The 120,442-nt window shown below is 41.2% G+C and overlaps 1 protein-coding gene across 1 annotated transcript; it reads left to right on the top strand.

Moving 5' to 3' along the window:
- Positions 1-48,714: 48,714 nt before the first annotated feature.
- LOC115370181 (cGMP-inhibited 3',5'-cyclic phosphodiesterase A-like) lies at positions 48,715-120,000 on the top strand. The gene is made up of 15 exons (XM_030067083.1): positions 48,715-49,837; positions 98,350-98,595; positions 102,233-102,378; positions 102,599-102,714; positions 102,846-103,089; positions 103,666-103,742; positions 104,743-104,939; positions 105,516-105,653; positions 106,458-106,569; positions 107,559-107,666; positions 110,777-110,976; positions 112,158-112,361; positions 112,533-112,694; positions 117,366-117,633; positions 117,925-120,000. Exons 1-15 carry the CDS (start codon positions 48,932-48,934, stop codon positions 118,239-118,241), a joined length of 3,441 nt encoding a protein of 1,146 aa, XP_029922943.1. The 5' UTR covers positions 48,715-48,931; the 3' UTR covers positions 118,242-120,000.
- The last annotated feature ends 442 nt before the right edge of the window (positions 120,001-120,442 follow it).

The following is a 120,442-nucleotide window of genomic DNA, read 5'->3' as shown; positions in this document are numbered from 1 at the left end:
ACTTGTTGGATGTGCAAGCACAGTTCGTCATCCCGTGTTCGCCATGGACCTGGCACTGGAAAATGCTGGGAGGCGGCGGCCCAAAGGGCTGTCCTTTCAGCCGTGTCAACGCGCCGGCCCTGCAGCCTCGGCGTCCTCCGGAATGTCCTGGCAGTGATGAAAGTCCGGTGAAATTGGCATCCTGCAGCGCAATCCCAAGCTCAAAAGGCCCTGATAACTGTTGTTTCCTTTGCTTGTTTACGTTTCCTCCTGGACTTGTCACTGGGAAGAACTATCCACAGAGACCCCGGTGTTCTAACGGCATCCTCCGGAATGTCCTGGTAGCGATGAAAGTCCGGCGAAATTGGTACCTCGCAGCACAATCCCAAGCTCAAAAGGTGCTGACGACTGTACGCGTACATTGCCCAACATAAGGTGGTGTTTTAAGCTAAAAACACAACCGTTCACACATACAAAAACATATAATACGGCACCGAGAGTGGAGAGCTGTAGCCGCTGCGTCTATGCGTGCTGCCATGGCAACCATTTTTGATTATCAATTCTATTCATAAAACTCAGTCCAACCCGATCTTTTTTCTTCTTGGCGTTCTCATAAAATCAAACATGTTTCATATTATCGTAAGCCTTCAGTCTCAGCTCAGTGACGTGAACATTGTCAACAACCAGTAGGAGTGCTCTCGGCAGCACCAAACAGGAAGCAGGTGAACAAGTTTCGTGTGTTTGTGTGTAACGTCGCTGAGGGCTCCTACCATCCTCCGGCTGTCATGTTGTGCTGCTGCATCTGAAATAATAAGGACTGTTTTTAGACTTCATGCGTTCACACACCAGTAGTCAAAGAAACCTGGACAGGCACACACACATGGTCTGTGACTAAAAATTCAGTGAGTGTTGTCTTTAGATGTGAGAGTGTGTCAGATTTTAGTCTTTTAAAAGTCTTTTCAAAGTCTTGTGGTGTATGGTAGGCATTAGATTACACTCTGTGAACCACAGGTTGGCAGTTGTCATTATTGTTTCTCCCGAAGGTAACAGTTGAGGAGCTTTCTGTATTTTTCCCGTTCTTTCTCTCATGACAGAAATCAGAGCTGATGTAAGTCACTGAAAATCATCTTTCATGCTCTTTCAAGATGCAAGTTGTCTCTCTTGTCTCTTGTCTCTCTCAGTTGAAATGGCATCATCAAAGTTCCTCACATGTTGCCCTCACGAGCTTTGTCTGAAACCAAACTTTGATGACCTTTGCAACATCACATAAATATTTCTCTTCTGCTATGCTGCAAATATGTCAGGAAGTGGGTCACAAGCACATGTAGTGCAGAGGATGCTATGCTGTCGGGGTTACATGCACTTGCATCAGTGGGGCTCCATGGGCCAAGCCAAAGGGCAGCCGGAGAGGTTATCCTTGAAGTGTGATTGGGCAGCAAAGGGCCCAAACCAAATTCTCATGACTGTCACTGAAGATTCAAACATTGTCTTATATATTTTAAACAACTTATTTTGTGACATATTTTTTATATTGACATGTAATGTAATTTGTCATATAACCAGGTCACACTTCTTAAAAGACATGTCCCAAGGGGAAAATGGTTCCTAGGAATGGTTTGAAGAATGATTTTTTTCTTCTCTCACTGTTAGGCTTACTTGTTTAGATGCAAAAATACACAGCACAGCTTAAATATGTTTATTTTTTATATTTTGCACGAAATCTTTACGTGTAAAACCACAAAAAAATCGTGAAGCTGTTTTATGTAATTGCAAGGTTGTCTCCGCAAACAAACAAACAACCAAAATCACTAAAAATGATCATTAAAAGAGCTATTTTCAGCGTCACATACTTTATGGCAGGCAAGCCTTTTCATTGTGTGCTCAGCCAGCCCTGCAAGATAGGCAGCAGCTCATTGGATGGAGGTTGATTCGGTCGTACCTGGCTACCTGCACAAACACGACTCCCAGATAAGGGCAACTGGTTGGCAGAAACTGAAGGTGAATAAAGGGGGATGGAGAGAGAATATTTAGTTGACCAGAAGTGACAACAACTTGACAGGGAAGTCTGTGGCTTTTCCTTAATGGAATGGTGGTCCAATAATCAAAAGGTGAAGCTGTGATCAAAGCGGGTCAGAAAGGGTATTTGTTCTCTAATTTGTGCCTAAATATAATGAAAACACTTCAAAATGATAAAAGAATCAATACATTTCAGCTTCACACTAACCGGGTTTCCATCCACCTATTTTTATTCGCATTTTCAGAAATTGCGAAAAAAAAAAAAAAAAAAAAAAACTTGGATGGAAATGCCAGAAAATGCCGAAAATTCACAAAAAAGTTTTTACGCTTGGAGGGGGTGGATTTCTCAGCGTATCGATAAAAGGAAATGCGACTTTTTTCTGTGGAAACAGGTTTTGCAAATAAACGATGACTGGACCGGATACCACGTCACACTTCTACGCTACAGTCTTATTATTAGTTATTATTATTATTATTATTATTAGTCTCTTATTCCTTATTTAGGATGGTTCGGTACGAAGTTAGCGCTGCCAAAATAGTAACCAGACTTCTCCCAAGAGCCAACAAGATCAGCAGGAATCTGTCCATGATCAACTGTTGAGTGTCAGCTGAGTGTTTGTTGTTGTTCAGTGGACTGACGCTATCTTATGGCGTCATCTCACAGCGCACTTTTCTCCCAATAATCACAAAACAAAACTAATGGAAACAGGCATAAATCTGCATTTTCTTTTTTTTCTTTTGACAAAATTCGCTCAGAAATTTCGATATATTTGGATGGAAACCTGACTACTGTTTTGACCTTGTGATAGAGACGTGCAGCCAAATACACACACACACACACCCCAAATTCACAGACAAGACTCAGTTTGACTAAGTGGAGGCTGCAGTGGATGTTTGAATAGTCACAACCACAACGCATTTGTTTCAGTCTGTTTACCCTCTCTCGTCAAACCACACAATGATGACAGTTTCCGAGTTTGTGTTGGTACTCTTGAAATAGCATCAGTGACATCATCTGTGAATGGCAGGAAGGAAGTGCTAACATGAACGCTCATCTAGAATGGCCTTCTGGAGTTTCAATGACAAGAATAGTTATAGAAATCCATTCCAGTAACAATGTTTTTTTTTTTGTTTTGTTTTGTTTTTTTGAGACGACAATAAAAGCTCAGTGACATTTTGCAGCCTATGGGAGAGAAAACAAAAACTTGAACTCTGTTTAGAGCAGATATCAAGAGAATAAGGTAAATCGTTTCTCCATGTTTAGAAGTTTTACATCTAAAATGCTTTTGTGTTCCATTTTACGGCTCGGCAGTCTCAGTTCATCTCCAGTGCCAGGCCTCACCAGAGCAGTGCTCCGTCCACGGGGAACAAGAAAAATGAACAGTCTCTTTTTACTCTGAAGGTGTCATGCCCTTTCAGAGTGTGAGAGCGTCACTGATATCACTGGTGAATTAACAGCCAGATAAAAGGTCACTGACTTTCTTCCTTTCATTACTTCAAATTGAACTCAGTATTTTTAAAAGATAGGGAGTTATAAAAATGCACGCCTCACTCCTTTGGTCATGACCACAGTACAGTAATTTTCGTTTTGCAATTTATTTATTTATTTGTTTATTAACAAAAAAAAAAAAAAAAAGTAAGCTCTTCATTAATATCACAGGAGAGCAGGCAAGCGGACCCAAATGCAGACGAGAGAGGCAGAGCTCAGATTTTTCGCGGAGAAGAGCAGGCGATAATAGAGTTAATCACATTGTTACAGGAACAGCAAACCCAAAGACAAAAAACAAACTGGCAAAGAAGCAGCTGAAAGCCGAACTTCAACACAAACTCAACAAATTAGGGAATCAGAAACAGGTGGGTGGACAAGGCAGCAGGCAGGGATCTGATTGGCTGGGCCAGGGGTAGACAGGTAACACAAGGGGCGGGGCTAACGAGACAATGCAGGGCAGGTGAGCAAAACTATGGGATGACAGCAAGGACAAAAAAAGCACAGACATACTACAATAGATAAAACAAAACAAAGGAAAAAACAGGATTGTGAAAACTGCTCACCAGAAACTTCACAAACTGATCATGTTTATGCTTCCCAGAGAATGAACACTATTAATTTTTGGTGATCTCATGACCCTTCCTGTCAACTAAATATTTTGCTACATATTCCTGCCAACAAATCAACCATGCCACCTGTCATTGGGGTCTATTTGCTCATCCCACTTAAGGGTTCACATGCCCCCAAAGGACTTAAAATCAAGAGTCTCATGATACACACACAAATTCAAACTCCACTCCAAGACCCATCGGGGTTGGAGCTGCCCTTTATTGGCAACCTGCCTCAGTAAACATAATTTCCTGGGACCCATACTATGTTAACAGGCATGCACACACACACACACACACACACACACACACACACACACACACACACACACACAAACATACACACAAACACACGCGGATACACACATCCTGTGTTTGGATATTGCATTTATTTCCTTTAGCACCCAGCTGAACTTTAGTCTGTTGCAGGCTTTACATAAACACACACAGATCATACAAATCAGACCAGGAATTATGTACTTGTTGTGATAATGAGACAGTTTATTTTACTCAAGGCGGAGAGATGGGATTTCTGAGAAGTGGAGATATCAGGACCATACACAGCGCTGTGGCTCTCATGTAAACAGAGCCGCTATGGACACTGAAACACAAGGACACTGAAAAGATAATCTTGCCATGAGTGGATACAAGCACAAAACCTCCCTTGAACCGTACGATATCTAATTAGCTGCACTTGGACTTTCTAGTGTTCAAACTTCCTGCCCTTTTAGTGTACTTCTTATCTGATTGCCCAGAGACAATAAAACACAAAGCCCGTAGGAAAACACCGGCCAGTGAATTCCTTGAAGGGCACATGCTCTTCCTGGCGGTTACCCAATCTCGATATCTGTCTGTCTCTCTGGCACTGTCGCCAACTTGGTGACTTTGTTGCTGCTTTAGCAACTTTTCAGACTCCCTGGCGACTTTATTTCTCAAACCCGCTGGTGGCCAGTATTGCGGCTACTCCCAGCCATGGGGAGCAGCCATGCACTCGTCTTAACATACCCATTTCTTTAATCATGCACTTAAGAAATGTAATCCAATAATCAAAAGTGAACACTGCTTTCCTCTTTCTTCCACTAGGTCACCCATTATGACCCATTAGCTCCCCTCCCTTTGTGACTGTAGCTGTACTTCATGTTGCCTTCGTGTGACGTGGAAATTTTCACTGGAATGCCGAGACACTTCAAAGCAGCTCGTGAGAAGTGTTCATGCATTCAAGACATTAAATGCTTTTCTGTAGACTGTGGTTGTTTGTGATGCGCAGAGCTCATGATAACGATAAGCTTTTTCACACTTTTTTTTTTAAACTTTCACACTTACACAAGCTGGGCCCACAAAAAAGTTATCCAACCAATGTTTTTTGGTAAAATCATCTAGCACGATCTGCTTCATTTCATAACATGTCACTTTGACATTGAGGTTTTGTGGTTGTGTGTGTGAGTGTGTGAAGTTAATTCATATTTATATAGTTAAAGCAATTTATCCAACAAAAGTCTGTTATACAGCTGTAAAATATACAGCTGGTTAAATATTTAAAAGGTTAAGATGCATTATACAATGAATTCAGTTATTTCAATAACTTTCACTGTTTATTTAAAAGTTAAAAGTTACAGGTTGGTGAAAACTTAAAAAGTTTGGTGACTTAAATTTTAAAGTTTTAATTAGGTAACAAAAAATTCTAGTTACCAAAACCTAACCCCGCTTCTACCCAAAGTTGTTTTATTTTCTTAAACTTAACCAGTAGCTAAGGTTTTCATGTGATGAGTGGGTGACAATCGAGTGTACAATTCAAGCTAATGCCACAGTAATGAAAGGAAAGAGACATGGCTGAGTTTAGGACAGCACAGAATCCAAAACTTGCATCCAGGTGCTCTTTGAGATAGAAGACAGTAATACTAAGCATCAACCTCTGCATATAAGTGCATGTGTTGAAGCACTGATTCTTTAGGCATTTTATCAGCTTTTTTTCCCCGGGATTTGAAATTAAAAAGATAAGTTATGTTTTCAAAGTGTTGTGTTTCAGTGCAGCTCAGGATGATGTGACAGAATCATGACCAGAACACTTTACTGGCCAAGTAGATTCACACATACAAAGAATTTAAGCTAGTGGTGTTGCTTTCTGGACATAGAGAATGAAAGATAATGTGTAAAAAGAAGTTACAATTAAAAACAAGAGGTAGACAACTGTTAAAAACAAGGGAATAAAATACAATGTTAAAAATAAATTTAAAAAATATATAGCTTCTCCTCCTGATCCCTCCCTATTCTGTTTGTGTCATGTTTTTGAGCAGATCTGGAAAAGATCCAGGAGTTAGGAAACGACAGCACTGTTGTGGTCTCTATTTTGATCAGGCAATTGAATACCATTATATACGCTGACACATTCACAGCAGGTGCATCAGAACAAAATGAATACCTTTATCATCTGCGCCAGTGCACTCCCTCCCTGCCTCCCATCCCCCGTCTCCCCACCATGTCATCTGTCGACCAGTAAATGCCAAACACCATGCAGTGCAGCTGGCATGAGCATGACATGGCCTCACAAACACATGTTGCCCAGGAAGCCTGTTATTTTTTTATTTTTTTTTTCTCCACAGTCAACGCCCTAAGCCACAGTGTGTGTGCATGAATGAGGAGCGTGGGTCAAGGACATCAAATGTGTCTGGACTGATATGTTAGTTGCAGTGGAAAGTGTGCGACGAGGAGTCATGCCTCTGCCAGCGACAATGCCACAGATCTGGGCAGTGCAGATGCTGTCGGTGATTTCATGGAGACAAAGAAAACAGTGGGTGTGGAGGAGAGTGGATTGAAACATGAGGAAGCGATATGACATTGGAAATACCCTTACACACTATAGCAGGGAGAGGGACTGGGGAGTAACCGCCGCCACACATGGGATATGCAGTATTATCAGAATAACGTCTCTGTCAAAAGAGAAAGGCAGGGAGTAACAAACAAACCTTATTTGGGCTGCAGGACCTAAAGTTCAAGTCACTGAAATGACTCCAAATACTTCCCATGTGATTAACCTTGTTTGCTTCCAGGAAAGCCGGTTAAGGCTACGTGGCAACAGTTATGAATAATGACAGTGTGCAGGCGTACTAACAACTGTCACACTTGCGCTCAGTGTTTTATTAAAGCGCTCTGGCCCCTAAACAAGATGGCAACAGTAATCACGTGGTGGAAAGTCAGGATATCTGATGTAAAAAAAAACAAAAAAAAAACGGATGAATTTACCAAAAACAGTTAATCGCCCAGGACAACACACACTCCTGTTTTTGTTGACTGAGTGCCGGCCATATTTTAGAGGAACTCAAGCAATCTTGACAGTGTTTGACGCACTATCAAAATAAACCAGAGGTTCAGATAAGACATTAAAAATAAACAACATAGTCAGTGTTATTGCGATGTCAGTAATTGTTGTCATTTTCTTATCATTCATCTTATCATTCATCTTATCATTTTGGGAATGGTAAACTCATTGCCACTCACTTCCTGAGGTAACCTTTTACCTCCTAAGTTTATTAAGAAAATACACTACAATATACTACAATTTTACTTGGCTGGTTCTGCTATTACCAATAGCTCTTTCAACATCAAAAAACAGCACCCAGTCACCCTCTTTCTCTCAGTGTTGATATATTCTATAAAACAAATTCTCATCTTCATTACAATCCATCCATAGATAGATAGATAGATAGATAGATAGATAGATAGATAGATAGATAGATAGATAGATAGATAGATAGAGTTGGAGTTTTTTTTTAATGCATTGACCTGAGTGTGAGGAAGTTTTTGACAAGTTTCCATTCAGTTTCATTTTATAAATATCTTTGTATTCCGCTCACTTCCTCACAAAGTGATCACAAATGCCTTTTACATCTCACTAATGGACTTTTTAATATCATAACAAGAATGAGTGCTGGCTGGCAAGATCAACTTTCCCAAAATAGTAAATTAATTCAGCCCTCTGGCCGCAGTGGGAGCATGGAACAATTATTTGTGAGGGCTGCAGTGTGTGCAGTGTGAGAGGGAGCAAGAGGAAAAAGAGGAAGACTGACAGTGAAAGAGGCAGATGCCACATTACATCCTAATCAGCGGACATGGATCCAGGTAACCCCACCGTCTCCATACTCAGGAGCAGCCGGCAGGGCTCACATACATATGACTGCCACAGTGACACCAGCAAAAACCTCCTCATATTCATGGACTAATGTTCTACATCCAGATACAGTGATGACACAGGTGTTCATAAATATGCTACGGTATACTGAAACCCAGCAGATACACATACTTATGTTTGCACAGTCATACGCTGTAATTACTCCGTTTTTTCGCTTTTTTTTCTTCACTGGGTTTAAACGATGAGCTTTGAGTTTTTTTTGTTAACTTAATATCAAGTATTCTTTCCAGAGTAAAATGTCAGATAAAGGTGCAAGTTCAACGGATTCTCTGCATTGCATGCTTTAGAAATTGTGGTTAAATTAGAATGACCACAAGCAGAGGTGGACAAATCCACTGGCAGCTTTAGTAAAGGAGGATCAGTGGCATTACAAGCCAAGATGAGTGTCATGAGTTGATCTTACTGCGAGGCATTACGGCGTTGTCACCTTGCATTGTGCTAAATGATCAAAATAATCAGAGAGATGAGTCACATGATGGAGACGCAGTGCACTGTGTGGAAGTGTTGTTACATATATCACAACGTTGGCTGGTAAACAATGTTAAATTGGAACACTATACATCCTCTGACAAAAGCCTTTGTCACAGATGTTTGGTCATCCTTTAATGCATATATGCCCCCAAAATTTGCAAATAATAAAATGTTGGTTCTACGGTGTCAGAGCACCACTGTCACTGATGTTTCCAGTTCTGCTCCATTGCATCTCATCTATGTTGCCCCCAGCTTGCAAAACTGTGCTTTTTCCTCAGCCGCCTACTGGGTGTGAGGTCAAAAGTGTCTTGCAACATGATCAGCTCATGAAACTCATCTGGCTTGCAAGTTTTAGGGTCATTAGAGTAGTGTGAGATGAGCGAGATGGTTTGAAATCTTGTCTGACTTGCTGCAGACACACGACTGAGGCTGATGCACAAGAGTTCTGCCTTCGCTCTCCACGAACTCAGCGCTCATCGGTACAATCTCCTGACCTTTGATAACTTTGTCTTTCTTCAAAATACTACATTCATGTACAAAATTACCCAGCAATCTGACACTCCCTGTGTACCACTGTGATCACACAACACCAGAAAAGCCTCCATCAGGCGCAGTTGTGTTGTGCAATACAGATCCACTGAATATGGCAGCTCAGTCTTCTCTATGGGCCTGTTTACACTTGGTTTTATCATGTTTTGGGTGATCATCATTCAGTGTAGAAACTAAACGATGCAAACCTGAAATCCAAAACCACACGAACACACACACACACACACACACACACACACACACGGTGCCTGCTAACTCCTATAACTAAAAGTGTGGTTCAAATGAAATCAATGATAACTAAAAATAATTACGTAGTGTGGGCTACATCTTTGAGAGTGAAGTTTTATTATTATTATTATTATTATTATTATTATTATTATTTATTAATGTATTTTGAAATTCCTTTTACAATAATGATGTAATACTCAATGCATCGAAATGTCTTTTGTATTTTGGATGTGGTCGTTTGCCATAGCGATCTCCTGTCCAGTGACTGACCAGCCACAATGAAATGATGAGATTTCAGTTTTTTACTCTATCCCAAGATGTTGCTTCATGAACTGTCCAGCAGCAATCAAGTGATTTTGCTGTATGTTTCAAATAGGTTAGAGGATTATTTTCAGCTCGCCCCTGGAAATATTTGAGAGTAGCTGAATGCAGTTAAAGGAACTGAAAATCATCCAGAATGAGCCTGGTGCTTTGCCAAAACACTTCAGAAGCTCACACTCCTTTACCAGAGGACAGAGGTAAGTGTTTCTGATAGCTGACAAAAAAACGCTTTCAGACATAACATGTTCACAGGTACACACACACACACACACACACACACACACACACACTCACACACATATTGCTATTGACAAGAGCTATTGCAGTCAGGCAAATGACTACACTTCTTCCTTGGTACATGTAACTGCTCTCTGACACACACACACACACACACACACACACACACCTGTATTCATGCACATGCACACAAAAAAAAACCCATTACATCTCAACAAGCTATCCAGACCAAAGTGGGCAGGTTATTGCAGTTTTAACTGAACCACAGAATGCCTCTCTAATCATTTCAGACATGACTGTTTTTCAAATGGGACGTACTGCACACACTGCTGAAGACAGTAGTACTTCAGCTTAAAACAGCAGTGACAGGGCATGCTCTAAATCACAATCTCTTGTGTATTTATCAGGTTCTGTAACGGCAGAGAAAATGGCCTAGATCGTGCTCCAGAGTCTCCCGCTGGGTGTTGAGAAAGCCTGCCTCTGTAGCGTGATCATTAACATTATTCAGCTCTCTCTTCAAACTGCGGACAAATAACACAACTTTTGCACTTTGAAATTACATGCAGTGCACTCGCAAAAGTCCAGTTTTACTTGCAGGTGATCCACCAATGCAAGGTGTATTCCCCCTTCTACTCAGACTGGTGTTTGTGTTTAACGTCAGCTTGCTAGCTAATGCTTTTTCGTATTCTTAACCCTAACTTCTTCCTAGCTGTAACCCTAACATTTCTCCTAAATTTTTCCTAAACCAAATAGTTTTGGTTGCTAATGTTAACTATTGGACTAATGAGCTTACATTCACATGTGAAACGTTATGTAATGTCTGTGCATGTGTGAATGTTGCATATCTGCTCTCCGCTGAAGTTGATGAGAAGGACTGGCGAATCAGCTGTATAGAAAATTGTAATTGTGTATGCACTGCACGCAAAGTGTAAAAGTTGTGTTTTTCAAATGCAAATTGATGGGGGCAGGTTGCATTATGACATTATTATTGCTGTGCTCTTTTACACAGTCAGCAAGGCAGACACAGACCCAATCAAGCAAGAAATGCATGATGGGTATGATGCATGATGAGACGGGATTCTCTGCAAAGATTAGACTTCATTTGGCCCTGCAGAGAGTGACTGTAAACCTTGGATACATCAATTTTATTCATATTCATACAGTAAAACACAGCAAAAGACACAAGGGTTTCTTCAGTCCTGTCATTTCTTACTCAAAAGCAAACATTTCTGTCAGGTTTGATGTTAAGTCGAGCTGAAAGCCCATGGTTAGTGAGTGGTACAGAGGTCAAAGTAATGAACTGGAAAGGGACTATAGTACACTAAAGTGTAAGAGCCCTATTAGCCATGGGCAATGGCCCAGACATCCTCTCTTCAGCAGTCTCAGAACAACATGATAAGGGCTGCCTAATTTGAAAGATGGATAGGTATAGTATGGACCATAGATTGTAAAAAATCTAATGGACTTTTTATTTTACTGCTATCCATTGTAAAAGCTTTCCATGGGCTGTGCTCTGTGGTGCAATATGATAAAAACATACTCCTTATATATAATTCTGGTTTCTGAATTTTGAACACACACCGTAGCTCACGTCAAGCTGAATAGAAAACAAAGAGTTATACATATTTGTTGGAAATGACAGCTCGAGTCCATGAGCTTGCGTCTAACTAACTTCAGATTAACTGTCACACTGAAAATTTTGATATGATATTTTCATAGTACCCATGTTTTCACTGTCTTTTTAAGTTTGTGCATTCATATCTAGTAAGGTTTTCAAAGTAGGAAGCAGAATAGAACAGACTAGTTCTTTGGTGTTATATGTCATAACAAGATAGTTTAAAGCTGATAGGTTATTGTTTGGTTCCCTGGAACAATCCAGCAATCAGCTAAATGTGCCAGACTACAACTCAGATGAATAGTATTTCCTAAAAAAGGATCCTAGAATTTGTTGTGAAGCTAGCTCGCTTGATTAATTTCTCGGAGTAACAGATGAGTGAGGTTTGCCACATTGGATAATACAGGGCAGAGCATGATGCTGAGATAATTGTTGCAAAGAATTTGAAAGTCCCTTTTTTCTGACACCCACAACTTCCCCACTGTCTCTGGAAAAATGTGTTTACTGGTGTTCATACGGAAGGATTTATCAGTTACTGGGAAAACGCCTTTGTAAATGAATTTTTGAGATGTTGTGTTGTTATTGATATAAGAGAAAAGGTCCTCGATGTCCCGCAGCAACACTACTGGAAAACACAGACTGCCCTGGTGTATGTGGGTTCAGACATTGTGAGTTTATAAAGCAATATTCTGTTTTACTTAAATAAGCTTGATTCTCTGGAAAATGTGCTGCTTTGTGTACTATCCAGCAAGGAGGGAAAACTAATCTCTTTGCATTAGCGTGAAAAATGTTTTGCACTGGGAAATGAATGTTTCCATCGTTTCGTCAGAATAAGCATCCAGCATTAAGGCTGAAAGCTACTATTGTATGAATTTCCGTTCTCCCTTGTTCCTTGTAAAAATTAAATGTAATTTTACAACTCTTTTTGTGCCTGTTATGGGATTTTCCATGTTAAATGTAATCAGGACTACTGGAAGAGTGAAATTTATTACAGTAAATGGGGCCCGGCTTGCAGCGTGTACGTCAGCGTTGTGTTGGGGTGGGGCGGTGGTGTTACTTTTGACTCACTGTAAAACCACCATTATACGTCGAAAAAATGTTTTTTATTCATTTAAGATTCATGTTTCTCCTTTTATGCATTGTAAGAGAATCAACATCTTGACAAGTGGTTTAGTCTTACATCTAATGTATTTCTTCAAACAGTGAAAAAAAATCTGCGACTGGGATGAGATAATCCCACTTCTCTCTAATGCACGTTTTTTTTCCCTGCAAATATAAAATATGTTAACACAAAGCAGATCAGCCCACTAGTTTCAAGAAAATTTCCAGAAACAAGCTGACAAGCATCGGAAAGTGTAAATTACAGGTAGGATTATATCATCACACTGACGGAGAGGAACTGTTAATGACTTAGTTAAGGTGGAGATTTTGCAGTGTGGTGATTTTCTTATTTCTTTTATCACTAAAAGTGGATAGAAAAACTGACACATTTTAAAGAAAGAAAGAAAGCAGGAACATACAGACACCATAAGCATTGGAGGCAGCTGCGGCACACTGGCAAGGCCGCGTGGTGATGTAAGATGACAGGCTGTTTACTGAGGCGAGAGAGAGCGAATGGAAAGCAATGGGGAGCACTTTGGCCTGCTATCACGGTAGCTGCTGGAGCTTTTAAGAGCCTGAATGAGTGTCATTAGGGCTGGGGTAACTTCATTAGTGTCCCTGGGTAGCAGTGAAAGCAGGTTGGGAGCGGCAAGGGATCGGAGGGAGGAGGGACAAACCCACTCACTGCCAAACAAAACAATTAGACAGAAGGGGTCTCTGCCACCTGCCTCGGAGGTGACAAATAAAGAGGAGATGGAGAGTGGGGGGAAATCATGATGGCTATCCAACGCATGCATGGATGTGGCATGTTTGTGTTGTACATGTAGCATGAGTTTGCTTTACATGAGTGTGTTTATGTTGGAGTCTTTTAATATTCAAATGTGTGGAATTGCTCGCATGCAGCGGTGACGCACTCCACTCCCCAGTTTTTGTGTGTGTGTGTGTGTGTGTGTGTGTGTGTGTGTGTGTGTCAGAAAAGCACATCCAACCTCTGTCAGCTGAACAGTGCCCTTGCTGTTCATTACAGGTGGAAATGAGGGCAATCATTGATCACCCATTAAAGGGGGGTGGGGGGCTGGAAAACCTACTAATTAACACATGGGTTAACACAGCATCTGTGTCATTTTGCTTCATTCTACCAGTGATGGAAATGTTGTGTTTTTAACTCCTTGAACTCTATTGAACAGCCGGTTGCAGTGCTAAAGTTGAAGCTACATCACACTTACACAGAGTGAAATATTCAAACCCAAGATGCCATTGTTTTGTGGCTGCACCATTAGATCAAATAGACAATATCTAGATGTCTTGTGAATCATTTTATGCACATTTACCTGTACATCAGTAGGACATAGGTGGTGTATTTGGAAACCGTGGGACCTCCACTAGAATTTTATAAAACATGAGTTAGTATTTATAAAGGAAAAACCACCAGTGGGATTGGCGTTGACGTTGACGTTGAAGTTGAAGGCATCAATAACCAGAGCAAATGTTAAAGCATAAATGTTTAAAAATCCAAGGTTAAAGGCACTGTAGGGACCCAAACAAGGGTTTAAATACTTTACAGTTACAGTTACAGCATGTGGGATTAATCCTATACCAAAATCCCCCAAAACCCTAAATCACATGTATTTTTCAAAAAAATAGGACCATGACAGGAGCATTAATTTGCAAATACATTATTATAAATGACAGGCATCAGACCTTGTGTCGGCATTATAAAATCTTGAAAAAAAAAAAAAATCTAAAAATCAATCTAAAAATCTTTGCTCTATAGGCAGTCCTCAGTAGTATGTTTATAGTCTCTGGAATAAGCAGACTGAATGTATGGATGGATCGAGTCCTTGTGAAGCACGATGTGTACGTGTGAGGCTTGCGCGCTTGTTAGCATGAACTTTTTTTTTCAGGGTCCAGATATTTGACTTCAGAAGACTTGAATCGTGCCACACTAGCTGCATGGAATAATTCAGCTTTTAATTCAGCTTTTAATTTAATTCAGCTCATTTGTGCCATTTTGGGAACTCTAAAAAAGCATCACCCATTCACTTCAGTTGTTTTTGAGACGGCTGGCACTGCTGTGTCACAGCAGGGTTAAGTAGACAATGCCAAAATTTTTGTTTTTGCGTAAGCTGTTCCTTTAAAGAACACAGTGTCTGTGTGTAATTAATCATTACACAATGGTTAAATGAATAAAAATAACCCCAAAAACATATTAATCACACCAAATTCTCTCAGTACTGGGGACATTTCCCATCAGCATTAAATGGCTTACTGGAGGAGTGAGAATTACGTTTTGTGGTCACTCAGAGTGACTCTGTGCTCGGGGGCTGTTTAATATGCCAGACGTGTGCTGTTGCTTTCAGACCGGTCATAGTCTGTAATCAGGACATTTTCCAGCAGCACCCGGTCTTCACAAACAGCCCAGTGAAGTCTTTGCTCTCCAGGACCCTGATTGTATTATCTGTAATCTGACCACTACAAGATCAATACAGTCTCATAAAAATGTTTGACGTGAGCACTTTGGCTAGGGTTAGGTTCAGGCAACTAAAGCAATCTGGCGGAGATTTTTTTTGTTTTGAGGATATTTTTGGCACTTCTGCATTTTTAGATGAGAGGGGATGACATGCACCCAAGTTCAATTCCAGAATTGAACCAACATTTACACCCATCCACCACTGGTACTGCTGCCTATTCCATTTGTGTCTCGGTATTGTAATCATTTCATGGTGAGGAACTGTATTTCTGAAGACACTGTGTTAATTCCGCGAAATGTCAAGAAAAAAAGCTCTTTGTCTTTCCAGCGCAGAGTGTGGTTGGCTTCCTTTGAGTTGAAATGATGTGTTTTTCCCTCTTCAGTGGCCCAGCACATTACAGGCCACAGGCCATTTAGTAAACACTTTGATGTCTTCCTTGAATGCATGTATTTTTAACATGGGTTGAACTGCTAACCCTGATGAGTGTTAAAACAATGCTCAGTGAGCCACACAACCACAGCAATCAAAGCCTTCATTTAATTTGCATGTACACTTTGTCCGCTTGTTCAGAGGAAGACAGGCATTTTGTATTTTGTCCTTTTAAGATTCATGTTAAAAACTCACATCTAACAATTCAAAGAGGAAATACGAGCAATCAAGCAATCAAAATGTACTTAGAAAGACTTATTGAGGTGTTGTGCTCACCAGAGGGTTGTATTTTAAAGGGTCTGTCTCTTAAACTACACACTGGAACACCAAATGGGCTCACATTTGGTGAGTAATTAAGGGTCATGACTTTTAATAAGCAGTCAAATCTGAAGGATTCAGTGTTGTAGGCATATTTCAGCTCTGACGCATTTACATATTGGTAGTATGGTGTATGCGCTGTATGCAATTGTTTCTGTCAAACATGCCCTTCAAAAGCAAAATAAATAAATAAATAAATGAATAAATTGTATCTCAGTAAATTCTTGTAGACTTACATGTAATGTATATGTAATGTAAAGTAAATTGTAAGTTCTTAGGAAGTGCTGTAGGCTTCATTTGCAAAAGATCATGTCCATGTTACAGAGTTCGATAGTTCAAAACGTGTTTTATACTATAGCCTCATCTTGTGGGTCAACATTGCCATGACAGTCAAGAGCCTCAAGTCCTGATTTCTAGATTTATACATTACACAATGAAGCAATAGATAATATGCTTGCAATATATTGTTATGTTTGTTGTTTTTTGAGAATAACATAAGACAGAAAAGTCCTCAAATCCTAACAAATTAATTATTTCTGAGTAATCTTTTGTACGTCAAATATTACTGAATGAGTAAGAAAATCTGTAATGCAAGTGTGTCAGTCTCCTGTTGTGTCCATATGTTGCATCTCCCATCAGCTGTTAATGGTCTTGTTATCACACAACAAAAAATATTGTAGAGGAATAATTAAAACATAGTCAAATTAGTATCTCACCTTGAGTTTTTTTTTGTTTTTTTTTTGACATTCTATGATAAAATAATAACAGAGATAATAGAGGCACTTCATCCTGATTAACATCCTGACTGTTTTGAAAACATATACTTCCAAACTGTTGACAAACTATATTGTGTATTATAACAACAGTAACAGTAGTTTACCTGTATGGTTGAACCATTCTGTCTCAAACAAAACTCTAAGTATTGATGTCAGTGTTGAAGACGTAATATCAGCCTGGTATACTTGGCCTATCGTCTCCTTGCATTTGGGTTCTCTTGCCTGCACACTGTGACACAAAGACCCAACAAAATGTTTATTTTCTCTGCTGGTGTGGTCAGTCAGTCTGACATAGTCAGGGTGTATTTAGGCCAGTCCCCACCACAGCAGCAGGTTGTACTGGACACAAAACAGAGAAGCATTATTAAAGACTGAAATGATTTTCAGTACAGAAAGGGAAACAGATGAATATTCTGGATGTTCTTGTGAGCTCATCTGTATGTGTGTCACACTGAGAAAAAATGTCATCATTTCAAGCTTGAATGAATCTGTGTGAAACTGAAACAAGCAACATCCAATAATAGAGCTGACAAGCATCCTAACATAATGTTTAACACAGAGAACTGATTCTTTATGTGCAGAAATAGTAGCTATTCTTGAAAACATTAACATTAATATAACACTGAGCATTGCTGTTAAGTACATTTGTTTGCCCACCTTTTCATACAGTTTTGGACTACACCACTAGAGGGAGGCATTGCCCTTCATCGGTGATGGGCAAATTGTGAGCGCGCTTACCTCTGCCAAGACTGGGAAGAGATACTAGCACAGTATGATGATGCTAAAGATTAAAGATAGGACAATGTAGGTTTAATGTTCTTCTCACAATGCAACTTTATTTGTAGCTGTCCAGATTTAGTTTGCAAACATAAGTTCATTCATTTTGCAAACATAATTTCATTTATAATTTTATTTCGGCTGTGAAAGAGGGTCATGAAGGTGATTAAAGATAGCACATCCCTAGTTTAATCTAATGCTTTTCACACCTGATTTATCACAAACTATCAAAACAGCAATATCCCATCTTAACAGTTGGAGGGAGGGGGGTTAATTGTTTGGTGCACATGCTCAGTATCATGGAAAAGGGAAAACTGATTGACGTCATTCAGGAAGCCATCAACTTTACTGCACTTAGACCACTGGAAAAAGCTGCACGTGCATTCGCTTAATTACATTTAGAACTGGCAGCTTGTGATGTGAAGAGGGTGAAACACTCCCCTGCAGTACTGTCTTCACTTGTTTTACCTAAATGAATCTCCCTCTCTCTCTCTCTCTCTCTCTCTCTCTCTCTCTCTCTCTCTCTGTGTGTGTGTGTGTGTGTGTGTGTGTCTATACAGATACTAAATCTCTAAGCCATATCCTGGATGATCAGGTGTTATATGAGCTTAATATTTATTCCCCTGAGAATGCTGTTCTCATAAACCTCTTGCAAGGAAGTGTGTCATTAGGAAGTATTTCAAACATTTGCATAAGTGCACATGCAGGCTGATGCTTTCTCATGCATGTGCTGATCTTGTGTCATGCGAGTATTTACTCATATATGCATGACTGCTAAAACAGGCCCACATGCCATGCACCTCTCATGCAAGATCCAACATGCACACACGTAAAGACACTCAAACCCCCAATACACAACCCTGTATCAGTGAAAAATCATGTGAGAATGTATTGAAGCAAAATAATGTGCCCCCTCCCACCCCCCTAACCACCCCCACCCCCCCAGCTGAACAGAAATAGACCGCAAAGTTGGACTACATGATCTAATTGCACATTAAAGGATGAATGAAACACTGCAGCATTAGAATATTGATGCCGGATAATAATAATAATAATAATAATTTAAAAAAAAAAAAAAAAAATACTGTTTGCAACACATAAAGATCCTAAAAGTTTTCTGAACTATCTGAGGGGCATTACAGTGCTGACTGAATTCCACTGGCAGATGGATATGCTGCGACTACGAGGCAACGCATTTGATTGACAGATATTTTCAGATGTCTAGTGGCATTCAAGCGTGGCTCCACTTTTATCAAGGGGGCCAGGATGACTTGAAAACACAGCCAACATCATTACCCACAACCTGCAATGCTGAAACAACATGATCGATAAGATGCCTGCGGTTAACAGGCGGTCTGTTGGTTGACGGACCCGGAAGCAGCAGCTATTCGTTGAAATTAAAATTAGACAACCAGCAAAAACTACTACACCCTTTTCAAAGGAGCTCAGTTCTTTTGTCTCACCCATTTGCAGTTTAGCTGATAAATTCTCAATTATCTATCCTGTATATACCTGCTTTTTCTTCATCTACTGACTTAAGTTAAACAGCTGAAATGGATAAAGGGAATACTGCCTTTACCTACTATTACGTTTATTCTCTTATGTTTACCATGAGTGTTCAACTTAAGAAAGCAGTGCTGTTAATGTTTTTTGTTATAATGTCCATCTAATATTGAATATTTGATTTTCAGGAAAAGAAAAACAACAACAACTACAAACAGTTGTATTGTCTACAAAATACACTAAATATTCTGAAGAGGTGAATTAAATCATTAAAAAATAATGGCATATTTTTCAAAAAGATAAATCTCTGAAACATCTGAACAGTGGACCTAAAACAGTGTTAAAGTGAGACTGTAATTTAAGGGCTGACCTTGGCCCAGCTTTTGCAATATTTAATTTGGATCAGAGGTCTACAGGTTTTATAGTCCACTTTTGGAATTCAGCAGCAAATATATCTTGCTGCTTTTTCGTCTTTTTTTTTTTTTTCTCAACAAAACAAAACAAAGCAAAAATACGAGATAGGATCATTCTGATCCAGATAACTCCCAATCCAAATAACAGAGTCCAGATTTGCAGACTTTAAATATGGCTCTATCTTGCCATGTGTTGGAGAAGTTACATTAGAACATATTTCCAGGAGAAAACTAAAAAAGGTGAAATGACTGTTTGAATGTAATTCACATAACGGCACACCTATGCAACACATCAAACAACAACTAAACAACAAATTCAAAATTACATTGCTACAATAATTCAAAATGAAACTTAAGTCTTGTTCTGACAAGCTCGGGTGAATCAGACACTCTGGAATTGCCCCTAGCTGTGAATGTGTGTGTGAATGTGTTTGTCTGTGTGTTCACCATGCGATGGACTCACGACCTGTCCAGGGTGTTTCCCTGTCTATGCATGCTGGGATAGGCTGCAGCACCATTGCATCCCTGGTTAGGATGAGTGAGTATAGAAAATGGATGGACTGCTTATCCATAACTGGCCTGTCTTCCCTTCTCACTGTTTAACATTCAAAAGGAGAGAAGCTCAAATTACACATGGACCGAGAACTGTGGCAATCAAGTACAAATCAAAGCAGAGACTGAACTGGGTGGATATAAATAGAACAAGAGATGCAATGGTGATGACAAAGACCTTTTCACCCCAAGGACACACACACACACACACACGTACATTCACATACACAGTCAGCTTCAGAGGTATGGTGTGTGCTCTTGTTATCACTCAGTACCCTTGGCGACCACTCCTTTGTCAGACACACACGCACACAAATGCACACACATGGTGTGGCTGTACTGAAAAGTGTTTCCCTGTTTCTGACAGCTACATGCATCTCTGGCTGCTTTTGTTTCAGCCAATCAGCAGACAGATAAGCAGCTTACTGGATGTTTCCTTTCACTGCAGAGAGAGAGGAAGAAAGGAGGAGCAATGCTGCAAGAAATGGTTGAAAAGGAAAGGGGGGGAAGAATAAATGATAGATCAAGAGCACCGAGTGAGGCAGGCCCCTTACTACAGTGATGTGCATGTGTTAACTGTACGTCAAACAAGTGCCCTGCGTCACACCAGATGGACCAATAGGAGGGAGAGAAATGGGGCCACCTATGACATCAGTGCTGGCATGGGATGAGAGATGCCTGCATGAGGGAGCTTTCCAAAGAGTAGACAGACGGAGCGGGCATAGCAATACCCAAGCAATCAGCAACAGGAAAACAAAGCCTGGCGTGCATGGTTTCTCCTCACACCTATGCACATTTCATTTGCATATGAGCAGTATATTGGCATTCATACATTTGCACACACAAATTTTCAACAGATAGGTCTAGCACATGTCCCATTGAAGAGTGATGCCCAAATGATCTTCGTTTTTTTTTCTTTATAATTCTATGACAGAGCAGGTGAAACAACATTTCTGCAGTGTCAATGGGGAGACAGTAGGTTTCATGCTTATTAACATGGCTGCCCTAATAATGTAAATGTAAATTCAACAAAATAGTGAATAGGGGGTAGGATTAAATAAGTTTTACTTCTTCCTACTCCTTTTCGAGCATGTTAATAATGATAGATGCATTTTATTTTATTTTTCTTTATTTTACTTTACTTTTGGACCTTTGTTTTCTTATTTACCTTTATTTAGTATTGATTATTATTATTTTGTTTGTTACTGCTGTTATGTTCGAAATAAAGATCTCAACCAATCAATCAATCAATCAATCAATCAAAAAAATAGTGAACAGGCTCTTATACATCTCAAATCTGAATTGACACAAAATTCAATCAATAAAGGTTAAGATATCTGGTTTCTCACAGATTTTTTATGCGCTTTGGGTGCCTTGGTAGTCTTGAGATCGACAGCACTTGGCTCTGAGCCATCTTTATGCCATGGTGCAGACATAGTCTCCAGTTGTTATCACGGAGCTTGTCTTGGGGCAGGGGACGGGCCAGAGGATTGCTACACTTTGTTCCCGTCTTTCACAGCGCATGGTGTGTGTTCATTCAGTGAGCCTGAAAACACAGCTAAGGGGGAAACTGTTCTGACTAATCTGAACTTGAAAATGCAATTGCATATCCCTGAATTACACCACTTGAAAAGTCACAGTTTCCTCATTGTTTTTCTAGTTCCAGTTCAAGATAAAATTGTTGAATTTTCAGTGTTAACTTAAATCATAGAAAGCCAACAGCAGGTCGGGTCTTGCATATTATACTAAGAAAAAAGTCTAGGTTCTACACAGTTTGGCTCAGTGGCCTCAAGCCACATGTGTTTCACAGATCCACCTTGGAATCATTCAGCATTGTTGTTGGATTTGTTGCGCACACCTTGCAAAACCTGAGGCCAAGACTTCTGCTTCTACTTTGAGATGGTTATGTTGCACACATGCACACAGGGATAGGTGCAAGATACAAAAACAAACATAGAGACCAGTGATGGGAATAATGGTGTAAAAATAAACGGCGTTACTAACAACGTTATTTTTTTCAGTAACGGGTAATCTAACTAATTACTATTTCCATCATTACAACACCGTTACCTTTACCGACGCGCGTTACTGGCGCGTTACTGAAGCTACTCATTGAAACTGTCATCCGACTTGGCTCTCAGACACCTGGCCACAGCAGCTGTAAAGGTGAGGGAGGAGGGGAGGGGCAAGACAACGGCATAAGTGATGATGATTGGCTAAAGCAGAGTAAGATTTCATGGTAAGCCAATCAGAGGCAGTGCTCAGTTTACACACAAACTACACACGCGGACAGCAGCCACACACACACTCAAACTATCAGAGGTAGGTTGCAGCAATGGCGAGTCCGGAGCTTTCAGAGGGAAAGTTGCTGTTTTCAAAGTGGAAGTACAGACACTACTTTAATCTCCTTGAGGTAAAAGGCAAGAACGTACATGTTAAGTGTACATTATGTCCCAAAGCAAAGTGTTTGTCCACGTCTGTCTGTCTATGCTGTTCTACTCTATGCAACTTGTTTGTGAAACCCGCTCAGAAAAAAATCCAAATTCTTAGACATATTTACACTTTAAAAAAAAAAAAAAAAAAAAAGTAACGCAATAGTTACTGTCCCTGGTAACTAGTTACTTTTATAGTGGAGTAATTCAGTTACTAACTCGGATACATTTTGGGAGAAGTAACTAGTAACTATAACTAATTACTTTTTAAAAGTAACGTGCCCAACACTGATAGAGACATACAAACACACACACACACACACACACACACACACTTTTTTTTACGATATCTGTGGCTACTGTGTGGCTTGATGATCTGGGGAGTGGCTACAGAGGGAGAGGCTAAGATTTACAACAAAATGTAACTTCATGGTGTAGGCCTGTTGCAGCAAAATTGATCCTGCATAACTCCAACCAGTGGCAGACAAAGCTAAAAGAAAAATACTGATCAAAATTGGCTCATTAAGACTTAGACATCCCATTGCTCTTCACATTATGGACGCATGTAGAACACAGTATTACGAGAGAACAAAGTGTTAAGGTCTCCCATGCTCTCTGCCCAATGACATCTCAAAACCTCCTTGCTCAGCAACTTGTGTTTCAATGCAGAGCATCTCATGGATGCTTGTTTCACACAACCCTTTTTGGGCAGTTTTTAAAAATCCCGTTCATATTTTGCATAGAGATTTTGGGCAACACATCAAAATGGCAGAGATGCTGCTGTGTTCAGGACCGCACTGCGCAGTATTGCAGGTTAATGTGTAGTTTTAACAGGTAGCTCGTTAGCAAGGTGTGAAGTGTTTATTACTTGATTACTGGGTGCTGCTACTGAGAGCCATAAACCTTATCTGGCCATGACAACATTGCCAGCAACATGAATTTCTCATACCTCTGAAAGCCTAGGAACTGCAATCCAGTAAATATTAATGTGGTTTTGGTGGAATATGGACACACACACATGCACACACACATACATGCACAGTGCCATGGCAGCTGGGACAGACTGAGATTGCCACACCAACCTATCTTGAAGCTGGACCCTGTCTCTGTGTAGTCAACTCACAGCAAAAAAGAAGCAGATTTTACGTTTGACATCATTTGTATATTTGTTTATTCCTGCTTCTTTTTTTTTTTTTGCTAAAATGTGATGAGTAAATGCTAAGAGAGCTAGAGGGTGTCATGTTGGGGTTATGCACACTTCAGGCCTCTCTCTCTCTTTCTCTCAGTCTGTTTCAAAGCGCAGATGCAGGCTTCAGAGATGAAAGATCCTGCTTGTTTGCTGTGCAAAATAATTAACATTCTGCTAACTTTAAAAAGCCCATCCTAAACCAATAAAGTGCTCTGCAGGAAGCCTGATCTCTTCCTTTTAGCATTGCCTCCAACAGATGAAGAGTCTGTAATTGTACAATGTGGAAACAGAGGTTGGTATTTCTGCATAAACATTTACCAATTCACAGAATTGGCTGTGTGCCTCAGGCATACCTCCATACCATGGGCCAGCCCAGCATGCCAGGCCCTCCTCTACATGCTGTCACTACCAGCTGCTTCGCCCTGCCTACCCTGCACCGGCCTGGTCATCACTCAACCACAATGACCCTCTGATTCCTGACACATTTATTCATTGTCTGCAGCCATTCAGTGAAACCTCATCTTTTCAACAAGTACCCTCTTCTCTACTCATTTAAACTTCTCCTAATCACATCTGACTGTACTTGGTTTTGGCATTTTTTATTGTTTTTTCTTTCCCCTTCACTGTCCAGCATTGTAGAGAGAGACAGTCAACATAGGAGACAAAATGAGAGAAGGGAAAGGTAATGAACAACAAGCCCAGGTTTTGGGTTTTGGACACTGCACCTAGGTTGTGGGCACATATGCCTCAGCTAACAAGAAAACAGGTTGTCATATGATCGTCACACCTAAATTGGCGAGGTGCTGGCTTACTGGTCAGAAATCAGAAGGAGGAGAGGGAAGTTGCACACTCATGACTCTGATGGAATATTTTTTATTAGGTTAGACATTGATGTGTTAGCTCGAATCGCCTCCTTCTTCTGGATATAGAAGGCAATATGTGCCGAAATGTTTCTATCATGATTTCTAGAATGATTTCTAACTATGAGAGTGTGACTTTCCTCTCCTCTTCATCGTGATGAGTATTGTCTGGGATCATACCATTACACTCTTTACTGTTGAGATATGGAAGAGGGCATCAATGCCAAGTCCGTCACCACAGACATGACCTACCACCAGAGCTGAGGAGGGAGCCGAGTCAGAGAACACAAGGATGCTGATGCTGCCCATGGCAACCCACATCTTTAAAGGAAAAGAAATAGGAGATACATCCATACACACAGGAGACAGACATAATCATTCTCTCCCACTCACATATCCAGATACCGACATGAATAAACAGGTTCACGCTGACTTTTAGTAATTATGCAGTCCTAATCCTGATCAAATGATACTCAAAATAACTATGTTTAAGAATTTGAAAACATCAGTAGACTTCCAAAGAAAAGGAGTAAGACAAAGTACTGCTCCATGCAGTTTTCTATTTGACTGCTGGGGTGGATAATTAGCCAGTGTCTTGTGATCAGAAGACACATGCTGATATATCTGGTGCAATGAGATCTGATAAACACTGTAGGATGGTGCAAGCCCATGTAACAATTTATATGCTAGAAAAAGCATCTTGAAGTGAGATCTGACATAAACTGCAGCCAGTGTAGGAAGGACAGGACACACAGTAAGTGCGAGATGGTCATAGCTTAGGTCAAGACTGGTTGAAGTCTTTGGATATTTGTAAAGTGTAAATCCTGTATATGCATGCGTACACTGCACAGTGTACGCATGCATATGCATACAGTACACTGGTGGCAAACCAGTGGCAAACCTTTATTGATCGCACACTGGGGACTGGACACACACACACACACACACACACACACACACACACATCCTCTGCCACACACACACACACACACACACTCCTTGAGGTAACCAGTGAGTTGTGAGCAATCTGATTCTGTCCATTTTGAAGAGAAGGACACCACCACCAAAATGTAATCACATCTAAATCCAACCTATTATGCATGGAGCAGCTACATGTTAATCCTCAGAATAGCAACAATGACCACACACACACACACACACACACACACACACACACACACACTACACTGAGCTGAGTTAGCCCCACAGCAGGGATTAACCATTGGCCTTTAGTGAATGTGTTGAATAATCAGGAGAGTAAAACACCAAAATGTGATGTTAGAGGTTTGGTGGCCACAGCCATTCAGTGTCCTTCATGAATGACATCTGGTGAGTCGACAAACAAGCCAGAAACAAATGTACTCTTTAACAATACGAGAGGGTTATGCTTTGTTTGTTGAGTATGATTTGTCATGCATATATTCACAACAAGCCCATCCACTCATATAGCCATGTGTAGAGGGAGTCTGCTCCAACCAAGGTCCCACAGGAGGGGACCGAGATCCTGCTATAGATTCTTTGTGACTCAGGAAACAGCGATGAGAGAAATTCACAAACTTAGTATAGAACTACCTCTGGGAATTGTGGGAAATGTATGATGTCATGACAGACCACAGCGGGCTAGCCGTTCTCCTCAGGAGGAGGCACACACAGAGAGAGAGAGAGAGAGAGTGAGGGATGTGGCCTATCAGATAGCCCTGCTAGCTTGAGAGGATACTGTAGTTGTTTTCCCACACTGTTCTTATGATGCAAATTTTCACTGTTTGTTTAGACAAAAGACAATTATTTGGGCTATAGACAATTTATGGGGTATTTAATTTCTTTATTACATGACAGCCAAATGTTGCCTTTCTGGGTCAGCACTCTGAATCTGAGAGTTTTATGAGACAAGTTCAAAGGCATTCATACAATATATAAATGTATGTATGTGTAAATATGCACTTTGATTCCTTTAACTTTTATAATAATTCCTTGGATTGCTTATGCTTACACATTATTTATAAAATGACTGTCTCTCCATAATGGTGCTGGTCAGGCTTACCAGTGTATATACACTGTTGATTACATCCGATGAGAAAGAAGCCTTGTCTCAGCAATAGTGAATACAAGGGGGGAAAAAAATCACTGTCATTTTACATAAACAAAATTGTTAAGTGTTGGTCCATTGCAACGTGTTCCTGTCTCTCAGCACTTGCAGTGGGAAAAGCTTGTACATAAAGTCCGGACCCTGACCTGGACCAAGTTCAATATGGAGAATTTTGATGTGATTTTAAACATGGACTTATTGGTACAATCTGATCTGATTGTTGCAACAAAACATCACTCTGTAAATGAGCCCCCCGGGATTTCATTGTACATTTATCTGCCATTTCATCTACTTTCTTTCGTTCTCACTCCCCCTCCCACTCTCCCATACTGTAAGCCCACAGCTCCTATGGGAAGGTGTTGGGACGATAAGAAACAGAGTCTGGAAAGGAGGGAGAGGCAGGAAGGGTGCGGGGGAGTGGAGCGGTGGGGGCATTACAGCTGTGTCTAGTGTTTTATTCTCTTTCCCCTTATGATTCCCAGATGTTTGTAAAACACATCCTGGTTTAGATCAACCACACGTGGACACACACGCGCACACAAACACACAACACAACATCAACATGACCAAAATGCTAACTGTTTATAGCCAAGTGTAGTATCAATATACAGTGCAAGCTTTTTTCCGTTCATCACGCACGCCCGGGCAAGTGTTCGCAATAAATCAAAATTGAAAATGCCATTGCATCGCTTTGACATTGCAATAAACTTACGCTGGTTTGTCCTCCAAGAAATACACACATATGCTCTTAAAGAGCGGGGGAAGGGATTTAAAGAAATTTTTGGCATTAACCGATTTCGCCTCATTTCGGGTTTGTTTGTTAGCAAGAACAAAATTTAAGAGTGGTGCTGACCTGGTGTAATTAGATATGCACAACAATCCCATTGCTCCACCATGTTTTTACAGAGTGAACGTCGATGAATCATTCGCCTAAAGCATGGAAACATTGTTTTAATATTCAACAACATAAAATAAATATTACAGTTCTACAACTGGTTACAAGAATTTCTCAGTTCACATTTTCAAAACGCTTCCCACGGCAAGCACCACAGCACTCGACGAGGACCAGAGTGAATGATTTTGTGTTGCTTTGACACAAAATGCAGTTTCTTGTCTTTTCTCATTCAGATTCAGCCATGTGTCAAAACTTGTTTGCACACGTTTAGCAAAACATTTATCTATAGCCAATATAGCAAATATTTACCTAGTGTTTCAAACTGATAAACTCAAGTTGAAAAACCTGACTTACAAAACTCAAGTGTACAGAAATTTGGTACATTACAGATATATTCAAAACCCTCATAGACATAATGGTTAAAGAGACAAATGGTGACAAACTGTTGACTGAAGTTATGTAAATGAGACCAAGCACATGGTCAGATGCCCTTCCTTTGCTGCCTGGACATTTCAGCAGAGGACTGCCAGGAATGGATGAGGCACTGAAAAAGATTCTTTCCACTGTGAGCTGCAAGAGAGGACAGACGGTGTGATGTTGATGACAATATGTGTCCAAATGAAGAAGACCAGCATGACCAGTACAGTAGTGTGTTTATTTTTCTATTACAGATCATATTGTGCTTTGTAGTTACTGGCTAAAAAATAAAGCACGCTGAAGCCTTTATTGCTGCATTTCTGACTTCTTGTTGCATGTGCTGCTGTTCTGCAAAGAGGTGCCATTCTGTTTTGTAATGGAAACTTAAAAAATAAGAGTACAGTTTTATATCAACCTATCTGTCTGTCAGTCTATCTATTGAGATACTGTAGACAGATATAGATGTAGAAATGTTTTTTCTTTACATAGATAGAAAAGAAAAAACAGAGTCATTACTTCAAAGATTGGTATACAGTCAATGCACCACAGCACTTGACGAGGACCAGACTGAATGATTTTGTGCTGCTTTGACACAAAATGCAGTTTCTTGTCTTTTCTCATTCAGATTCAGTGTACCCATTGTTAAGGATGATGATTACTTGATTTTGAGATTTTGTGGTAATGGCTCAGAAAGATAAATTGATCCTCCATCAATATAGAGTACCCCTCTTCTGTATGACTTGCACCACAGTAACCTTCTGAATGGTGTGTTTGTTGCTATCAGGTGTCTTGGCTAACCAGCGCTCAGAGAGAAAGAACATTTTTAGAGATCATGCAGATTTATTTTTGAAGACAGGTGACTGGCTGGTGAGATGTTTGAGAATGCCAAGACGTGCTTTCAGATCTCTGTAATACTCAAGAGCCCTAAACTCATGAGAGAAGTCAAAGCTCATTCTTCCACACCTACACACATTTCTTTTAAAATTCCGCAGACAGATAGGTGACAGGTCAGGTGTTTCACAGCCCCATGTGAGCCATGCACACCCCACAGTATAGCACCTACTGGCCCTTCAGTAGGGCTGCCTCAGTTTATATGATTCCCTAATGCTGCTGCTAAATAGATGCAAATGAAAAGGAACTGTGACGCTATTGCTGGTCTCTGCTCAACAAGCACCTTCCCCAGACCTATTTCCATACCTCAACCTAACAAAAACAGCACCACTCCATCCATGTGCAAGTCATCTCAGCCAAATGCCACCTTTTAAACATCCTGTCCCACTGGCTGAGGCGGGCACATGACTCATTAGTACTGCAAAACAATGTGGTGGGGATGCATCTGGATCAAGGTGCAGATGGAGATGGACTACATCTTTGGAAGTGCTCTATCATTATGAAAGCACAGCTAAACCTCCAGGTGATTGGGGTTATGCTCTCAAGCCATGGTTTATGACACTACTTGTAAATCCCCAGACCAGACAGTAGCTGTCCTAAAACCAGTGGCATGCATGCACTCAATCTGTGGTAAAGTGCACAGCTGAGGTGCTAAAGACTTGGAGAATATGCCCAAATGCTGCAGGTGGCAAGCTGCGAGACACATCAGAGGGCGCATGCCACACTGCAGACTGTTGTGTTCTTCATAACATGGCAATAAAACATGCAACTCTATTCCCTGTAGACCTGCCAAATGACCATTAACAAAGACCAAACCACAGAAATGTGTTCTTAGTAGGTAATGAGTTGAACATCTTTGAGGAAACATGCATCATTTTTAAGATTACTTTAAAATTAATCATTCTTGACAAGTAAAAGACCCTCATAAAAGCCACAGTTACACAGTTAGGCCGCATTCAAGTTTTATTGGATTGAGCCTTTTAGTGTTTCATTTATGTCTCACAGACACTCGCTCACATATGGCTACGAGGGTAGTGGAAATGAACTTGTGTGTGTTTAAAATGGCCTCTCAGTTTTTCAGGACCACATCAAAAACAAGAGCAATGAGGTCGGTGGTGTGGGCTGTCTGGTGGCACTGGTGGCGGTGGTAGTGGTGATGGTGATGACGATGATGTGCTTGTTTGAATTTCCCTTGTGAAAATACAATAAAGCTTTGAATGCAAATATTTAACTCATTTTAAATGACTTTTAAATGAATTTTAAATGAACATGCTGAATGCTACCTATTTGTGATCTGCATTAGGTTAAGATTTGATTAAGATACATTTTGAATCTAGAGGGAAATACAGCATTAGCTAATGCCAAGAGAAGTAACTATGGTGGCTGGTAGACCACAGCTGAAAGTAACTGGCATAAATGAGCTGTGTGTTTACACGAGTTTTCAAGCCTTTCCTCCTCACCCCTCCCCTTGGCTACTGCAAAAGCTGCATCCCATGTGTACAAAACAAAATTGTCAGCCAATGAGTTGCTTGTTCACTCACTGCAGGTTTTCCCAGATGTTCTGGGAATTCAAACCAGTATCACTGTGGTCCTAAGATCACTTTTTTAACCTTTTGTAACCCTTCCTATTTGTTGCCTACTCTATGAGTGTGTCTGTATGTATGTGTATGTGTGAATGTTTGTGTGTGTGTGTGTGCATCTATTCATGTGCAAAATCATGCATGTGTACGCATACTTGTATACATGTATTTATGTTGGCTTTCCCTTCATTTTTTTTACGGTTCATAAAACATCCCACAACTGCTGAAAATATGCCTTCCAAGAGGCTTTTTCTCCTTTCTGGATTTCCACTGCTGAGCCTATGGCTTTTCAAATAAGACCAATTACATGTGCTTCCAGGTGCGCCTGCTCTCTGTGAGCCAGTGCCAGTGGTGGAGAGGGCCGATAATGGCTCTCTTGCTGGGCTATAGGCCCATGAGGATGATGAGTTAATGGACCAGGCTTTTCCTTATGCTTCTCCTTCTCTCTTTATCTCCCTCCCTGCAGCACTTCTATTCATGTGTGTACAGCATGGATGTGTGCAGCATGTGCTTAAGTGTGTGCTGTATGTGTATGTGAGCACATGCATCCATATATGTCCAGTGCAACTCTATGTGTTTGACTTATGACTAAGGTTTTTAGAGCACGAGTATTTCCATGGTTTCACTTTCAACCTCCTAATGTCTGTATGTTTTTTTGTTTTCACATATTTACTGTTGCATTAGATATTGCATTGGTGGCCATTTTAGGACCCTTATAGTAATGTGATGCAGTGGTAGCTGGAGTGCCTGACCATCTCTTAAAGACGTATCCTCTATTTTTTCCTATAACCCTTTCCTTTACTCACCATTCATTGATCACAATTTATTTCTGGCCACTTTCTGCTCAGGAGTGGCACAGTGACTGCAACAACAGGGCAATGATGGCAGCTCAGATTTAATTGGCAAATTCCTCCAGGTCCTCTTAGGGCATCTTCAGGTGCTCCCTGGCAAACTGGGAGATGAAATCCCTCCAGCACCCCCTCAGTCTACCCCAGAGTGTGTCTCCTTTCTAGCGGGCCAAACCACCTGAACTAGGTTCTCTAATCATGGAACAGCTTTATGGAAAAAGATCCTCCAGGTAGCTCAGCTTCTCACCCCAAAAGAAAGAGGCTGGTTACCTTATGAGGCACACCTTGGACAAGCTTAACACCAAGACCTCCAGGTGTGTAAGGACCGAATGACTTGCAGTACTTCATATTCCTGCAGCAGCTATGACAACATACCTCAAGGAAGATGTCACACATCTTTTCCAAATCCACAAAATGTACTGTACAAAATACAAGTGCTGTAGCTATGATTTTCCTGGATTATACAATCTGTCTAAACAAAAGTCACTTCTCCATATTCAGTTTTCAGAGGTGCAGCTGTATTTTACAAAGGCACTGAGGCAAATGAGAGGAATATATAAAGACGGGGGAAACCCATGCCTGACCACCACCAGAACCTAATGCAGCCAGCTGGAGCTAACAATCCACTTGTATTATTATATGTGGACCCCTGGAATCAAAGTCATTACCTGAGTAATATAGCTAATGGGGGTCCCAATAAATGAACAAATAAGCAAACAAATTCATATGATTGCACAGGAGTGTGGTTGCCTGCTGTCCAAATGCTCAGTATGGGTATACAGATTAGAATTTGCAGCAGGGGCTTAACCATTACACTATCCCCTGAGGAATGCTTGCTATTTCAGTGTAAGCACACTGTCTGCCAATGGATATGGATGAGGTGATTGGAAGGGGTTTTAAGTGGGCAGTCTGACCTATTTTATCCTGGAACAAAACTCTTTGGCAGGTCATACAGGCTGTTAAGCTTTGAATTCAATATGTACCCTGGACTGAATGTTTGAGATATTTGATTGTATAATCAGCATTACAGTAAGGGAGATCTTTAAATATTCAGCTTTCCAAGAAGAATGTTTTTTTTTTTTTTTTTTTTTTTTTCCTGTTTTATGTTACCTTATTAATCATCTAACAAGAAACACCAAGATCAAATTCCTGTTAGTAATCTAGTTTATACAGCTTGGAGACTGAATAAAATCATATACACATGCCGTCCATTCCAGCATAAGAGCTAAAATCTTCCAAACCAACAAAATAATGAGACGTCACCTTTTCCAATTAAACCTTGATCCTGGCAAATTAACTTTAAACATGTAGCGAACTGAATAATACAATTATGTCATAATGGGCTTCATTTACTCGCCCCCTCTCTTTTTCCTCCAATCCAACATGTCTATGACTGTGGCTGGAGCCTTTCTTTGAAAGCAGCAGTGACTGACTGTAAAGAAAATCTAATTCATTACTTCTCATCTTACTGCAATCTGGTATGTACATAGGCAATTCCATTTGAGATACAGTAATGTTATTAGCATGCTGACTACCACATCATGTTGAGGGAGGGATCGTTTTAGGGTTCACATCAGGTTAACTGTGCACGTAAAAACCCTCACTGTCTGTACTGACACTGAACTTTGATCCCAATGCACTGTAATTGATTTGACCCATAGATAACTCCGGATAGTGAGGCGATAAATAGATTGCCCCTGGGAGCTTCTCACTAACTTCAGCCTATGTATTTACAGAACGTCTGAAACAGTCTGGCTTGCATCCTTGATTGCCCTTTTCTGTTCTGCCTGCTTTTCAGAATTTCAGTTACGAGCTCTCTGTGTCACATTTAGCAGTGGTAATCTTCCAATAGAATAAGCTAAGAGAGTTAATAACTATAGGTGGTTTATACTTTCGTTTGCTTCTCTTCCAGCATTTTGTGTCTGTATCCCCTGAGAGTCTATTTACGTGCATGTATGCATGTCCTAGCAGAGTTAGCGGTGTCACTGAAGTAAGGGTAAAGTGTGCCAACATGCTGTGAGTGCCATGGTTCAGCGTATGGTGGAGAGAGAGTGCAGGGATCAAGACAAGGAAGGTGAAACATGCAGAACAAAGTATGGGGAGAATAGCAGGAGAGCCGAAGGGAGAGGGCTTGGACCTCTGAGTTCAACCAGGGACAGGGGAGAGGGAGGATAGTATGGTAAGATGGAGGGAGGAGGGCGGGATATGGACTGGTTCTGTCACTTACAGTAAGATCAGCAGGGCTGTGATGCCTGGGCCCTCTCAGTGAGGCTGAATGTTGCACACAAATGAAGCCACCCCACACACAGTTGTACAAGGAAACCTACATGCATACACAATGCAAACGCAGACCATGAAGTCTGGGAGAAACATGCTGCCTCTCAGTAAGGCTAAATGTCACAGAAAGACAGCCGTTTAGTACCGAGGCCTTAGGCTGTTTCTGACCTTAGAGCAGGAGCTGTTTCTATTGATGCTGCTTTTCCATTTATTCCTTTCTGACTGTGTTTGCGTGTATGTGTGTGTATGTGTGAGGTACTGTGCCAGCATGTGCAACCATGCATGCACATGTACAAGAGCCTTTTCTTGTCTGCCTGAATACATCTCCATTTGTGCATCTGGAAGTATTCAGGAAATTTTGAATAACTATGATTTTATGTTTGATCATAGAAAGATTTGAGTAATAATCTACAGGCAGCATACAGAGCGAGGCTTTGACATCTTGTTAACATCTTATTGAAGGCATTCTGTGGTCAGCAATCACGTTTTTACAAGAAAAATGTGAGGAAAACAAATTATGTGGTAAACATCTCACTTTTCATAATTTCATAATTCAGTTAATCAGCCACTGATAATCGCAACATAACACAGTCCAAATATTGGGCACATGCCCAAATATTCTACAGGGTGCCAGGACAGATACGATGGTAACTCTTATGGCACACTCTGAGTATGGTGGTAATCTTGTTGACCCTGTGTGTGTGTGTGTGTGTGTGTGTGTGTGCGTGTGTGTGTGTGTGTGAGGGGGTGGTCAGGGAAATTAATCTGAGTTGGCTTGATGTTTATGAAGCTTGGCACAGTTAGATTAACTTCACTGGCCCACAGACTCTCTTTCCTTCTCCCTGTTCCGCTCATCATCATTACATACTGTAGTTTGCTGTTGAGTTAAAGGTTTGCTTACTTCCTTACTCTTAGATACAATAAGTCAAGTCACACTATCAAGCGTGATTTGATTTGCTCTTTCATTTACTGCAGCTAAGTTTATCAACTTCACTACAGTACATGAAATGGATGACTTATTGTGCAAGTGCAAGTATTGTGCAATTATGGTGGCACAAGATGAGCAAAAATCAAAGGAACAAACAAACTAACAAACCACTGGACAAATAAACAAACAAATGAATGCAATCTATCCAATAAAGTTGGTGGTGGGATTTATACAAGTGGAGCAAATAGGTGACACTCTGGGGCCTCCGAATTGAAAGGTTTGACATGACATAATGTCAGGTGGAGCTCAGTAGTGACTGATGATCTGCCATCAAACAATCTGCACTAAAACAGAGATGAAAGAAAGGTATCACACCACATGTAGGCCTAATGTCAGAAGGAAACCAAATTACATATTGAAAATGTCCACTCAGCAGCAGTTTTTAGGGTGAACATGAGTTGCTGATGAGTGGTGGCTCTCCGATTTTTTTTTTATTTTATTTTTTTTTTTATTAATATATCTGTGCCTACTGTGTGGCTTGATGATCTGGGGAGTGGCTACAGAGGGAGAGGCTAATATTAACAACAAAATGTAACTTGAGGGTGTAGGCCTGGCCTGTTGCAGCAAAATTGATCCTGCATAACTCCAACCAGTGGCAGACAAAGCTAAAAGAAAAATATTGATCAAAATTGGCCCATTAAGACTTAGACATCCCATTGCTCTTCACATTATGGACACATGTCCATAATGTGAAGATAAACACAGTATTACGAGAGAACAAAGTGTTAAGGTCTCCCATGCTCTCTGCCCAATGACATCTCAAAACCTCCTTGTTCAGCAACTTGTGTTTCAATGCAGAGCATCTCATGGATGCTTGTTTCACACAACCCTGTTTGGGCAGTTTTTTAAAATCCTGTTCATATTTTGCATAGAGATTTTGGGCGACACATCAAAATGGCAGAGATGCTGCTGTGTTCAGGACCACACTGCGCAGTATTGCAGGTTAATGTGTAGTTTTAACAGGCAGCTCGTTAGCAAGGTGTGAAGTGTTTATTACTCGATTACTGGGTGCTGCTACTGAGAGCCACAAACCTTATCTGGCCATGATCACATTGCCAGCAACATGAATTTCTCATACCTCTGAAAGCCTAGGAACTGCAATCCAGTAAATATTAATGTGGTTTTGGTGGAATATGGAGCATTTTCTTAGTTCTCTAAAATACTCTCTGGAAGGAGATTGAGCATAATTTTGAAAGTGGACAAACCTTTTTTAGTGGCTGATCAGCAGGACTGTGACTGATAGAAAATGAACTATAATGCTAAAAATCTACAATTTTCAATGCAGGATCAGAACATAATGAACTGAATAAACTGTTATGTAGAGATGTTATGTTTATTTCAATATGCCTTATCTTAGAGAGGCATTGCAATTATTATTGTGTGGGCAGAACAACAAACAAGACATTATTGTGTAGACCAAACAGGTATGAATAGGCTATTAACATAATGTTCAAAGGCAAACAACAGCTCTCGCTGGATGGGATGGTTGTCTGAAAGACAACAAGAGGCTCTTGGATTTGTTTGTGCGCGCGTGTGCGCATGCACACCACACACACACATACACACACACACACACACACACACACACACACACACACACACACACACACACACACCACTGATGAGTCTTCACATGCTTGAGCCAGGGAAAAACACTGTTTTGATGCACTTGTAATGCCCTCTTTCTCTTTCTGGAACCAAATGAAACAAATTTAAAAGTTTTTAAATGCTAGTTATGTGCATGCACACACACACACCAACACACACACCAACACACACACACACACACACACACTCATACACACACACTCATACACACACACAAATGCTGATTTACATATTAATGACAAGAGTAAGCACAGGGCATTGTTCATGTTTCATTTTGTTTTATTCATGAATTGAAGAGGCCGCTGTACGTATGGCTGCCTGCTACTCACTGAAGACGATGATGATGCTCATTCAGGTGGATTGGTGACAGAATGTGTTATTTGTCAGCAGGGCTGGCTTTTGGCATAGGCGGTATAGGCAGTTGCATAGGGCGCCATCTGCTGGAGGGGCGGCGTTAGCGGCCAGAGGGGCGCCGGCAGCGATTGCTTACCGGCGGGATACCGGCGGGTTTTTGTCGGCATCGTAATTTGGCCTGGAGCGCCAACATAGGCATAGCCGGCACTGTTTGCCAGTCACTGACTGTGGATTTTCTTTTGTTTGGAAAACACTGAGTGATGAACCATGATATGTGTGCATGCCTGCACGCATGTGGCATGTGTGCATGCACATGTGAATGCCCATGTGTCTTTGTGTTTCTGTGTTTTATGTGCATGGACATGCACACATGGCTGTGTTTAGAAGCACGAGACGTGTCCAGAACAGAGTTTAGAATAACAAGTGCGTGTTCTCGCGCTGCAGTGTTCTGGCTTATCAGGCGGTAGAATTGGAAACAGGCAATTGAATCTCTCTTCTATCACACTGGTTACTGGGAGGTGGGCTCACAAACAGCTATCTACATGTCACACACACACACACACACACACACACACACACACACACACACACATGCGCTCACATCTGTGTCTCTGAAGACATACTTTGCTGCAGCAAACCAACACATTTTATAGTCACCCAGAAACATGAATTCCTTGCAAATGTCTGACTTTTATGTTCACACATGGAGGCCATAAAACCACGAGCCAGTCGTCATGATTCCAATTACCCTGACTATTACATCTATCTATCTATATAGATAGATATCTTGGATTTGAATACTGGAATATTGTGATATAAATTAAATGTTGTCTTATCCTAATTTTAATGGCAGCATTAGAGTAAACAGTAAAACAATTTTATGAATTTATGAGATAGTTAAGCTGTTCTGTTCTTTGCTTATTCCTGCTTGGTCACTATGTTCATGTTGGTAGTGATTCTTTAATTTAAAAAAAAAAAAAAAAAATCTTATGTGTCTCATGAATGTACCAATAAAATCTGTCTATCTATATTGAGTTGTTCCTTTATGATATTGTGGTATTTGTTTTTGTCCATATCACCCAGCCCAAGGAGCACCTGGGCTAACTCTATGGCACATGGGTCTGAGTTGTACATTTGATGACAAGAAATTATTGTTTGGCATTCAAAAATATATACCATTCTTATTCCAAGCTTGCAATTGCCTCTTCAGAATGAATGAACTTCAATATTCTGATCCAATTTGGTAATAAAATATTTTCATACTGTGTTTGTAAAGGCTTCATACTGCATGTCTCTGTGGATATAAGCCCCATCTTAGAGCATCAGTAGTCTAATCTTGTAGCTAACATGGAGGGTCGCAGACCCGCATTGAGCATTCATATCAGACCTTCCCATGCATTTCATTGATATTTGCTGTAGGCAGCCATGTCACACTCCTCTCCATCTCAAGCCACCAAAACAATCAAAACCAGGTTAGGTGTTATTTGTTCAGTTTAAGTGGGATTCCTAAATCTCCGTGGGATGGGTAGCTGTTCGTTGGCTTTATGTGTATGTGTGTGTGTGTGTGTGTGTGTGTGTGCTATCCCAGTGGTAGGATCAAGTTAGATTGTCAGACACACATGCAGTGACTGAGGGTCAGTCAGAGGTGACAGATGAGGCAGGGAGAAATGGGACAGAGGGACGAGGGTGAAGTAAGGAGATGAAGGCCGGGGGTCACTGAGGTCTCTCCTGTTAACTCATCTCTCCTTTTATTTGCCTCTCTCTGTCTCTGGTCTATAAGGTGATGTCATGCAGTCCTGTGTGTGCACATAAAAGAGTGAATGAATATTTAGTGTCTTCAGCTCAGCGGATCCCATCAGTGGGTTCATCATTACAAATACTGTGTGGCTGAGCTTTGTTCAAACCTACAGAAATTTATTTTAGATTCTAGCAGAGATTCCAAGTTTTCCAAAGATAACAGGTATGTACTGCTGAATCACAGGGAAATGTATATAAAATGTTGCACAAAATGTCTAGATATTTTCAATTTGATCCAGTGGATCTTTCCTTTGAACACTGAACCTAGTATAATCATTGTATTAAAGGTGCACTTACATGTGATATTTTAAAAAAGGTTAATAAACTCAAAAAATATCGTACCAAAGTACTTAATTATTTCTCATTACTAAGAGACAATTATAGCTACTTTACAAGAGGAGACTTCATACTGTTCAGCAAGTCAATAGTCTAATGGGCAAAAACACATTTCTATACAGTGCAGCTGTACCGCTGTACTGTTAAAAAAAAAAAAAAAAAAAAAAAAAAAAAAAAAAAAGATTTGTGGGCAGCTTATTCCGCTGTACTGCAAAATAATGTCTTTTTGGTGTCTCTTGGACGGGATGTAACTTAAATTGGAATTTCCCCTTGTGGGATTAATAAAGTGTACTTACTTACTTACTTAATTATAAGCTGCACACAGATCTGAAATTGAGTGTTTCACAGAACATGTTTCAAGTGGCTTTAAAGAAGCGGTTACAAAGTACCATGTAGCGTAAAGGTGGGGAAACACTGGCTTCTGGGCCGTATGGTACCTGCAAGACCGTTTGATTCAGCCCACGAGCTACTTCATACAAAATAATCCAATCCAAAATAAAGCATACCAAGTCAAGGATGCAAAAAAATGTTTAGTTTATTTTCCCCCTGAGATTAAAGAAAATGACACAAAATAGTGTACTAACACACTCCTCTGGGTGGTGCCTTCTGACTGTATTCCTGTCAGGGTCAAGGTCAGGGAAAACATGCACGTACATGTCATCATGCACATGCGTCGTGGCGACTGTCACGAAATGAAAGGTAGATGCAGAATGTCAGGCTCTCTGAGACAAATGGACAAACAATTATGTTCTTTTGTTGAAGTAAAAGACAATTTGCTTTTTGATCAGTGTTGTTGCAGTGTTCAAATTAACAGTCAGTGTAGTATGAGTTTGCAGAAAAGTGAGTTTCTTAACCTGCAAGCTAAATTGTTCTCATGCTATTTGGCAATGTAACTTCACTTTGTTAAAAATGAACAACATGTGCAGTTCAGATGGTTGTCATTATGCGCTAGTGATGGAAAAACAGGACAGAGGGATGGGGTGAGCTAAAGAGATCAAGGCCAGAGGTGTTGTATCACTGAGGTCCGTCCTGTTAACACATCTCTCCTTTCTCCTCTGCATCTCTCTGGTCTGTAAGGTGAGGTCACACAGTGTTGCCTCTCTGCCTATCTGGGACATCAGGAATACTTGCCAAGTCTAACACTTCACATTTTTGTTTGTTTCTGTCTCATGGCCATGAATGTAAATCTCACAGGTTATTACACCCTTCCAAAAATAATAAGTGTGTGTGTCTGTGTGTTTGTGGGTGTGTGTGTACGTGTGAGCCCCTGTATGATGCCAATATGTGCACTCACTCTCACACATCTACATGTCTACTGACACTGACTGGCACAAATCCACACACTCATCATTCCACACTGCAGTGCTCTGAAATTCACAAAAACTTTCCCTTTCATCTGTCCCTTTTCCGTTCCCAGGCCTGTTACTCTTACTCTACCTGAACACACACACTCACACACACACACACACACACACACACACACACACACACACACACACAGTGCCCTATCAGAGTCCTGATAAGCACGTTTTTATCCATGGATTCCTGAAGGGTTAGCAGCCACAGCTTATCGGGGTGCTGACGCAAGGCCATCCTGCTGCCCAGGGAAGAGTGTTTTTATAGCTTGACCAACAGGGAATAACAGGTTTTGGCTGGATTTCCTGGTCCGGCCTGACGAGATCAAGGAGGAGATCAGTCTGACTGAGAGTGGGTGTTGTTCCAGTCTGAAAAGACGCCGGTGTAGGGAGATAGTCGCAGATTTATGACAAGGTTTCCACTTAATATGTAAGGGAATGTGACAAAAAAAAAGAGAAAGTGGAAAACAGAAAGATTTTTGCTTTGTTTTGTAAAAGGAAAGAGCAAATGAGTCCAAGTGGGATTTGTATTCCACTTTTTACACACACACGCACCAAAAGAGGGTGGTGTTTGAGCTCAATGTCCCACATCATTACTAGTGTTAACAGGCCACTGTTGGAGATTTATCCCTGATGGAGAGCAACAAACAGGATATGGTACATTTTCTGCTGCACTGACACAAACAAGTCATATGGTAGCGATTAAGACAACAGAGTGTTAGACTGAGCGAGGTGTGTGTGTGTGTGTGTGTGTGTGAGAAAGTGGGGTGCTGCGAATTTTCACTTTCTGGTTCAAGCAAAAAGCATTTCAAGCAAATGCAATGCATTCGGTGGTTTTGTAATGATAAAACTTATCACTGAGATGTGATAGTGTTTTCAAAGGCCCTGAATTCCTCGGCTGTGATAAACCAGCGCATAAAGCCACCCCAAATACCTCAGTGATGAAAATGAAATTCCGCATGACAGCATGAGATAAATTTGCACATAAACATGCTGATTTTTCCATGTTTGTGATGAGAACCAGCATGGTCATTTGCTCGTTTTGGATTGCATTTACGTCTTGTCCTTCTTCGGTACCACAGCAGGGCTGTATTGATCAGCTAACTCTCGAATTAGTTGTCTGTGACTAATAAAATAAAATAAAGACAGTGCCAGTTTCTTTAACTGGTGACAAAAGATGTTATTATGATTTTTTTTTTTCATTGCACATCTGTCAGTAAGTCTCCAAGCCGTACCAAACATGTCTTGTGCTGTAATAAATACACAAGCTTTTCTGGTTCACAAGGCCAAGATGCCCCCATTCAAGCTTCACAACATGACCAGGGCAGTGGAAAATTATCATTTATTTTTTGCTCTGGTTGGAGATTCTGTGAGAATTCAGTATCCCCTCTCCAAAATGTGTGGGAAGTCGTTTCCAGACAGGCACATTTTTTTCCTCTGTAATCATGTCAGCATTTTTTTTTCAATGAGAAAGTCAGAAAAAAAAGTTTTTAAACGTCTCACCACCCCAGCCTAATCTCTCTAGATGATTGACTTAACCATACGATCTGTGTATAGTGGAACTCAGAAAACAGGGAATTCTTTTTTTTTTTTTTTTTTTTAGCAGCAGAAAGAACTTAGCTACATGGACTGATCTTTGTCTATTTAGTTGTTGGTTTCTTGGTTCATTAATTCTTTTGCTCATTTGTTTATTCATCGCTGACGCACTAATCTGTTTTGTAAAACTTGCATGTCATCACTTGCCATTTTAAAAATGGTACTGCTAAATGTAGTGGTTCCGTAAAATAATTGTATTGGTTCAATTAGTAATAATTGTAGATGCTGAAAAGAGCACTGGTTCGAACACAGCCCATCATTTTGTAATATTTTTACAGCATATTCTGTGCATTTTCAGGGCACTGTTTACACTTCATCATTGTTCTGTCTTGTCTTATGACCGTCTTATGAAGGGGCTATATATATATATATATACATATATATATATATATATATATATATATATATATATATATTCTCAGTATCATTGCGATGTTTTTTTCATGAGAACCTATCTGACTCATAAAAAATTAAAGTTCAAGGTATTTGATAGAGTTGTGTAATTTTTTTGTCTCCCTACAGTGACCCTCGTACGACGTCACACTTCACTGGGTGCTGAGGCCCTCTGAAAAACACAACTGAAAAACAGCATCGCTTTTTTCCCCACAGCAGACGGTTAAAATATCAGCATTTTTAACTGCTGATTGGTCGTGCGTGTTGCCTGCTTCTTCTTCTTCAGAGCATGTTGTGAAGTTAATGGATGTCAGTTACTTGTTACCTCAGTCTCAGATTACATTTCTACACTGGAAGAGATTAAGATCTGCCGTTGTTTTATTTAGTTCTTTATGTCAAGACAGAGTATATCAGTGGTTCTCGATCTGGGGTTCAGGGATCCCCAGGGACTATTCAGTTCAAACTTTTCAGACTCTTCACTGTTAACCTGCTAATCTACAGTGCAGACCAGAGGTCTTCAACAGGGAGTCCAGATTTTTACCAGATTTTTTCCCCCACAAATTTAGAAGTCTTTAAATACACATTAACATGAATCCATCATATTATAGCGAATGGATAAATGGAGACAAAATACATTATCTTTTAGTCAGCAATGCACACATTCACACGAGGCCTACCTTTGTTTAAAAAAACAAAACAAAAAAAAAACATTTACTTATGTCACCCACAAATCCTTGTCATCCATTTTTCTCCCACACAACAGCCAACTACTGAGACCAGTATATTTTTATGCCAAGTGTATGGATGTTGTCAAGAGCAAAATTGGATCGTCTTGTAACTTGACCAAAAAACACAAGCACAAGAGAGATTCCCTCCACCTCAGAAACCACCGGTGAAGATGCGAGAGGCGACGCGGCACCTGCTGCTGATGTAGCAGCTAAAGGTAAGCGCAAACGAGAGAAGACCCGAAAATATACAGACAATTATCTGAAATTTGGATTTATTCATGGCAGTGGCACTAATAGGCCATCACTTGTTTTGGTTCCACTTTACCTTTTGCTGTCACTTTACCTTGCACGTTTAAAATAAAAACTTGAATAAATAAACCTGTATTATTTGAATAGCTTAGTACTGAATGTACAATAACAAGGTACATTTATACATGTCAGTAAGCCCGGTTTAATATAAAACACAATTTTATACATTAAATATTGAAGGGGGTCCCTGCTCCATCACTCAATCAGTTTGGGGGTCCTATCAGATGGGGATCCCTGAGACTACATTTGACTACGGGTCAACACCAAAAACGCTGAAATGCCCCTTTAGTGACTCAAATGACTGGGGTTATGAAGGGAATAACAACACACAATTCAACAAAACAATTCAAAAGTATTTCAGAACAAAAATAAAACTTTCACACACCCCACCACCACACACAATAACACACACACAAGAAAATAAATAAACGACCAACAACAAAAGAAAAATTGCACATTGTAGTTTTGAGAAAATTATTATAATTGAACAGATTGTTGTATTGGGGTTGATTATGTGTGCCATCATGTAAGATCAAACACTTTTTTTTCTTCTGTGAAAAAAACCCCAGGCTACCAGTAATTTGTTGCACATCGTTTCGAGCACTAAACAGTGTGTCCTTGGAATACAGTGTGTCTCCACGATCACTGTTGTGTGCCACTGCTCTAAAACTGTTGAGTGCCACAGGTTTATTTAGAGAGTGCCCCCTTGGAGCAGGAATGGGTCACAGCAGCACCTTCAAATAACATTTCTGGTGTTTAGCAAAACATGGAGAGGCAGAGGGAAGAAGTGAGAGAGAACAGTCATCTCACTGCTGTACAGCCCCCGGAGACATAGTCCCTCCTCTCTCTTCACATTCGCACACACACACACACACACACACACGCTCTGAGCAGCAGCATGGCCTGCTTTCTCCTTCAAGGGGCACAGGCAGTCTGTTGTCCCTGGCAGCCAAACAACTGGCCAATGACGTCTCTCTGGCCAAATGTGTCACAGCATGACGAATAGTAGTTATATGTGCTATTATCCAAAAAGGTTATGACAACAGGAACACACTCTATAATGTCTTAAAAAGCAGAAGTATAGCACACATAGGATGAGGCTGTAAATTTTACCCATGGCTGTGACTTGGTGAGAAATAGAAAGTGACAACTGACAAGTATAGGCTTGGTTTACGTTTTGACATTTAGAAAAAAAGAAGAAAAGAAAAAAGAAAGAAGGAGAAAAAACATGGCAACGTGTCAGTAACCTTGCTTTGTGAATGTATATATTGGCGTGTTTGTTGTATGTATACTGTACTGTATGTGTGTTTAGGTGCATGTGTGGGTGGGTGGGTGTGCATGAGGGAGGGAGGGAGAGAGAGAGAGAGAGAGAGAGAGAGAGAGAGAGAGAGAGAGAGAGAGAGTTTGAACGGGCTAGGCTCAACAGCAGTAATGTAGAGGATGCTTCAGATTAAAAGTTTGTGTTCAATAATTTTCTGTTCATCAAAAATACAGATATGTAAACATGAACCAGCTGAGAGAAAAAAGTCGAGGAAAAAATTCCTCAAAAGTCTTCCTCTTTGGTTTTAGAGTCATGCACACTTGATTGGAGTCAGCCTGCAATCCTGTAAAGTCCCTTGGTGTCTGAATGAGAGGCTTTTGGCACCGTGGGGGGGCTATTTTTATATAAAATGTTAAAATGTTTCAACACAGTAAATTCTCTCTTCGTCTCTTTCTCTCTTATTAGCATGAACTGCCCAAACCTTCAGAGCCCAAAGGTCAAAGACAGCCACGATTAGTATGATTAGTCACCTAGAGCATAATTAAAAACTGTTATCATAATGAATCACCCCATAATTTGGAAACACAAAAAGCAGTGTTTTGAAAATCCTTTTCTTTTCAAGTTCTATTTTCAGCAGTGATTGCACCCGCTGTTTCTTCCAGATTTGGACTCTGTTACCAGAGGTGCTGGGAGTTCTGCTTCAGAGAGCCTTGATCTTGAGTCCAGTTTATTATTTAAAGGTTAATGAGGAGGACATGGCCATTTCTTGGATCATAGCACACAGATTATTTTGATACTTCAGTAATTACAACATTATTACAAATCTTTTCAGCTTATTCCAAACAAACTGAAATTGCTGCTCATGCAAAACCCATCACTGCCTGTGCACTTGAGGATTTTAAGTCTGGTTTCTTCAATCTGCATACAAATAACACAACTTTATATCTTTCAGCTTGCAGAACAATGCAGAACAGCACCAAAGCATGGAACAGAGATGCCAGTAAAGTGTGGTATTTGGATGCATCTGTTGCCCACAGAGATTAATGGGAAGGACTGGTGTATCACCTGCACAAAAAATTAGACTTTGGCATTTGCACTGCATGCAATTTGAAAGTATAAAGTTGTGTTATTTGTACAGAAACTGATGAGATCAGGTTGGGATTTTTGAGTCGGTGTGACTATACTTTTTACTTTCAGTTTACCTGGAAAATATTCCTAAAAAACAACAACAAGCCGCTGTGTGTTCAGACCAGCAACAGTTTCACTGGTACTTTGATGTCTGTGGACTGATGGCGCCTACTGCAACCCCCTCAAAAAAGCAGGGGCTTTTTCTGAGATGAGCAAAGCAAAGCAACTGCAAATTAAGCCAAAATGTTGCCGGTGTCTAAAAGCGTGCACGTCAACAAAGACAGTGATACTTACACTATATAAATATGTCAGACATGTTGTTTAAAATGATATGCTAACTGTTTAGTCTGTTTTTAAATGATATAATAACTGTTTAGTCTAATAACAGCCACGTCTCCATCACTCCTCACTCTCTTCTCATCTTTGAGTTTTTTTCATGTCAGAAGGCCAATCTTCACTCTACTTTTGGCTACAGGACAGTCTGTTTCAGTCATAACATGCTGGTCTATCTCTGGGCATTCAATAATTACTTTCCTTATTTCTTTCTTTATTTTGCTGATGACACTTGACTTTCTATGGATGGCGATCGTCTTTGTCTGTTCAGCCATGGCACCTATCACTGCTCATGTTTACTGGTTCTTCATCTGTTTATTCAGACTAAAGCATTGTTGCTTCCAGAAACATAAAACACATTACTTCCTGTGTGACAGAAAACATTTCCTGTGAATGATGTTCCCAACACCAAATTTTGCAGACGTAAAAACTTTTATGACACGGGTAATGGTTGAATCGCCATTGTGTTATATCAAAAAAGAGGCAAAAGAGACAAATTAAAAATACTTATGTACATGAAAATGTTATGCATTACCACTTTAAAAACAGGTTTGGTTGAAATTTAATGCACACATTTAGTTTTCAGTGAGTATTTTTGACAAAGACGTATTGCCATGTATCTAAGACTTGTACATGCACCAGAGTCAGACACCATATGAAAAATTCGTCCTCTCCACTCTGACACAGGCCAGAATACTAAGGAAGACTGTTACATTTGGTGTGTGTATAAAATGCAAACCTGCAGGAAATGTCTCTGTTTTTATGAACAATCATTTACTCATAAGCTGAGGAAAGCTACAGAAAAGAAGAAGGAGGAGAAAAAAGACATTCTGTTCTTTTGGAGCACTTCACAACGACGACACTATTTCAACACTTCCTCACCACAACCGGAGGTGTGCGTCTGGTGAACGTCTCAGAGGGCGAAGGTCAAAAAATGTTATTATCATATGGTACCTCAGCCAAGATGGGATTTACTTTAATGTACAGTACCAACAGACAGACCTGAACCCAGACCTCAGACTGAATTCCCTCCTCCGGTGCAGCTGGATCACCTTGCTCAGGACCGGTCGAAGCAATCAAGTGACAGAAACAACACAGCTGATTTTTGTGTTATGTTCTCGTGGATTGCTGCAGATTTAAAGGACAGTGTCCTGTAAACATGACGCAATGTAACTGCCTCACCCGTTACAGGAAAACTGTTACCTAGAGAAAAGCTCCCACCTAATCCTCCTTGCCTTAAACCACGAGTCACATGGCGATGAGTTGTGACGGTGAATCCCAGTTCTTAGGAAACTGGTTTTTGAAAAGTAGCTGGGCTCCTTGGTAACTAAACTGGCCTCTCACACCCTCTCCTCTGACATCCAGCCCAGCTTAATAAGTGTCTATGCTAAATAACACAAGGAATAGTTACATTAGATGGTGTGTAGTGTGAAATGTTTACCAGCCATGGCTTGACTAAAACGTTCAAAATGTTCAAAAACGGAATCATGCCCTGACTGCGCTTTAAATGAACCTTGTTGCACAACACCCTTTACCAGTGGGACGATTAAAATAAAACAAAGAAATGAAGTCATGGTAACTCGAAAGTTGTGATGACTAAAAACTCAGCTATTAATGGTAAAAAAAAAAACACACCTTACAAAAAGGTCATATACACTTGTTATGCTGTTGGATGCATATACTTACACTTATTATATATAAACTCATCTATCACACACAACATTACACAAAACTCGATTCTAAATGTTGGGGAAAAAACATATTTCTAACCTCTTTCTTTAAAAGAAAAATAATATTTTTTTGTGAACTTCACTGCACTTCCAATGTAATCTCCCCCCAAAAATATTTAGATAGTATAATATCTATCAACTGAACGATAATTTAGTTGAGCTGTTAATATAAGAGGAAGAGACAACAGCTTGGTTTTATGTGATCACAGTGCATCATTTTTAATCCGCTCACAAAATGTAGGGCAGAACAGGTGAGGGCTACCAGCTTGTCCCGGACTAGCCTCTGAGAGCTAAAGGAGGCGGAGCACTGTGAAATTTAGGGAAATAATCCAAAAAACAATCATGGATGACAAGATTATTATCATAAAGCAAAATTACACTCGTTGTTTTTCCATGTTTCCTTTTGGGGGGTGTTTTTTTTTTTTTTTTTTGAGGAACAACAACAACAAAAAATAGCAGCAGCAGCAGCGTGTATCACCCAGCTGAAAGAAAAATAAACCCTTGATGAGAGAGGCCATATCAGGGCGAAAAATCTGATAAATAATTAGGCGAGTAATAATAAAGGAATATTAGGATTATCATCATCATTGCTGCTAATACCAGTGCATCAGCAATGATTTTGTAGTGGTGCAACAACCTCCCCAGGCAGTGAGGCAAGGAGCACTGCAATGCTCCTCAACGGTAATATTTCTATACTGACATTCGAGCACTGATGGTGTTGTTTCAAGCTTTTTGGCACCTCTGTAAATATTCCCATATAGGGTCTTGGAGTTTCCGTGATATTTGTATAGGATAAAAATTGCTGGATCCCAGTCAATCTTCGTAAGGGGCAGCAATGTTCAGAGCAAAAGCCAGGAAATCTTCATGTAAACATGGCATCCATCCACTCAGCACTGAGTCACATCCAGAGCAGCCTGCAGCCTGCAGAGTGAACAGAAACAGTGGGAAGAGCTGAAACGTGACGGAGAAATTACCGGAGCAGCACAAAAAAGGGATAGTGTATAGTGGGAGGAGAGAGAGAGGAAGAAGAAGGAGATGGGAGAGAGAGAGAGAGAGAGAGAGAGAGAGAGAGAGAGAGAGAGAGAGAGAGAGAGAGAGAGAGAGAGAAAGAGAGAGAGAGTGAGAGTAGCGGCAGTAGCCTGAAAGTGTGAAACGCCAGGAGTTGCTTTTTGGTTCACTGGTTGATCACCAGGGACATCTGAATACTCGGGTAAATGAGAGGTAATGGACAAGTTTTAAACCAAACAAAACATAAAAGTTGGGGTTAACCCCTTGATTTTGTTTTTGATTTGAGCCTTTCCATATTTGCTAAACTTTTGTTTTGGGGGCACAAACTCTCCAACAATATTTTGGTGTCTCCTAGCAGCGCGCACAGACAGCATCATGCGTTATCACGGGCATTAGACGTGAAATGAAACATGTAGACTGAGACATTCACAGAGGGATTAAATACATTATTTTTCCCGGACGGCCACAGCAGCATTCCGCTTGACTGATAGCGATGGCCTTGGAGGCAGACAGCGACAGAGGGTCATCAAGGAGCGCTCATGAAAAATATCCCCGGGCGGCGTTGGAGCGCAACGGCTACGTGAAGACATGTGTCACGCCGCTGTACCAGGACGCAGGGAGCCAGTCGTGGCTGAGACTCGCCGTGACATGGACTTACCAAGGAGTGTCGTCTGCGGTCTGCGTGGCCTCCGTCTCCGTTATTCTCGCTCTGCTGCTCATATTGGTCGACTGGGATGCAGGCAGCAGCAACGAAAATAGCAGCGGGTCCGGCTCTCGTTTTCATTTTGCGGCGAGCTGCGCTGTGGAGCTGCTTTTGACTGTGCTGTACCTCGTCTCTCCTGTTTTTACACTTATATGTGCCTTCTTCTGGGTCGGGCTGTATCTGATTCGCTGCGGGGTACTCATCCGTACCGCGGTTTTCCTGCTAGCGGTGTGTCACTTGGGCGAAGCCGCGGCGCAGTCCCTCCTGCGCGGCACCGAGGAGCAGCTGCTGTCGCTCCCCGCCACCCTGGTTGTCCTCGGCTGCCTGGCCAGCGGGGCTCTGCTGGTCGTCCGGCTGGGACAGGGAGTGTCCATACTAGTCTTTATCAGCATCATCAGGGCCGTCTCCCTCGTCTCTCTGAGCAGAGTCCGGGCCAGCTGGAGACCCTACCTGGCCTACCTGCTGGGGCTGCTGGGGGTTTTGCTTGCGCGGTATGCTGACCGGCTCCTGCCGGCCTCAGGGACCAGCGGGACGGGGTGCTGTGGCTCTGTGACCGGGGCGAAGGAGGAGGACATCCCGGTCTTCAAGAGGAGACGGAGGTCCAGCTCCATAGCGGCCTCGGAAATGATGGCTCATACTCAGAGCAACTGCAAGTCCCACCGCAGGACTTCGCTGCCTTGCATTCCGCGGGACCAGGTCAGAGACGCCCAGCTTTAAACTTATCCACGTTTTAATGTTTTCTGCTATTGTTTTGTTTATTGCCTGCCAATTAGAGCAGACTGATAGCGCCCTGTGTTACGCGCTGTGTTAGTGATGGGCATGGCATGTGTGAGTTTAACCCAAGTGTCTTGTAACAGGCCACCCGGGATGATAATACTATCACTAATAATAATAATAGTCGCGCCTCTCCACTTAACATGTCACAGTTCTGCTGTTTAACTTTCAATATTTCAAGGCGTTTATCATGATTTTGTCGACAACAGGGTGTTTTGCAAGGCAACATCTTCCGCACACTGCAAACATCATGTTCACCTTGGTCATGCCGTCATTGTGCATGATTGTTGATAAGCAAATGTACGGGACGGGGCAGTGAGCAAGCCAGGCAGAGCCACTGTTGACTTCCCAGTGCATTTGGTGCGAGACTGTAGTTTTGTCTGTCTGTGATGTCTCTGTTGTGTCTGTGTGTGGAGGTGGACATGTAGCGTATGTAAGACTGCATGAAGGTGTGTGTGTGTGTGTGTGTGTGTGTGTGTGTGTGTGTGTGTGTGTGTGTGTGTGTGTCTGTGTGTGTACATGCTTGTGATGTCACTTCCACACATGAAACAACTTGGTGTATGCTTCTGCTTTGCTGGGTGCTGGCTAGTGGTGTAGTGCAGGATTCCAAAAGTGATCCAGAAACAGATAAGGCACTGGACTAGGGATTTGATATCATTTGTGTCCTAAGGAATCTCATCAAGTCAGACTTGAGTTTTAAGTTTGATTTTGTATTGAGTGTCAGTAGAGATAAGACAACAGAGGGTAACGAAACCTCTGATCTGAATACTGTATATTCATTTTAACCTTGCAACATTACACACTAGTTAATTAAATACATGTGAAATTGAACTATTCTCCATGTTGGTGGGGGGCCCTGGACCTCCCTCAAAGATGCCTGGAGGTCGATGGACCCCTTTTTGGGAAACATCAGTGTAGTACATGGGTAAATAAAGATGACAGTATAGTGCTGAGGGGGACATGTGCATAATGTGACCCTAGCATCCATTTTTTGGATGAATTGGCCTGATGTCGGTGACTACACTCAAAATACCCAAGAAATTATTTAGATATGCTCTGCATCTCATTTACAATACAATGCTGGCTGCTGGTCTGACTTAATGAGCTGAGCCATCATGGAGATAGTAGTGCTTATTGGTCAGTGTGGACTCAGATACATATGTCTGGTGTCACTGGGAGAGTAGAGCTGAATTTAAGCTTTTAAGTAAGTCATTCTTGGCGTAGAATAGTTTTGCTTGTATTATTAGACAGTCATTTTTGTCCCTCAAAATCAGAGACCAAGGGAATGTGTTTGAGCATCCCCTGAGCAGTGTACAACTCCATTATGGAAATACGAGTTACCGTATGCAGTGTGATTGTTTTAATGGATCAGAGTGGAGAAATGTAGTTTCTAAAAACAATCCACAGAGGCTGTCTCTAATCAAATGATGCCAATCAATGAAGGTACTCACAGTGCATTACCATAACATCAGAGGTCAGAACTGTGAATCTTTGTGGTTTAGGGGAAGCAATTGCATTTGTTCAAAAATGCTGACAGGTTTGTCCTAGTTCTTTAGAAAATATTATTGAATTTTTCAATTAAATGGCTCAGACCACCAGAGCTCCAGGTTATGGATGGAAGCAGCTCTCTGTTCCTGCAGAAACAATTATTTTATTGACTTACCCTACTTACTGTCTTATATATCTGTTATAATTTCTAGTGCTTTGTTTGTTGAGTCTGCAGGATTAACAATACCACACTTTGTATACTTACCCTCTCATGCAGGATTAGACTTATATCCAAATCAAACATTTGTTTTGAGCTTTAAATATTGGATTATCATTGTATAATCAGCGGAGACTCAGCATGTGCTATTATAGGTTTCGTTTATCTTTCATGTTTATCATTGATGGAGGCTTGATTGATTGTCTGTATTGCTGCTGTTCGCACAAGATTAGTCCCAGAACATACAATAGCAGGAGTGTCACGCTCTAACTCATTCACTCACTCATTCACTCACTCACTCACTCACTCACTCACTCACTCACTCACTCACTCACTCACTCACTCTGCTCCAGCTGGCACTGGAGGCAGAAATCATGTCATGGGCAGATTGGATAAGTTGTTATTTAAGGGAGGGATGTTTACATCTTGATGAAACAACTCATGTCTGTCACTCATCATCCTTTCATATCCATGAACGTCCCCTTCCCTTAAGTTAGCTCCTTTGTAGTCTCTGCCTCCCATTGTGCTCATGCCCTCTAGTGACAGACGAAGATAAAAACCAAGGGATGCAGACAGAGGGAATGAAAAAAGGAGCTGCCAATGTTGCCACAAAGGAGAAAGAAAAGGAGATCCATATATAACAATCTCTGTCATTCTGAGTGGTGAAACATGCTACTGAGCTCGTACACTCATTCCTGGTATTCTTATTGTGCTCTTAGTTACAGAAGTGTCATAATGCGTATTGTTCAAATTGCCTAATTCCTCCCTTGGCAGTTTTCCCTGATGTCCGTCATAGACTTAAACAAAAGATGGCAAGGAAACATGGTAGAGAATGAAGTGATTACAGTGATAAATTTATTCATTACTTCTCTCCTTCTTTGTAGCTATATGTGGTGCAGCACCAACTGACAAGGTGATTGTACTCCTGAAAGATATATTTTGACCCCACTTTCTTCAGTATTGGTAATTAGGATGATGATTCACCCTGTTTGCTCATAGTTAGACTTGAGTTTCCTGTGTGTACCTGCCTAAGTATTGCATGGCCTTGACTGCATAACTGCTCCCTGCATTAGAGTCACTCTAATCATTTTGGGATTCAAGGTGATGTGAAACCAATTTAAAGTTGTTAAGCAAATCACTGGTAGCGCCATTATTGTGTGTCACTGTGGTCCTGTATCCCAATCCCCATATATTTGGCTTTTTCCGAAGAAGCCTCAAATTACTGTTTCCATGGAAAGTGCAATTTAGCCGAGATGGCACGCGGTCAGTGTCTGTGTAAGTGATTGTGGGCCATCCATGGTACTATTAGAGCGCAGCACATAAGCCTCTCAGGAGTAGAGTACCTGATCTAGAATCACACACTCAGTCCCACCTCACCATGTCATTCACCCACCTGGAAGTTCAAACTGATCCTTCATCAGCCGTCCTCCTTTCTGTGCTGCTTGATTGTTCATTGCTAATCGGTATCTAGGGAACCCTGACTTAGTGGACTATCTGTACTATTAGAACAGCACCATTACCCATTCCACCCTGTGGTCTCTGGAACAAGGTGACAGGAGTGTTGACAAATTGGACAAACCTCCTCCCCTCGCTGCCCCATATCACTTAGTTTCATGGGTTTGAAACTCTAAAGAACTCCCAGCTGACCAGATGCTGTGGACAGTGTATCCTGCACTGGCCTGGCTCTGCTGTGTGTTTTGTTTGTCCCTTGAAAGAGACCTGGAGATCTAGGCAGGGCACAGAGGGAGAGGGAGACAGGCAAATGGACTGCAAATAAAAGCATCACTTTGCTTGTAATTTGATAAGATGTTTTGCATAACGTTCTGTACCCATGAATGTTACCAAATGATAGAGTGCCTGGATCATAGATTTAATGCACCGACTATAGGTGACTGCCACATAGACCTGTTTTCTAAAAGCCATTAGACAGTAGTTCTCAGTCATTTTAGCTCATACTCCACCAAAAATAAAGCAATGCCCACCTTATTACACTCTCTTGTTGTTGAAACATGCATAGAAGTCAACTTTGACACTTAATGATGTTTTATATGATCCCATGTCAGGTTATTCTGCTTAACCTTTTGAACCCTTGTTTTCAATTAAACACCCCCCTTAAGTAGCTTAAAGGGTTTTTCCCATTTAGAATGACAGTGTTTCATATTCTGTATCTGCTGGTTGCAACGCTTCATTGAAGCTACGATGCTTATTTTTAGTAAATAAACAAACCCAGGAAGCCGTTGTTTTATGACTGCACCATAACATCAAATAGGAAACATTTAGATGTCTTGCATTTCATTGTATAGACATTTTCTTATAATTTATGAGGAGGTATCTTTGGAGCCCTTGGGATCTCCATGAGAATTTAAAATAAAGTTCTGTGGGTTTGAACAAAACACAGCTGCGCAGCAATGACAGATCCACCGATGGGACCAGCAGGATTACAGAAGTCTTCAGTGCTGCTGTCTTACAGCTACAAATTCATTATTTTTCAAGAAAAAGGCATTTTAAAAAAAGGCATTTATCACAAAAAACATTAAAATACCGTAATTACTCTGAATATTGGAAACACATGGTGGATCTTGAAACCTTGCGTACTTCTGCTTTAGATTGGGAATTGCAGAGCTTAAATGGTGTATGTTTGCGTACACACACACACATACACACACACAGACACACACACACACACATGAACGCACTCACAAACATCAGACATGCTTTATTTGTTTGGTCTAGTCAGTCGAGGACTATTATAGAACCAGTCATTTTTCTATTTTTATGACTGTGTTATCCACTGGGCTGTTTTCCATAACACAGTTTGTCTCAATGAATCAGTCAGCAAATCAGCAAATCAGTCAATGAGTGAAAAACACTCTCCTTTTCTCTACTGCCCTCCCTCTTCCCTTTTTCCCTCCTCTTTCTCTCTCTCTCTCTGCCTCCGTCTCCATCAGTCTCTCTCTCTCACACAGTCCACAGTCACACACAGGTTGTAGATACAGTTTATTCATTTTATCCATACTGTAGATAATGAAGCCCTCCAGAGTGCAGTTGTACCTGAGAGAAGCAGGGGGTTTTCATCAAGCGTTGGTTGTGCACTATTTATGAAGCAGGCTGGTGCAGCCTGCCAAGCCAGAGGCAAGACAGGCACTCAACTGCTGAACTGGAAGCCAGAAAATAGCATTCTCCCCTCCATGTTTTTTTTTTTAGTTGAATATGGTCATTTTCTTGTTTTGTTACTGTAATCCCATGTAGAACATATGGCATTGTAATATTAATGTGCATAGAGGTTCATATTAATATGTTGAATATTTGATATCCATTTTTGATTACAGAGGATTTTGAAATAAAGTATAATCTATTGGGATCTTTCTGGATGCAGAGAGTGTGTGTTGCGCTGCAGTGACAGAAGTTGTTTGTCTTTTATCAAGGGTCTCTGTGGAATGGGGATTTTTTTGGAGAGGGGGTGTGGCTTTGCCAGTGGTTTTTGGGTCACATTCAATCGAAACACTGGCTACAAACAGGATAACAACAGACATAAATAGGATGTTTAAAAAAGTAACCGAATATTCAAGTGTTGTATCTGATTTGAAATATTATACTGCAGTTTTCTGTCTCATTAGTGTACAGTGACACTGGTTCATTACACAGCTACTGGTTAAACTGGCACCGGAGCAACCTACTAGACAGTGTAGCCTTGTCACATAAAAGAAAAACTTAGTTGTCGTTGGCGCTTTAAAAATGGAGGTCAGACCTTGAATCAGGCTACGCCACGTTGCATAACGTGTTCATCATCTCGTCATGTATCTGTGTCAGAGAGAAGGACAGAGGCAGAGTTTCTGACAGATATTGAAGGAGCAATGTGTGCTCAGAAATCTATTTGAGGGAAGGCCCACGTTCTTCCACTGACGCACATTTCCAGGGAGACACACAGCCCGCCCCGGCTGCAAGAGCTGTTAGACTTCGTGTGGCATCTGTGAGGCAAAGGTTTGATGTCTCACTCGATCCAGGTGCTGCCAAGAGAATATTGTATTTTCACTGTTATTTCATCTAATCAATAGCTTTGAGGTACTGTCATCATCCTTCCTACTTCAGGGAAGTCTGTGCAGGGCATATTTTCCAGCTATTTACAACTTTTTTCAGACTCATCTTGTGAAGAGATTTGTCGCAAATAAAAACACTGCAAGACAATGTACTTAGTGACTAATTGAAATTAGATGATGTTTCACCTTTTCACACAAATGTTCTTCATGTTTCTGGATTTTCTTTATTTTTTCTAGGTCTAGGTCTGAACTCTCGCGGGTGTGGGTTGTGTTAGGGTTAAGGTTGGGCCAGAGTGCTACTGTGCTGAATCAAGTGTGCATGGGCGAGAGAGTTTTGCAAATCTAGGGTTACCCTCCTGACATTACCAAGAAGGCTCAATCCGTGGCTGTACGACTGAGAACTGATCAAAATACAGGACGAAAAAATAAAGGTCAGACAGACCTCAGACATTTTGTTGTGACTCATAATGTACACAGCACTTACTTGTTTGTATGATAATTAGTCTCAATCAGTTCACCATGACCTGCAGGTTTATCATTAACACCAGGAGAGAGAGCAGCATCTGGTGTAAACTGCAGTCTCATAACCTGCTGTTGTGAGACCTTAACAGTGGCACCAGTTCCACTGCTTTTTTCACCTTTTTTTGGTTTTAAGTTAGCATGAATCTATGCTTCCTTTTCTATCATGAACTGTAAAACTAGCCAGTATTGCCAAGGAGTGAGAAAGTTAGTCGTCCTGCAAGGTATTGATATGTAGCCTGTGCAGTTGACTATCAGAAATAAACAGTGACATGAAATTCTAAATAATAGCTGCCAAAACTCAATATAATTGTTGTGGTTTAAGCTGGATCTATTAAACTGCTGGGTTTAATATATTTCAGTTTTGCAGCTTGACTCTGATGCAGTGTGGTGGTGGGTAGAAACAGTGGTGAAAGTAGATTACAAGAGGACATTCTGTTTCATATTTTTGATAAAATGCATCTTGGATCTCTTGCTTTTGTATCATGAAACTTGAGTGTGCACTTACACTTATAAAGCCTTACATATAACATTCATGAATTTATTAGTACACTTTTCTTTATTAACAGAGAGTAACATTTGAAGGGAGAAAATATACAGCACAGTAACGTGTGAGTTATTGCCTTCACACATATACAACTAAGCCTTGCAGCTAAACTTGTCCATTCTCATAGTGTCCTGAGCAAAACAACGTGCCCACAACAAAGCTGATCAAATATTTATATTGCAAGTGAGCTGGTGAAAAACAACGATCCTATTCCTTAGGATGCATTAGAAAGCTCTCAACGATTTGCTGAACAGTACAGCACTGTGAAAACAAGATGTCTCCATCCAAAATTTCTATAAATCAGTTTTAGAAGGTCAAATAGCCTACACTGTAAAAACTTGTAGCCCCATTTTTGATTTATTGCCATAATTTCTGGAAGCTCAGTTCATTTTCATGACTTTACAAAATGTGGATTCCAGATTATTCATCAAAGACTGATGAATACTGATTCAATCAAAGGCCAAAAGCACCAGCACAAGATCCTATAGAGCAGAAGGGGAGAGAGAGAGGCGAGAGAGTGAGCGGTGGTGAAAGTAAAGAGTGAGATAGGGAGAAAGAGAGTCAAAAAGTTAGAGAGGGGAGTCAGCAGCTGCAGCTCCCCTGAATGGATCGCTTCATTCAGAACAGAAACATCGGGCAAAACACGGAGAGGTGGAAAGAGAAAGAGAGAGCGATAGAGAGAGAGGAAAGACAGTGAGACAGAGGAGGAAAGATGAACAGGGGGTTGAATGAAAGAAAAGGGGGCAGAGACATTAGCACAAGCTGTATCAAACCGTAGCAGGCAAATGAACCACAAATTTGTGTGTGTGTGTGTCTGTGTGAGAGCAAGGGAGCAGAGGGGAGAGAAAAGAGGGAGATGAGTGCAAAGATAGCGAGTGTTGAAAGATTTGCTGGGACGGGTGAGGAAGAGAGGGGGAGTGAGAGGAAGTTTGCTGCCAAGTGCTTCATAAGTGTTGACGGTAAAAGAACAACTATCAGGTCCCTCTGTTCAGCTTCTTCAGTGTCGTCTAAACACAACACCGGTCTCTCTTTCAAACACACACACACACACACACACACACACACACACACACACACACACACACACACCCTGTCAAGGCAAGTTTATCCTGTTCACATATGGTTTGTGTGACAAAGATTGTCTGTGTGTATGTGTGTGTTTGTCTCCACATTATGTGAATGTGGCTGCATGCCATGTGAGAGAAGATAGAGAGCAAACGTGTGTGTGTGAGAGAGAGAGAGCAGTAGCCTCCATAACTTGCCACTAAAAGGCAGCAGCAAATTATTTTAACCTGGCCTGGCCACTACTGTATACACGTGCGTACACACACACACACACACACACACACACACACATACACACACACACACACACACACCCACACGGCTTCCCTGCTGGCTGTCCAGATGAGGTTTGGTGGCCTTGGACAAGGATTGCCTTGTTACTCTGCTCAATGGTGTGTTTTAGCTCCAAAATATGCTGGGGCAGATGGAGGTGGGGGGGCGGGGGATTGGCCTGGGCAGGGGGCAGCATCTAGGAGCAGAATCTAGGTCTGTCCATACATCTGTCTGTCTGCCCTTCTCACTCTGCCTCACTCTCACTACAGTAAATACTCCCATCCATGTAATGCAAGGCCAGCAGGAGGGGATTATAAACACTTATGCTGTGACTGTGTGGCTGCTTTATTTTTCACCACCGCTTGCCAGTTTAAGCTACGAAATGTCAAAACAGTTCTACAGAAAATCAAGAGAGTGCCAGGCCCAATTCGCACAGCATACTATAATTAGGGGTTTATCCTCATCCCCTGGTCCTCTGAGACACAGTGGGCAGAGTGCACGGCCAGCCAGGAGCTCTGCTCCAGGAGCACGTAGGGTTTAGGATAGTAAATTTCACAGGATTTTATATTTTGACCTGTACTTATGCAGATTAGGGTGGCATTTATTTTTACACTTGTTACTTTACAGTTGTGCCCTTTATTCGCAGTTACGTGTCTCACACCTCCAGCCATACTGGGAGCTGCCAAATAACACTTGAGTCTGCTGGTGTGCTGACTAAACCTATATGGAAATGTATGGTATTCCCCATACACATCAGTTGAAACAACATGTGAATGGCAAAATCAATTGCAGTCAGCGCTGGACTAATTATGCATCGACCACGTGTGTATGCAAAGGTCAGAGTTGACATTTGTTGAGCTCTGACCTGCAAATTTACACACAAGAAAAACAGTGTCTTCTGGCAGAGTCCCACTACCTGGCGCTACACAACAGGGCGCTCCTGGAAAACCAGTTTTTATCCTGAACAGCAACGAGCCTTGTTCTTTGTCGGCTGTGCGATGGGAATAGATGGTACCGCCGCTGCATTTGTTTTGTGTAGCATCTGTTGGACATTTTGCTATTTTTAGTGCGTAGCATGCTCCTAAGGTTGGCATACCTGCTGCACTGTCAGCCTGGTATGGTTACTGGCTCGGCAGCTACCTCAGTGTGATGTCACATCCCGATTTGATGCAATATGCGAATAAAAGGAGGACTGGATTCAGGTGCTCAATTCACGCGATTTGGCACTGAACTACCTTGGTTTAGACTAAAGGTAGGCATTCAGCATAACCTTATCACTACCCTTCAGTGCTCCCATCTCACTGGACCAATTCATAGCATTTTCACCTCTGAACGTCCAGTGGTTCGTTCCTGTTGGTAGCATTTCATCGTAGCTTAGCATAAAGAGTTGAAGTGTATGGGAGTTGTTAGCCAGACGTGAGCCAGGCTAATAACTACTTATAAACTTGGCTTTCAGCAGGTGAAACTGGTGTTGAACATCTTGTTTAAGCTGGAAAAATTTTTTTTTCTCAAAACGCTGGTGTATTCCTTTAACCAGCAAACCAAGCTGCTGTTTGAGCAACAATCCACAGCAAGGTTGTCTGCGAATAACAACCTCAAGCCTTTTGACACTAGGTGTCGCCAGTGAGCTAACTTACTGAACTGACTTATTTCTGTGCATGTAGCTAGCTTCCTAACTCGCAGCACACACAGCAGCAAGAGATTTTGTGTTGAAGCGCATTAATTTGGAGGGAACAGGTACAGTGATGAGGTGGCAGCTTGACGGCGGCCCTAACAGAGGAGTATGAGCTCGCCTCGGTCACAAACATCCAAGTACAAGGAGCACTTCTGTTACCTCGTTCATACTGCACAACTTCCAGGAAATCTCTCTCTCTCTCTCCTTCTCTCTCTCTCTCTCTTTGTCTGTTTCTCTCTCTCACACACACACATGCACACACACAAAATACATCTACAGCACACACACAAACTCATTTTTGTGTGCCTTTTATAAATACCAATAGTTGATACTTTTACCACCGTCTTTCTGCTTGGTGTTTACTATATTTATATCTACACACGGGTGCGCACATGCTTGCATACAGGTGTGTGTATGTTTGTGTGTGCTTCCTCGTGGTTTGTACTTGGTCAACAGTCTGCTGACAGCGTGTTTGTCTTGGACGCCTCCAGCCTGCCTGTAGATTAGCCAATCAGATAATACAGGGCATAATTGCATCACATGCATCTGGGAGTGTTTTTCCCTGCCATTATCCTTCATACTGCACACATACACACTCTCTGACACACACACTCACACATGCTGCAGACACACACTGGTGACGTACAACAGGCAGCTAATGGCCAGAGGTTGTCTATGTGTTGAGTCAATAGGTTCACTTGTGGTCTCAACTAGACGGGGCTAAAGCTGCACCTTGACGGACTCTGGTTCTGTGTTTTTGAGAGAGCGTCACTGAGAGCTGAAACTCTTTCAGTAGAGAGAAAGAAAGGCTGGTGTACCTCGTCCTTTGAAATTGGGTCTGAAGTTATTGTAATGATAGAGAGGTGGACCGTGAAATGTTAGATAAGAGGGCACAGTGCTACTTAGCTTCCAATGTTTAAAAATAATTGGCTTGGAAGGGTTTTTTTTTTTTTAATGAAATTTGGCCCTTTTTTAAGAGAGAAACCATTGCAGTCAGTTTACAAACCTTTAGTGCACTCAATGCAAAAAAAAAAAAAACCCACATAATTTCATAGGAATTATTAAAATAGACAAAAATGATCTCATATTGAGTATTTACAGCTTAATTATGAAAACAAATTCCTCATACTAGTGGGCTGATCTGCCTTATTCTGCATTTGTATATTTGTTCCCTGAAAAAGACCCTTACACTAGATTTTTTTTCACTTGTTTATAAGGAATGAAATGAAATGACTTGTTAATTTGGAGCATTTTTTGTCGCAGTGTTGCATCAGGTGTTTTCTGTTTTCTTAAAATTGTTACAGTTTTCACATTTTGAACCTTTCTACCTTACCTGCAGACATTTAGCACAGCAAGGTGCTCATGCTTGCTTGTCATCTCTTTAATTATAATTTTGAAATTTTGATTTTGTATTACCTAACTGTTCAAGGACATGTCTTTAAAGTTGCACAAATCTGTTTATGTATTTATTCATTATGAGTGCAGAGGAAAGAGATTGCATTGCATTATAATGGGCTACCAGGCACAGAGGCCCTCTTACAATTGCTAATGTAATAAATCATTAACATAATAACAGTAATGATATCATACAATTCTGTTAATGTAATGTAAAAAATGAACTCAATGCACAGCAATATCATTCAAAATTCAATACAGCCCCTCACATTTTGTTATTAACTAAGAAGCTATGTCTCATAGAAGGCGTGTTTGTTTTGTCACCGTGCTCGTCGCATGTGGAATTGTCTTTGGCCTTGTACTGCCACTCAGTCTGCCTCAGAGTCCCTGTGAAGTAAACAACTGCAGTCAAACTCAGCAGCAACATCAATCCTAAAAAGTTACATAATTTTTTAAATGCAGAGGTGCCAGTCTGAAGGCATCAAAGTGCACACTCCTCAAACCTCAGCTGTTCATCATTACCATAAACAGGAGAGGGGAGAAGACATGTCACACACCTTTCACCTGCACTGATGCCAAAAATGTAAATACCACTCTCTCTCCAGGTGTGTAGCAACTGGATCTCTCACAGGAACCTCAGGGAACATGGCCACAGATCTTTTCTAAATCCATTAAACACATGTAGACACAATTACCAAACTCCCATGATCCCCTTGATTAAATGCGAGTGTCCATTGTTGTGAACCGTAATGAAACCTGCATCACTCCCTTTGACTTAGAGGCTTGACTTGGATTTCTGCATATTTTAATTAATAATACATACTTACTTTACACAGTCTTTTTAAATACTTGAGTAAATGCTAAAGCACAATTGGTTGTTCACGAAGATAATCAAAGACCTCTTTCTGTACATCATTGCAGATTTTTTCAGATCTAAAATCATAGCTATCAACAAAAGTGACAGTTTTGTATTGAATGTTAACTGTTATCACATTGTCAGTTAGGTAATTTCATTTTTCCCCCAAACTGTAAGTATAACAAAAGCCAACAATACCATTATTATTACATTACAAAAGTTATTACATTATTAGTGGGTAGCTTTTAATTTTTGTTACAGTAACATGACACCAGTAGCTGCAAATTGTACTCGCATTAATGGTTTATTGGGTTAATGTGAAGTTATTTTAATGACAATGGTGTCAAGCCGGTGTTTTCCCCTGTTCCTGTCGTTCTTTCTTGGACATGTGAAGAGGAAAGCTGCGTAGTGCTTGGTATTTGATAGTAAATTGACTTGTGTTTGTAATCTGATACATATTTTGTCTTAATTTGGTGCAGAAATGTGAGGAAGGGATGTGAGACACAGGGGAGGGGTTGGAGGGTGATGCTGTATCTGAACCCCGGGGGCTCTAGTTTCCCGGCACAGCTCAGGGTGGTGCAGATCCCTCCACAGAGCTGGTTTCAAGCAGCGCAGCCCGAGGCGCGCTCAGTTTGGTATTTTGGCAGACTGAGGTGTGCTGAGATGGGAGTGGCGGCACAGCAGGGGGAGATGCTGACAGATTCAGCTTGGCGTAGTGACAGTTTCGTGCCGAAAGGCTTCACCGAGGTGCGCTCAAAGCTCGCCATCTGAAACCACGTCTACTTTCAGCGCAAGGCGGAGCGGAGCCGGTGTAGTGGAAGTTTGGCTGACTGGCGCACATCACCAAAACCTCACAATCAGCACAATCTCCTGCCAATCTCCTTTGATCTGACATCAGTTGTGACAGGACAGTTGATATGGAGATAAATTTAAGTGCTGATTGAGATAGTAGCATTGATTTTTGTCGGTATTTATTACATTGTTCATGTGCCTGACATTCCAGAAACCTGCCTGTGAGGTTTTGGTGACGTGTGCGCGCTGGTCAGCCAAACTTCCACTACACCGGCTCCGCTCCGCCTGCAGCAGTAGACCTCCATGTCAATTGTGTAAACATTCACTACGCCTTCGCACAGCGCATTTTAAAGGCGAGGACAGAGGCTCATTTGATTGGTTTAAAGTGAATCGGCTGTGTCAAACCCACTCTACGCCTTCTCTCCTCTCTTCCGCCGGTAGGAGGAACGGCGGAGTACTTGCGCCAGCGCACATGGCTGCCAAACTTGTTAAATCCCCCTGGCCACACCCAGTTGGCGAAGCTCACCTGCGCTGCGCCCCCGCCTCACCCGGTCTGCGAAACTAGAGCCCTAGGTGTGCATCAGCACCCCACACAAAGAAATGCGCACACACACATAATGCAGAGACTGAACACTGATTTTACAACTGAGTGTGTACATGTGTGTAGAGCTGCAGCTATCGAATATTTTAGTAATCGAGTATTTGACCAAAAACTCTGTCGAGTAATCGAGTAATCGGATAAAATGTGTTTTTGCCAAGATAAAGAGCAATTGTGTATATATATATATATATATATATATATATGTACGGTATTATAACATTACAAATGTATTACATTAAAGGACAGTTTTAGTCTTAGTCTTGTGTCAAATGCCCTTATTAGTTTTAGTCATATTTAGTCAACTTGTATTCTTTTTTGTTTAGTCACATTTTAGTCGACGAAAAGTCTTGGCATTTTAGTCTAGTTTTAGTCGAAGAAAATCCAAAGTATTTTAGTCTAGTTTTAGTCGACTAAATTACAAAATATTTTAGTCTAGTTTTAGTCAATAGTCTTTTTTTAGTCTTTGACCTGCATCATGTTGGCTTTTTTTTTTAAAAAAAATTAACAATATATTAAATTATTCTTATTTTAAAAATTTAAATTGCTTATCAAACAGACCTAACAATTCAGCTACCAATGAATGAGCAGTAGTATGCATGTGATAACATAGATTGAAAAATAAGCCGAAGTGATACCTCTTCTCTGAATAGACAAGCTAAGCCAGTGTGCTGCTGTTAGCTAATGAAAATATAGCGGAGTGGTGACTCTTCACTTTTTTACACAATCTATGTCAGTGCGCTGCTGTTTTAACTTTGTTCTCACCGCGCTTCGCTTCAGACAGCGCCGGTGGGTGTGTGCTCCTCAGTCACACACACACACACACACACACACCTCGGCATCAACACACAGCAGCGCAGGAGGAGAAAAACTAACGCGCGGTTGTGCCACATTAAAAATAGTGTGTGCGAAACACCGCGGATTTATATTTTTATTTATTTATTTATTTATTAAGCGATTCTTCGAGGCAGGAAAAATTACCCGAGGCAAAAAAAGAATTGAGGTACTCGATTATTTCGAGTAATCGTTTCAGCTCTACATGTGTGTATGCATGCCTGTGATTGCTCTGGATGACTGTGGTTATTGAGTACCTAAAAGGTGTTCGCTGTGCTGACTGGCAATATAAGACCCTGGGAACAAAACAAATGTGTGCATGTATGTATGTGTGTGTGTGTGTGTTTCTCACCAGCAACTGGCAGTCTGTCTATACAGTTAACTAAGGTTTGTGATTTAATGCGAATTCTTATCTTTTATCTTAAGCTCCCCAGGGGCAGCTGCACAAGAGGGTCAGGATTCACACAAATCCCAAGATCCTCAGACCTAATTTTGAGCTGCCACTCACGTTCTTTATAGATACACGAGATACGCAACTAAGAGTGAGTCAAGTAAGAGCAAACCAATCAGATAAGCCTACATTATTACTTGACTGTTGCTATATAGTATGAAGACAATTGCTGTTGTGAAATGAAAAGAGGTTTATGATAAATAGGATTCTGAAATCTTATAAAAACATTTTGACTAAACTGAGAAGACATGGAAGTGACTGGACTCAAGCGTGTCTTCCTTGCCCGCCTCGCTGTCCTCTCTATTTGCTCTCCTACTCACCCGATTTCCTCTCAGTCCAACTTTCATAGGACAAATGCCAAAGGCAGTAATATAGTGTCCTCAGCTGCCATCACTCACTGTGTTATGTAAGATGCTGCTGATTTATGTGTATGCTTGTGTACGTGTGTGTGTGTGTGTGTGTGTGTGTGTGTGTGTGTGTGTGTTTGTTTGTGTGCTTGCATGACTTTAGCCCTGATGTGCCCTCTCTGAATCCACAACATCCCAGCCCATCCCAGCTGAAGCCAGACGCTTCTCCACCCCAATTCTGCCACATGGCTAAGGTCTGTGTTAGATGTAGGAATTACAGGCAGCGGGGTGGCATGGTAGGCAGAGAGGCCCCTTCCTCAACTGGAGGAGCAGGTTCAAGCAGCCATGTTGGCAAGCATCCACCCTGCTGAGGTAGCTGAACCCTGAATTCCTACCAGGTGACCTCTGACCTCCACTACAGGCATCAATACATTCTCAAGATTATCCTTTATATTAAACACATGAATGCATCAATCAGGATGCATTCGCTAAAACGGAAACAATCTTGTAAGATGACATGCCTCGCAAATCAAAGCCGCTAAGGGTAAAATCATTACATGGAATTTGTTTGACATGTTATTGTTAGATAGTGGTTATAATAATTTGATAAGAGAAGACCTGCCATTTTTAGTGCGGTTGAATTGAAAGTGAAACATGTTAACACCCGTGGTGCGGATCTTTTTGTCCGGTCAGAGCGCCCTAATGGAACCGTGATGTGCACCAAATATTTGAGGCTGATGATCTTGGATTGGTCCCAAACTAACTCTGGAGCAGTTCATTGACTATTGCCAAGGTATTAGAGTACATAAAAAGAAGTTACAGCTAATTTAATCAAAAGTAATATAAGCAAAGAAGCGGTAACAGCAGGAATATCATCTTCATTGCTCCTTGTAATGCAGTTATTCACTCATTACCACCAGCCTTCTACACAGGCACTGGGCTCTGATAGCAGCATGCCTTCTTAAGAATGCACAATAGACCAGTAGGATCCTCACTACACACACATACACTCACCAATCAGAGTCGTGTCAGTCTCTCATGTTCAGCTAATTACTAATTAATGCAAAGACAAAAGGATAATGACTCCCATGAAGATTAAAGCAAGTTCAACTATAGAAAAATACTGAGTAGAGTGCATACGTCCATCAGCACTATGCAGTTGTCAAGCTATGCCAGTTCCACATGTTGGATATTCACCAAAAGTTTATCTTGCCCACCACCACACACCCCCCCTTAGCTAAACAGTGTGAAAAGCTAATCTGTGCTTCCTTGCCCCATGGCCAACCTTTCACAAAGTTTTATGATGTTGCATGCATCCATTCAAAAGTTACATGCATTTTTATGTAAAGCCACACCCACATCCAACTCCAATGGCGGAGGTAATGCTTTAGGATTATTGCTTGTAGTATGAACACAACCTTTTCTCCTTGCGTGCGAGTTGTGTGAAAACCAACCATACAAAAAGAAAAAAGGCACAATGCATGGACTTTTAGGTGTGAAAGCAACCAAAGACACACTGCTCTCTGTTTGGGACAAAATGATTAGAATTAACCGGACGACTTGCATACAAAAACCAGTTCAACTAGACACTCAATCCTTACCAGATTCAGGTAAGGCCTGGGGCCCTGCTCCCTGCCCTCACTGTGGAGAGAGAGGCAAGAAAAAAAGAGGATTTCTCTTCAGGGATCAATAAAGCATCACATGTTTATTTTTCTGTCCACGTTTCATCATCAGTTGTAAGTCCTGTGTGCACTGGTTATGTTCAGAGCTTTACATTGTGTCTGCCCTGATCTGATCAGAGCAGATGGTCTAAAGAAAATACACAATAAATCTCCTCAAACAACTACAACATCAGCTAAATAAGTACACAGTTATTTAGCTGGCCATAATGCCAAACTTGGTGAGCCACCATCCTTACGCGCGTCTGTTCATATAGCTGGGTGCATGAGTCCAACTGTTTATAGCAGTGAAACACACTCGTAACTTAACTTGTCTAATTTTTGTGACAGTGTCCAACAATAACACATCTGTCACATCATGAACCCATTAATCAAATTCACATTCACGTTTTGCTTCTTTGCACTTTGTTAGTACCAGAAGTCTGATTTATAAAAACAGAACATGCATATAATCTTCCACTCTTGCATTTGGTTGTGTGTATGCATCCATGTGTGTATCTGTCTGCAGCTAATATTGCATACTACTGCGTCTATCAGCCTATATTTTTTTTGTGTGCACAGTTATGACTGTATGATCAAGGACCTCTTGTGGCTGTGGTGACTGAAAACCCGTGAAAAACCTGTTTTACACCCCAATTAAGACAGTTCCTCTGTATTTTCAGTGGTAGGGAGAAATAGGGTTCAGGATTTTTGGAATTGTCCCCGTCCAGATTTGCACACAAGGCAAGGCAACACGCCTGACGGAGAGCTGCACTCTGTTCAGGGCACTCTTGTGTGAATCTGAAGATGTACAGCGCTTATAGCTTATGTTCATTAAAAATCTGCACCACCCTGCAATATGAATATTAAAAACCAGTAGATCATACACTGGGGCTTTCATTTTTACAATGCAGTGTGCTATGGATTGTGCTGCAGGCTATTTATAGCGGTGCATCCATAATCCGATGTCTCCAACATGTGTCAGGAGTGGGACGGGAGGCTGGATCGATCAAAGAATTTTTTCAGGTCAATGCAAAGTATTTAAAAATAATGACACAGGATAATGACAGTGAGTTTTACCTACAGATGTTTCAAATCAAAGATCAAATTTGATTGTAATGCCATAAAAATGGTGTTCTCTGGGCTGTGGTAAACCTTTGTGAAGTGAGTGCTCAGTGCTCATCTGTGGAGCGGGCTGTGCTGTCAGTATGGGACATAGGATGACGCGCACACACACACACACACACACACACACACACACACACACACACACACACAGACCTACAGCCCCACATGCACACACATGTACACATATTTATGGCCTATTTGGTTTCCTTCAGCTTCATACAGCTTGTACTAATGTCAGTGTGTTCTTCCATTCATCTTGTTTTCCGCAACATCTCTCTTTTTGTCTTTCTGCCTGTCTCTGTGCCTCCCTCCGTCAAGTCTCATTCAACGAGGAATTCAATGAGGAAGTCCTTATTGGATGAAGTTGTTCTGGTGTGAAACGCACTCAGTGTCTATAGTTGAGCCTGAAGCCAGAGTTACTCAGAAGAGCTGCTTTCTTTCTATGGATTTGTTTTCCTCCCAGGCTCCTATTCTACTCCTTTCTTTTTGCAGATGGTCTCTCAGACCAGTGTTTACAAAATGTTAGCTACACACACACACACACACACATACACACACACCAGAGAAACCCCACGATTAAGGTTATGGTAATAATTGTAGTGTAATTGCAGTATACATTTTACAGATTTTATAATTTTTTATTATCATTTTACTGCAGTATTTTATTTACTATACTTATTCAACATATTTGTGTTTATTGACCAGCACTGTAACGTCCTGTGTGATATTAGTTATAGATTAATTAAACAATATTTTATCATTTCATGTTTTTTGGTTTCACTGAAACTTGCAGCAGACAAAAACATAAAAAAAATCAGTGTGTGTGTGTGTTTGAGTGAGTGAATGAGAGAGAGAGAGAGAGAGAGAGAGAGAGAGAGAGAGAGAGAGAGAGCTAAATCTGTCTCTTATCTGCACTGGATAGAAAACATGACAATCAGTATCAGTCAATTTAATCATTCTAAACATTCAAAGGGAAATATTATTTTACTAACTTAATAGATACTTGCTGCACTATTCTACTGTTTTATTGTTGTTTCACATTTTCGTATAACAAAGTGTAAACAACTGGAGGTTAGTGAAGTGATTCTGATTCAGACACAACCAATCAGTCAGACAAAGATTATGTGCTGTTTGCTCCTGTAGTGCTGTCTCATTTCAAATTCAAATGTATTTATTTATAAAAGACAGTGTACATTAATGAATGTTCCTTATCTAAATGGAAATGTATCAAATTGGGGAAAAAGGCTTGTTTGCATCGGTAGACCCTTTGCTTGGTGTTACATGGCAACCTAAAAGATTAAAAGCATAATACTAAAAGTAAAGAACATTTAAAAACAACAGGCCTATCACACAGTTATTGATCCTAACTGAGCCTGTGGTTAATAGGTAAAAACACACAGTTAAAGGGCAACAGACCAGTATACAACACATTAGAAAATCTTCAATATTTAACTCCTCAGCTCTGATATAGAGCTGAGCCAACTCTCTGCAGCCTTGAGTCACATGGACAGTCCGTCTGTCCCATCACTCTCCCCTTTCCTCCTGCTTTTTTACTGTAATTCTTGACTTTATTGTTTTCAGACATACACTACCAGTCAAAAGTTTGGACACACTTTCTCATTTAATGTTTTTTCTTTATTTTCATGACTACTTACATTGTAGATTCTCACTGAAGGCATCAAAACTATGAATGAACACATATGGAATCATGTAGTAAACAAAAAAGTGTGATATAACTCAAAACATGTTTTATATTTTAGATTATTCAAAATACCTTTGATTACTGCTTTGCACACTCTTGGCATTCGCTCGATGAGCTTCAAGAGGTAGTCACCTGAAATAGTTTTCCAACAGTCTTGAAGGAGTTCCCAGAGATGCTGAGCACTTGTTGGCCCTTTTGCTTTCACTCTGCGGTCCAGCTCACCCCAAACCATCTCAATTGGGTTTAGGTCAGGTGACCGTGGAAGCCAGGTCATCTGGCGCAGCACTCCATCACTCTCCTTCTTGGTCAAATAGCCCTTATACAGCCTGGAGGTGTGTTTGGGGTCACTGTACTGTTGAAAAATAAATGATGGTCCAACTAATGATGGTCCAACTAGCCATGCTGGTTCAGTGTGCCTTCAATTTTGAATTAAAGCTGCAAGCAGCGTTGGACGGGCCCTCGCAACCGTGCCCCGCATCCCCCTCGTGCCCGTCGGGGACGGTCCATTCACGGTGCCAGTCACTCAATCACACTCACACACACGCACACGCGCGCACACACACACACACACACACACACACACACACACACACACACACGACGCCAACAAAAACCCACTGGTAGTACATTTGCTGCTGGTGCCCCTCTAGCCACTAGCGGCGCCCCTCCAGCAGATGGCGCCCTTAGCATGTCCTAGTGTGTGCTTCACATGACCTGTCACTCCTTTTAAGGGGTATGTGCATTGGGGGATGGGCCAGCAGCTTGTGTGTGTCAGTAGAGAAGGCAGAGTGCAGAGCAGAGCAGACCAGAGTCCCATCTGTTAAACAACTCTTCACCATGGCCACACACTTTTTTCAATCCACACCATGATATATAGCTGATTGGTTCTTGCCATAATATGAATTCTAACAGTTGTTAAATAGGGCTGTCAGCTGTGTATCAACCTGACTTCTGCACAACACAACTGATGGTCCCAACCCCATTGATAAAGCAAGAAATTCGACAAATGTACCCTGACAAGGCACACCTGTGAAGTGAAAACCATTTCAGGTGACTACATCGTGAAGCTCACTGAGAGAAGGCCAAGGGTTTGCAGTGCTGTCAACAAAGCAAAGGGTGGCTACTTTGATGAATCTAAAATATAAAACATATTTAGAGTTATTTAACATTTTTTTCTTTGCTACATAATTCCAGATATCTTCATATATTTGATGTCTTCAGTATGTATCGACAATATAGAAAGTCGTAAAAATAAAGAAAAAACATTGAATGAGAAGGTGTGTCCAAAATTTTGACTGGTAGTGTATGTTTATAGTTATTAAACTTTGTTTCTCTAAGATTAGATATGCAGCATCCACCTCAAAATCCATATTCAGTTGATGATTAAACCACAAATATCTGTGTGCCAATTTACTCATTTCACAAACTTAGTTGACAACACAAGTTGCATTTTTTCCCCTTTAATCTGAGATATTATCATCTATCATTGACATTATTATTATTATTATTTTCTTGGTAATGTATCATCAGGAGGTTTTGGATGGGAAAGACAGAAAGAGCAGTGAGCACCAGAAGAGTTTGAGAGGAACAGACACCAAACGGGATGCAGCTCATCATGCATGCAGCTCCAAATGGAAGAGCAGTGTCTGGGCGCTTACGATGTTCCCATGAGGCCCTGAAATGCTTACACCCAGCAGCGTCAGTGTCAATCAGCAAGGGCACACAGCTGACAGAGAGAGGAGGATTGTGGGAGTTGTGACGAAGGCAGCGCAGCCCTCTCCGACAGTAATAGGAGTAGAGAGTGAACAGCAGGAGTCAGGAGCCTAACATGAGTCCAACAATACGTGGGAAAAGCACTCCACTTAACCACGGAGCATTGGAGGGAGGGAGAGGGCTAGTGAGGACGAAGACTCAGAGGAAATTGTGTGTGTGTGTGTGTGTGTGTGTTTGTGTGTGTGTGTGTGTGTGTGTGAGTCAAGATATGCTTGTATAAATCCACAAGACTGTGACTCATAATGGCGCTGGGCTACTAAAGTAAGGAGATAGATGGTGCAGAGACCAGGATGCATGCCAATTAGTTATTAGTTTTACTATCAGAATTACCATTGTGTTATTTCTGGCTATTCAGGATTATCCAGGATTATCTTGCATTTGTATGATAAACAAAATTCTTCGATTCATTGATTGATAACACATGGAGTGAAGTTGTGTTCATAAGACTGACGTAACATTCAAATATTTTTGACTGTTGTCATTAAGTGTCATTTGGTCAGTTATGTGACTTTGCCTGAAAATGACAGTTGTGTCAGTCCACAACTTGAAACGTTCATTCGTTTCATTCATCCATTTAATTTAATTTAAACAGTTGGTTTTAAATGAGGGTTACCTGATAAAACAGGTCCAGTTTCTGATCTTTCCTACAGAAATTTAATTATGTGCTGATGTCATCTCCTCCCTAAGGTACTATTTCCCATCACTTATCATTAGTTCGTAATTCCAAAGGCTGATAAATCGTTGGAATGAGACATGACATGTGCCTCCATGACACTTGAAGACACACCAGTACAAGAGTACACACTCTACTCATGAAGGGGTGAAGGTGAGGGTGAGATGCACAAACATGAGTTTGCTGATAGACACATACATGTGTTCATATGACAGCGCATGCAAAGGCTCAGTCATGCAACAACCATGTGAGGCGCATACACACACACACACACACTCTTGCCTGAGGCTATGCAGGTGACTGCCCTCAGCAGAGTCTATTCACAGGGTACTGCGAAAGCTTAGAGATAAAATAAGTAAATAAATAAAAATCACAATGAATTTTTGTTAAGATAAACTTGCCCTTTTCACTTTAACCTGTGTACAGTACATACATGCACGCTGTAAGCAAAGCTTTTGAAAGTTGTCTTTCCCCCAGCTCCCAAGCCTGTTGTTATTTATTTATACCTGCTGTAAACAAGTCTTCCTCAGCTTACTGTCACTGCAGGGAATATCAGGAATTTGGCCTTACACCGGTCAAATATAGAGTAACACTCAAAATTCACTGGACAACATTATTCATGAGGTTTTTGAATTATTACTATTTTTAATCTCCCTGTCTGTCCCTCTCTCATCCAATTACGTCATCCCAACTGTAACCCCTTGCACCAGATGCTAAAAAATGACTCCTCTCAGCTCAGTGGAGCCTCAACAGAAAGAGAGGAAATATACAGTTAAATATACAGTTAAAGTGAATTTTTTTAATCTTGAAAACACTATAACTGCGGCCTCACCCATGTCAGTGCTTCTTAGATTCTCAATAGGGCTGCCATGATGAATAAATATAAAAAGCATTCTCAAGCCTACTGAGGAACAGAGGGGTATTCAGCAATGAAAGCCAAAATTTGCAAGCAATTTTGATAGTTTTATCCTTTCAGTTTAAGCAGATTTAAATTCTGTTACAGTACAACAATACATCATAATTTGCTGCATTAATGTCATATTCATATTCTGTATTTGTTGATGGCAATGCTTCATTGAAGCTACGCCACGCTCATACTGAGTGAAATATTCAAACCCAAGATGCCGTTGTCTTACATCAGCACCATCACATCAAATAGAAAATATTTAGATGTCTTGTGCGTCATTTTATAGACATTTCCCCATAATTCAGCAAGACATGTTTGAGATCTTTGGAAACCTTGGGATCTCCACTAGAATTGAAACTTGAAGAGTTTAATCAAATAAAGTGAGTTCATGTGGATGTGTAATGGCCTCGGACTTCATGGCTTTGTTTTCTTGACAAACACTGAATAATTCATGGAGGTGAAATGGCAGAAAAATGAGTTGAGTGAGCATAAGAATACACCTTCAATGACGTGGGTTGTTAGGTGGGTAATGAGATCAATAAGCAATCCCTGGTCTGGTCTGGTGCATTGACAGACCCTCTGATACACTGATGGGGAACAATTAGCATCAGTGAGTTCTGTTAACATGGTTATGAGTGATGACGATGATGAGTGTGTGTGTGCGTACACGTGTGTGAGTGTGTGGGTGGATGAGTCATCGTCCAACCCAGGAGTCCCAGATCTCTCTCTCTCACTCACCCTCACACACACACACACACACACACACACACACAGAGAGAGAGAGGGAGGGAGAGAGAGAGAGAGAGAGAGAGAGAGAGAGAGAGAGAGAGAGAGAGAGAGAGAGAGAGACAACCCATGCATACACAAGCAGCTTTGCCAAATCTATTAACAAGCTGGCTGTGTTGTATTGGAAAAGACAGGTGATTCTTAGGGTCACTACAGGAAAAAAAAGATGCAGAAGAAGGTCTGTTCTGTTATTTACTGTACAGCAGGTCGGAGGGGCTGTAGAGACGACATGACATGAGATTGGCCTACTGTACAAATTGCTTCCAGGGCACATCTAGTTCTGTTATTTATTTATTTATTTATTTATTTTAACCAGAAATACCAGCTACCAAAAATTCAGTAGTTGATACCATGACCAGTGAATTTCCATGATTCTCAATGCCTCTTTAGATACCATGGTAAAAAAAAAAAAAAAAAAAAAATCACATTTATTTTATTAAACTGTTACTATAGATATCATTATTTATTTTATAGATTGCACAGAATTTCAATTGCAGCATCCAACAGAGACATGAGAAAAACATGGAAATAAGTATAAGTCTGCATAATTAGAACAAGAAACAAATACTTAACATTACATGCCTGTCTTTTGAATCTTCTCAGATACATCAGGCACTGATGCGTCTTTCTCAGACTTGCAGTTGAGTTTTGTTGTTGAGGATTTGCTGATACACAGTAGGTCAGTAAGTTTTTTTTTTTTTAAAGCACTGTTTCTCTTTTCTGCCCCTCTTCCTGTTCTCTCCATCTCGATTTGTGTTCATCACTCACTGGCTGTCTCTCTCTCTTCCTCTCTCACTCTCTGTGTGTGTGTGTGTGTGTGTGTGTGTGTGTGTGTGTGTGTGTGTGTGTGTGTGTGTGTGTGTGTGTGTGCCCTTTTCTATGTCTCTCCCCCTCTCTCTTTTTCTGCCTCAGCTGGCGGCTAGTAAGAACAGTTGCTGGCCAGTAGGGGTTTTGGTCTGGCTTGCTGGGTTCTTCAGGGCCGGAGTGTCTGAGTCGTGACTGTGTCTGTGTGTGTGTGTGTGTGTGTGTGTGTGTGTGTGTGTGTGTGCATCAGACCCTGTCTCTATAAGACAAAAATTAATCCAGGCAGGTCCATTCTACATACTCTAGCCTTTGTATGGCTTTGTCTTTGTGCATCATAACACACACACACACACACACACACACACACACACACACACACACACACACACATACACACACACACACACACACACACACACACACACACACACACACACACACACACACACACATTGCTGTTAGTTTGAGTAACAAGACGCTGCTAAAGACAGTCATGCAATGTGTTTCGGAGCAAGATCCACAACTCCTGTCAGCAGTCGCAAATGTTTTCACATTGTAAGGGTGGAGTGCTCATACTTAAAGAGACAGTAACCGCTCCATGAAGTAGTTCACTTTCTCATTTTAAGCACAAAAATAGACTGGCCCCTGGTATGAATCTGTGATGTCACATTATGCACAGGTACAGCAGATTAGGTTGATTGTAGACTGAAGCAGTAATTTTCACATCTTAGTTCAAGACTGTTTCCTACAAGCCTGAGGGATGACAATGCAAATCTTATTTTAAGTTTAAAGGCAGTCATGGTTATTTACCAGCTTCTTATAGGCTATGTAGTCTACAGCCAGGTGTAGACAAAGCAATTTTTACATCTTTAACTGCTGCTAACATCAAGCAGATGCACCAGAGAAGATATGCTCTAAAGTAATCCTTTATGCTTTTTTTTGTCATATATCTCAGAAGACATAGTTGAAGACATAGATGTGTGCTAAACTAACAAATAAGAAAGAAGAATAAGGCGATCAGCCCTGTCAAGAACAAGACACTTGATTCAAGTAAATTCTGGAAACAAGTTGATGAGCACAGGAAACAAGTGGGTTTGTAGCACTTTTTTTTTTTTTTTTTTTTTTTTTGAGGATAAACAAGATTTTAATACTCAACATGAGACTGAATTAGTTATCCAGATGGAATTACTTTACACGGCTGCCCCCGGTGATGATGTGGTGTTTCCTTGCCCTGTGTACGCCGGGACTAGACCCAGTGAATGGATAGGAAACTTGAACCCTTCAGACAAGCACATAGGCCTCTCAGAGGCCCATGAAAGCATTACTTTTCCTTCCTGGGAAACAGTGAATCTTTAATGACCAATCACAGTTTTTGAACAATGCCACCCATCCATCCATTCCATCAAACAAAGATGATCACTGAATGATCCCTCCCCATCATCAAGTTTTAGCATGTATGGTTTGTATGGTATATAAGAAGAGACTGTGTACTTTCAGGTGATGTATCACATGCATGCTCAAAACTGTATGGCAAATGGAAGTATAAAAATCTGTATAATTGTGTATTGATTCAGCACGTGCTTGTGCCTGTGAAGTAATACACAATCAGCCTGACAGAGATTCATGTATCACAAGAACACCTCCGAGGTCACGAGTTCCCATGTCATGAATAGAGCTCCACCTGCAGGTTGCAATGTGTTCTGCATCTGTTGGCCTTCCTAGCAATGTCAGTACTCCACTCGAAAAGATAAACTCAAATATGCAGTGAGAAAATCATAAAACAGAAAGGTATCTAATGCTCTAAGCTGGACCTGCTCCATATCAGCAGAGAGGTAAGAGAGAAAGAGAGGGTGCCAGTGTGTGTGTGTGTGTGTGTGTGTGTGTGTGTGTGTGTGTGTGTGTGTCAGAAGGTAAATCATCCCTATTGGCACTTGCCTGTGACATTTCAAATGGAAATGTCCAACACAATTTTTTTTTTTTTGGCAGCACAAAGACCTAAATTGATATGAAGCTATGATTATATTAGCATGGCTGAGGGCATCATAAAATTAGCATCAGGCTACTTAGGACTGAATGATGGAGCTGTCAAAGATTATCTGGCTCACAAGTGCATTAGGCCCCAGTGGTTTCCCAGCCTCTTACAGACTTGACATGAGAAGTGTATTGCAGCCGTAATGGGGGTCGCCAAGGGACGACGGAGCAGATTGGATGATCCCGGGGCTTGGGTGAATGGTGGGAGGTGAAAGGTGTGCGTGTGTGTGTGTGCGTGTGTGTGTGTGTGTGTGTGAGAGAGAGAGAGAGAGAGAGAGAGAGAGAGAGAGAGAAAATATAGATATTTCTGAAATGTTATTCCGGTCATGCTGCAGTAATGTAAATATTTTATTTTAGCACCAGGTTTATCTCAACCTCATATTTCCCCATCAGGCTGACTATTGAATAAGCATAATGCTTATTCAGTAGTCAGCCTGTTACAGTCATTCTCTGCATTGATAATGCTGCATTATCAGTTATTGATATTATTGATAATGCTGCATTATCAGTGCAGAGAATTGTAACAGAAAGGCACATAGCCCTTTCAGAGCAAGCATACATGTTTTAGATTTTGGAAAAAGAAAGTATAGTGTGATTCAGCAACCCAAAGTTTTCACTCTTCCAAACAGCCTCCCTCCAGTCCCGAGGGGCTCACATAAAATGTGGGTCCACTGTATTAAGCAGATTATCTCATCTGCCATTCAAGTTGCCAAGTCATCTCCAGTGGATGACAGTTGCTCTATCATGTCAACTCATTCTATGACATCAGCCTACTGAACTATGACAGAGCTAGGGCAGTCCAGACTCAACATACTCACACATACACACACACACACACACACACACACACACTGATTCACACACACTCACAGTTGCACACGCATGAATGCACATGCACAGGTTTCCTCTCTTGAAGTTGTCCTCCCTTGGTTGCTGCGTAGTCTCCCTCGCTGGTTCACCAGTGGGTCATTCTTTTCTTTTCTTCTCACAAAAAACAACTGAAAAAACAGTGATTATATTTTTTCTTCTTCAGTTGCAGTGTTTAATCCAATCCCTAAAAAAATAAGAAAGGGAAAAAATTTGAAGTCACGTGTCAGTGATTATTGCATCAACCGTGTTTGTTAGTGGCGATGACAGGCCCTGTTAGGCAGGGGGACAGGAATAAGAACATGCAGTGGAGTTTAAAGATACAGTATGCATGATTTCTATGTAGAAAGAATTTTACTTAAAAATGCAGCATGAATGATAAAATGGGGCAGCAAAAAAGAAGAGCATCTCATGTGCTCTAATTGAGACACCATAGATTCATTCTGGTTGTGTAAATCAAATTTTAAATACAAAACTTGCATGTTCTGCCCAGAGAAAACTGTAAACCTGTAATGTCCAATCATCTTTACCACCACTTATAGGTCCAAGGAGTGTACAGTTTAGGTATTAAAGCTTTCAGAATCCAAAATGTTACCACACCCAACGTTTCCGAGTGCAATTACCTAGTGCACGAAATTTGTTATTGTAATTTTTTTTTTTTTTGTATCTAGCTCAACACTGTAATTAACTGTAGAAGGCACTGATGAACTTTGTGTAGCGCTTCAAGTCACTTGCCACATTTACATGCATGTCAAAAATGTGATTATTGTGTCATCACATTGTGTCATTTGGCCAGTAAAGCAAATAAATCAGCATCATGGGAACACCTCAACACCATTACATCAATGCAATAATGTAACTCAGTCAAATTAAGTGAGATTTTATTTGTATTAATGGTCACCAGTTAGAAAATGTCTACCCTGTGGTCACATTCCTTGAACTGTTGTCATGTGCACATTTATGCTCAGTGTTAAATATGGCTATAGATGGAGCTTTCTATCGATGCTCTGCACTCGATGCTCTGTCCGTATTTGTGCACTTTATCAGAGAGCTTGCAGATATGGATGAAACAGAGCAATACCAAGTGGGGGCAGTGTAGCCAATAGTTCAGGCAAGAGCAGTCTATGAATGAGACATGACAAAGAAAGTTTAAAAATAGGTAATGTTACATAAGAGAATTCTCTGTCGCAACGTATTCAGTGGCCTCACAGACCATTGCGATTTACAATGCTGCCCGTCTCTTTCTGAGCACATACATGATTACGACCTCCTCTGTCATCGCCATGTTTGTTGTGAGAAACCTTTGACTCTGAGCTGCCCTCTAGTGGATGTATTGCTTAACACCCATGCCAATGTAAAGGATGCATGGACGTATGTGGGCAGTGACGATCACATCGTGTGAAATGGATGTATTTTTATTGTCACACATAAAGGGAGCCTTTGTTGTGTTAGAGGGAGGTTGAATGGAAGTGCAGTTTGTACTAAGCTGCATCAAGGAGGCATGGATCAATGCTTGCAGAGTTGGGAGGAAAAGTTCATGTTATATTATGTTTTCCAAGACATGGATGTCTTGTGTTTCTAGTTAGACATAAACATCGTAGTGGTGACATTTTGTGTCAGAAAAATGGAAGGAGGACAACTAAGCAAGTTCACATCTGTTTGAAAGAATGGAACGGTGAATAGCACATTGTGCTAATGTAAATGTATCCATTGTTGAACTGTCCAAATTGACTGTGAAATGTCTGCCTTCACTGTGGGAGTAGACTTCAGGGGCCAGCGGATGGCCATGTTGATCACTTCAGCTCCATGTGCTGGTGTACCATTTGTACAAGCACATGTACAATCTGATGAGGTACAGGAGGATAAAGTCCTAACATGATCTTTGTTTTCTGTTTGTCGTTTCAGTATAAGTTGTTGCTAGAAGTTGAGAGTGGCCAGCACTTCCTTATAACACAGAATTACCTTGTAACCATGAGGAACATGTTGCATTTCTTAATGGATCAATACAGAGCAAAGTTTGTTCTGGCTACTTGTACTTAAGAAAAACTCATGCAGTGAATTTAAAACCTAATTAATTTACGTGAAGAAAAATAAAGAACAATGTTATCAAACAGAAGGTAAATGTTGTCTGCAGGGTTGTCTGTGCACTGTATGTCTGTTTATCCTTAATTGATATTTCCATAATATTTTATTGTGCTACTCGGTTAGTGATGTTTGTCTCTGAAGTCAAAATCTTTGTCAGATGGCCCCCTGCCTGGTAAGGAACACATATGATCTCCAAATGCATAGATGGGTGAAGACAAGAATTTGCATTCATAGGCAATGTGAATTAATTAAAGGCCAACTGTAAAATCAGCATGGTTTTCTTTTGGAATATGGGCTTTGGACTTGCAGTCTATTTAGTGTATGATTAAATTTCAGACAATGGATCGCAGGCTGAAGTGGAGACCTCTAACTATTAGAATTCATTCATTCATTCTTCACACAGGTTCATCTCTGTGTTGAGTTTGCATGTTTTCCCCAGGTGTCTGTGCGTGTGTGTGCTGTTTTCTTCCCACATTCCCAAGGTAAGAAAGTTCAGTGGATTGGATCTGAATTGTCACAGGCATTGATGTGAGTGATTGTCTCTTGGTATGAACCCTGGTGACAGACCGGTGGACTGGAGGCCTCTGCAGTGTGTTTCTTTGCCCTTGGTGTGACTGACCTAAGCCTCAGTGAATAAGTGAATTAGCAGGACAAGATTATTGAGGCTCTTATTTCACCTTATAGCCGTATCATAGCCTTATTTGTGAACATTAACAATCTTTTTAAAGTCTTATTTATGAACATAAACAACTGTCTCCATAAGCATGAGACCTGTGACTCTGAGTATAATTTGGGCAGCTCTAAATGGTGTTGAATATCTGCACAGCATTTAATCACATTTCTCTGGATCGCACATTCAGACTACAGATACTAGAAAACAAGGCAGATGACACACATACACACATGCACATAAAGAAAACAAGAGCCTAAAAACACCAAGGAACTGATACCAAACAAACATAACACAGCAGATAACAAAGGACAGGTAAATGTAACAGGAAGCCCAAAACCCCAAAACAGAAGAGGCCCATAAACCAGGAGGGTATTCCATAAATCAGGATTAGAAAGTTAGCCAGATAACTGTGGAAAAGATTAGGCTTTATCCTGATAACAGTGATTTTAATCTGTAAAACAAAGGCTGAATGTTTTGTTCAGGATAATGATCCAGTCATCCCTGATGATGGTTGCTAATAATAGACGACATTTCAGAAGATACTCACTGACACTCTTCAAAGTTATCTGGCTTAGTCGCTAACCCTGCTTTGTGGAACACCCCTCAGGAGTCCATCAGTGAACACAAAAGTCCAAAAACACAGAGACACAACATCTATCTGTACTGAGCCTGTCAGTGTAGCGTACCACTCAAAATAAATCTGTGCCTGAAAGCCACTGGAGCTGTGTTACTCTTCATGCTTAGTCCGGAAGTTCACAGTAGTAGTGTCCCGTCACCTCACTTAGGCACTGACTACAGTTACAGTGACTGACTCCAACCTTTCCATTAGTGTAGCATCTCCATTCAACCATTAATATATCATGAAGTGAGAGAGAGAGAGAGAGAGGGGGAGGGAGGATAGAAGGAAAGAAAAATAAAGGCTAAAGAGAGAGACAGAGAAGTTTCCACTTTCATAAATTGATGAGCTGAATAAATAAATGAAGAATCTTCCAGTGATGGGCTCCTTCCCCCTGTTTCTACTCCTCATTAAAAAGCTGAAGCGTTAAAATAATCCTATCCCGCTTTGCAGCTCAATCGGAAACAATCAAGGGAGCCAGCCAAGAGTTTTGCGTAATGTTGCGTAATGTGTCAAAGACAGAGGCGCTCAATGGAGCGACTGGTCTCGATTTTGTATGCACAAAGTAGTATGGATAAATAACTCATACCCTGGTTACAGTTTCATGCATGATAAACTTACAAACATATCTCAAAGACAGATATTTCATCATGAATAAAAAAAAGAGGAGTATTTAGCCAACACAGTGCAGGATAAAGCAGTTAATATGATCAGGTGTCACGTATACTGCTAATATATCAGTATTACTAATAACTCACTGATTATTTTATGAGCAGCTAAGAGTTCTGGCTTTCAAAACTCACTTTCCTCAGGATAGAGGAAAAACTCCCTGCCAAGTTTTCAACAATCCCCACAACCATCCCATTTCCCAACTAGCCAAGCAAGGTGTTATGAGCAAACAACCAGCGTTGCAAGACAATTCAGCTCCAAAGGACAAAAAAAAAAAAAAAAAAAAAATTGCTTTCAAGCCAAAAACACAAAAAGGCAAAGCAGTATTATTATGGTATTTTTCACAGAGACATGTTACCTCACATTACAGACATTTCTACTAGGTCTTTGTTCTAATTAGCTCACTTGCTCGTCTCTGTTGTGAAAAATAAATATTATTATCAATTTCAAGCCTCTCACTTCCTCATTTTACACTTATTGTCCTGCGTTTTCTGTTTCTTTCAGCCTCCCTGTCTTGGTTGAAACATTATTGACAAAGCTCATTGTTCCCTCCTTCCTCTGTGACGTTTTTCCTGCTCTTGTTCGTCCTACCTCTCACCAGCATTGCCCTCTCCCAGCCTCGGCTTCTACAGTTACAGAGTAAACTGTGCTCCAGTGGTGCCTGGGGGGGCTCGCTCTCTACTGTCTCCTAATTAGAACCCATGAAGTTGGAGCAGGGGGGAAGCCATTAAGCAGCGTGTGGGGGGCGCTCGCAAACTCGCGGCCCAACTGTGAAATTGAATTACAGCTTTCCCTTGTTGGAAAAAAAGGGAAAAGAAAACCATTGCGGCGAGTGCAGAGATAGATGGGGATGGCAGCGGTGGGGGTGGTTTATGTAGATCAGCCCTCCAGCGTTGAGGGTGATGTGCTCTTTTCTTTTTCTTCATCAGCAGAGCCTGCTTTTCTTTTATTTTTAGATGGGTTGGAGGAGAGAGTTGGAGAGACGGAGGAGGGAGGTGGAAAGGAGGTGCAGCTGAAGAGAGCTCGGGAAGCTGAGCGGTTACTGTACGATGTCTCGTCCTCGGCCGGTCTCTGATTGTTGCCTGTGTTTGGCTTCATTTTTGATGTAGCTTAAAAACCTATTTGACTGCAGTGTCTTTGGAAAAGTTGTGCCTGGCTTACTAATCTGAAACATTTCCGAGCAACATGTTGTAAATAGCTTTAGCACCCGCAGTGATCAGATTGGAAGTCTGCTGAGATGAATACTGATGGCAAAATTATCTACCTGGAAGTTCGATTTTTGCTGTAGTGATGTCAAGCTAATGGTGTTTTTTTTTTTTTTAGGATCCAGTGAAAAAGGGTCCAGGTCATACCTCTTCTCCACTTATGCCCACCACCTGACTGCCCAGTGTGTATATACTTCTTCAGAGATTTGTTGGTACTATTAGAATTAGATTAGATTAGATTTAACTTTATTGATCCCCTTAAGGGGAAATTCAAATGACAGCAGCAGTTAACATCAAAGCAAGAAATCAACATCAAGGCAAGATTTTTTTTCTGTAAACTGATAATAATAGTAGTACCTATATACAAAAAAAGGTAGAATAAGATAAAATAGGAATAGGACACAGTAGATCTGTCCATATATACATATCAGTGGAGGTGATAGTTTAGTTTAAGTAAAGTGACAAGCATACCATGAGAATTACAGGAGCTGCCAGAAATATTCATAGCTCCTTATAGTGAAAATACATGGCTTGAGTTTCGCAGACCTGGCAGGCGGGGGCGTAGCGCACCTGCGCTTCACCAACTGGGTGGGGCCAGGTGGATTTTGCAAGTTTGGCACGCCGTGCTCGCTGGCGCAAGTACTCTGCCGTCCCACCTACTGGTGGAAGGGAGGAGAGAAGGCGTGAAGAGGGTTTGACACAGCCGATTCACTTTAAACCATTCAAATGAGCCCCTGTCCTCGCCTTTAAAATACGCTGTGCGAAGGCGTAATGAAAGTTTACACAACTGACATGGAGGAAGAGAGCAGCAGCAACACACACTCAGGACAATGAGGCCAGTCTTGGCTGCTGGAATGTTGCTGGAGCTACCAGCCATCCATCTAACCACCCATCCATGCATCTATCCTTACATTCGTCTTCCTCATTCCCCTTTCTTTCCATTACCTACCTGCCTCGCATCTCTCTTTTTCCAGCTCTGTCACCTCAAAGGATAATCCTTGCCATCTTCATATCAATACATGTTTGTTTTGCAACTTTCGACTCCATCACTTACTGATGCAACAACACACTAGAGATTAAAGCAAAATCCGGTTTATGAAAGCTTTTACATTCACTGTTCTAAACGCCCAGTGTCTGACAAGGAACTGATGCATTTTACATTTTTGATTTGTGTGGAATATTTATATATGGAAGAAGAACTGGGTAGTTAACATGAGCAGCACCAGACACCATGACTGACAGGTGATGAGGTTGGCTTTCCATTACACATGCCAAACGGTGCCAATCTCCTTTGATCTGACATCAGATGTGACGGGACAGTCGATATGGAGATAAATTTATGTGCTGATTGAGATAGTAGCATTGAATAGTGTTTTTTGTTGGTATTTATTGCATTGTTAATGTGCCTGACATTCTGGAAACCTGCCTGTGAGGTTTTGGTGACGTATGCGCACTGCGCGCCGGTCAGCCAAACTTCCACCACACCAGCTGTGCTCCGCCTGCACTGAAAGTAGACGTGGCTTCAGCTGGTGAGCTTTGAAGCACCTCGGCGAAGCCTTTTGGCATGAAACTGTCACTACACCAAGCTGAATCTGTCGACACCTCCCCCCGCTGTGCCGCCACTCCCATCTCGGTCTGCCAAACTACCAAACTGAGTGCGGCTCGGTTTGCGCTGCTCAAAACCAGCTCTGCGTGGGGTTCGCCTCACTGCGCCACCCTGTGCTGCGCCGGGAAACTAGAGCCCATAGTGTTTGTGAGGGTGGATGTTACTGCTGACTGAATTTATGCCCCTGTAGTCACAGAACACTCTCCTCAACCAAAGTCAGAGGGTTTTCTCTTGTTATATATAGTCCAAGACCTGACATGATATAATGTACACGGAGTTGAGCCTCCGGGACAGTCCATTAGGACACACACACACACACACACACACACACACACACACACACACACACACACACACAATTCCCCAACATGCATAAACACACATATGGTCATTGTGAACTTGCTGGAACAAGCCTGGAATGAGATTTCTTGGAAATGCTGGCCTGGTTTCCAGAATGTGGGAATTTAAAGAAGTGTGATGAAATAGTTGGAGATTGAAATATATTGCCAGTTGTCACGCACTTTTTTTTTTTTTTTTTTTTTTTACTCTTGGCTGTTTTAATTTAATCAAGTGTGTTAGGAGCTGTACTAATTGAATCTGGTGAATCTACTAATTTAAAGGGTCATATTTCACCTTGTTTTGTCACTAATGGGGCAGAAATATATGTATCTGACTTTAAGACCATTGTTTTTAATATCCTGTGGCCTTAAGCTGAGGACACTCCAGGGGATTATTTACACCAGATTTACGAATTCCAGCAATAAGAGGTGAAATCCCAATAGTCAGCAAAGATTATGTGGTGGTGTGAGGGGCGTCCAGATTTAATCTTTACCTCCCTAGTTGACGTTGAGAATGAGCTTCTTCGCCCCAATAAGATCAGACACGTTTCATCCTGACCACCCAACATCCACACGAGCCTGAACAAGTTATGCTGTGTGTGGACAGCACAGATTCATCCATGGAGGGAGACTGCCAACAGCCAGTGATAGCTCAGCTGATAACGAGGTGAGGCTGGGCAAGCTGTCTGGATGTCTGCCTCCATTGTTGTTTTGATGGCTGTCAAGTGGAATAACTCGAGTTCCTGTGAAATTTGGCATACTGACGTCAGTGATGTATTAAGAGTCAGCAGGATAATCTCAGTTATGTTGTTGAGTGTGTGTGATAGACTGGCCTTTCCTAATCTAGGCTAGAGTGAGTGTGACTTATGACCATGACAAAGTAAGTCTGTGAAATGTAGTGTGTGTCTGTGTGTGTGTGTGTCATTTTCAAAAGTTTTCTAGTGTCTCCTCAGCCTTTCCCTTCTTAAAGGCCCTGTGCATCGACTCCCACATCTGTTCTTGATGTTGTTTATTTTAAGAACAAATAAATCAAGAACAAAATCTCTTCCTGGGTTAAATGAATACACTTGGTGTGTGACATGAAGCTGTCCTAAATCAGTTCACACCTCAAAAGAACGAAGTTAAGGATTTGTCTTCCCACGACTTCTCTCCGGATACATTCCTTCCATCTAGTAATTAACATGCCGTGGTCTAGCTTCATAAAGAAACCTTGTCCTCACCAGCTGTCTTCTGCAAGCTACAGGCTTAACGCCAAATTTCTGATTTTATCTAAACTGTTAGAAAAACACTTTATGCAACAGATATCTTTCATGTCTCTTGTTTCCTTATTTTCTCATGTGCTGCCTTTTCTGCCTTTTGAATGTCAAAATGTCTGAATTCAGCACTTGGCTACATATTGTAGCCCTTGACGAGAAAGCAAACCTGCATCCTTTATGTTAGTGTGGCCTCAGAAAACTCACACCAAACAAACATAACACAGGTTGGTTGAAGCCAATTGGACTGTCTGCTCAGCGATTCTACAAGGCCTTTAGGTGTCTCCCACTATGGAATCGAGGTGTTTCTTTACTAAATCTCCCAGACACACAAACTACTCTGTGAAAAAGTTGCACTGCCGTCAGTTTCAAAAGATGACAATGTCTCCAATGTGGCAAGAACCACTTGGGTTAGGCTTGGGCAGTGCCAGAGCAACCACACCAGCACACTGCACATGTACACACTACAGCTGGATGACTTCTGGTCTGCCTTCTGGTCTGTGACTGCACTCGCCCTTCCAATGACCTTCGTTTTTACATGAACAACACACTCTGACTAGATCAAACTCCCAATCTATGCCTGCAATATTTCTCACATTAGCCTGGGTGTGAAAGTGAAACTTAACGTTCTTCTCCGGCCATGTCCACATTAAGCTGGGTAAACCTGAAAACACTGTGTAACACCCACCTCAACATTCACCAAGGCCACTACGAGGTTATTTACATCTAAAGGTTAGGGTCCTGGGTTACCAACCTAAACTGTCTCTCGACGAAATGTATACGTTTCTTTTATTGCTCTGTTTGGGTTTTAGTCATTGGTGGTGCCTCCACTTAGCAACTAGAAATTAAGTCTGCTAAGAATGAAATAACTGAAATCTTCACCATTGATTTATATACCTTTAATTCATTATGAAGTTATATAATAATAATAAACACAATAACTACAAATTATTTGGAACTCGGATGAACTCTTTTAGTGAGAAATCATTTGTAAATGCAGTTCACTTAAACATTACCATTACCACCACAATAAAGCGCTCTTGTCACGGGAGGTGGATGGAGGACCCAAATGCAGGAGCCGCAGGCAAAAATGCTCAGTGGCAAACAAAAATTTAATCACTCATAGGGATTGCAGGAAACACAAGAAACACAGGGCAGGAAACAAAGCATAGCATAACACAACAAAATACAGCACAATGAAAGAAAACACATGAAACAGATATACATGACCAAACAAAACACAAGAAACACAAAACCATGACAGCTTTAGTGTTTTGAGGCACTCCAAAACCTTGCCATCCACACTGAAGTGCCACAAAAGGCTGGAAGTGCCCTGTCAGGCAGGTGCAGGTCTATGCAACAAGCACCTCCACTGTGAAGATGAATCATGTCCTGATCTGCAGCTCAAATGACAATCCTAGAGCAGCATTTAAAAAAAAAAAATTCAAACCTTTTACAGAGTGTTTTTGAAAAGACCTGTTTTTGTGGATGAAAAAGGCTGTCTTTGTGTGGAAAGGAGGCCAAATCAGAGGAAAAAAAAGATTGTTGTCAGATTCACCCGCCTTATTGTGGACATGGCCTCAGTGTCTCGTGGTCATAATGGTAAACTGGTTAACAACCTGAAGGAAATGGCAATGTGGTTGGCAATGGACTTTTCATGTGCCCCATCAGTGAACACGTCTACCTCAGACGAACAACACTCATAACTGTTTGTCCACCTTCTTCCACTTCCTAAACCACTGCCAGCATACTTCAGGAAACATGTGCTTTTAACAAATTACCTTTCACTTTCGGAAAATCAACGCTTCAAACAGGAAGAAGGGCAGAATAAACTTCTTTGTCTTGCTTGTGCCTGTAGCATCAACATGTAATCTGCATCAGGCCACAATGCAACAAACAGGTCAAAAAAATATGTCAGGATCCTTTTCATTGCCACTTGCCACTTTCATTGCCACCTAAAAGCTCAGTTTTCTCCTTCCACCTGCTGGGAGTTTTTCTGAAAATTGGCGAAAATTTGCTCGTCGAGGGATTTCCCTTTCATGAAACTGGTGATTTCCTCATACATCTCATAAAATATGTGCCAGTGTTAGCCAGTGTACCTCTGTGTGGAACGGTAGATCTTCATGTTCAGAGTTTTCCTCCACCAGAAATGCCCTGAATTGGCGGTGGTGCAGAGGTACTCAGTTTCCCACCTCTCTTGAAATTCTCTGCCTTCAGTGTCAACTTTTTGTGATAAATTTTGTATTTTTACTAGTACTAGTAATACTAGTAATTTGCTAACTTCTCGGTGTGGTGGAAGCGTTGACGTCTGTGTGGATTGGTGCAGAGGGCATGTGTCACTGTGCAGACCAAATTTATTGAGAGCCTTCATTGATGTGTGGGACAGATCAAAATTTGTGAGGGGCTGGATTTGGCCTGCAGGCTTAGGATTTGACACATGTGCTCTACACTAACTGACCAAAAATATCTCAGCCTAAGTCTGGGTACATTTACTTTTGTGCTCATTATTTTGCATTTATATTCCTCTCCTTGCTTTCCTTGTTTTGTGTAGGGCTTTTATTTATTTATTTATTACAGTGTTATAATAATAATAATAATAATAATGATAATAATAATAATAATAATAATAATAATAATCATCATAAAGATTTGATTTGTTATGGCGCCTTTCATGGCACTCAAGGTCGCCTTACAGTAAAAATAAATCCAAAATACAGCATCAACAGTAAAAAAAAAAAAAAAAAAAAAAAAAAAAAAATACAGCATAAAGAACATCAATGTACTACTAGTGTTTTTTTAAGTTTCTATGCAAGGGCTATAATAATAATAATAATAATAATAGTAATGATGATGCTGATGAAGATGATGATAATAATATCTAGTCATGTCTAGAACAACACCTATGTTAACATTTTAAAATTGTAGTACATGGCAGGGATTGGCGCGATTGGTCCAAAACCTGTTAGTTGAGTAATAAACTTTTAATGAATCAATAAGGACGTTGTTTTCCTGATATGGGAAGCAGTGTCCTGATAATGCCCGTTACTCACTGCATCAGCAGCTGTCACAGGAAGCGCATGACAAGTAGTGGGCGTAGTATTAATGTGCCCAACTGAGCCCCGGACAACTATTTTATGGTCCAGAGACGAGTCACTTTGATCTTTGCCCTAATGTATCCTAGCAACCAGGTATTTTCAATACAACTGATTCCTGTGTACTGTAGGTCTTCCCATCCCTGCAGCACCTGAGATCATTCACAATTGGCAGATGCAGAAGCAGACGACAGGGCAGGGGGAGGTTTGCGGTGTTGAGTGTGCATTTGTAGCCTGCGAGGCAGAGAGGAGGAGAGCAGAGGAGCGGAGAGGAGAGGAGAGGAGAGAGTGAGGAAGCATTTGTGTGCAACACTACTGAAATGTCAGCCTGCTTCGGAGTGAGATTTAAATCTTCTAGCAACGACAGTGACGTTTGAACCAGGGGTTAGACGAAGCGAAGCAAGCAGCAGGAATCTAGAGACCCAAGTTGGACGTGATCGGTTTGGTTCACGCTGGACACGAATGATGCAGAGGAGGCACTCGGCGAGTATCATGGGACGCCATCAAGACACTGCACATTTTCCCAAACAGGTTCAGTATGAGCTTAATTGTACGATTTTCCCTCTGTATGTCCCAAAGTGTATGCCTGTGCCTTAATGTGCGTGTCTAAGTCTGTGTGTGTGTGTGTGAGAGTGTGTGTGCACCCCTGCATGTGTGCAGAAAAAAAAGAGAAACAGCCATTTAATCAGTGATGACGTGATGATTAAAATGGGACAACTTGAAGCAATGTCTAAATTAAGCCTCTTCATACAGCCTGGTTTTTAGGGCAATTATGTGAGCGACTACTGTTCATAAGTTGGAGAGTGGAGGTAGAGTTGAGAGATCTGATGTCTGATGTATTTTCTCTTATGGTTATTATTTGTTGTGGAAGCTATCTGGAAGGTGGATAGCAAAGTGTTATCTCAAACATACATCCCAGCTCATTATCTCGTAGTCTGCATTGCTCGCTTATCTGCTCATGCTTTGAGAACAATAGCATCAATATTTATTGATTTGGTGTTGGCTTTAACTTTACATTTTGTGAACATGTGCGACTCAGTGAAAAAAAATAGCATAGTTAGTTTGTTGACCTTCCGTAATAATAATTGACAAGTTCATGGATCTTCATTAATAACTCACAGACTAGCCAGAGGACATATCTTTATGGATGTGTTCTCAAATCAGTGCTTTAACTTGTGAGTTTAACCATCTTTTGTTATGGTAAGTGAGTGACTATTGTGAATCTTACATGTTTTATGGGCTTGAAACTGTAGGGAGCCTCTATTCTGCTGTCCATCATTTTTCCTGTAACTTAGACATCAATGAAACCAATGTGCTGCTGGTGTGGGAAGAGTTAATTTGCAAAAACAGGCATTTCTGCTTATGTTCATGTCTACAAAACATATTTTATTGCAGATTAAATCAATTTAAAAATCATCCCCTTAGGCTTAATCTGTAGGTCATATTTTTGTGCCAAAATTTTGGATTTGAAAGTAAGTTGTGTGAGGCATTACACACAATTGTCAGTTTTTTTCTTCCTGCAATGGCATTTATCTGTTTTTTTGCAAATGAACGCTCATGTATTGTTGGTTTCATCTACAACTGAAATTAATCCAGTTTCGCCAATCTACAGCTGTCCATATTGTATTCTTTTAGAAGCAAGATATTCACTGTAATACAAATTGATGTTGTCATTCACAGTTTGACTGGTCATGAGAGTCTGAAACTTTTCCTCCCCTTGTCTGAGACACAGAATCTGACAAGCGAGGACAGGCTGGGTTCACGCTGTACTGATGGACAGGTCGAGACTTGTGCTCTTGAAATTCACAAAATATCAACACATAAGAGAATTAAATTTTCCTGAAGCTCACCACAACTCTAAAATTATTCCACAAAATTAGCTGCAAAATACATCCCTGCATGCCATAATTCAAAGACAGAAACAGTGAAGACTTAGTTTTTGTCAGTAGACAAACTGTATAGAGTGAGGTATCTAATTCGTGATTGATGTATCTAATTTCTCATGAGATTAAATGTTGATATTAATGTATCCAATTCAATGTTTAGATGTAATTAGATTCTCCAGTATCATTTGTGTTGTCCCTATCTTTCAACTTGCATGTGTATATGCTTTGGCAGTAAGTAGGTTTGTATTTTTTGCCCATTTGAACTGAATTGAATTGAACTGAAATGAATTGAGCCTGGAACTACACTAACCTAACCTGAGTTCCCCATGATTTATACTCTTCGACCAGAGAAGGAAATCAGTGTGCAGGTTTCCTTTACCTTTCTGCACTAGTACTGTAGTGGGGCAGAGGCAGTGAACTGTAGTGCTGTAGTATTTACAGTTGTGTTAAATTTTACTGTGGAAGAGCTCAGCTGGTCTGCTAGAGTGAGCTGTTCTCTTTTTCACTTGACTGGCCATGGCCTGCCTGTGGACTCGTCTCTCTCTCTCTCACTCTCTCTCTCTCTCTCTCTCTCTCTCTCTCTCTGCTCTCACCATCTGCATCTGCCTAGTGCCTCCTTTATGCCTGATCTGCCTGCCTATCTCCTAACTATCTCTCAGAGGGGGATGGGGGAGAAAACAGAGAGAAAACTGGAGTGGAGGGTAACAGCAGATATGAGAAGAACAGCAGTAGAGACCAGTCGTCAGCACCGTTAATCAACATATCAGAGAAAAAGTGCTATCAGTGGCATCACTAGTCCTCTGGAATTGACTCTAAAGTGGGGTTGGGTGATAGTGTACATCCTCCTGTCAACCAGTTGTCAGTGCAGATAATGCCACCTCCAGATGTGCCTGTCATGTCATGTCATTTAGTCTCAGATTCACTGTTAAAATCTTATTTTCCTTTAAACAGTCTACCAGTGTATCATTTTCTTGATTCTAGTCAGCTGATCTGCCTTCTTCTGCCTTGTTTCAGTGCATTTACAGTATTTTTGTTCCCGGAGAAATTTCTGGAACAGGTGCAGCTCCATTGGAAAGTGGAATTATCTGATCCAGTTGGCAGGTTTTTTCACTTGTTTGAAGAAAAACAAGATTTTAACACTGAATAGACTGAGACACTAACACTGAACACTGAGACTAAATCGCTTGCTAAGATGTTTTTTTGCAGTACATGTGCAGCTGATGATTGCGTAAATTGAAATGCAGCTTTTAAATTCACAAGAAATGAATGAATTTGAATTCCTTGAGCTAGGCTTCACTTTGAATTACCAAAAATAAGGGTAATGTAAATCAGCAGGAAACCTTGAGGCCAGTTTCCACCAGTGATAGATTCAGCCTGGTGCCCATCCTTTGTATGATTTTCCAACCTGCTCTGAACTGATGTCCGTTTACCTCTTGAAGTTAATGATGTTATGTGACCCGACCACTGATCCTAGCTCAGTAATCCTATTCTTAGAAGCTTGATGTGTGCCCACTCAGATCTTATTTTGCTTATCGCAGTGCATCATCACAGGCCGGTGTTTAATCTTGTGTTCTGTTACAGTGCGCCGCATTTGGTGAGGGATTATGGACCAGCGTCAGTGTGTACAGCATGTGTTACCCTGAAACTGTTCAATCAGTCGCACATTACTGTATTGACAGTCTGGTCCCAAGGGGTTGTTCTGGTGCATGTGTGTGTGTGTGTGTGTGTCTAGTGTTGATGTACTCATTGACCATCTCTTCCCCCTGCTGTTTCCTATGGGCCTTTATGCTAGGAGGGATCGATAACCTTCTCCCTTGGCTCGACTCTCCTCTCTCTCTCTGTCTCTCTGCCTCGCTGCACTAGAACAGCCCATTGGAGCGCCTGGTTGGCTCAAACGATTATGCACACATCGCACTGAAGGTGCTTGCAAATACATGCACATAGGTTGTGTGTGTGTGTGTGTTTTAAATCTATTTTAGCACCTTTGTAGCATGGATAAAGGGTTGAGGGTCAGTTCTAAAAGAGAAAAAATGCCAATCCTGACCATAAAATTATAAAAATAGCCACAACACATACACATGCACATGCACACATACACACACACACTCTCAAACGCACAGACACACACTCCCTCCGTCTCTCTGACATTAGCTGAACAGAGTCCATTACTGCCAGGTAATGGGTGAATGTCACAATAGCAGGATGTCATAAAGCTCTGGAGTGGCCTAATGGGTTTTGTTCAGGTTGAGGTGACACAAGCACTTACACACACACACACACACACACACACACACACACACATACACACACACACACACACACACACACACATCAGATTGGAGCGCTCTTCCAGGAAACTATCTTCCTATGTGGTTGATGCGTGTGCTCATGTCATCACAGCCCTGACATGTTTGAGGAGCTAATAGAATGTGTTTAAGGAAGCAAATTATGAGAATCATCTGTCACTTTGTTTGCATACTGTGCGGTGGTTCTGCTGTTTTCCCTTTTTATCCACCTCCCTTGCCTTTTTTCATCTCCCGTCTTCAGCTCTGCCCTACAAAATGAAATGAAATAAAAAAGTAACAGCATGAGAGAATGACTTTCCAAACAACACCTTGTGTCAGAATAGTGGCGTTGAATGACAGGCGGAAATAAGAGAAAGCATGGGGGGAAAAACATTGTTTGAATGGCCGTGTTTGTATCTGAGACCATCAGTTGTGCTACTTACCTGGCAAAGATCTCTTTTGAAATCAAAGCGCTGCCCTGCCATTAAATTATTGTCAACCACTGTACTGTACAGTGTGCAGATATCTCTCTTTTCCTTTGACTGCTCACATACTACTCTTTCTTATTCTATTGCAAGAACATCGAAAACAATTGCCTTGCTCACACTTTGCCTTTATAATAAAAATAAAATATTTAAGGATGCATTGATACTGGGTTCAATCCAGACATAATTCATGGATCAGATGTTGGACTGACGTTAACTATCCACATACCGATACGCGATGGATGTACACACACAATGCCATCTGTGGTATTTCTATAATATTTTTGTCGTTAATCTACCTCTACTGCCTCCACAACAGTCTGGCTGTAGTTAGTAAACACAGAGTTTTTCCTCTCCTTCAGTTGTGCTCTCCAGGATGCATTGTGCTGATTACGGTATAGCACCCTACAGGAGTGTGCCGGTACTGCAGTCAAATTAGAAAATTTTATTGTAGTGGTCAGTAGTGTGAGTGAAATCCTCTTTCAGGTGGTTGGTAATGCATTGCTGTGCATTTGATTTGTTCAGGTTTTTCAAAACATTAAAGGAATTTCCATAGAAATTTGTACTTTAGGCATAGGAGTAAGTCTACTTATAGTTCAAATAAATTGCTTTGGAATATATTTAAATTTAATACATTTTGTACATTTTTGCACTTCTAATACATTTTGTGTGGTTTACTCCTCTGGTTTACTACTCTGGATATGATACCAGAGCTCTGGTATCATATTCGTGTCATATCATAATATCCTGCACTAGAGTCCTTAACCTTTTTACTCTCCCCAAGATGACTTAGGCACAGCTCTCCGCAGGTACGAAAATTTTAACTTTGTATTTTTGGAGTTGATAATCACCTCAAGTGTGAAACAGCGCTCTGGTATCAGATTGGCAGTTGGTATCAGCTGATACCGAAAGCCCAGGTATCAGAATCAGATCGAAACTGGAAAAAAGTGGATCCCTGCACCCCTAAACATATTGAGTTGTTGAGGTGGTAAAGAAACAGGGAAGATATAGAGTTAGCATTAAGAATGACTGAGCTCATTTGGTTTGGCCCAAAAACACTGTGTAACAATCTGGTTATTGTCGTGCTACATGTCATTCTTTATAGCTGCAGCGATATAGAATAGATTAGAACAAGTAAAATACCATAAGAAAAATCATAATATTTCACAATCATAATCAATTGTAAATTCCTAATTTTCAAAAGTTCAGAATAGATGGAAAGAGTTTGGCAGAAGCAGAGGTGGTTGTAAGCCATGAAGCAGAGCAGCTACAGGGGGCAGGCAGACTGGAGAGTGAGGGTTTATGGGAGGAGTACAGGCACAGAGGGAGAAAGGAGGAGAAAGGAATGGAGCGGGACTGGAGGAGCACAAAACAAAAGGGGAAGTTTGCATTTCTGGCATCTTTCTAGACAATCTTTCAGCTGCTTTCATGCTCATGAATTATGGCACTTATATCATTTCTGTCATTATGCCAATTGTACCTGTCATTATTTTTGATTGTGTATGTTTGTTGAAAGGTCCATCAGACAAGACTCATTTCAAGAATCAAACAATGTTTTGGGCAAAAATATCCTGATACTCAGAGGAATTCATTACGCTATTGACCTTAACCAGAGCCCCAGCAGGCAAACGGCCACAAAGCATCAATGATCCACCAGCAGATTTTTACCGAGGGTTTCAGGTGCTTTTCCTTGCGTGCATAAGTCTTTTGGTGACAAACATGGCTGATGCTGGCTGAAACGTTCAGTTTTGGTCTCATGTTGACCACAACACACTTTTCCAGTGATGCTTGGAAAAAATTCAGGCACTTCAGTTTATAGTTTGCTCTCAGTGAGGGTTTCTTTTGTGTAAACCTTCCAAAGAGCTTGCTGACATGGGAGTGATATCTCACAGCTGATTTATGAACCTTAATATGCCAGAGATTCCTCTAAACTGGGCTGCTCTGAAACTGTGATATTTGGCTTCCTCTGCACTTTCCTCACCATATTCCTCACTGTGCATGGGCAAAATGCAGTTATGTCCTCTGTCTGGCAAAGAAAAAAAAAACTACCAAAAAAACTTTGTGCTTATTGCCCTGCTCTTAATTTGTAGGCAAATCACCCATCTGTATCGTCTGAGTTGAACGTACAGTACAGGCTAAAAGTTTGGACACACCTTCTCATTCAATGTGTTTTCTTTATTTTCATGACTATTTACATTGTAGATTCTCACTGAAGGCATCAAAACTATGAATGAACACATCTGGCGTTATGTACTTAACAAAAAAAGGTGAAATAACTGAAAACATGTTTTATATTCTAGTTTCTTCAAAATAGCCACCCTTTGCTCTGATTACTGCTTTGCACACTCTTGGCATTCTCTCGATGAGCTTCAAGAGGTAGTCACCTGAAATGGTTTTCACTTCACAGGTGTGCCTTATCAGGGTTAATTAGTGGAATTTCTTGCTTTATCAATGGGGTTGGGACCATCAGTTGTGTTGTGCAGAAGTCAGGTTACTACACAGCCGACAGCCCTATTGGACAACTGTTAAAATTCATATTATGGCAAGAACCAATCAGCTAACTAAATAAAAACGAGTGGCCATCATTACCTTAAAAATGAAGGTCAGTCAGTCCGGAAAATTGCAAAAACTTTAAATGTGTCCCCAAGTGGAGTCGCAAAAACCATCAAGCGCTACAACGAAACTGGCACACATGAGGACTGACCCAGGAAAGGAAGACCAAGAGTCACCTCTGCTTCTGAGGACAAGTTCATCCGAGTCACCAGCCTCAGAAATCGCAAGTTAACAGCAGCTCAGATCAGAGACCAGATAAATGCCACACAGAGTTCTAGCAGCAGACCCATCTCTAGAACAACTGTTAAGAGGAGACTGCGCCAATCAGGCCTTCATGGTCAAATAGCTGCTAGGAAACCACTGCTAAGGAGAGGCAACAAGCAGAAGAGATTTGTTTGGGCTAAGAAACACAAAGAATGGACATTAGACCAGTGGAAATCTGTGCTTTGGTCTGATGAGTCCAAATTTGAGATCTTTGGTTCCAACCGCCGTGTCTTTGTGAGACGCAGAAAAGGTGAACGGATGGATTCCACATGCCTGGTTCCCACTGTGAAGCATGGAGGAGGAGGTGTGATGGTGTGGGGGTGTTTTGCTGGTGACACTGTTGGGGATTGATTCAAAATTGAAGCCACACTGAACCAGCATGGCTACCACAGCATCCTGCAGTGTCATGCCATCCCATCCGGTTTGCGTTTAGTTGGACCATCATTTATTTTTCAACAGGACAATGACCCCAAACACACCTCCAGGCTGTGTAAGGGCTATTTGACCAAGAAGGAGAGTGATGGAGTGCTGCGGCAGATGACCTGGCCTCCACAGTCACCGGACCTGAACCCAATCGAGATGGTTTGGGGTGAGCTGGACCGCAGAGTGAAGGCAAAGGGGCCAACAAGTGCTAAACACCTCTGGGAACTCCTTCAAGACTGTTGGAAAACCATTTCAGGTGACTACCTCTTGAAGCTCATCGAGAGAATGCCAAGAGTGTGCAAAGCAGTAATCAGAGCAAAGGGTGGCTATTCTGAAGAAACTAGAATATAAAACATGTTTTCAGTTATTTCACCTTTTTTTGTTAAGTACATAACTCCACATGTGTTCATTCATAGTTTTGATGCCTTCAGTGAGAATCTACAATGTAAATAGTCATGAAAATAAAGAAAACGCATTGAATGAGAAGGTGTGTCCAAACTTTTGGCCTGTACTGTATGTTGGCTTTCCACAACAGGCATATTTTGGAGATCAGTGACAGAATACCACTTTGCTTGCTTTTACTTTGATTTTTTTTAAGCTGCCAGTATCTTTTACCTCAGTGAAAATGATGTATGTTGTCCATTTTCTATAGTCGGTTTTGCTCATTTCATGAGTTGACTGTATCTTGATTGACTGCAAAAATGAATATGCGTGTGTATGTGTTAATCTGAGTGTGTGTGTGTGTGTGTGTGTGTGTGTGTGTGTGTGTGTGTGTGTGAGGCAAATGGAATATCGGCTGAGGAGGAACAGATTAGCACATGTTGGTAGTGACAGGTGGCATCCACTACAAATATTCCAACACCACATGGTTGACCTTTGACATGAATGAGCTTTGGGGCTTATCAGTCGATGGGGTTAAAGCTCTGCCTGCCTCACTGACTGCCTGTTGGTTAGAAGATCCTTCTAGAGGATAATGTGACCGATCAAGCTTAGCTGATCACTGTTTTTGTTGGTTAAGTATCAATACAATCTTTCTGAGCAAATCTGATATCCATCCATTCAAACCAAGACACCAAGAATATTCAGTGTTGTCTTATGACACAGGGATGCAAACAACTGAATTCAATCAAGACAAAGGTAAACAATTTTGTTCAACTTTGTTTTTACCTTATGAACAGCAACGACAGCATCACACAATAAACTGCTGTCGTCCCACTTCTGGTTTTGTTTATAGTTCTGCCAATCGGGTAGATCCCATTTTCATAATTTGATATCGACTGACTGATATGCAGTTGTGACATGATGTAACAGACACTCATTGTTTGGGACTATGAAAGGTTTGTTCACTCTGTAAAAAGACCTGCACTGTACAGACATACACACACCATCCCTGTACATACATGCACATACACTTTTTATCTCTCAGGTGGGGAGATAAAGGAGCTTCATGCGTCAGTATGGTGTGACGTCTGTCCACTGCATCATCAATGCTTTATGTTAGCAAAGATGAGCAAAGAATAACACTCTGTCTTTTTCTATCCCCCCCCTCCCCTTCTCTCTCTGTTTTTCTGTCTATAGTCCTCTGGCACCAGTGTGACAGTGGACATTTCAGTGATGGGCGAGGCCCATGGGCTGATCTCAGACCTGCTGGCGGACCCTTCGCTGCCCCCCAACACCTGCAGCTCTCTGAAGGCTGTCAGCAACCTCCTCAGCACCCAGATCAGCCTCCAGCCTCTCCACCGGCCTCGCATCCCTGCAGACGCACACACCTTTTCCGACTCTGAGGAGGGGCCTGAGCGGACAGAGAAACTGGCCATTCCAAAAGTAAATGTTTCTCTCAAAGTCCTTCTTAACAGTGTGCTCTTGTGATGAAGGCCTCAAGCCAAAATGTCATGTTTATAAATAGCGCTACATATTTCTCTATAGAGCAAGCGTTGTAATTGTTTCCTCTGATGATCCATTTTCTCTAAAACTGTTTGAGTGCAGATCATTTTGGTCCTGGGCTTTACATAATATCCCATGGCTGATTTTCCAAATCAAAACCATGCCGAGGACAAGGGACAGATGAAGATGCTGAAAATTTACTTGCCAGTTAAAGATGTATCTGATGGTAACTTGGCTGATGAGAATGAATGAGAAGCCCCCTAGATTGATGGTGAAAACAACACATCACATCCAAGTCATATCACACTGCAGTCTGTAGCAGTGACTTTCAAAGTGTGGTCAGAGGACCCCCAGGGGTCCTTGAGGGGCTTCCAAGAGGCTCTCAGCAAAATCAGGAATAGTTTAATTTCACTAGAATTCAAGTCACTAGAAATTGTCACAATGGGAAAAAAGTCAATTCTCACCACTTAAATTCTATTTGTCAGTGTTCAAGTATGACATCATAGCTTAATGAAAGTCACCTCAGGGGTTCAGATCATGGAAAAAACAAAAACAAAACTGGTGTTCAGTACAAAGCTGTTTGAAATGAGTTACTCTGTCTTTACTGTGGGTCTTTATTGACCATACAGCCATTCCTAAACTGCAGTGAGCTGTCTGCACTATTGTCCTTAACCTGTTCATTCTCCCCAAGACAACTTAGGCACAGCTCTCCATGGGAATGAAAATTTTGACTTGGCATTTTTGGAGTTGATAATCACCTCAAGTGTGAAACAGCACAATCCCGCCATCCAGCTCTCCCAGCGCTCTGGTATCAGATTGGCAGTTGGTATCAAGCATTCAGTTAAAACTGGCGTGCATTTTGTGACTGTCTAATGAATTCTGTGAAATCATGTTGTACTTTAATATGCTTTTCATGAACACGCACGCACACACACAGAGGTGTGTCTCACCCTGCATACATCATCCCCATTTCACCCCTCAGTGCTGGCATGGCACGGGGCCCTAATGTAGCTGACAATGACGCACAGACTTCCAGAGGACTTTTTAATGTTTTACAAGGCCAGTGCTTCAAAATGTATGCAGGCACTTAAGACGGCGGGGGGAGTAAATAAAGCGTGTGATGCTATGCAGGATAGCCTAGCAGGAAAGTGACTAGCAGCTTAAACACTGCCAGAGCACGCTCGACTGCTCGGCCCATCTAGGGGAACTGGACAAGATGACGCCTGGCTGTGGCTCGTTGGGGATTGGTTGGGTTGCGTTTGGCAGTGGGTTAAAGCCGGTGATTCAGCGCTCTTGTGCTGTGCTGTTTTATGGCATTTGTGCTGCTCGGAACTAAGGACAGGAATAGCAGTTACATAATGGTCATCGTAAATTATGGTGACTTAAGTGAATCTGTTTGTTAAGTTTTAACCAACCTTACAGGAGAGCCTTGGTCGCTTTAATTGTTCTCATTAAGGTTGCATTTCAGCTTTTTTAACTCATTTTAGCTTTTTTTCCCATGATGATTAATGTCTAAAAGTAATTTTGCCTACAGCGCAACTGCAGGTTGGCACTGTAACTCTCTCGGCTCAACGTCTGGAACATTTCCAGACGTTGAACTTTCCTCTGTTGAATATATATAGGTTTAGTGAATGGGATGAATTTTGGTGAAAACTTGAATGGCAGCAGCTTCCCTCTCCCTGCTTGGGATTGACCTGAACTGAACCCCAGTCTTACCTCCATGTTGCTCTCACCCACACACCCACACATACATGCTGCACAAACACAAGGGCTGGTCGATATGGACAAAATCACATATCACAGTAAGTTTGATACAATGAAATACTGATATTGTGAGTGTTTTGATAAACCATCATTAGTTACGTGGATATGAAGACCAAGCAGGTAGAGACAAATAATATAGCAGCTACGACAGGCTGATAAGTTCAGAAAATGTCATCTCTTTATTGTGTTGCTGTCTTTAAAACCAGAACACTCATGTCAGATCCGAATATTACGATATCCAAAATCCCAGACAATATCTAGTCTCATATCACAATATCAGTATAATATTAATATATCGCCCAGCCCTAACAAATGCAACCACAACATGATGCAGGCAAGATGACCAATGTTTTGAATACACAGTAAGCTGAAATATAGCCCAGGTGGTTTTACCTGTCTTTCAGAAATTCTGCTGGCTCAGCACTACGTTTGAAACCGTTCAACAGCAGCAAAGGGGTCAGGCTGGCTGAGCCACTGGGTTGCCCCAAACAAATTCCTTTTTTGAAACTTTTTTTTTACATCTTTGGTGTTCTGTGTTTTGGCTGTTTGGGTGTGTCAGCCTCTTTGGCAATGGAGTTAAAGAAATTTCTCACTATCTGATGGCCTTTTTTCCACTGTGATGCTGTGAGCTCTGAGCCCCAGGGTTCGACGTGAGAAGTAGGGGCGTCTCTTACTGTGATTTGTTGTTTTCATTCAGGACAAGTGGATTTTTGTAAACCAGAATATAGCCCAAGGAGTAGTTTACAGTGGATTTACTTAATGAATAGCTGTTGGTATATGATGGATATTTTACCACATATGATAAAAATGTTTTTAAAGAGACTCGTCTTAACAGAGCTGAGGGTTTAGCATGTTAAAAGCTGTCTTTCCCCAGTGTGTTGTATCTGTTATTATGTACAACCCTGATATTTGTCTGTCGTTTTTTGCTACCAAATATCTCTCTCTCTCTCTCTCTCTCTCTCAGTGATACACACACATGAAGTGAATAGACAGAGAGGCATGGACATGTTTTTGTTCAATAGCAAGAGACATTTGATCCTCTGCTGCCCTCTAGATTCCACTTTCACCCCAAGAGCTCAGCACAGCACTCCACTGCCTGTCAGGGCCCATCGCTGTTTATATGCTCATATATGTCAGGACGTGTGTGTGTGTGTGTGTGTGTATGTGTGTGTGTGTGTGCATGCTTATGCATTTGTGCTTTTGTTTGTGTTTGTGTGTTTGTGATGCTGATAGCATAAAAGAGCAACTGCAATAAAATACCAACTGACAAATAACTGAGTTCAGCTCATGGCTTTACCTCAAAAAAAAAAAAAAAAAAAATAGAAAAAGAAAAATCTACCACACTGGACAGACTGACACTACAGACTCCCTTCTGCTTCCCATTCTGTCTCCCATATGCTTCTGAAAACTACAGCAGCGGGCCAAGAGAATAAATACGGCGGCTTTCCTCTGAAGTACCATTGCTTTTTTCATGCCCATAGGCTAACTCAGTATAAAATATTGTCCACTCTCGTCGTCAGAAGGATCAATCAAGTCATCATTTTTTTGTATCTCCTTCAGTGAAACTGAACAAAGTTTAAAAAGTTTATAACTTCCCCCCTGGAGTTTATTCACACCTCTCCTCCACAAGCAGTCGATAACATCTTGTATGCTGCTGATTTCAAAGCAAGTTCTTCATGTCATAGGTGCTTAGAGGTGTTCCCAGGCCTAGATGCTCTATTTGATGCTTTTTGCTCTATGCACCCTTGTGAAGCCACTGTGTGTGTGTGTGTGTGTGTGTGTGTGTGTGTGTGTGTGTGTGTGTGCATTGCAGCGTCTCAGGCGCAGCTTGCCCCCAGGCTTACTAAGAAGGATCTCGTCAACTTGGACCACCACCACCTCGGCCACAGGGCTGCCCACCATCGAGCCAGGGCCGGTACGCCGGGATCGCTCCGCCAGCATCAAACACACCGCAGACAGGTAACGTCACATTTTCTCCCACTCTAGTTCTTGCCTCTGAAGTGTTATTTGAAATCCCCCATTCAACAATGTGCTTCACTCTAACTTTGGCGCTGCGGATAGGACCCTGTGCTTGAATATTTGACAAAAGAGGTCTGGGAGACATTATAGATTTCATCAGCAACAGAGTGAAACGGCATCTTACTTATGTCATCGTTTGTGTTTCACGCCGTTGAACCAGTGAATCGTGGAACAACTCGGTGATGCTGACCATCTGCAAGAGTCGCTCCATGTCTGCCTCTTGTGCTGCCTCCGTCACCTCCAACCACCTGTACAGCAAACCACTGGGAAGACCAGGTCTGTGTTGTGTGTGTGTGTGTGAGAGAGAGAGTGTGTTTGAGCATGTGACAAAGGGGATATTCGCAGGGGTGTAAAATGCATCAAAATATTCCAGAAAATCAGAGCCAGTCATATCCTCTCTTCTCCAGGTTTCCCCCTGTCCAACGTATCACCTCTGGGCTCTCCGTGCCCATCTCCTCCCGTCCAGGGCACCCCTGTGTCCAGCCCCACCATCAAGACATGTTCAGTGCAGCTGCCCGAGCCCGCCGGGCCCCTGACTGAGCACGTCCGTGGCTCTGTGGCCCCCAGGAGCCACCACAGAGCCTTAACTCACAGCCAGAGTGCCCCAAGCTCCACCGCCCCTCACTGGCGGCCCCCAGCACTTTGTAGCAGGTGATGTACATGTGAACACAGACACACATGCACACATATTGGCAAACCAATATTGGCCTAATTGGATATTGGCTACTTAGTACTTACACATTTATTGTATAATCAATCAGTTTTAAGCTAGTTAATTACAGTAAATAGGATAAATTATATTGTAAGATTTTGGTTTTCAGAGGCATTTCCATGCTGCAAAAATAGCATAGGTTTTTTGGATATGTATTGAATAAAAATTAAATGTAAATCAAATATTAACATCAAATATTAACAGAAAATATCAGCTATTGAAAGCATCAGTCCAAAAACATCAGTGTGAGCCTTCAAACCCCACACTGGCCGAGCAACATGCACACCACAGCTTCATTATAAACTGAGTTTGGCTGAAGGAAATATGAGATATTAGAGAGTCTCATGTGTATGCGTGCCAGTTTCTGTATGTACTGTATATGTGCGCTCATTTGTGTTAATGTGTGTTTAAATAAGGAACATGAGTCACCATCAGTCTCTAATGAGGAGAGCCAAAGAGACGTGTCAGGATGGAGGTTCTGACTGTGGTTGCTTTCCTCTGCTTGTCTCTGTCAGCTGTGGCAGGCCATTCAACAGTCGGCTAAACCATGGCGTAGAGTCTGTCGATAAAGGAGACAGAGTACCCCACCCAGGTAAGCAGCACGGCACAGCCTGCACATGTTTTCAGCCTCTGCCGGATATCATGCTCATTCATCCACTGGAGCCGGAAAGCTTCCCAGATTAATAACCACAGTAAGAGGAACGAGCCTGGCTACAGAATCGCCACTAAAATACCATTTTAGCCATGTGAGCAACCTAAGTGCAAGTCCATCCATAACCAAGCTGGCTATGGGACAGGTGATGGAACAACAGCCTCATTGAAAGAAAATTGGGGATGCCGCCTTTATTACTTACGCCCCTAAGCTTTGGAACACACTACCTTTAGACATCAGGGAAGCCAGCTCACTAGACATCTTTAAAAGAAGATTAAAGACCCACTTTTTCACTTTAGCCTTTAACTAGCTCCTATTTTATTCCACACTGTTGTCTTTTATTGTTTTATTTATGTTCTTCTTTTTATTGTGAAGCACTTTGAGCTGCAATTCTTGTATGAAAGGTGCTATACAAATAAAGTTTTATTATATTATTATTATTATTATAACAGCCAACAATTTTTGAGGAGAAAAAAGCAATTATCATAGCATACAGTCCATTTTTGTTTTTTGTTTTTTTGTTGTTTTTTTTTGTTTGTTTGTTTTTGTTTTTTTCAAACAGTACTGTTCCCAAATCAGCACACTGGTAATCAAATAACCTGTTTCTATGAACCATTTGTCCATAAACACAACAGAACATTGGAATAGTGATTTCTGGTATGGAAGAAAAGTCAGCAAATCTTAGTAAAGCATTTGAAATAAAGAAAAAAGTCCTCTGTGCTGTTTTCAAACTGTTAACAAAGTTCCAGTCTTGAACCAGAGCAGTAAGCATTGTCCTTACAGTGGCTTTTTATCTTCCTGGATGATTGTGATTATTCCATGCACATGAGTTGACCTTTTCCATCGGTGCATTTGGAGTAGTCAGCAGGTGTCAGTGAGATGATTACAGCAAATTGCACATTTGTAACGGTTGTAATTGTAAGCTCTGTTTTTTCCCCAGATGAGCGTGTAGTAGCGTCGTCGGACTACGACAGCACCTATGACAGTACCTATGAGACCAACCACAGTGACAGCAGTGACTTTGCACAGAATGAGGAGGAGGGAGAAGGAGGCAAGAAGCCTCCCGAAGCTCAGGAAGGCTGCAGGGAGTATCAGGCAGAGGGCATCGCTCTTCACCCTCTCCTGCCGTCCCCAGAAGTAGGCAGACACACACTTCACTCTGTTAGACATGAAATCTGGCTGCCATTTTAACATGCTGGGTAGCTCAAAGTTTCTATTGCTGTCCCTCCTCTTCTGTTTTACTTTATTTACTCTATGTAAGATGCTATTATGTAGTTTTAATATGCTGTGTGTTACTAAATATCGATGCTGCACAGCCCCATGGCACATTTGTGGCATTGCAAGTTACAACATGTAAAAGTGCATTGCAACACATTGTCAGACTAGGTTACAAATTATAGTATACTATTGAAAATTTGTAAGATTTGGTACATTTTCATTTCCAGTAGTATGCATGAAAAAAAAATGACCTGTGCACTCAAAGGTGAACAGAATTGTAAATTTGAAAACGCTGATGAAGTTTGATTGAGTGTGTTTCTATAGGAATGACGTGTCTGGTGCCTAATGATTTAGCTGTGTCTCAGCCACCATCACAAGCAGTGATGACTCTGTTGTGGGAAAAAATATGAGTGCTGAAAATTATATAACAAACTTGAGAGTAGTGTTCCTTTATCTTGTGCTCCTCATATGACCCCTGACCTGTCCACCCCACAGGACAAACCCATCGTTGCCCCGGAGCCTCTGGTGATGCCAGAGCTGGAGCCTCTGATGAACCAGCTCAACAATTGGAATTTCCCCATTTTCAGTCTAGTGGAGAAAACCCATGGCAGGACAGGCTGCATCCTCAGCCAGGTAACCACTAATTAACAGGTGGCCACCTTGATGAAAGCATAGCAACAATGATTTGAATTAACAAGGAACTGATATATGATGCGGAAATTTTGTATCAGATCTAATTAGTGACAAAAGCACTACCTAGCAACATAAGCCAACCCAGATAAAAGGAGATGGGAGTGTAAAGTGGATATCAGTGTTAAAATAAACAAATGTATTCATATTTAAGGTGTGTAACAGCCAAGTAGAAAATGAGTACATTTTCTTGATGAAATCTAGCATTAATGAAGAAAGTGTGGTTGCTTTTGAAGACACTGTTATCAGTTCAGCTGTATCAGATCATGGGACAAACATACTTGAATTCTGTTTCTGGGTGGATTTCTAGATAAGATTTAGTTACAAGCTCATACATCTGACCTGGGACGTGCAAACTTGATTTGATTTGATTTGATTTGATTCAGTTGCTCTGGTTGTAAATATTGAACAACCATAGCAACTTATAAGCCTCAAAAATGCATCAAACATCTTTTTTTTTTTTTTTCAATGGGTTATATACACAACTACAAAAAGCACATATACAAAACTTACATCCATTTTTTCCTGTCAAGAAGCATGTCACAACTTAGCAATTATCATTAATTTGATAATGATTATAATTAATGATTATGAATTATGAAAATGGTGTATATTTTGCAACCATAACTTGGTGATTATATCAATTAAGAATACTTTGGAGAAGTTTTAATTTAATATGACTATGCTTTTAAAACAGAAGAGCTGATTCACAGTACTGATAATGTTTTTCTCATCTTAATGTCTTAGGTTTCCTACAGACTCTTTGAGGACACGGGTCTGTTTGAGACCTTCAAGATTCCTGTCCAAGAGTTCATGAACTACTTCCACGCCTTGGAGAGCGGATACAGGGACATCCCTTGTGAGTTGAACATCCAGAATAAGTGTTTGAAACTGTGAAAAATAACATCCGTCATTACCTTTATCTGCCACAAGGTGGATGTAGCAGTTTGTGATACAGCGCTCAGCAACAGGCCACCCTCATGTCTCAGCGATCCGTGGTGTCTGTATGAGAGTTCAGTGCCTACAATCAGCGGGACCACTGAATATCATAGTTTGGAGCATTTTGATGTTCAATAATTTGTGTTGACAGTCATATTTACTCACAATAAACTGCTCAGTATGTAGCATGAGCTTTTGAACAAGTTTCACAGCATCTGAAATGCTTGTTTCGCTTAGAGGAACATACACCGAGTTTTCACCATGGCCTGTGCTGTAGATTTATACATAAATATGAAATATAATTACGGCGCTACAGCTGATGTTCATTTTAGAGCCGTTTCAGATGAGTTACCATGTACTTACCTGCTGTGCACTGATTTTTTTGCAGTACACTAACTCCTGTTGCCCACCATGTTCACTTCCCATGTAAACAGCAAAACAGATATTTTTGTAAAATATCTTAAGCAATTTTTTTATCAATCTCAAACACAAAACTGCCAGACTTACTCACATACACCAGAGGAAATTTAGTCGTAGAGCTACTGCAGTTTCTCATTTCTTCACTTTGGACATAATACTACTGCTATGACTCAACAGTGTGTTTGCTAAAGTGGAGTGCTGGATTGAACAATAGAAAAGGAAAACCTGAATGACTTTGGTGTCTTTGTTCTCATCATACGCATACTGCATCATGAAATAGTATATTGTGCATTGTGCCCAAAAAATCCGCACATTAATCCCAAGCTATAACAAACTGCTCTGTGATGGGATCATCCTATTTTTGTTCCAGTTTACTTGTATCAAACTTGAGAATGTTCTAGTCTGAGTAACGGCCAGTATGAGATTTCATCATCATGGTTCTACCACCCTCCAGTGGTTTGAGTTGGTATTTTTTCTTCATCTCCTCAGATCACAACCGGATCCATGCCACTGACGTGCTGCATGCTGTCTGGTACCTCACCACTCAGCCTGTGCCAGGCCTCCCCACCCTGCCTACTGAGAACGGCACACACACCGGTGAGGACCCGGGATACATGCAGCGAGGCAGCCACATCAACACACACACTGCACAGTCACATTCACCTTTGTACATACATGTGGAGGCAGGCGTTCAACACAAACACAGAATTAGACAAACTGCTTTGTCACAAGACAGACACACATGCACACTTTAAACACACTTTAGCACAGCAGACATTTTGGCACCCAGCCAGGCAGACAGGCAAATACAGACAGGCAGGCAGCAGTGTGTATATAAATGGGCAAATAACAGACACACAGAAAGGGGATAAATAAAGGGGAGTGAGGGACTGAGGGACACAAACAGGCAGTTTAATTGGCACAGCCCATGTCTTGGTGGGACTTAAATGTAATCAGTTTTGGGATGCTCGTCAGTTTCATGCCTTTGAAACTGGAATAATTAGAGAGAAAATGAGAGACTGAAGAGACTCTACTACAGTATTAGCTGTTTCTTTGTGTCTGCATTGCTGGGTTTCACATACAGCATTGTTTTCATATATTTGCCTCACTGATGATGCAACTCTTGCCAGGAAAAGTGCTACAAGTTACATTCCTATTCACAGTCAGGAGTGGGAAGTTTCCAGAGGCGCCCTGGTGGCTCATCTGGTAGAGCGTGTCCCACGTAGCGAAGTTAATATAAGTTCTTACTGGGATTAGTTCGCCGCCTAAGCCCTTTGCTGCATGTCATTGCCTCTGTGTCCCGTGTCTCTCTCTAGTGTCACTATCAACATAAAAAAAAAAAAAAAAAAAAAAAAAAAATCTCAAAGTCAGAGATAGGAAAGTATGAATAGGGAAATCTTTAGCAACGTGACAAATTAATGCTATTTTGCTCAACATTCGGTCATGTCTGAGTTGTTATCATCCATGCCATGCAGCTGGCACACACACTGACTGGCATAAACCATGACACTTCAGTTGGTGTGTATAGCTTTTGGTCTAACAAAATATATTGTGTCAAAACAAAATGATGGATGTCTTAACCATAGTTTTTCAGGTCATATATAGCTGACATACAGTAAGCTGCTTTCATAGGCCTGGAGAGAATGTTCTCTGACCTATTTCCTCCATCTGAACACCCTGTACCTTTTCTGTGATGCACGTTCATCAGTCCCAGGACTGAATCCCTCACCTGGAGCCAGGCTCAGAATGAACAAGGCCGTTGCCAGACAGGATCAGTGGGTGTTTGTTTTTTTTTCTTCATCCTGATAATGAATAGCACTTGTTCACCTAAATAGATGCTTCTGAACGTGATCAGCATACTGGTGGCCTGAAGGTGAAGCTGAGGTCATGGAGTTTTTCTCTACAGTCACTCTGTGATTCATACAGTTTCTATTGGACATCATTCTGGAATGTGCTCTGCATCAACTGCAAAATAATTTTTACAAATTTCAAACAAAACCTAAAGAGCCAAAGGTCAACCGGTGTCAGCTAAATTGTGCTCTCAGTGAGTTCGATTTGTGGACATATCCAGTGTCTGGGAAGTGGCGATGGTGTGCATGTTTCACCACTGACCAACAAATAAGCACAGAGAGTCAGCAAATGCTCCTACAGTTTAGTTTGGAAGGTTGTCATTATAGCATGCATATTCGTGACTACATCTCAGCGATCCTGCAGCTTAATGTTTTGGCTGAGTTGGGCCATTATATAAATTTGTATAACCATCTTTCATCCTCAACGTCGGTATTGGCTTTCACCCTTGATAGCCGTTTCCATCTTGTAGCATTTAAAGTGAAACACACTGACTATTCCTGATGCTCTCTTGCTGGCTGCAACTTCGTGGGTTACAGTGACTTGACCCACTCAGAATGGCCACATCTGTGCAATATGTGTGAACTGTTAGTTCAGGGACGAGCCTCTGTGTAAACTAGTGTCCGCCATTCACAATCTACACTATGGAAAGGAGTGGGAATGTACAGAGCAAGGACAAACACTTTGCTTTACATCGCTTTGCTCCCCCACAGGTCCAGCCTGTTTGAATTTGTAGTAATCTAATTGTATAACCATCCCAGAACGACATTTCCCTTGAGACATGATGGCATTTTTGGTTTGCTTCTGTATTCAGGAGCAATATATTTTCTCCAAGCACTTTACTGTACAGAGAGGCCAGAATAAACACAGCTGTCTTAATAAATCTTTGCACAGACTGGCTAGCAGGTGGCCAAGTTGTTTGTGTGTGTGTATGTGTGTGCGTATGAATCCACCTCTGTCCACATACACTTACACCTCCCTTGCAGTTTGTCTGTGTGCTTGTCTCCCTGTCTGCCTGCATATGTGCTTCATTAGCAACCACAGGAAACACAACTGGACATTTTCATGCACACAGACATTTCTTTTTCTTTGTCGTCCACAACTGTTGGTTTCTGAATCCATCCTGCTTTTTGATCATTTAATCTCTAAGTTGTGAGCCCACTTATCTGAGCGATAAATCTCCTGCTCCTTGCCCTTTTCTCCAGCAGGTTAATCAACATCTTTCCAAATGAGATGCTCGCTATTCAGAGACAGACTCGGCACTCACTTCTACAGTATTCATCATTTCACCCACACACTTTGAGAATGCTTTAGAATAACCATCTTAAATAATCATCTAAAATCCATGGATTTTAGATGACCATCTTATCTTGCAAAGATCTTGCACCATAACTCAGCTCTTATACTGAGATTTGATAGCCATTCATTTAGAATAATTAAGGTTTGCATTGAATTTTCCCATGGCCTCTTTGTGGGTCTTGAACCAGACTTAGAAGTACCTTTGAGAGAAAAATGTGGACTGTCCCTTCCTGAAGAAACCCTCCTACTGCACCTTAGATGCCCCAGTCAAAAAATCATTTGACCGTGTGACATTCAGCTACATTACCACAGATTTAATAATCAATAATTGATTAGGTGATGGTATTTCATCCCCTAATTCATCATCAGATATAAGATAGCTACACATTTCTCTACATGTTTTGACCCCCCAACTACATGTTTGGCATTTATGCCTTTATCAGAAACAAGAAACAAGAGCCATCAAAAGTCAATTAGACACAGGAGTCCACAGTTGGTCACATCAACCAAGAGCGTCATCATTGATTTGGGCCTCACGTGTCCTCTTTTTCTGCCTGTAGACTCTGAGAATGGCATCACCCCTGGCACCACAGGGTTCCTGCTTTCCAAGATGAACCCTGTGCTGGAGGCGGGCTATGGCTCGCTGGCTGGCCTCATCCCTGCCCTGGAGCTCATGGCTCTGTACGTAGCTGCCGCCATGCACGACTACGACCACCCTGGAAGAACCAACGCCTTTCTGGTCGCCACCAGTGCACCACAGGTAAATGTGAGGCCGCCTCAGAAGCAAGGTTATTTAAGGTCATTAACGAAAAGTAACAAAATGAGGAAAACCAGATGTGAAAAACATTTTTGTTACCTCAAATAATGCTAAAAACAAGGCTTTAAAATTGACTGCTGAAACTGTATTGTGTGTTTACAAAACTAACTAAAATAAATTAACATCCAAAAAAGTGTTTTGTTTGATGCAATTGTTGCTGCAAAAGGCATTTACTCTAAAAAAAAAAAAAAACACAAATTCTGATTACGTGAAGAAGCACAAAGTCCATTTACATTAGATCTTGTGTATTGGTAAAAATAAACATGGACTGTTAAGATAATATTTTATCAGTATTAATTTTGTGTCCCAGATCCTACTTTTCAATCTGACATTTTGCTTTTTGCTTTATCAGTATACAGTGTTAGTTAACCAGATCATCTGCTGCAACGCCCGAATTTAAGGCCCCAGCTTTGCAGATCGGTTGCTCCTGTACATTGTGTCTATGGATGAGTGCTTGTTTAGAAATGGAAAGTGTTCTGTCAAAGTGAGATATTCAGTATATCTGAGTTCCTCTTTAACATTCAGTTCAACTCACAGAACCTGAATGGAGTAGAACAGACATTGAACTGCTTCAGTTCAGAATGAAATTGTGATTGTGGTTAGTTGCTATGGTTACAACGCACATGTAGGGCAGAAAAGTGTGTCACGCTCTCTTGAGATCTGAGAAGATATGGTATGTGCTGCGGCTGCCGTGCATTGGCAACAATTCACACAAAAATGACCGCTGCTTTGATCGTCCTGCCATGTTGATTTAAATAGGAACGTCCAGTCTACTCCAATTGAAGCTCTGTGGCTGAACTTGCAGCAAATCTTCAAATAAATGTAGGTCAAAGTGATGTGTCTATAGATTTCATATTGATTTAATGATACAGAGTGTGCTTTCCAAAAACAGCTCTTCACACTCGGAAAAGTTGAAGAGCAGTAAGTAAGCTGACGGTGTAAGTTAGACTAATGAGGACCAACAGGCGATTTTCACTCAAACTGATGCATTGCTACTGTACTGCAAGCACGGCTAATCAACAATAAAAATCAGTACACTGCATGTAGTTATCACCAGTAGGCTAGGCGATGAATATCAAACTTGATCACTTACTTGTGACTTTGCTCCCTGTCTCGCTCTGCAGGCCGTTCTCTATAATGACCGCTCAGTCCTGGAGAACCACCATGCGGCTTCTGCGTGGAACCTCTTCATGTCTCGACCTGAGTACAACTTCCTGGCTAATCTTGAACATGTGGAGTTCAAACGCTTCCGCTTCCTAGTCATCGAAGCCATCCTGGCCACCGACCTCAAGAAACACTTTGACTTCCTGGCAGAGTTCAATGCGAAGGTAAACATATATTATATAGATAAGTATGGCTATATAAATGTCTTTTCTCCAAAGACATTTCACCAGGCAGTCCAAGATGTAAGTCAGTGACAGCTAACCATTCAGCAGGGAATTCTTTTCAACACATAATTGCAGCTCTCCTCTCCTCATTAACCCTCTTGGTCTTCCCAGGTGGGTGATGATGCAGTGTCAGGAATTGATTGGACCAATGAGAACGACCGACTGCTGGTGTGCCAGATGTGCATTAAGCTGGCAGATATCAACGGGCCGCTCAAGTGTAAGGAGCTGCACCTTCAGTGGACGGAGGGGATCGTCAACGAGTTCTACGAACAAGTATGGCTGAGAACCCCTGTGATCAAACTGGTTTTAGGGTGGATATGTAGTTCAGGTTTTACTCAGGATCAAAAGGCTTGGTTAAAAACATGACACTCAAGTCTGCTGGGCTCCAGGTTACAGGTCTGAGTCTGTCGAAAGAATCCAAAGGCATATCAGCAGCACAGCACCTTGACTATTTTGCTGCAGTTAGTTAAGTTTAACTTCAAAATTGTTCCTTTGTTTTTGTTGTTCCTAGTTTTTTGTCCCACATTACCAATCCCACTGAGTGTTTGTGTGAAATTTGTGTTGCCAGATAAGAGTGAGAGACAGACTAATCTACTCCGCACATTAAGTAAAAGTTTTCTTTCTGCTACCTGGCAAACACATCAAACATCGTTTTAAAAAAAGGATCAGTGCAACCTGGCTGAAAATGGAAATCAGATATTTTTATTGAGCATACTTTGGTATTAGATGGCTGCCTGTTTAACACAAATAAATGATTGATTCCCCCTCTGTTGCTAGCAGTGTTGGTACTTGAGATGAAGAGCAGATAATGTTATTTTATTTTTTGTATATTTTGTGCATTTTTTTTTTCTGTGAGCTAACATGTGAGTTCAAAGGCAGATTAGGGACACACAGTATGGTGGATGTTTGCTGACACAGGGGCTTCAACCAGGTCCTCCCGCTGAGGAAGGGTTGGTGTTCACCCCCCTTACAGAATTTCCAAATAATCATTCTCTCTTTCAATATTAAAGATGCAAACTGGATAATTGGCTGATTTCTCCCTGGATATTTTGAGAAACAGAAAGGAGCGATTTGCTACAATTTGGAATCAATTCTCCCTCATGTGTTTGTGCCAGTGCATGTTTCCCATGTACAGAAATAGCACAGGCAGAACCTTACCTACTCCTTCACTCTTTACCATGTTGAAGGTAAGACAGATGCCTGGCAACAGATCCCATTCTTACCTAACGATCCCTCTGATTGGCCAGTCCAGATGGGTGCCAAGCAACTCAGAACGATAAAATCTGATTAGCCGGAGAGATATGATTACAACCCTTGCAACGGTATGTTTTAAGTAGAACAGAAGTAGAGCATTTAAGAGATCTAATTTAAACTGTTTTACACCGTGCTTTGAGAAAGAGATGGGTTTTGTTTGCATGTTGGTAAAGACAAATTATTTACCCAAGGTTGTCACAAAATGTTCCTGTGACAGCATACCTTATGTCACTATATGTTTTGGGGTATATGGTCCATTTTAATGAAGGGAACATATGAGTACACAATGCCACAGCATAAAATCTCGAGTCAAGGCTGTGCTGAGTGATGGGGAAAACGTCTTCCCTCTGGCCTGCTTGTCATGCTTCGTATTCTGCTATTTCACTCAAGCCCTCTGTTCAAATATGGTACTTTGAGAATTACGTATGACATCTGAGCAGGGAGGGGCTTGGGGGCACCGAGCGGGTTGTGTAAGTTTTCCTCTTCAGAGGGGAGACAGATGACCTACATGTGTCATCCCTGACAGTGCTCATTCACCATCACACTGATCACAAACTGATCACAGGGATGGAGCTGAGGCACAACAGAGCAAACACACACACAACACACACGCACATGCACTTACACGTGCGCACACACATGCATGCATTTATCCTCTGCATTGCACCACTTAGTACGTCCTGGGAATGGAGGTTTTTTGGGAAAACAAAATGAATGCTTCTGGTACAGTATAGTTGCATACTGTACCAGAAGTATAAATTGGGAATTCAAATAATAGACCACAGTCAATTCACAACATATCTATTGTCCATTGCAACATATTTTCCCCTCCTTTTACCAACAGACCAGTCACAGGCATAAACAGTCATCTCCCTTACACTCTCTTGCTATTGTTTTATTCTATATTATATATATTATTTTGTATTTTACAGTCTTTCTGTCTTATCTAAACACACTCTTTCTTGTTCTCACAGAAAAAAAAAACTGTGCAGTGCAGTCTACTGACGCCATTCAGGTTTCAGGTTGCCATAGCAATGGGAGCCATTGCCCCTCCATCCACGGACTGTATTACTTTTAAAGCCCTGACGTCAGAAAAAACACAACTCAGTGTGTGTGTGTAGTGTGTATTGGGTACACACACACACACACTCCTGATCAAAATTTTAAGACCAGTTGAGAAACTGCAAAATTTACATTTTTCACTGTTGGATCTTAAGAAGGTTCTAAGTAAAACTTCAAAATGCAAAAAGAAGAAATGGGAGTGAGACAAAAAAAAAAAAAAAAAAAAAAAAATGAGTAAGCAATTTATTGCAAGCAACCATTAAACTGAAATAGGCTGTTCATCAGCTGATCAAAAGTTTAAGACCACAGCCTTTAAAAGCCCAAATCTTTGCAAAAATGTGGATTCAGTGTCATTTTCTGTCAGGTATCCACACTGTCATGACCTCCTGCCCTGACCATGTGTGGAACTGAGAACATGGTGCAGAGCTAAACAATTTTCCAATAAAAACACTGAAGAGGGGAATCCAGGTTTACGGTTTTTATGGAAGTCTTTTTGTGAAACTGTAAAAAACATACAGACAGGAATACAGAAATAAAAAGATGTACAAGCCATATTAAACACATGTAATTATGCTCATATAACTTTACACTGCTAACTAAGACAGTTATTCAAGTAAGTGTTAAAAGTAAGTACATTCAAGTGAATACAGGTAGCGCAAAATGCAACCAGCTTTTACTATAGCAAGTTAACCAGTAAAAATAATCACATTCATTGAAATAATCAACACACACCGAATACAAATATATTTAACTGTAATTGTACTCACAGATTGTGCCAAATAAAGAGCCAAAACAAGGAGGATGGATGTGGATGGAACTATACCCCTCTCCACTGCTATGTCTCTTTTCAAAAACGGCTGCTCTCAACACTGGAAATCAGTGGTTTAACTACCCCCACCACTAGGTGTCACTGCACACACCTTTTGTAATTACTGGGGCCAGAATAGTACCATTAAAATATTGGAAAATACCCATAAATCAGTCCCACTGCAGGGACATGTTGTGCAGGTTCTGATAACAAATTGATTGATGATGCCTTCCTGTTTGGAATGCTCTTATACAAGCATAGACACTGAATTCAATGAAGATTATGTCCCTAATAATGGGAATTTGTGTAAACATGAAAGGTACCATTAGAAATGTGATCTGCAGAAACAGCCAGTGGAAACACTGCACGACACATACATGTACATCTTTGCTCTGGTTCCTCATCTGTGTGAATGCACAGGGCTTTCGTGTGTGAGAACATGTCCAGTTTCCGTTTTGTTGCCTACACCTAACCTTACCCTAACCTTAACCAAGTCCTCTCGTTGCCTCAGCTGAACCTCGTTACACTGACACGTGATAAAAGTGAGAAAGGCCGGTCCCTCTCATCCTGATGCTGAGCGGTGCCTGTGGCATCAGCATCAGACGTGAAAGGGGCGTGGCAAAGCTGCGGTACTTGACGACAAGGGAATTTGAATGTGTTGTGTTGTCTGAAGGTTGAAACCTGGTGATGGTGACCTTTCCTCTAGCGCCATCAGCAGGCCCAGTGGGGCATTTGCATTCAAAATGATGCTCTTGTTTAGAGGTTAAACACGTCTGATATATTAGGGAGAGTCAAAGTGGTTATGCGTCCTGGTCTATGTCAGGTGGTGCACTGACATACTCTGAGATTGTTACCATCACTAAAACCTACAGCCTGAAACCTACAGGTCAGCCACAGTTTGAGAGGCTGTTATTCTATTTGTAGTCTTCTTGACCCAATTTCAAGAGGCTGCTCCCAGAGGCGTGTGTGTGTATCTGGAACTTTCTGTTCTCGCCAGTGGAGCTGCAGAAGGATGTAAATCTCATGTTACATATAGAGTTAACCTAAAGCAAGCATCGTAAAAGTGGCATAAAGGTGATGCCTGCATGCATGGAATTAATTATTATGTTTTAATTCCATGTCTTTTGCTCTAGCAAATGGATCACTGGGCCGCAATGAATTAGAGTTGTTTTTTTTGTTTGTTTGTTTGTTTGCTTTAAATAAAATATGTTAATGATATTTTTGAGATGCAGTGCATCAATATACAGATACAAAAAAGACATAATTTGCTAATATTGAACTATGCATTAATTGGGTCCAGATGGGTCTGGACCCAGTTAACCCTATTAACCCAATCACATCCAATCCCAATCACATCTATCATCTATCAGTCCATGAGGTGTAATGGATTTCCCCAAAAAATCATAAAAATCATTAACATTTTCATTAATAAATTGCCAAATCATATCATTTTTTAACAGAAGTCAAGTCTGCTTTATTGTTTATTGTTTTTTATTTGGGACAGCTTGCAGTGTTTGAGGTGAAACATCTCATAAACTCAGTCAGTGTTCATCAAACTGAAATATGCTTACAGAAGACAGATAAGATCAGAAATTCAGTGTACTGCTGAATGCATTGTTGATAAATTTTCACTTGAAGCTAACACACATGCAAGTTGTGTTATCCTGAAGCTGTAAAATATGGGTCATTACAGAACATTGTGATCTCTCTCTTACAATATCAGTCTCATCAACACATAATACAGTTAATCTGTTTTGATATTTGATCCATTTTGTGCATTTGACACATTTGTCCTATGTGTCCACAATTCACCTTTCCAGGGCGACGAGGAGGCAAGCCTGGGCCTTCCCATCAGCCCGTTCATGGACCGCTCAGCACCGCAGCTGGCGAAGCTACAGGAGTCTTTCATCACTCACATTGTGGGACCTCTGTGCTCCTCCTACGACTCCGCTGCACTCATGCCTGGGTGCTGGGTCGACAGCCTGGAGGGAGAGGCAGAGGCAGAGGAGGGGGAGGAACGACAGGACTCAGAGGAGGAAGAGGAGGATATGGCGGAGGAAGACGCATCAACAAGTTCTGAGACCTCCCGTATGTCAACCTCATAATTACTGGCACCTCAGAAAGTCAGGTTTTCACTGAATTTCAGGTTTAATTGATGATTTTTGTTGTGTGTTGTGTCTTATCCTGTCTACCTAGTGAGTTTGCATTCAGATAAGATCACTCACCAGGGTGGGGAAGGAAGGAATTTAGATTTAAATAGGAATAGCCCATTGGAAGCCTTGTCAAAGAAATATCTGCCATAGTCAGAACTGGGATTGGTCATGTCTGACTGTTCTGTCCTTCTCTGTCTTTGTCGTTTCCTGGCTTTGTGTCTCACAGAGCGACAAGAAAAAAAGAAGGAGAGCAGGGGGAAAGTGTTTTGTGAGATCACACAGCACCTTCTGGAGAACCATGAAATGTGGAAAAGAGTCATTGCCACAGAAACCCAGGAGCAGGCCCAGAGAGAGGACCCTAACTGCATCGGTGGCCCCGCCGATCCAATTACAGCCATTCATGAAGAAGAGGAGGAGCAAGCAAGCAAAGAGGAGGAGCCAATAGATGGTCAAGACGAAGGGGGAGATGTGCAGGCTATAGAGGAAGAGGAAGTCTTGCCTCAGTCAGAGACTTCAGGGGAAAAAGAGGAGGAACCAGAGTGATTTATGAGCTCTTACCTTCTCTTGAACCAGGACCCTAAACACTGTCTAAAAAAAAAATGTTTGTTTCTCTCCAAACTAAACTCTTGATACGGTAGCCAGCACATCACTTCGACACGACACTGTAGAAGATGTTTTGGGGTAAAATGTGCCTAACAAAAACAGGGTTGGAGGACAGGGATAATGTGAGCCGAGTGCGTCTAACAAGGGTAGCTGGGATGAGAGGTGAAGAGGGAGCAGAGGTAGAAGAGGATCTGTAGACTGTGTGTCCAGTGTTTGTTGTATTCTGGATCAGGTGCCCTGCTCATTGCCCCGCCCTCACCCAGGCCGCCCGTCCTGCGGCATGGGCCAGCTGAACAGATTCACGCAACCAGTGAATAAAGAACTGTCACGTGCCCCCAACTGTGTTGTCGCTCCCACGCTATCAGCACACTGTGGAGTCGCCTATCAAGTTGTGCAATTGCAACAAGCTCCTGCTCCATGAAGACAATGGGATAAAAGCCAGGGAAAAAGCTGCATCCACTGGGGCTCAGCCTTGTAGATTTCAGAGGGAGACAGGAAAAAAGGGCCAATTTTAGTACATTTTGTATACAAACAGACATATACACCCACACACGCACTTACACACACACACGCCACACACCACATACACACAAAGCTACGGTAGAAATACATTCCATGCCCGAAACAGAATAGGAAGTTTAACAAAGAACCCTGTTGCTCTAAAAAGCTTTATTCTTGCTCAAGGGAAAACACAACAAAACCATTTTTTGTTCTGGTCACACGGTGTTTGTTTTTAGTCCTGTGTTTTCTCCCCCTCCGCTCCTTTTGTGTCTAGAAGTCAGTCCAGCACACCTACACGGTTCCAGGCCATACAACTCAGGAAGACAGACCCCCCGCCGAGCGAGACACCACACTTTAGAGCTAGCAGTACCCCTACCACGGCTTCAATAACAGAAAAAGAAATACTGCTTACTTTAATTCAGCACTGTTGAAGTAGTACATTTTTATTGACATTAAATGACATTTTGTTTTTAATATGTCACTTTTTTCTTTTCAGTATCCTGTGGTTCTGGCATTACTGCACAAAGGGAACTGTCCACGGGATTTTTTTTTTTTTTTTTTTTGTTTAATCACAGTCGTCATTATGTCAGAATCCTATTGCAGTCTGTCAGTGTCCCATTAAACGCTAAACAGAATCCTCTCACCATACGATATGTCACATTAAAGCAAAATTACAAGACATAAAACCTGGTAATCAGGTATAGCGTTTTTTTTTTTTTTTTAAGTGTTAGTTGCTTCTACACTTTATGTGACCCTCCCTAGTTACCTGCATAAATAATAATGCACCAACTTATGGTGTGATTTTTTCTCCTTTGCCATATGTTTTATAGTTCGGTATGTAAGCTGGCTGTTTCAGAAAGTAAAGAAATCTGTGAAGCAGTAGTAGCCCAAGCCAGAGTTGTCACAGAGTTTCAAATAGTGCAAACTGATTTACCAAGGAACCTGAAAGGAACATGATAAAACTATCCTGTGGAGCCCAGTGCTCAACATAATGCACGGTGCTTTCCTTCAAGGTTTTATACAGCATTAGAAGTGGCTCTCTGGAACCAGGAGGCTGCGTGTCCCTGCCAGGAACTGCATCCAAAGGTCTAGAACCGTTGACTAAGCTTTTATTATCTTGGCATGCGCTGTCAGACAACCACAGAGGCAAAGACAGCAATGTAGAGAAATTAATATCAGCCGCTCTGGGCCAGGAAAAGCAGAGCACATTAAAAAACAGAAGAATAATGCAAATACAGAATCTTGGTGTGGTTAAGAGTTTTATTTATTACATATATATTATTTGTGAGTCGCCTCATAGAAAGTAGGAATGATATCCTCAAAAGCATCTTCTGTGAGTGTCATACGAAATTAATTGAGAGATCTGGTTATTTTTATTTATTTTTTTTTATTTTTTTAGACTAATACATTTTAACTTTCTGCAGTGCATTAGCAATGACTTGGCTTAGACTAACCAAAATGAAAGATTTCATATGCTTTGTCAAACATTAATCATTCTACCAAAAAAAAAAAAAAAGTTTTTGCAGAACACAGATGATGGTCAGCACTGACAGTTGTCTTCAGAGAAAAGAGTCATAGTTAAAGATTTGCGTCTTTCAAATCAGTGTTTGAGTTGTGTGTAGCATTTGCAGTAGGTAGGT

Source organism: Myripristis murdjan, chromosome 13 (assembly GCF_902150065.1).
Source record: "Myripristis murdjan chromosome 13, fMyrMur1.1, whole genome shotgun sequence".
Classification (NCBI taxonomy): Eukaryota; Metazoa; Chordata; class Actinopteri; order Holocentriformes; family Holocentridae; genus Myripristis; species Myripristis murdjan.
The sequence above is the reverse complement of the archived record's forward strand: the minus strand, read 5'-3'. Positions and strand labels throughout refer to the sequence as shown.

Bases quoted from the DNA above. Each gene is read 5' to 3' on its own strand.
- LOC115370181 (XM_030067083.1), top strand. From the start codon at position 48,932: ATGGCCTTGGAGGCAGACAGCGACAGAGGGTCATCAAGGAGCGCTCAT. The intron at 106,570-107,558 runs GTGAGTTGAACA...TCATCTCCTCAG, and splicing joins CGGATACAGGGACATCCCTT to ATCACAACCGGATCCATGCC. The intron at 107,667-110,776 runs GTGAGGACCCGG...TTCTGCCTGTAG, and splicing joins TGAGAACGGCACACACACCG to ACTCTGAGAATGGCATCACC.